This window comes from Aptenodytes patagonicus, chromosome 16 (genome assembly GCF_965638725.1).
Source record: "Aptenodytes patagonicus chromosome 16, bAptPat1.pri.cur, whole genome shotgun sequence".
In the NCBI taxonomy this organism is placed as follows: Eukaryota; Metazoa; Chordata; class Aves; order Sphenisciformes; family Spheniscidae; genus Aptenodytes; species Aptenodytes patagonicus.
In genome coordinates this window covers 5,099,323-5,228,174 of record NC_134964.1, presented here as the reverse complement: position 1 = coordinate 5,228,174, position 128,852 = coordinate 5,099,323, and the positions used below count along the sequence as shown (strand labels likewise).

The following is a 128,852-nucleotide window of genomic DNA, read 5'->3' as shown; positions in this document are numbered from 1 at the left end:
TTTTATACATGTTATGGTTTGTTTATTCCTCCTTCCAGGTTGCTCCTTCATTGCTAAGAAATGAATTCGCTGCAGAGAAATTGGACAAATATGCTGCAGTTTCGGGGCACTACTGAAAAATCTCCTCTCTGCATTTGTAAATGGGAGATTTGTGCCAAAATATGTATTTGTTTTAGACACGACTTCGTTTCCAGCGTTCACTTTGATCAGGGCGCTTGGAAGGCGAGCTGTGTCATGTGGCAGGTTTGTCCAGTAAAAATACAATTAGAGGCTTCGGTTTGAGCGTTTGCGCGAACGATCGCTTGTGAATAATCTAGAGGCCAAAAATTAATCCCAGCGCTCTGTCCGCAAAAAACGGCGAGCTGGAGCGGTGCCGCTTCTCAAAGTCGTCCTGCTTCACTCTTGCACGAGCATTGTCAGAGTTTCTTTATATATTTCAATTTCTTACATCTCGGTGGGGAGCGCTGTCTTTTCCCCCAGTTCATATCCCTTCACTAAGAATTGTTTGGAAAATTCCGATGCTGCTCATGTGTGGCTTATAACAGTTATGAGCACAGATGCTGTGAAACAGAAGAAATACTGGTGTCCAAAACACCTCTGGTACCTCCTTGTACATCCTTGAACACGAAGACCAGGTTTGTGGGCTCAAAGTCACGGTTTTCCCAGCGTGTCACGCAGTGTGAAGGTGCCGTAGCTATTGCTCTGAAGCTGTTGTGTGTTTTGGATGACAACCCTGTGCAGGGATGGACAGAAGTCACGGTGCCTGGGAAGTGGGATCTTCCAAAAACAATACACTTCGCAAATAAAATCGAGTGGAGCAGAGAAGCTTGGTCAGCCAACTTCCATGGAGCAGGAGATGGGACGGGCTCCAGCAGGACCTCTGCAGAAGGACCCAGTGGCTATTTCTGTTTGCTTTGGTTCCGGATCGCGTTTTTGTTGGATTATGCTGTTTCCAGCCATCGCTTCCCTTCATGGGAATGGGAGCTGTGGAGAAGGAAGCATATTGTGGGGCAAGTGTAGCGAGGGTTTGGCTTGGTCTGTCCTGTGAGAGAGTGTAACGACGGCTTTTAGAGACAACAGGCAAGACAATGATATTTTCAAGTGCGATCCTATCCCTTGGACAGCATCCCGTGAAATTTCCCATCATTTTTTAGCTGAGAGAGTGGTCAGCCCCCATGGAGAAGCAGAAGTGATTGCATGTGGAGAGGCAAATGCCAGCCATTTCCCTAATGCTCCCGGGGTGCAGTGGTCTCGCGTTACCAAGCTGAAGATGAAAAATAGTAGGAATAAGCACACTAAGGGCTCTGCCTGCTACGGGGCAGGCAGACAAGGCAGGGCTCTTTGCTACAGAAGATGGAGAAACTAGGAAGTTCTCCAAGACAAGAGGGACCAGCTGGAAAAAGGGATGCCCCCGAGGGGAGGTCTGGGGAAGGAGCTTGAAGAAAAGCCAAAGCAAACAGTGGGTGCAGATGCTGAGGAGGAGAATACGGCTCGATGAGAGAGGAGGTGAGAAACAATGAGCCGTCCTGAGCACGAGCCGCTTACAGGAGCAGAGACCATCTGCTCTTCACCGGCCTGAATGGTGCCGAGCGATATCCTGCATTCCTTTGTTCCCCGGTTTGAAGGGAATTGCAGGCTGCGAGCATTTAAAGCCAAACACAGTCCCTGAGAGTTCAGCCACATCTTACCTTTTGTCTGAATTTCCTCCGTCTTCTTCTCCTCAAGCGTTTTCTCTTGCAGCCATTAGTTCGTAGCACGTTTTTCCACCTCGGATCTTGAGTAGGTGGATGAAAAGCCCAGGAGGACGTTGCAGATGGCAGAAGTTAAACAAACTGTGCTGCCCCGGTGCACACAGGGTGGGATAGTTGGCTAAGTCTCTTTTTGTGGCTTTAGCCAGATAGCTGGGGAATTCAGAGAGGATAAAATGACCCCCAAGAAGTACATGCAGCTCGTAAAAGTGGCAGAGGTCAATAAACGGAACCTTCTTACAACTTAGTAACCTGAGTAATAATAAGGTCTTAGAGCCGTAAACCTGGCTAGATAATAATGATGGGTTGCGCGCGCTCTTCCAGGGGGGGTGAGGGTGATGCTGGTGTGTCAGTTAAACCTAAAGAAGAGGGGCAGAGTCGGAGGTTAAGAGCCAGATGGGATTTTTTAATTTTTTAAAAAAATACAAGGCTAATGCACAGATGAACTAAAGCAGCCCCGTACCTCTGGAAATCATTTACTTGGGGGCTGGGGGAAAAGGTGTTTTTGTGTGGCGTATCTTACATTGCATGTCCCTCCTTCTGAGACCTGCAGTCATGCTCTTGGTGATGTTTTTGTCTCTTGTAAAAAAGCCTGAAATTTTTCCAGACCCATTTAAGTGGTCACCTTTTTGCTGTGTTGCTGTACAGAGATGTCCATGCTCGAGACATGGCCCTGTGTGCAGAAAGCCCCCATCAGAGGTCCCATCCCTCTGTCACACATGTTAGGGTTGGCATGGTGGAAGCAGAGCTAAGTGTTGTGGCTGCTTTTTCCTTGGCTGCTGCTGTGGGTTTTGATGCTACAAATATTGCTTGCTTTTTTGCTGTTTGGATTTCTTCCTATCTGTACTCCATGCATATATATATATATATGTATATAATGGGTTCTCTGTTTACTTTGGTGAAGTAATGGACCAAAATGCATCCTTCAGGCATGCTGTGAGCACTTAGTTCAGTCTTCAGTCCCAGACCTTTTGTGCTTTGCTGGATTTGCTTTGCTGGCTCTGGGTCCTTTCTCCCCCGTGTACATCCCCAGCCTGACGCCATGCCGCAGGCTCCATGCTCGCAGCGCTGCGGCTGCTCAGCTCTGCCGGGGAAGTTGGATGGCTAAATATCTTTTGGGGTCATATCCACCACCTTTAGTCTCCATGGTGGTAAGATTTGCAGGTTGCTCACCAGGCATCGTTTGAACGCCTGGTGGCTTCATCCCAAAGACAGGAGCAATAAAGCAAATTCAGACTCTTCTAAATTCTGCCCAGCTGCCAGTATCCAAGCCCTTTCATAAGGCTGAGCGAAAGCACCGCGCGCGCCGCACCGAGAGCCGAGAGCATTTTAAATGACTCCTTCAAGGTTCCTCTAAAATCAGGGTGCCTTTAAGCTGCATTAAAAAAATGCAAGCCAGCTAGCCTCTGTTTGGGGAGTGATTCTCCCTCCTTCCCAGGCAGGGGTCGGGGCAGGACCGTGACAAGCCAGGAGCAGGAGCCACCACCGCGCAGTGACAGCGGCGGGGTTGCTGTTGGCTGGGTGTAGATGTAGGCACAACCTTTGGCCCGGTGGGCGGCAGTCCCTGCGAGTCGCCTGCCCTGCGTCCCTTGCTCCCCGGCTTACGTAGGGTTTTTTTTTTTGCCTTGTGGCACTGCTCTGTACTTTGGACTTTGCTTCTCGCTGTTTTTCCCCGAGTCCTTCATTCCGCTGATTTTTTTTTGCAGCAAAATGAGTTGCAGGCTCATTCAGCAACACAATTAAGGGTTCAGCCATAAGTGGCTGGTTGCTCTGGATGCCCCTTTGGATGCAGACCTGTGTCTGCAGGTGCTCCTGCACAGGGGCTTTCTGCAGGAGCACAGCTCCAGTGGGGTCCCGGCTCCCGCATGGGGGCTGAGCATTGGGGGGGGGTTCGAGGGCTTCCCGCGGGCAGGCAGACTAGAGCTGCCCATAAGCAATCCGGGGTAGGGATGGTCTTTATCACTCGGTGTGTACAACCACCACCATGTGAGTGTTTTTGTCGAGGTGGTTTATTAAACCTTTATTATATTTATGTAGCTCCCAGGGTAATATGATCTGAGGTTAATTACTGGAGCCGGTTTTCTTTGTGAATACATCTGAAGAGTTTGTCAAAAGCCTGCGGTAGTCTTTTGCGCTCCTGTTTAACATGATACAAATTTGGATGACTCAGGGTAAACATCGACATCAGGGGGGCTTGGACTGGCGCGGAAGGTGAAGGAGAGCCCTGTGTTGCTTTGCGGGGGGTTTCGCCTCTGCACGGCGGCTCTGTCGGCAAAAGCCCTGCCGTGGGTGTGGGCACCTGATGATTTTTTGGGTATGGATGCGATGCTACACGGTGTCCCAGGCAGCCTGGGATATGGTAGAAGACCACCTCGAAACTCCTGGTATGGAGGCTGCAAGGCAAGGAGAAGCCCAAATATTCAGGGCTAGAAGCTGACACCTTACCGGCAGCCGGGGAGAGGAAGGAGGAGGAGGAATCTACTGCAAAAATGTTCTCAAACACGGTTGAATGAGGTTGAGCAGCTCCAAAAGTGAGATTCTGAGAAAAGCAGTGCTAAATAAGGACAGGTAGCAGCCTCTGTCTGAAAGGATATTTTTATTGGGCCAGCAGCAGGAAGCATAATTTTCTTTAAATGACATGTATATCTAGAGTATGCTGTAATACAAAGTCAGCCAGTGCAGTGCTTTTTTAAACGGGAAATTATTTTTCATAAGCCGTACAGCAAAACTCACTGGGAAGGGAACACAGCTGGTGGTGGGCAAGTATTTCACAGCCGCTGGATGGGGGGATGCTGCCACGCCTGACGGCAGTGCTGATGAAAAATACCTGTTTTCTGCCACGTCCCCATCAGCAATGGGTCACATTTACCCACTCCGAACTGTGCTGATTTAAAATAGGCGTTTTGGTTCTTTTTTCTACGAACACGAGGTATTGTTCATGGCCAGAATGAATATATGTTTGTACTGACGTGGCTGTAATTACAGTATTCTATACGCATTGTGTACAATGTATGTATTACCCTTGTACCTCTGGCACTGCTGCTGTTAAGTGTCTCTTGATGCTTCAGTTAGAAAACTTGTTTTTTTCGGAGGTTTCTAACTTCCCATAAAAGTCTATTCTGGGCTGAAAACTCTCTGTGCCAACTCTTAGGCCAAGATTGGAATTTCTTTTATGAAATTTTATTTTGAGCCAGTTTGAATGTTGTTATAGAAAGTGGATAAGAGCACAGAGTAAAATGTGTCTTGCATGCTATGAGCAAACCTGACTTCTGAAGAACTTGCATTTTGCATAACCATTTACAGAGGTGCAAAACGGTGCCACTCTCAACGGCGGTTTTAACCCCTTTTCTTTCTACACAGGTATAAATTGCTATTGGTGTTGGTCTGTGCTTGATAATCATGCCCTGCTTTTGCCTATCAGGGAAGTTTTTGGTAGCAAAGAGCTTGTGGCTTTGGCAGTGGCAGAGCACCCTTCTCCTCTGGGTGCAGCTGCAGACTTTGAGCTGAAGGAAGCTGGGTTTTGCACACTTTATTTCAGTCTCCTTCTAGCTCACAGAAGGAGACAGGCCTCTGAATTAGGCGCTCTGAATTACTGTCGAAGGGCTTCCCTGGCTGAGAATCTGGGCTATAGTGTTAGATGATGCAAATGCATCATCTATATACAGGTTTATTGATGCAAACATATCATTTCCAGTAAATGTGCAGTGTATCTCCTCTTTAAAGCCTGTTCTGTCTTCTTATAAGCCATTGCCTCTGCTCCAGAGGGTGGAATAATTGCTTACAGACAAAGCTACCCGATTTCTGAGAATGAGTTTAACTGTTGGTGGCAACTTGTCTGATTAAAGAAACCTAAAAAGTTCCAGACAACCTGTTTTTTTAAAAGCGTTATTTTGTTTTGATCCGGACGAAACCACAACAGGTGAAGCGAGCTGGGAAGCAGCAGCGGTTCCTGCTTGGTCCATGCTATGCCGGGCACCCCTGATGCTCCTAATGACGGACCGTGCCGCATGCTGCCTCGCAGCTGAACAAAACTCACTGTAATGAAAAAAGGCACAAGCACATTACTGTGGTTTTGTTCTCCCCGCCTGTGCTCTGCTGAAGTGCTGGGCACTCAGGAAATGCTGTCTCCGAATAGAAGCGGGACACAATGGGGAACTCGTTTTTTCGCCTGTAATTTGGTTCTGCCCGGCGCAGTCTCTAATAATGATCCCTCAAAGAAAGAAAAGAGCAGTTCTTCAATGCAGACCCTCAGCAGCGAGAAGGCAGGCTGCTGGCACGAGGCAGAAAACCTGGCACTGCTGCTCGGCTTCAAAAGAATCACGACCTCGGAGGACTTGCAGCCACTGGTTTGGATGCAGGAGGAGCCCTGTATTGGGTGAGAACATCTGTGCCCTCTGACTGCGTGACAAGAACATGTATGATTTACAGTATAAATGCTCTTTGTTTTTTTTATTTCTGCTTTCTGGAAAGCGAAGGTACTCTTAGATGCAGAAGGAAGAGCGTGCCAAGGACTCCCAGCGTAAGTAGCCCTTAGGCTGTGGTCGCTCGGTCTCCCCTGCGACAGCGACGTCTCCGAGGTCAGGATAGCATCTGCAGCAGAGAAAAGGCATAGCCACTGCCCGAGCCAGCTGTTTGCATGAGAAAAATGGATCTAAACACTAATAAGGCCAGGAGTGGGACTCGAGCCAGTTAGTAAGCAGATGGTAAATCCAAAGGAAAATGTAAAATAATTTGGGTTTATCTGTATTTGAATCTGAGCAATTTGTGTGGCGGGCCTCTGGTTCTCAAAGGGCTCTGCCAAGCTTCGATAAAAAGAGAAACAGTGAAAGAGCAGCTGCTTACCTGAAGCTTCTGCATCGCTGGACAAAATCAGTTCAGCATTCCTGGGCCTTCTGCAAACTCTCTGCTGAACATGAAGAGCAATCAGAGCAGGCGCGCGCTTTCCAGCTGCAACATAAAAGCCGTGGGGGACAGAAGGGCCACATCTGCCAAACTGAAATTCGAGAATAATGTTCCAGCTCTGGCTATTTATTTGTTATCTCGATACTGAACTTGTTCTCCCCTCTCAACGCAGCACAAGAAAGGATGGGCAGAACCTCCCATATCCGATTGCAAGAAATAGAGCCCGCTCTGATGTAGGCATCTCCCTCTTGCTCTGTTCCACATCCAGGTGTAGCAGGTTTTGCACAGTCCTTTCACTGGCAGGATGAGCAGGGATGCTACCAAAGAATTTGGAAATGGTCCTTTGAGATTTTACTGCTCACTTTTTTTCTTTTTACATTAAAGGCTGAGTCACTACCTACTTAAAGAAAGGAAATTCAGTTACTTCGTGTTTCCTTTCTGAAACACGCTAGATTAGTGCGTGAACTGCCGTTTCCATAATATCCTGTTCACTGAATTCCTTAGGTGAGCGCCTGCGCACAACTTTCTTTTTCAAAGAAACGCTTCTGTAAGGAGATCCTTCAAAAAAGAAAGTGGAAGAAATGGCCGTCCACGGTCCGGCAGGGAAGAAGTGCCATTCTGCATGTGCCACTGTGGCTTCGGAGCTCCTGATGTGACGCAGAGACTCCATCAGCCCAAAGTGATGAGAACTGGAAAAAATTCCCACTGCTTCGGCATGAGCTGTCAGTCATTTGGGTACAGAAAACAAACTGGACACTTACTAGCATAAGCACCAGCAAAATACAGAGTTCAAATGTTCAAGATTTCTTTAAAGTTTTGAATTCTATATTCCAAACTCAAGCTCTGCCTAGTTGCATACGCGGAGCAGAAACAGCGTGCAAAGGAGGAGCCTGAGGAGCCAGGACAACCCTGGCACTAGCGTCGTCTCTTTTAACCATAGGTGTTGGGTACCTGGAAACCGAAGGCGGGCTAACCGCTGGCACAAAGACGCGATGGTGGGGCTGCCCTGCAGCTGAAGCACAACTTCTGCCATCCAGTATGAACGTCCCCAGCCCGCGTCACCGGCAGCCGCTCGGGGTTTGTTGGACTGGGACTGCCACATCACCCCGCTGATCTCCAAGCACTCCCTCATTAATTCTCCCTGTTTTTAAGAGAGTTTCAATGCAGACTTAACTTTTCCTGAATGCTTTGTTATTTCACCTTTCGTCATCAAACTCACGCAATTTTGTTTACGCAACAACTCTTTCAACTACAGCGTGTTTACACTGACCTCCTGAGCAGCGGGAAGAAACATCCCAAACTTTCAAATAAATGTGTAAATGTTACAGCCTGCTCCCTCTGCTCAGTTGTTTTGCCAGGTGCCAGGTTTGTTTGTTATTGGCTTTGATGCTGATGGAGAGACCCCCGCCGCAGAAGTGGAAGCCTCACCGTTATAAGTAAAACCGGTTTCCATAAAGAAAATCGGATCGTCTGTACCTACCAAACCTTTGTGTAACCGTTCACGCAGCTTTGTTGCATTCGGTGCCACTACCTGGGTGTAGTTGCTTAGATCTTTATTCCAGTTAAAGGGATGAAATTGCTTTCTTTGTCTTTCAAGTTTTCTGCTCAGGAGTATAAGTTGGAGAGGTTTCTGGTGCCCGCTGTTTGCAATAAGCAGTACCCATTCCCACCTCAGATGCAGGCTCCTTTTGGCCTTGAACAAATTGCATCACCCTTGGCTTTTTGTATCTGTAAACAGAGATTATGTTTAAGGCACCTGAGCATACAGGGCTGTTGTAAAAATTAATTAGGTAATGGTTTTAACGTGCTTTGAAGATGAAAAGCATTGCAGTACTGCAGGTGATAATTGCTCTCTGGAGGCTTCTCTCCTCGTTGTGCGGGTTGGTTTTGACTCTCTCGTACTGATGCTGCCACGCATGCGCTCGGTGGCTTTCCGGCTGCAGCAGCACCCAGTACCACGGGTGTTTCACCCATCTGACAGTAAAATGTATTTTAGGTGATGTTATCTTCCCATATGACATAGCCCGATGTTTTGGAGCACCTGCATGTGAAACCGCTCCCGTGCTTCGTGCAGATCATTCACTTTTCCTTGCTTTGAACTGCGCCAAGGTGGGTTATTGCTGTGGACCCCAAGCTCTGAGCTCTTCCCTGGAAGGACGGGGCTCGAGGTGAGCAGAGGTATGAACCTGTTAAGGAGGGGTTGTTGTGCTAAAATACCCTAAACTGCAAGGAGTTCAAAACTTTGCAGGTAGAACATGAATATGTGTAGTTAAAACCCTTGAAGTATAAACAGAGACCACAACAAACATCAAAGGGACCAGAAGGATTCAGCCCCAGACGGGCTTCTATTCTATTTAATGCTAGATGGATGAAGAGAAGTAGTTTTGGGGTTTTTTTTGTTGAAGCTCAAGTTATGCCATTGTATTTACTCAGTATTTACTAGGCAAAACTAAAGGGCATTCTATAATCAGAGTACTTGTATCTAATGCTCTTTGTTAAGGTGGAAACTAATGAAAAAAAGAAAGTCTCCAGTTAAAGCAAGCTTTTCTGACAGCTTTTTTTTTTTTTTTCTGAGGGAAGTGCTAGTGTAAAGATCGGGTGGGATTTGACCATTTTCTGTGTGTGAGGTATCTGCAGAAGCCCGGACCCACCGCTGCTGGGCTGCACCGCTCTCGGGGGACACCTGGTAGAAGCAGCCTCCTCCCCGAAACCTCCTCCCCAAAATCTCCTCCCCAGACCCTCGCCGTGCTGGCCCATGGGATTTCTGCTGCTCTGGGGCTGCAGCAAAGGGTGCCTGTGCCTAATGAGAGCCCTGGGACCGGGGCTGGGGCTTGAATCCCGGATATTTCCAATCGTCGCTGTAGGTGAAGGTGTGAATGCAAAGGCTTCTGCGTGGCCATGATACCTACTTGTGTAAACCGTGCTTTCCACTTAATACTGTGCTTTGAGACCCTTTTCTCTTTCTGGATGAGGACACAGTCCTCAGTTTTCCAAGTAAAACTGAGGAAAAATCTCAGTTTTCCAAGTAAAAATGTTGAGTCCATACTGTCGTTACAGAGCTGCACTTCAGCACAGGCGTGCTTGATGCTTGTGCAGCTCCTCAGGTGCACAAAACCAACTCAGACAAGGAATTTCAAGTGCTACTCCATCAAACTGCAGTGCTCCTCTGCAGGAAGCCAGTCAGTCAGTCCTTGGTGGAGCACAAGGAGCTGCCTAGTTTCTTCCTGAGCACGCACGCAGCATCTCTGCTGCAGGACTCCAGATGCTCAGCGACACCTCTGGGTTTCATTTTCAGCTCAGCCTTTCCCAGCAATTTGCAGGAGGCATTTAGGAAAACGAGCACGTCAGATTGCGCTCGCGGTGCCGGGAACACGATAATTAAGATCTCCGTGTTTTTGAACAGATCCCACTTGTCAGCAAAAGGCCGGTCATGGACTAAGGCGAAGGGCCTGTCCGGAGGGCGACGGGAACACTCGCCGGAGAGGGAGTAACTCGGTGGGAAACATCACGCACCGCCGAGTCACCGAGGTAGGGAACCAACGCATGTAAGCGACGGGAATTCAGCATTTGTATTCAAGGCAGCATTTTCAACGCTTTAATTATATTTTGTGCAATGCAACAAAATACCGGCGACCTTCTGTAGGCGGGCAGGAACCAGCAGGGCTGAATGTATCGAGGCGGCTCCCATCCACCCATGAACCTCCGGGCCCCCCGGGCCGTATTTCCAACCCTTTTCCTCCCCTCCCCGGGGGTTGTCCCCGGTGCTGCGGGGCGGCCCCGGAGCTGCGGCCCCGCCCGGGTCCGGCGGGGATGCGCGGCCGGGGGCGGGGGGCAGCCCCGCTCCGCCCCGGGGCGGCGGCGGCGGCGGCGGCGGTGGTGGTGGCGGTGGTGGCGGTGCAGCCCGGCCCCTCGCCCTGCGCCGGGCGGGGAGCGGAGCGGAGCGGAGCGGAGCGGGTGAGTGCCGGGGCGGCGGCGGGGCCTCTCCCGGCCGCCCTCCGCTGGGGACGGAGGCGGGGACCGGGGGCGGGGGGCGGCTGCTGGACCGGGGGAAACGGCCCCCCCGAGGTGTGTAAAACGGGAAGGGAAAGGAAAGGAGAGGAAGAGGAGGAGTTCTGCTGTACCTGTCGGTGCGCGTCATTGCTCTGGAGTAAATGCTTTGGGTTATTTATTTATGTATTTATTAAGGTTTCGTGGCTGGGCGAAAAATGGTGAGGAACGGACATCTGAAGGGGTTTGGGGGGGGGGAAGGGAGGAATGGAAACCCGAAGGGGTGTCCTGCCCCCGCGCCTGCGGTTAGCGACCTGCGGGGGTCCCCGGGGAGCGCCGGGGGGGGAGCGGGGAGCTGGGCTGGAAACGGCCCGGCCGGGCTTTGCTTCGTGTTACTTCATTATCCTGCGGTTAAATAACCATGAGGTCGGAGGGAAGTGTTCTGCAGTTGCTGGGCTTCATGGTGCCCGGCAGCCCGAGGCACGTCTGTTTCCTTTGGGATTCAGATAAGGAAGAAAATTCAGCCCGTTCTTAAAAAACGCATAAATAAAGCATTCAGCTTAAATAATTTAAGACCAATAAAAAGCACATCAGAGTTTTTCTTGAGTATCATTTAGGCTGTTGTCTCGCAGCAAGATCAATAATCTTATTTTCTTATCTTTCTGCAGGTGTTGTTCACTGATAAGTTGTTTTTTTTTTTTCCCTCAAGCCACAGCTCATTTAGCTGAGGCTCACGCACCCCGTTTGTTTGTTTGTTTGTTTGTTTAGCTTAAAAAACAAGGGAAACATGACGTGCAGCACTAAATCACATAAACTGACCCTCACAGACCTTTGTCAGGCTGATGTCTGGGGAAGTGAGGGAAGTCTTCCTAAGTCTCAGCTGGTCGTTATTTCCCCCCTGTAAGAAGCACTAGCATCTCCGACGTGGAATTAAAGGACGAAACCAGTAATTTCCTTGAGATTGCTTTGATCGAGATGCCCACAAGTAGTTGTGTTTCGGCCACTTCTGTCACTACAAGATCATAAGTGGCTAAATTGGGGGCAACTTTCACAGGTTAAGAGTATTTTCATTTTGTCCAGTATAATTCAAATAAATGTCTTGGCGGCTTCTTTTTTTGTTCAGCCTACGTGTTGATTTTCCTCATTTGGAGTTTCTAGGAGGATTTGGGGGATATTTGCCCAGATACCATTTTTCACCATTCAAGTGATACTTCTTCAGTATTCTTAATTGCGTGTTATGTAGCTTCATCAGCTTATGTGGAGATGGCAGGTGTCCTATCAAGAAATTAATTAGCATTCTTAAAAAGACCTTTCCTCCAACCTAGGTGATGTAAGTTAAAGCATGGAAGTGTTTCAGTGAAGATGTGGAAGTATTACTGGTTTTTTGTTTTGTTTTAATAACTGAATTGAAAATAATTAAAGAAACAGTAACTGGCGTGAGTGAATGAATCTGATTAAACCAGCTTTGCCAATTTTCTGATTTTCAATAAAATAGAGGAGCGGGACTGAGGGAAGGGGTTGCTGCTTTAATGCGGTCGTGTAGCGTTCAGCAGGGACCCCAGTGGAGCTTCTCCTCTTGTAAGTGCTCCTGAAAGCAAATGGAGGAAGTCCAAGCGCTTAACAGGGCATGCGGTGAGCAGAGGGGAGAAGCACCTTATTTTTTATGACCTGTAAACAATAGCTGCTGCTCTTGTTTAAAACACTCTGCTGTCATTTTGAAGCATTTCTTGCTTGAAAATACCCAGAGGAGTTACATGCATTTTTCCTGCAAGAATTAGTTATTAGCATAGGTTGATGTTTAAGCATTTTGTGTTTTGGTTGTTTTGGGTATTTTTTAATCAAAGGAAAAAAATTGTGTTTTATTTTTGGAGTAGATTCAATGGGCTTTTATCAGAAGCACTCCGGGCTCTAGGTGGGATCTCTTCCCAAGGTGTCGCTTTCGGTGACGTGCAGCTGTGTCTCCCGCAGGTCCTCGCGCTGCGTGTGCCTGCTGGGGGTCACTGCCCCATGCAGGACCCCGACGCCCAGCAAAGGAAGCCGTGAGCCGTGGGTTCGGTTGCTTGCGGATGCCTTTCCCTTCCTCTCTTCCCTCCTACGCTCAGAGCAATGCAGGCTGCGACAGAGCTGTCTGTCTATAAGCAGTTTGTGTATTTGAAGTTCTTCAAGCTCAGCTCATAGCAGCAGTGCTGACATCTGAGCAACCTCATGTGTTTCTTTAGTTAGATGATGTCTGTACTCCAAATACAGATTTCCATATTGAAATACAGCTGGGGAAGGAAGCTTGAGCCATGTGTTGTCTAACAGATACCGGAGAAACCAGGTCCTGCTGCAGAGCTGCTCTGAATGTGCAGTCACCAAGAACATCGGTCCGCTTTTTGAATAAGTGTTGGGAGCTGTAAAACCTGGAATATGGATAAATTCTTAAAATCTGCACTGTGTTTTGGCTGAAATGTTGAGAAATGACTCAGTTGTTCACCTGTGGCACGTGGGCATGGCTGCAGGTGGGACTTACGGCTGGAGCAGCTGGGGAGCTGGAAGGGGCGGTGGCGTGCAGACCTGCCCTAGTTCTCGTGCTGTCTCTGCTGAGCAGCTCACGATTCTATTTCAATTTCACAGGTGAGGAAATGGAGAGAGATGTAGACTGACCAGTGACTCCGAACCTCGGACAGCAAGGTGGTGGCAAAACTGGGGATAGAAACCTGGCGGTTCCCCAGCCTGCCATCCCTCACCAGGTACGTCCTGGGGAACGGGATGCTGTCTCCTGGAAGAGCATTTTCAATTTTTATTTTTTTTTTCCCAAAAGATTACCTTCAGCACTGCTGTGCTGTGCAGCTGACCTAAAAGGCAGAAAATAATGAAAAGGAAAGTAAGTAGTGTTGGATCTGCTCCAGAATGAAAAGGGGTTACTCACGGTAAATTGAACAGTTTGCCTGGGGTGAGATGGCTCTTGTTTTCAGGTGCATGGGTCTGGGTGGCTGCCCTGAGGTCACGTGCTGGACGCTGGACTTGTGCTCTGAGATAAATACTTCGGTTTGTGATTTATATGTGGCAAAATGAAAATAAGCCCAGGTTAGCTCGGGTCTTGTGAGCTTGCATAGAGCTGATCCTGCCTTTGGGTGGATGCTCAGATGGCACCCTGAGGCCTCTCCCGGGCAGTTTGCCCGGCTCTCCTGTTGCAAATGGGTACTTCCAATTTCTTCGTGTAACAGGCATCTAGCATGTGTATTGGAAGGCATTTAAAATATGAAAAATTGAAAATGAAAAGTTGATATGAAAATATAAAAATATAGAACCATAGAATCATTAAGGTTGGAAAAGAGCTCTAAGATCATCGAGTCCAACCGTCAAATATGAGATACTGAATGCTGTAACTGCCTGCCTGGCCTTTGCTTTTTAAATTATTTTGTCATTTAATATAGATTCGGGTTTTGTTGGTTTGTTTTTCTTAAACAAACTAGTCTTGAAAAATGGCACCAGCTACTCCAAGAGAAGCAGGAGTATGGAGACAAACCAAAGCTCTCTTATTCAAGAACTGTCTTATTAAGTGTAGGACTAAAAAAAGCAGCGTTCAGGTAAGTGGAGTGCTTGTTTACTGCTGCCTTTGTGTCTGCCGTTATTCTGCATTTAAGTGGCTCCTGAGTCAGAGGCAATGCTCAATTTTATTATAATGTTTCTGAAGCTTCAAGGTCTGCTCTGAATTTTGGGTTGAAATAGGCTTTTTCGGAAAGTATTTTGTGATCCTTTGGTTGAAAATGTATCCTAACATGTAAGGCATTATCCAGAAAATACCCTTGAATTAATATTGCAATCTTAGTGCACTTTTAAAAGCATTTGCTCCCATAACTGAGCAGTATAGCGGGATTAGACCTCTCCAAAAGATTTTTACCTTTTCTAACAGTTTAGCCCTGTGCGTAGGTGATGTGTATGATACTGTAAGATGAATTTTGAGGTGAAGAAGAGACAGTACGGTGCTTGGCTAGACTTGTTTAATGGTTCATGGTTTGTGTTTTGCTACTTTGCAAATACCATAAGTTTGCTGATATTTAAAGCAAGTAGAATTATCTCTTTGTACCTTAAAATGGCTTCTTTGGCTACCAATGCATGCGATTAAAATCCTGCTTCAGTGCCAGAGAAGGATTTGGCATTAAAATTGCTGTTGCATTGGAAACGTGCAGGGAACTTTACCGTCAAGTAGTTAAACTCACAGTCCCTCCTTTAAGCTTCATGTAACTAAGCTAAACTTTTGGAAATTCTCGTTTCTACGATTGCTCTTTGAAGTTTTCGTATTTCTTTTTTTCTTTGTACAGGAGGTCCTTTTCCCACTCTTTTTCTTGTTTTGGCTCATTCTGATGAGCATGATGCATCCGCACAGGAAATACGACGAGGTCGCCAACGCCAACCTCGGCACTCTGGATACCTCCGTGCTGGTGAATTTTGTCATCGGGTACACACCGCCAACCCGAATGGCACGAGAAATCATGAAGAAAGTGGCTTTTGATAACTTCGAAGATGGTATTCAGAACCGAAGTGTTTTATTTTTCTCAGTATATCTCATGCCGTGGCTTGTGTTTGAAGAGGGAGCTCGCTGTTGTTGCTGATGATAGAAAAAGGCATTTCTTTTCCATCGCAGATAGAGAACAGACTGTGAAGACGTGTTTTTTTGTTTTGGTTTTTTTTGCTTGGTTGGCAAATGTTCTGGCACTGCCATCTCAAAGTGGTTTGCGTTCTCCTGTTGCAGCCAACAAGTGTTAGGTGGCTGCGGGAAAGGTTTTTGGAGGACCCAAATGCGAAGTACAAAAAGCCCCTGAACAGCTCTAGGGCTAATTAGTACTTGTCCTGTGACATCCTGGGGCAAATTCAGGAGACGATACTGTCCTGCAGATGTATTAGGTCGCATTTTCTATGCTGTTGTTACTATCAAAACAACATTTTAAATTTATTTTTTTTAAATGACGATTCCCATTAACACTGTGTCATCTTTTGAAAGCAATTTTTCTTTTTTTTTGTGTTTTTTTTTTTTTTCCCCCAAGTGCTTTGCCTGCAGAGCTGACACATCTAGTGGGAACTTATCTCTCCAAAACCACTCTGATGTATTTTTAGTTTGGTATCTTTGATTCTCTTCCTTGTGGTATGCATGCTTCAAAGGTACCGCAGAGAAACAGCCCAGCCCGACATCTGCATTTTCCTTATGGGTGCGCTCAGCTGCTTTGAGCAAACAGTTCCACTTTCCGCCTTCGCAGCCCATCTTCCTCCTGTCCTCTGCTGAAGTCAGTGGCAAAATACCATGTTTTCATATATTTAGCCCTCTGCACTGATTTAATCCGCTCTTCTTGAAAAGCGCTGGTGCTGGAGAATAAACTCTCGGGTAGCCGGCAGAGGATTGGGGCACAGAAGCTCTTGGAGCAGCAAAAAATGGGGGGGAAAAGGGAAAGGCTCGGGGGTAAATTTGAATTACCCACCCTGCTACTGAGCGACGCTCCTGCAGGTGTCTGTTCAGGAAAATACTTCCTTTACTAGGACAAAAATACAACCCTATATATATCCAAAACCAAATAAATCATTAATGATTAACATGACGCTTCTTAAAAACAGCGTTGCATAGTTTTTCTTCCTGCTGAGCTGATACCTAAATCAACGTGCTAATTTCTTCTATCTCACAGGCATCATCACAGAGGAGTATTTAAGCGAAGAGGAGCTGCAGGAGGCTAGTGCTTTTAAACCCTCAAACTTTGTGGGTGTAGTGTTCAACGATGCCATGTCCTACCAGCTGAGGTTTCCCGATTCGGTCGCTATGTCTTCCATTTATATGGAATCGAGAGGTAAATGTGCATGCCCTTACATGTACTCCGTAAGGGGATAAACTGAAAAATCATTCCCTCTTTTTCTTTTTTGACCTGATGTTGCGTTTATTGGTTTATGGAAGTTCTTTCCACCATTTATAAGGGATCGCCTCAAGCTGCACCGTCTTTACCTTGGGGATAGGACAGCTGTAATTCCAGCATTTTGCATTTTAAAATGCCTCGCTTTATTCTGCAGCCAGTTGCTCCAGCCTGCGGAAAGGGTGTGAATCGGTAACGTACTGGAGCTCGGGATTTACGGCTCTGCAAGCCTGCATCGATGCTGCAATTATACAGGTAAGTCTGAACAAATAACGCAGTAAACCCAAGGAGGTTCAAATCTGTGCGCTGCCTTGGCTCTGACTGGTTTTGTGATTTTTGTCCATTAATTGTGTAAAATGCCATATAAAAAATTAGCTTGAGTCCGATGAGCAGGCAGAATATTTCATGTGTGTTTTGCCGTATTTTGTACAGAAGTGTTGAATAATGCGGTTGAATAACGCAGACGTTTGTCTTCATTTGTGATTGAATGATACATCACAGCAGTCGTCAAAACGCAAAGGGTTGACAGTGCTCACCCCAAAATACTATTTAAGATGCTGTACCAAAAGGGGCTGCAGAATTTGCCTTACTGTTTTATGGTCAGCATTTGTCAGCGATGCCCTTTTCCCTATTTCTCCCCCATCGTGCCGCTCGCGGTGAGAGCGAGTCTCACCTTTTTAGGTAATAGGAATTGCAAAACTGTTCATTTTATCTCCAGCGCTTCAGATACTGTCCAATTTCTGTGCTTTTGGACTGGGATTTGGGGACAGTAAGGTTTTGGGGTCTCCAGATCTCTCCCTGTCAGCGGGGATGGAGACCGGGCTGGGCACGGTGCGACGCGCTGGCACGTGGGAGCTGAGCCGGGGACGCTGCCGCTGGGTGGGATGGGGCTGTAAAATCAGGAGTGATGCAGAAATAACTCTTCATTCTCTTCCTTTCAGCTGAAGACTAATCAATCGGTTTGGGAACAACTTGAATTGACGAGGGCGGTGGTCATGGGAGAGGCTGCGGTGGTGGAAATAGATAATTTTCCTCGTGCGATCATTTTAATTTACCTAGTGATCGCTTTCTCACCGTTTGGGTATTATTTGGCCATTCATATTGTGGCAGAAAAGGAGAGGAAGTTGAAGGAATTCTTAAAAATATTGGGACTTCATGACACTGCCTTTTGGTATGTGAGTGTTTGGTATAACCCGTTCTTTATAAAAGAAATATAAAATAAAAACACTTTCTAGGAAAACTCCTCTATCCCATCCTCCTTTTTTTAAGTTGTTTTCAGTCTGATTAACTGAAAACAGCCTAAAAGTGAGATGCTCTGTAAAATCTAACATAGAGATACTTGCAGTATCATGAAAATAGGAATATTTTAATAAGTAAATACCAGAGTAATACTGTTGCATTTGTGCATGTAAAGTTATGCCAGCCTTAGAGGGATTAAATGTGATGATGTGTGAGATTTTTATGTAGTTTGTTTTTTATTGTTTTTAAATAGCTTTGGCTCAGTACCTCCTTTTCTGGAGGCTCAACAGGTAACCTGCAGTCTCTCTTCAGAGTTTATCGGCAGCGTTTCCATGACACATAATTAAATGAATCTCACTCTATAATTTTAACGTGACAGAGCAGTCTAAGCAGCAGGTTTTAATTTGTTTCCTTACCATGATGGAAATTGTCCTATGCGATATAATGGGGTTTTTTTTCCCAAATGAGAGGATGTGCTAATTTGAAATCATTGATAGTTGCAGAGATAAAAGCGGGTTTAGATTTGCCCTTTACCACAGTGGCCGACAGCGGTTTAGCATCTTTCCGTGCTGCGCCGTAACAGCCAGCTGGGGTTGTCTGCGTTATGTTTTTTTCTGGTTGCTTTTGTTTTATTTCTGCACCCAAGCTCTTTTCTGGCAGTCAGTTCCGCTTGTTTGCGGTACGTCCTTGGTGACAAATCTTATTTAGTTGAGTCCTTTGCCCGCAGCCTCGGTCCGCTGTCCCCACTTGCCCCTCGCACATCAGCATTGAGCACCTCTGGTCTGGAGAAAATCGTTTTACTTTTCCCAGCGTGAAATGGGAGCGATCTGCAGAGGCACGCTGGTAATGCAGCTTTGATCGGCCACTGAATGTAACTCAGAAACTTGCTTCTGAGGAAGATGGGTCATTTTTTACTACCTGTACACAAACCGCTCTTGTTTCCTGAGGTCAGAATTGCTCACAGACTTGCAGCTCTGTTTTTGAAAATAAAAGGATTTTATTACCCTGGCCAGCTACTGGAATAACTAGTGTATTAAATTTTAAATAGAATTTCTTTAATTATTTAAACCTACTACTCAGTTACCCTCTTTTGATTATACCCGGGAATTAATTATGCAAGTTAAAAAAAAAAAAAAAAAAATCATGAATCATCTAATTGTGTATCTTCTTGATGCCGGGTATTGATGTGTGTGCTCTAATGCCTAGAACAATTGCAGGGATGTTTACAAGAGCTCTTTTTATTTGGGGGCTCTTGTTTTGTTGCAAGCTTGTCCTTTGGTGCAGCTGTCTGGAATATTAAAGCATGGTAGTTTTAGCTATTTTTGTGCATGAATAATTCAGGCTGGGAATTCATTGACTGGTTTCTGTTCTTTTTCCCCCCCCCTTTTGCTCCTAGGCTTTCTTGGGTGCTGCTGTACATGAGCCTGATTTTTGTCATGTCCATTCTTATGGCAGTGATTGCGACGGCTTCTTCCCTCTTTCCCCAGAGCAGTGCCTTTGTGATATTTCTCCTTTTTTTCCTGTATGGAATCTCTTCAGTAAGTATTCCTGGTCTTGTTGAATTCGGCCATCCTATCCCTGGTTTGTTTTTTTTTTTTCCCCTTCCCATCTGATCTTGTTCTCTCTCCTAAAGCATTTGGAACAAATGTAGCTTCTGTAGGACCAAACGGTGGTGGGTATCTTACCTGTCCCCATCCCCTGCCCTGGGTCCGCTCCGGTTTGGGATGTTGTACAGGTCTCTCTGAGAAATATCTTTCCTTACTGAAATATCCGAGTTTATAATCATCTGTCTTTGAACTGAAGACACTGTCTGTACAGCACCGTTTTGAAGTCCAAAGCCATGCCCTCTTCTACACTTTTGCTGTTACTATCTAGTGTAATGTTAAAACCCTGATTAAAGGTCAGAGAATTAATTTATACAGTAAATTGCTTGTCTGAGTCCGTAAGCAACCAGTGCAGAAATAGTTACTCGTTTACTGTCTGTCATTTACAGAAGGTGTACTAACCAGGGTGTATGTGCACGCTCAGCCATATGGCTCCTTATTTTTCTTTTATAATTTTTTTCTGTGCGCTGTCACCTGGCATCTTTGGGAAATCTGTCCCTCCCGATGGTCTGTTTGTAAGGGAAGTGTGGGATGTGGGTGAATGCTGTAGTGACTATACCAGGAATACGATGTGATTATCAGAGGCAAAACTGAAGCCATGGTCTTTTTACTTTAGTTTTTCTGTACCCTGTATTATTATTATTTTTTAATATAGTACCTTCTTGCATTTATTTAATCCGTCCTTAGGTTTTCTTTGCACTTATGCTGACACCTCTATTTAAAAAGTCAAAGCACGTGGGTATAGTGGAGTTCTTGGCGACGCTGGTGTTTGGTTTTGTGGGCCTTAATACTGTCCTGCTGGAAGATTTCCCCAAGTCTTTTGTGTGGATTCTCAGCCCCTTATGTCAGTGCAGCTTCTTGATCGGTGTCGCGCAGGTAAATAACCTTCTACTCCTCCGATTGCAACCTCATCGTGCTCATGCGTCTTGCATCATTTTCAAATAGGTAGTGAGGTAGTGATGTAGATATTCTTAATTTTTTTTTTTTTTCATAAACTGATGATGGTGGGGAAAAATGCCTATTTTAATAGCTTCTCATGGCAATTTAATACCAAGTAAAATACAGTGCGCCGTCAAGCAACTGTTATTCTCCATGTTCGTTGCTGTGATCTCAGTCACTTTTTCATTTTTATTTTTTTTCTGTTGCGAAGTTTTGCACCGTGCTGTCATGTCTTTCCATGCTGGTACAGTGCCGGTGTGTAACATCTCCTTTTGTCTGTGTTTGTTGGCAGGTCATGCATCTAGAAGACTATGAAGATGGTGCAACATTTTCAAACCTAAATCATGGTCCTTACCCACTCTTTATCTCTCTCATTTTATTGGTGCTGGACAGCATATTTTATCTGCTTGTAGCTGTCTACCTTGATCAGGTTATCCCAGGTATGTTCACGAGAAAAACTGAACTGAACTGTGCTAGTATCACCGATTCCTGAAGTCCTGAGCCCCCCGGGTTGATGCGGCTGGTGCAGCTGGTGGCATTTCTGACTTGATTTTAACTGTGGAGAAAGGAGATGCTGCTGTTTACAAATATATTTTACACTGTGACTCAGAATACTTGTAGCGGAAATAATTCATATTCTGTTAAAGCTGTGAGATGTGAGGGAGGGGTGTTAGCATGTTTAGAATTGACGGCCTTTAGGTACGCCAGCTAAATTTTATTTCCCTTTTCCTAAAGGAAGAGCTTCCTTGCTGGGTTAAGTAGTGCCTCAGCCTTTGCAATTTGCTCTTACAGGGTTGAAAATTAACGACTACTCTGCGTGTTCTAGACCTTTCCTTGTGACGGCAGTAGTTTAACATGAAACGTGGAATAAAGTTGTTAATCTTGCGACTAATGCCTGGTTAAGCCCTTCAGCTCACTTTGCCTCTGATCTCTCTGGCTTTACATTGCCTGTGTTTAAGTCACTGTTCTTTTAGCACTGGGGATTTCTCTTGCATAGAAAGAGATTTGCACATATGTTTAAATACTTAGCAAAACAGGAGCCTGCTAGCAGTGTTGATGGGAACCGTGGCTTAAATGCAGGTAATGTAAACTTGATTTACATTATCTGTAATCCCTCCAGAATGGGGGTGTGGGCTGGCTCCTAAACTTTCAGCAGAACAGTTCATGGCTTTTATAGCTAAAACCCAAAAGCTGAGGAATATCTGCAGTTACTGTTAAGAAATTGTCTTTTTCCCTTTACTGTCCAGGGGAGTTTGGACTACACCGCACGCCATTTTTTTTTATGAAGCCCTCGTTTTGGTCAAAGCACAGAAAAAATTACAAGGAGTTGTACGAGAGCAGCATCAATGGCAGTTTAAGTTTCAGTGAGATAGTTGAACCCGTGCCTTCCGAATTTCAGGGGAAAGAAGCCATCAGGTACGATTCCTGCCCTGTCCCACATGCGGTTTAGCAAACCTGGGTCCCTGACATTTAATGTGTAATTTGAAAATCACTCTTGTTTCTCCAGTCGTTGCATTCAAATAGCATATGGTATGCATTGCAGAGAGTCCTCCACACGCACACAGCATGGCTGGTTTCCATTTTCAATGAAGCCCCATCACCAACAACATGGATGCTCTCCAAGGATAAATTACTGGGCTTAAAGAAAGGGTTTGTCTGTGGATTGTATTCCTTGAGTTGGAGTCCTCCTAAAACTGGACGGTTTTCCATTCCCTCACTTTCACTGAGGCCACAAGAGACGTAAGCGGTTGCAGATGTTGAAACGCCTACTCTTCTGGGAGGGTTTAGTTTCTGGTAACACACGTTTGAGGAGAAAAAGCTGAATTCTAGGTTTGTGTGAAGGCTGTTGTGTTCTCCATAGACCAGAGGAGAACTTCGTGGTGGTTTTACCCAGCTGCTGTATCTAAGAGGGTAAAACAAAACTGAAATATAGATGTCCACGCTCTCATCTTTCACGTTGCATTTTGTGTCGCCTGTTGTCTTGCATCAGGACTGTCATGTATTTTTAATGTGTCTCAGATACCATTTTCAGTATCTTCCTTTTAGCCCTTGTTTCCATCATTTTCCAATGGCGTCGCCTGATGTGAGTTGAGGAACTCCGCGTCTTCACTCTTTCTGGTTGGCTCTGCTAGTCTCAAATAAATATTTGAGCTTAGTGACCAGAACGAGTCTTGTGTCGTCTGCGCTATACATGTCTCTTCGGGCATCTGCCATAGGTTGAAGGGTCCAGTTTTAATCCTGATGTTCACATGAAAACATTGTGGCCGTTTTTGCATTATTCATCCACCCTGGACTCTTTCCGTAGCATCCCTCCACCAGCTCTCCATCATTTTTGCACTATCTTGTCATCTTTACATGTACAGGTTTTGTTTCCTTTCATACCCAGTTCTCCTCCCCGCTACTCACACCTGTAATCCACTCCCCATCCCCATTTTCAGGGTGGCCAGGCTTCCAAAACCCACCCCTCACAGGGTGCCTTCAGATAAACTGGTTGGTTTTTTCATTTTGAAAAACAGTGGGGCTGGAAGGAAGGTTTTTACCTTTCTTGGAGAGAAAGATACCTGCTTTCTTTTGCCTAACTTTGATCAAGAGCTGTCAGTAATCACATCTTTGGAGTCTGGTGTACTACCACCTATTTTCCGTATCCTGTCTGTTGAGTCTTCTGTTGTATTATGAATTTATTGGGGAGTAGCTGTGCCCTTTTCTAGCTTGGGAAACCTCTAGTGCATAGTTCTACCGTGTGAAAGAAACACAGATTTGAAGTAATTCAGTCTGTCATCATAGGAAATACCTTAGAAGGTGACGAGAAAAAGCTTTCTGATAGCGGGGTGGAGATGGACTAAGTTCTGCGACAAGACGCCCTGTCTCTTGACTTGCCTCTACGGGTCTTGAATGTGTCTGGTGCCACTTTAGCATGGTTGTCGTCTTGTGACTGTTGCCGAGTGTTGATCATTCGAAATGACTTATAACGATCCTAAAACAGTTTATAAAATGACATGTCTTCTTTCAGAATCAGCTGTGTTCAGAAAACATTCAGGAAAAAGGGGGAAACTGTGGAGGCTCTCAGAAGTAAGAACGTTTTAGCTTTTTAGTTGCTTATCAGATGCAGAGGAGCAATAGCTGAATTGTTGAGCGGTCTTTTGTGTTTCAGTTCGGGCTTTTTGGTTTCTTTTAGTGGGGTGGGACCTTGGAGCATGAATGCCAGATGTGCTTGTGCGTGTCTTCTCTCACCGCTTTGGCAGTAATCTTGTTTAAAATGGTACCCCAAAAAGAGGAACCCTTCCATCACTAAAGAAAGCCTGCTGACATCGTCCCCCTTATTCCTCCTCTGCCCATGTCGTTAGTGATATGATCTTCCCTGCCCCATCTCCCTGATCTTTTCATCTCGTTTCCCTGTGTGGCTTTTAAACGCAGCCACCCTGCACCCAGTGCAGGGACTGTCCCAGCCCCAGCGGTCCCGCGCCATGCTGGGGTGTGAAGGTAAGGCATCCCTCCGAACAGAGAGTAAATGCATACCCCATATGTCAGTATTTGAATTGACCTCTGCGGTAGGAGCCGGCTCCGGGTGCCACAGGCACGTCGCTAACGTCTCCTCTTTCTCTTGTGCCTGCCTCGGGGACCAGATTTGTCCTTCGACATCTATGAAGGTCAGATCACGGCTCTGCTCGGGCACAGCGGGACCGGGAAGACGACGCTGATGAACATCCTTTGCGGGCTGTGTCCACCGACGGACGGTGAGCTTCTCCGGTGTTAGGAGATTTTGAGTACCCTGCTTTTGAAAACCAAAGCTGTTAACCTTTATGGTTATTTCAGGATGCACTAAATTTTTCTCTGGATAATGTCTGGAAGAGTCCACTTTAGGTTCATGTCCATGTTATCCTGCTCTCTGGCTGTAACAAACCTCTCAGTTGATTGCTCCTGGCTTTTTTCTTTTTTTTTAGGGTTCGTCTCTGTCTACGGGCACAAAGTCTCTGAAGTCGATGAAATGCTTGAAGTGAGACAAATAGCAGGTGTGTGCCCCCAGTCCGACATACACTTTGATATATTAACTGTGGAGGAGAATCTCTCCATATTTGCTGCAATTAAAGGAATCCCGCAGAACGATTTGATACAAGAGGTAAGTCAGCCGGGCACAGATATGTTTTACATCTTCATTTTTAACCTGTAGGGCAAAATAGTCTTAGATTGTACAGATATTTCCTTAAGACAAGTTTGCAGGGGCATATTACTTTACAGTATAACAGACAAGGAGGCAGAGCACAGACAGATGTTTTTACATAGATAAACTTAAATTTTCCTAGGAAACTAAAATGCTCGTGAAACTTTTTAAATCCCAGCATTTGTGTGCAAGCATAGACACCTTTTAACTTCTGCAGGTTTGCTGGGGCTTAAGACCCTGCTCTGGATGTACAAGTTCGTTAGCAGGGTGTGCAGTTCAGGTAGAGAATAGACTGTGAATTAGGAGCAGTTAATCTGAATGTTAATTGTTAATAATCTGGTTAAAAAAATTTATAGGGTTTTTTTAACGATAAATGTGTTTCGTATGTTTTGAAGGTGCAGAAAGTGTTGTTGGATTTAGATATGCAGCCTATCAGAGACAATCAAGCTAAAAAATTAAGTGGGGGGCAGAAAAGGCGGCTGTCGGTGGGAGTTGCTGTTCTCGGGAACCCAAAGGTGAGCGTGATGGAGGCGTTCCCGACTTGGTGTCACTAATACACCTAAGAGTGTCACTAATACACCTAAGAGTCGATGTCTCTTGTCAAAACCAGCTAATGCATATAAGAATATGTAAGATGCAGAAATTATTGCTGTGAGCAACTGTCACTTTTTTTTTCCCCCCTCGTTTGTGGTTTAAACAATTAAAATCACTTCAGTAGCTCAACTTCTATGCTCGAGGATGTTAATGGCTTAGGTAATGGCAATAGCTCTGGATTCGATCTCTTTGTGAAATAAATAGCGTGAAAAGTTTTACGTCGTTTCTGGCAGGTAACATTTAGCCCCCAACAGCGACACTGTTGGAGACTTTCCTTGCAAAGCCATCCAGGCACTCGGAGCAGGGACGGAGCCAGAGAGCTCTTTTGTGTTACAGATCTATTATTTCTGGCCTGTAAGAACGGGGACTGCTTTTAGATCTGTCTTTAAAAATGAGGCATGTGACAGTTCACTGGGATTTTAAAAGCATGTGTGTATATTTAACTATCCCGTAATAGAGTGAATCCATAGCTAAATGTAATTGTATTAGACACAGAATAAAACAGACGATGGCATTAACTTACTATATGATTTTTCCATTTGTCACAACAGGAGATGAATTTATTCAAAGCGTAGCAGAGACAGCTGCCTTGCTTACTCTAGGATGTTTCCTATATGTTTTAAGAGGACTAACTAGCAGGCTTCAAACAAAAAGCCCTCTATCTGTAACTTCGGTGGGATTTCCTGAGGTCAGTACCTTGCACGTGGATATGGCTTTGCAAACGCTTCTTGTTTTTGCGCAAAGGTTTTACTGCTGGATGAGCCGACTGCGGGTATGGATCCGTGTTCGCGGCACATCGTCTGGAACCTCCTGAAAAACAGAAAAGCGAATCGCGTGACCGTTTTCAGTACCCACTTCATGGACGAGGCGGATATCCTCGCCGGTGAGTCCTGCCGCCACCCCCTGGGTACTGCCCCGGGTACCCAGTCCCTGAGAGGCAGTCACGTTATAGAGCAAAAAGTGATGCTTCTCTAACTGTGGTATATGCCTTTATTTGAAACATATAGTTGTGTTTTGGAATAAATTGACGTTCCTCTGATTTTTTGTTTGTTTGTTTGTTTCTAGATCGTAAAGCTGTGATTTCTCAAGGGATGTTAAAATGCCTTGGATCTTCTCTCTTTCTCAAAAGCAAATGGGGAATTGGCTACCGCTTGAGGTATTCTTTTTGTGTGATACCTGTTATGTGACATCATGCATCTTTTTTTTATTGTTTTCTGTTGAAATCTGTAAGATAGCACCCCCTGTCCTTAAAAAAGATCCTTTTATCATCTTCGTACTGAATGTTTGGTGCTCTGCTGGCTGCTAGTTCTGATGCAGGCGTACGGAGAAAAGCAAGCTTTAAAACCCCAATTTCTTGTCGTGCATTTGCTTAGTATGCACATCGATGCCTATTGCAACACAGAAGCTACAACCTCGCTGATAAGACAGCACATACCTGCAGCCAGCCTGATCCAAGAGAACGACGAGCAGCTCGTGTACACCCTGCCGCTCAAGGACATGGACAAGTTTGCAGGTATTGACGTTTTTGTTGTGCTGCAGGGTTGCACGGCTGCAGGAGGGAAATCCGTCAAGCGTGGCCGTAGTCTGCAATTCTTGTTAAATTGTCACTTCTGCATTTATGTGTTTTTATATGTATTCATTGTTCGGCTGATTTGGCTGATACCAGTCAGCGAGGTCTTTCTCAGGCGACTGAGGACCTCGTCACCTCCTCCAAGGGGGCTGTGGTGTGTTACGAGGGGTGTGGGTACCCGACAGCCAAGTGCTGGGGAGATGCCTTTAGCAGAAGGGTGGAGAGACCCTTTTGTCTGAGAATCCCCTTGTCCTGCAGAAGCATCATCTTACTGCAGAGCGTTTTAATGAGCAGGGCTGGCCTCCAGCGGGAAGCCAGAAAGCCCCAAGTCCTACAATAATCAATCCCTCTTGTTGCGAGCTGCAAAGAGCATTGTGTCGCTGCCTTAAAATTGAGGGAGCGTGGAATGGATGTGTTGGCTTCACTAGATGGCAGCAATTATCTGATTAGTCCTACACGGGGCTGCTTGTTCATCTCCCAGGAGAAAATGGAAGAAACGGCGTGTCCTTTGCGCTATGTGGAAGGCTAAGGGAGAATCAATACTGATGTGAACGCGGCTCATATTTCATAAATGCTTTTTTCCCGTTGCATTTAACCAGTTAATAATTTATTAGCTTTACCTTTAGCAGCCACTGCGTGTACTTTTGAAAAACGGGCATCTTTATACAAGATTGAATCAATTCCCCTGAACTATTTTAAGGAGAAGCTGAGGTTAGGAATGTGCCTCAGCCACTGGGGCAGAAGAAACCGCGGAGATCTGATGAGCATCGTTGGGTATCTGACTGCTCTTCCCGTTGTACGCATTTGCATTTTCCCTTTGATGTGACCTTGGCTCTGAAGCTCCTCATTTTGTCAAGTCCTTCGCTTCACAGGACTGGCAAAAGCCCGATAGCATTTTTTAGCCCAAGTTGCTAATAAGTGCTCTCGCTCTGAACGTCATTTTGGTCTTCAAGCTATGCATGCCGTCCAGGATCTCCTGCCCAGTTAAGCTGGCTTTGCAGATCTGGGTATTTATGTCTCTAAAAAAAATCACCCAGTGGTTTTATTTGTAAAATCTCTTTGTGCCTGGGCAGGGATCTGGGTAGGTCATGCCACATTTCCCATACCTGACCACAGAGGTTGAAGTTTTGTGCTAAAAGGAGCTTATCCCGACCTTGGTTCTCAAGCCATGACCTGTCTCTTCATAATTAAGCAACCATATTTACACGTTACCTGCTGTTTAGAGTACCGTACAGAAGGCTTTAGGGATGCCTCTGATGGGCTTGAAGATCTCTCGGGACGACGATGTAATCCTGTTTCAGACCAACCAGTATGTTTCAATTCTGTCTCTAGGCTTGTTTTCTGACCTCGACACTCATTCCCATTTGGGTGTTATCACCTATGGCGTTTCCATGACGACACTGGAGGATGTCTATCTGAAGCTGGAAGTTGAGGCAGAGATCGATCAAGCAGGTGGGATGGACAGTAGCTGTTTTCCTGTTTTCCCTCATGCTTGATTTAGTCTTAATTAGCGTAGAATTGTCCATGCCACGCCACTGCCAGAAGGAGTTTTGCTATGGAGGTAAGAATAAAAAATCCTCTCGCAGATTGCTGCATCCGGCAGCGTGGGGCTCCTTCGGTCTCACAGCATTCCAGGCTTTTGAAATATTTAACGTGACAAACACGCAAAAGCAGCGAGTTGGGTGGGGAGTGATTCTAGGAGGATCCAGGGTAAAAGCTTTTTACTGGCTGTCTCTGCAGTAATTAATTTTTTATCCAGTGTACTTACATCTAAGTTCTTTGCTTTACGGTTGCAGTTTTTATGGCTAGCTTTTTAAAATGTGCTTTATTTTCCTAATGGAGCTTACTTTCAAGAAATTGTAAATGCGCAGTATAAAATTTATTTCCAACCTTCAGTACATTTACAGTAATATTAGTAGCCTGCACTTAAGGCTGAAATCGCTGAACTTGTCTTTCTTCTCCTCCTTTAAATTAACTTCCAATTCACATGAAAAGTTGGGACCGCTTAATATTACTCCAGAACTAATCAGTTCTTCTTTTGATGTCAACTGTGAATGGCTTAAGCTATCTTAATCTTTCTAGAGCTTTCTTTGTGATACGGACTAGTAAACTATCCTGCTCTGCAACGCTTTTGCATAGGTGTAAGAGGGTTTAACAGCTGAATATGCCGGTACTGAATAGTACAGGTGCATACGTAGGCTAATGGTATGAAACCGGGGCAAGTTGCACCTTCCGAGCGGCAGAAATTTGTACTGTCTGCCTTAAGCGTCCGCTGTACGGGTGATTCAGGGCTTTGGGGTAGATTGGTGTCACTGGGCTTGGGGTTAAGTTGAGAGATGGGATGAGACGAGATGGTTTCTCCAATAGCAAGGGGAAGGAATTGATGGCCACCCCGCTTTCTCCAGCCCTACCTTTTCAAACCGCGTAGCTTTGACGGAGCATCAAATTTATAGAGTTCTACTCTCTTCTTTTTCAGATTATAGCGTGTTCAATTCCCAGCAAGTGCAGGATGAAGTGGATACAAAATCCTTTGACGATATGGAGCAGAGCTTCCTGATGCTCTCGGAGACGAAGGCGCCAGCAATGAGCAATACAGCCCTCTGGAAGAAGCAGTTTTCCACCATAGCAAAAGTTCACTTCCTTAGTCTCAAGCGGGAAAATAAATGCGTGAGAGTTATGTAAGTATTGGGGCTTTCTCACTTACATACAAAGTTCTCAAAGCCTGTTTGAATGATACCAGAGAAATGGCAGGATGCGATTAATTTTTTTCCCATAGTTACATTTCAACAATAACAAGTATTACTGTTGAATACATGCTTTTTGGGGGCAAGGGAGATGTTGTTTTAATAACATGCGCATAAACTGGGCTGGCTTTCGCTGAATTTTAATAAAACCAAAACTTTTATTTCTTTCAGGTTGTTGCTTTTTCTGATTTTTCTTGTAGTTCAGATTTTATTGTTTTTCATACACCACATCATCAAAAATTCTGTAGCTGCTATCAAACTTTCCCCAGATTTGTACTTGCTGAAGCCCGGAGAGGACTATCACAAGTACAGGAGTCGTCTCCTGCTGCAGAACTCCACAGGTAGGAGAGCAGAGATGCTCCGCAGGGGTAGCTCCCGTCTCCACCTCTCTCTTCAACGTAGCATTTTCACATGACTCGTGTGAAGGAACTGGGTAGGGAGACATCTACGTACATCAACATTAAAATCCTCCTACAAAGCATTTTGGAAAATTCCTTTTTGTTTCAACTTAAGATGTTTTAAAAGTGCATAGCAGCGATCTGGGCAATAGAAACAAGCGTCTGTTTGAGCTATCGGGAATTTGTGCTTAATACAACTTAATTTCTCTGGACACTGTATCAAAGTGCCACGGGTGTCCTGCTCTCTTAGCTAATTCTCTGTTCAGCTGAAACTTTGAGTATCCTGAAAATGCTCGTTGGCACTTCTGCTTCCTCACTGCTGCATTTGACTTGCACAAATTAATTGGAGAATATAACCAAAAAATTTTCTTGAATGCTTTGGAGGCTATTGAGTGGGAAGCCGAAATAAAAACATTTGTGGTGTTCAAAATAGCAGAGGACTCTTTTTGGTGGTCACGTGTAAGGAAACAGTGATCTTTCATCATAGGGTTATATCAGTGAGAAAACGCATCAATAATTTTGTGTAAAATACTCCAAGATGGTGATGAGTAATCACGTTGTTTTCTCTGTCTTACACCAGAATCGGATATTGATGACATTGTCCGCTCTCTTGGGAGCATGAACATACTCTTGGAGATGTTCAATGACAGTGATTATGTCTCAGCTGCACCTCACAGCGCAGCTTTAAATGTGTTTGACCTTGAATCCAGACAGGTAAGATGGACAGACCGGCTCGGTCGTATCCCAAAGAGCAGACAAGCGGCTGGTTGGGGGCTGGTTTTCTTGCACTCTTGCCTGAAAGGCATGTATTGAGTCATACAATCAAATAATCATATAATATTGCTTATGCAAGAGGCCTACAAAGAGGACTTGTATTAACAGAATGGAAATATTATCAAAATAAACGTTCTTCCATAATGATAATTATGGTAGGCTAATAAAACTTCCATTCCCCTTTCTTCCCCACAAGGATATGAAAAGCCAAGAGAAATATTTTGCTTCACAAGAGACCTGGCATAGGAATTTATTTTTTTTTTTACTTACACTGGCTGAATTATACAATTTGACAGAAGTATAATTCCATGGTGCGCTCATGTGTAAAGAAATACGAGTTTCTTGGATTGTAGGCATTCATTTCAGTATGGTCACTGAAGGAGTATCAGAAAGATTTGAACATGGGGGTTGTATTTAATGTCCAACAAAGGAACTGCTTTGCAATATGCCAGCTCTGTCTCTTGTTCCCATTTTTATTCACTGCAAACTGTTAATATTAGTGTGACAGTGCAGCCCTTAGCTAATGTAAATTTTTGCCTGTCTGGTTTTTAAATGCATCAGCAAGAACGTATGAGTGCAGGTCATTGTGTGTGTTGTTTTTCAGACTCTAATTGTCCGGAGCATCATTTGTCATAGTGTCACAGTTGCATAAAATGTTCTGGGAATTTATTCCAAATAACTTGTTCACTATAAGCATTGTTTTCCTGAATTAGGTTACGTGTTATAACCACCTTGAGCAGCCCAGAGCTTCCTGCAAAGCATACTCTATTACGCAAAGAATTTTCCCAATGTTCAGGTTTAATTAAGCCCATAGGAGAGCCCTCTCAGGATATTACCCTTCGTGCAGAAGAATTAATATAGGAAACACTTTCCTTTCCAGAGCTATGTTTTCACGGTCATATTCAACAACACCATGGTGCATTCCCTGCCAGTTTTGATGAATATTGTCAGCAATCTACTTCTGCGCAATTTAAATGTGACGGAGAACATTCAAATCTGGAGCAACCCCTTCGTTCAGGTGAGCAGCACCCGTGGCTGCAGCAGGGGCTGCACGGCAAAAATCACCCTTAAACACACGGCGGGTGGCAAAGCATCCCTGGGGTGAGAGGGGGAGTGTAAAAACACGCCGTAAATGAAGGGAGAAGCCGGTTGGGACTGTCTGCGGTACCAAGGGCTATGCTCTGCACGGCACCGTCGGGAAGGATTGGGCCCCAGCAGCCAAAGCCCATGGAGTAAGTCCTTGGTGGTACAGACCTCTGCAGAACGGACCTCTGCAGAACTGAAGAAGACTTGAAAGGTGCCAGGATTTTGTTCTGCAGCTTGTGGAAGTGGAGGGAAAAGGCTCTTGGAAAGAGGATGTCCTGTTGGGAATTTGTTACGGGTTTGTTACAGGTTACCTGCAGTTCTCGGAGGCTGAACGTGGGGATGCTGGAGGTCCGCTGCCTCCTGTGCAGCGCTGGGGTGGCCTTTAGGAGAGGAGAGGACCTGCTGCAGGAGATAAACGCTCTGGGAGTTTATTAGACACACTTATAAATACTCCAGAAGCTTCCATAGGTGTTTTTCCTCATGCTGCAGCTCAGATGATCTTGAGATACACAGAATACATGTTTTAGCATTTACGGTCATGTTCCAACTGTAAATGCATTTTTTTTGGTCACACACGTTCTGGTACTTGAAGAAATCTGATTTATATTTCAGAACCTTCCAGACACAATTTTCAGACTGGAGATCTATTTTGAAGCTGTGTTACTGGGGATCATTATTACTGGAATGCCACCCTATTTTGCCATGGACAATGCAGAAAACCATAAGGTAAACTTCCAGATGTAGATTCACAGACTGCAGAAGAACTTAAAAACTTTGGGATTTTGAGGGAAATCTTAAGAAGTGTTTTAAATAGCATCTTTTGCCATGAGAGGCGGCATGGATGTGACTGCTGTTTGCTGCCTGGGGTAGAGCAGATTTGGGAAAAGCCCTTTTGCTTTCTGTGGAAATGCTTTTTGCTTCTTTGGCAGCTAAAATCAGCAGTAACTGGGTAACGCACTGATGCCACGTCAGTGTAAAAGCAGTGTATTAGAGGGAAAAACAAGATCCTGCTCACACACCGGGGCAGATTAATACAGTGTTAATTTTAATTAACGTTTAATTAACATTGCGTTTTCTTTTCCTGTTGCAGATCAAAGCATACACGCAGCTGAAGATAGCGGGGCTTTATCCCTCCGCTTACTGGATGGGGCAAGCCATCGTTGACCTCCCGCTGTTTTTCTCCATCCTTGTCCTGATGATAGGCAGCCTCTTCGCCTTTCACTACGGCGTTTATTTCTACGTTGGCAAGTTCCTTGCTGTGGTGAGTGCGGTGGGGACCGGAGCACACGTGGGGATGTGAGAGCATGGTTATGTTACTTTCCACAAGTGTTTATTTTTATTAGATGGTTCAGCAGACCTTGTCCAACCGATATACAGGGAAAATGCCTAATTAAGGCTGCTGGCGCAGAGGCACCAGTTAGGCTGCACCAAAGGCAAAAGAGTGCTACTTTTTGTGGGGAAAAACCTCAAATTTTGGAGTTTCTTTCAGAACTGGAATAAAATGGAGCTTTAAAATACCAGGATCTTCCAAGGAGACGCTCCATCCTTTTTTGTCCTGCCTGCTCGGTCTGCTTTGTGCTCTTTGCTGTCGATTGATAATTGCTCCATTTGCATCGGCGCGTTGCTGATGGCAAGGTTACAGCGACTTTGAACACAGACCAGCCCTGCGATGAATTGCAGCATACGATTAAACTGAAGAGACTGCAAGTCTTCATGTCTTTTATATTCAGAGTGGGCTTCCCTGAGATATTGGCTGTAATTGAGAAGAATCGGGCTTTCCTAGCTGCTCTCCCAGAAGCTCTGAGTTAATCAGGTTTGGGATGTGACCGTTGCGCTGCAGGACTATTTTTTCTACCAGTGCATCTACCCTTGTTTTAATTTCTCCGAAAATGCTAAGGCTGAAGGGTTGAATTCCTAATATTTGCCAAAATCTTCAGGTCAACATTTATGGGAGCCTGTGTTATAAAAAAAACGGGAAATAGTTTAAAGGAGACTGAGGGAGTGAGGTTCCTGCCTATCCATGTACTCTTCTATTTGTGTCTTTAATAGTATATGCTGTATTTCCCAAGGTGGCAAAATATATCAAATTAAGTGACAAAGATGAATCCAGAGTTATGTAGCACACTAAAGTAATTCCAGTTGATACTTACACAAAAAATTCACCCCTGGGTTCTTGCTGTACATTTCCTGAGAAACCTTTCCTATCTTTGCAGATTTTTTGCCTGATCGGTTATGTCCCATCCGTTGTGCTCTTCACTTACGTGGTCTCCTTCACGTTTAAGAAAGTCCAGAATACGAAAGAATTTTGGTCATTTATATTTTCAGTGGTGAGTAACTTTGCCTTGAGTTCGGTTAGCTAGGAAGATCGGTTATCTCCAAAGCCATAAAAGGCTTCCCAGTTATTTTATTTAACTGTGTGTCCTTAATGCACAAGAAATTTGAAACATTTACCAATGTCTCTGTATTACTGCCATATCCTAAATGATAAAAGCTTTAAAAAATATGCCTGAAATTAGATAACTTACTTAGTTCAGACTCTCTACGCAGGAAAATGGACTTTTTTTTTTCCTTTTCTTTTGTACAGACAGCCTTGCTCTGTACAGTTGTCACTGAAGTGGCCTTTTTTCTGGACTATTACCTGGTAACCACCGTCCTGCATTATCTCTGCTCCATCTTCATTCCTATTTATCCCCTTATTGGCTGTCTGATTTGTTTTATAAAGGTAAGGGGGCACAGGAGATCCTCTCCAGAGCATTCGTAGACAGCTGGGGTTGTGTGGGTGTCTTTAATGATAAGAAGACAGCAGTTAGCTGCCTAGTGGTGTGATGTCGTCCATAGCCATTTAACACGTGAAGAATAGCAACTGCTGGTGAAGTCACCTTTTTCCTGTAAGCAAAGTGTTGCAGTTTTAAAATGAGGAAAGAAACAAGTCTTCCATTAAATATCTAAAGGAAAACCATGTGTTTCTCAGCCTGTGGACTGGGCAAACCCAGTGACGGGAGATGGGTTAGTTGGGAGTCAGTGGCTTTAAATCGGGAGAAGCCCCAGGGACTTTGGTGGAAGTTTATTAGCGTCAGACTCATGCAAGCAGGGTCTCTGCAGAGTTCAGAAACGGCTTGAGCAACGTAACTTAAACGGCTGATTTGAGGTTAAAGTGCGATGTAGAATATCCAGTCTCTGGTAGGTGATTGTTTACCTGAATGTATTATTTTGCTTTGTCAGGTCTCATGGAAAGGCAAGCGAAAGGACAGAGGATACTACGACCCGTGGGACCGGCTCCTGGTAGCAGTTATAGCTGTAAGCATATTTGCATATTTGCCATACTGCAAATATTTGCCATATTTGCAGTAGAGAATTGCTAACTCCTGCTGGGAAGCTGTCGTGGTTTAACCCCAGCCGGCAACTAAGTACCACACAGCTGCTTGCTCACCCTCTCCCCCCGGCAGTGGGATGGGGGAGAGAATCGGGGGGGAAAGAAGTAGAACCTGTGGGTTGAGATAAAGACAGTTTAATAGGACAGCAAAGGAAGAGAAAATAATAATAATGATAATAATAATAAAAGAATATACAAAACAAGTGATGCACAATGCAATTGCTCACCACTCACTGACCGATGCCCAGCCCATCCCTGAGCAGCGATCGCTGCCCCCCGGCTAACTCCCCCGAGTTTCTATACTGAGCATGATGTCGTATGGTATGGAATAGCCCTTTGGCCACTTTGGGTCAGCTGCCCTGGCTGTGCCCCCTCCCAGCTTCTCGTGCACTTGGCAGAGCACGGGAAGCTGAAAAGTCCTTGACTAGTGCAAGCACTACTTAGCAACAGCTAAAACATCGGTGTGTTATCAACATTATTCTCATGCTAAATCCAAAACACAGCACTGCACCAGCTACTAGGAAGAAAATTAACTCTATCCCTGCTGAAACCAGGACAGAGGCCCCTTCTGTTCAGGCATCTTTGTTAATAAAGGTTGGATCTAATGTTCAGCATCACTGGAGCCTGCAGCTTTGCAACCTGTTGCAGCGCAAACAGTATCAGTAAAAGCTGCTGTGCCTGCCAGCTCGACATCTGCTGCTTCAATAGTCTTACTAACGGTGCCGATATTAATCCTGATTATTATGGGAGTCTGTGCTGATGAAGCAAGAACTCCAGAGCAGGGGACAGTCCCTTCTCTCTCCGAAAACCAAATAATTGCCATTAAATCTAAGCAGACTCTGGTTGTGTGTCCTCAGTGTCAACCCACTGAGCGGCACCTAATGATATATTTCATCTTGTCGGAAACATCAGCGCTTCTGCGGTGGTGAAGAGCTGGTGCTTCTCGTCACTCATTGCGCTGGTGGGATCACCGATGGGGTCACCTGTAGGATCACCAGCCTTGGAGGGCTGGCAGCGCTCCGAGTAACCAGAACTGTATTTGTCTGTTTTAGCCCTATTTGCAGTGTGTCGTGTGGCTCTTTCTACTGCGATGTTTTGAGCTGAAGAATGGAGGGAGGTCAGTTAGAGAGGATCCGTTTTTCAGGTGTGTCTGTTGAATAGACTTGTAAAAAGTAATAGTCCAAAGAAGCCGTTTTTAAAAACAATTCTGGTAATTAAACTGGAGTATGCAGTGTATAGCTATGGGGGATATTGCGGAAAATAAAATACCTGTGGTTATATCCCATCTCAAGTGTCTAAAGAATTTGTTTTCCTAACTTTAGTTGTCTGAAATTCAGTCAATAAAGTGCAGAAATAGGTTTTTCACTTCCTTTTAAGTTATGTCAGCGCAAAATCAGGAATTTTGTAAGGACGTCCCCTATATAAAAACAGGGGAACTTCCTTTCCCATTGCATGGCTAGAGATGCCGTACCCCAATAAAGAGCTCAGCATAAGATGACGTAGTTGCAATCATTGACAGCTCTTTCGGCGCTTTTGGGGCTTCTCAGATGTGCTGCTTAAATGTGTTACTCTTGGGTTCGGCAAACACAAACGGCTTTCTGCATCAAAGCAGCGAGCAAATCTCAACTGAATGCCGAGCAGAGGCATCATCTTGTTTTCTTCCCCTTAGAAAATATTTTACGAAAGCCAAAACGTGGAAGTTCCCAGACGTCCCGCATGATGAGAATGAAGATGAAGACGTGAAGGCGGAGAGGCTGCGAGTCCAAGAAATACTGAGCAGCCCCAAAAGCGAGGAGGTAAAGCCGTGCGCCCATGAGCACTACCCAAAACCCAAATTCAGATGTTTCCCAGAGCTGCTGGGATCTGCAGCCACTTCTCTCTTCTCTACTAGATGCCAGCAATCCTGGTCAGCAGCTTGCACAAAGAGTTTGATGAAAGAAAGGAATTTCTTCTGGGGAGAAAAATAAAGAAAGTGGCAACGAAACATGTTTCTCTCTGCTTAAAAAAAGGTTGGAGTTCAACTACTTGCTGTTGAGCTGTTTTATTTACAAAAACAACTCTTGAATCCATTTATCTGACCTCATGGGCAATGTTTTGTGTCATCCTTTCTTTAGGAGAAATACTGGGTTTGTTAGGACCCAATGGAGCTGGAAAAAGCACGTTAATTAATATGCTCGTTGGAGAGATTGAGCCAACCAGTGGGCAAGTACGTTACATGCTACAAACTAAATAGAAAATGAATCTATATTTAATTTTTTTTATTGTTATTGCAAGCATTCCCAAGTGTTTTTTGCTAAAACTTTACAAAAACAGTTCTGAAACTTATAATATTATTGAGTACGGTCTGTACATTTTCCTCGCAGGTTCTGATGGGAGATTATTCTTTTGGCCTGAACAACGAAGATGACTCGGTGAAATTTGTGGGGTACTGTCCTCAAACGAATCCGCTTTGGCCAGATATTACATTGCAGGAACACTTTGAAATTTATGGTGCTATCAAAGGAATGAGCCAGTCTGATGTTAAGGAAGTCATAAAACGGTAAGTAGTTTATTATATAAATGTTTAAGGTTTAGCTGTATTTTTCTTAGCGTTTTTTCTTTTCACTTTTCCTAATGCAGTCTTTTTTTCATTGAAGTTTGATTGGATCTTTTCAGCAAATTCGGCAAGTGTGAATTTGTAGGTTAGGAGATACAGATACAGTCACACAGAATTCAACTGGTATTTGTATTTTTTAAATTTTTTTTTAAAAGTTACGAAGTGCTAACAGCGACCTTTGCAGAGGCTGTGAGGATGGGGAGGCCAGGGCTTGGAGCAGTTTCTAGGTTGTCACCCTGGGCTCCTCCAGGACACGGGGCAGGTGGTTTTGCATGGGAGCGCCCAGATCCCATTCTGGTTACTGCTCTGCTTTTTTTTATACTATATATACAAATATTTGTAACTGAGCTCTTCAGATGAGACTGCATACTATGTGATGAGGGGAAGGCCAAACCATCACCCTCTCAGCTCTTCACACGTGGTCCTCCCCCTTCCACAGCATCGCAAACGCCCTGGATTTAAAAGACCACCTGCAGAAGACAACGAAGAAGCTGGGCGTAGGGCTGAAACGCAAGGTATGGGGGAGCTTTTCGAGCTGCCGTGTTGCGTGTCTCCAGCAGCCGTTGTGTCCTTACCCTTTCCCTTTGCCTTCCTCCCAGCTGTGCTTTGCCCTGAGTATGCTGGGCAACCCACGGGTCACGCTCTTGGATGAACCGTCGACCGGAATGGATCCAAAAGCCAAGCAGCACATGTGGTGAGTGCCGCCAGGGCTATGTTCGCCACAGGCTCGTTTCTCTTTGGGAATCTGCCCGATTTTATGTGTGCATTATCCCTGTTAACACTAGGGAGAGCCATAGACAGGGAATCAACACTGCCTTAGTGCCAGGTGCACTTCATCTGCGTCCTCTCCCAGAACAGCTGGGAGATTAAAAGCTTGAAAGTCAAAAGAAATCTTTAAAATAATGTAAGGAGTATGAGATTTGAGTCATCTTTGTGAAAAAATCAGATGTTAATTGTTGCTGTGGGAGTAGTATTGGTGTCGTGGTTTAATCTCAGTCGGCAACTAAGCACCACGCAGCTGCTCGCTCGCTCCCCCCCGGTGGGATGGGGGAGAGAATCGGAAGGGTAAAAGTGAGAAAAACTCGTGGGTTGAGATAAAGACAGTTTAACAGGTAAAGCAAAGGCCACACACGCACGCAAAGCAAGACAAGGAATTCATTCACTACTTCCCATCGGCAGGCAGGTGTTCAGCCATCTCCAGGAAAGCAGGGCTCCATCACGCCTAACGGTGACTTGGGAAGACAAACGCCATCGCTCCAAACGTCCCCCCAGCTTTATATACTGAGCATGACGTCCCATGGTATGGAATGTCCCTCTGGCCAGTTGGGGTCAGCTGTCCTGGCTGTGCCCCCTCCCAGCTCCTTGTGCACCTCCAGCCTGCTCAGTCGGTAGAGCATGGGAAGCTGAAAAGTCCTTGGCTAGTGTAAGCATTACCTAGCAACAACTAAACCATCGGTGCGTTATCAACATTGTTCTCATCCTAAATGCAAAACACAGCACTGCACCAGCTACTAGGAAGGGAATTAACTCTATCCCTGCCGAAACCAGGACAACTGGTCCATAAAATAAAGGGTTTGTGTTTGACCATCAGAGTCCTCGTCCTACTAACCCAGGATTTACTGTTATGTGCCAAATGTTTTAAATGTTTTATTCAGGGATTTTTTTGGTTATGTTTTGTAGGCGGGCAATTCGAGCAGCGTTTAAGAATAAGGAGAGAGCAGCTATCCTGACCACTCACTACATGGAAGAGGCGGATGCTGTCTGTGACCGCGTGGCCATCCTGGTGTCTGGGCAGCTCAGGTACCACCGGAGCCCTCCCCTGCGGGCGGGTGTTGTGGCAGGGAGGATAGGACAGCTGTCAACGAGAATATATTTCTTTGAAAATATAGGTAGACAATTTTTTTTCACCTTAAACTTGGAGCAAAATTAAACTTAAACTGCTAAAAGGGTCTGTTAGAAGTTAGGCTGCTTTTTGAGTGTGGTGTATCACGCTGCTTTTCGGAGGAGTTGATGAGAAGGGACCCCAGCTGTTTTACATGGACCCGTCGGGGACGTTCGTTCAGTGCGATGCCAGAGCCATCGGCTCCGCCTCGGAAGGGGCGCAGAGCTCCCTGCAAGAGGTTTACCATAAGTCAATGACGCTGAAAGAAGCAATCAAATCTTCTACTCTTATTTTCTCTCTGCAATTGGTAGATGTATAGGTACTGTCCAACACCTGAAGAGCAAGTTTGGCAGAGGATACTTCTTGGAAATGAAGTTAAAAGAAACAGCAGATGTACAGCAGGTGGAGTATCTGCAGAGCCAGATTTTGCACATCTTCCCAAACGCAAATCGTCAGGAAAGGTAAATGTCAACAAATACGCAGAAAACATTGATATTCATACAAAAGCCCCTGATTTCTCAGCAGCTCCTTGGCACTGAGTAAGGAATGCCATGATACTAAAATTTACAAGAAATATTTACACATAGATTGAAAATTAAAAAAAGAGGAAGCGTTTTGCAGGCCAGCAAAAGCCGCCAGGGCGGTGGCTGTCAGCCCCGCGTGCAGATGTTCGGCACGGAGGAAGCAAAACTCGGTTTCTGCATGGCTGTTGCTTGGAGGCTTCCTCTTCGGTTGGCCCCCCCCCCCCCCCCCCCCAGGGAAACGGGGTAAAATCTGACTCACTGAGTCACTGGCCCTTATCTAGAAATGCTTGAACGTTTTCTGCGGGTTCCTTAAAGTTTGGGGGTGGGTTGGTTGGTTTTCCCCCAGCAGCTTTGAATTTCTGTGGTATGAACTCGAGGGTCTGGCTTGGTGACCGCTGATGAGACTCTCCAAAATGGGCACTGCAGGCATCGTGAAAGGAGCAGTCCTGAATGCGGGAGATTTGGAGGAGAGTTTATTTTTCAGAAGCAAATGTGTGGGGTAGAGCAGCTCCCTGTTCTGGAGTCTGGTTTGCAGGAACTTCTGGATGATGCAAAGTCCCGAGAGATCCTGTGACCTCCTTCTGAGTTGATTTGAAAGGCAAACCTCATAACTTTGGGAATCCCGGGCAGCGATTTTTCTTTCATGAGTTTATAGGCAGAATACAAATGGTTGAATCTGAAGAGCATATAAATCATAGAGCAGTCTCAGGTGGGTCTCCACTGATGCACCTGGACCTGGATCTCTGAGACGGATTATAAACCAGCTGGTCTCCTGGAACTACATTGTTCCTGTTGTCTTGTATGATGATGACTAGTGAAAATGCCCGGAGTAACCTTCAGAAAATGAATTTAAATCCATTCACTTGGATATTAATATTTTTGCTTTGAGTAATTTTGCCTGAAGCTAAATTTGCTTTGTTTCTTTGTTCCAGTTTTGCTTCTATTTTGGCGTATAAAATTCCTAAAGAAGATGTACAGTCACTTTCACATTCTTTTTCCAAGCTGGAAGAAGGTAATTAAGCGTTTGCCACACATCACATACAGAAATCATTTTGTCTCCCATAACTGACACTTTTGCCATGCAACAGCACATTTCTGCTCCAAATTTATTCAATTTATTTTTTCTATTATTATTGCTGTCCCCAACTCTGTTTCTTGTGAAATCAAGAGGAAGCACTTGTACCAGCTTAAAATGCTTTAAATCCACTTGTATCAGTGTCAGTATCCCTAAATACGCGCTCTCGTTAACTCTTTCAACAGTAAAACACGCCTTTAACATCGAGGAGTACAGCTTTTCTCAGGCAACACTGGAACAGGTATGTTAAAGCAAATGATACTTCGGAAGTAAACCCTGCCAGGCGAAGGAGTTGCAGGTTTTTAGACAGGGTTTTCGCAGGCGTCCGGGGTGGGATTCACTTCGCCCCTGTCATACAGGAGTCGTGCATCCAGTCTGAGCGAGTCGTGGATGGAGGGGCTGATGAGCCCTGCGCACGCAGGTTGTCCCCCGTGCCCGGCTTTCAGGCAGCTGGGGCCACTCTGCTGTTGCCTGTTCGGGCGTTTTTGGGGAAGTGAAGTCCCCTTTTCCAAAGTGAATTGGGACTGTCAGTTCCCTTGCTCTCTTTATTCCCATTTTCTCCTTTCTTTTTTAAAATAAGACACACGAACTGCAGTGACTGGAGCAAAATAAATGTGTGACATTAGTGGAAATGCCACTCTGATTTATTCAAAAGATGGGCATTGGTGCTCATTTCTGAAAGGAGGGTAAAGCTGAGGCTTATTATTGCTTATTCTGGATTAGTTATTGCTGACGATAAATGTCCTTCAGCGTGTATTTGGTTCAACTTCCTTTTCATTGGAAAGGAGAACAAAACCCAAAATTCTAAAAACTTCCCACAGATGAAGCAATACATTCCATATCCATGAGATTTTTACCATGCATTCTACTTGTGATCGAGAAAGTTCCTGCAAGGAGCATGGCATGTCCACATCCTTTCTGTCCGTTCAGGTTTTTGTGGAGCTTGCTAAAGAGCAGGAGGAGGAGGACAGCAGCTTCGGCACCCTGAACAGCACACTGTGGTGGGAGAGGACGCAGGAAGACCGAGTCGTTTTCTGAACTCCTCACGGTCCAGATCTGCTCGGCAGCTCGTGTTTTGTGCGAACGATGATCCTCTGCGCACACGTTGGGGCGTGTGCATGGAAAACATTGGAGCTGGGATGGACAAGGAAAATCGTATTTGGAAGCACTGAGTGTGTTCCGCCATCCTGGCCTTAGGAATAATGCCGCAATAGCAGTGGAAGCGGTGAGCATCCCCAAAGTTATTCTGGCTGTTCTGAAATTCCTTCTCCCCTCGCTGTTTCCTGGTTTGCGTTGAGCGAGAAAACGCTGCCACGACAGTCGGTCATCTCCTGGTGTCGGTTGCTCGTGTAGGAGCACCCGCCTGCCTTCCTCCCTTGGCCGTGCTGCGCCGGCATCAGGGCTGGCTGCCTGAGGTTGGGCTGTCCGTACTGGAAATCGTGCATTTGAGCAAAACCAGTTGCCGCTGGAGCATCCTGCCCCGCGGGACCCGCTCGCTGGTTCGCAGGGTCTTGTCGTGCTCCGTGCCCTTGGTTGGGCGTTGCTGCCTGCCCGACCAGGTGCCATGCAGACACGTGTCCCTGCAAGGTCCTGCTCCCCCGCCGGCTGATCCGTCCCTGCTTGTGCTTAGAAGATGCACCTGCTTAGAAGAGAGGGGAAAAACCACTCCAAAGTAATTGTATTCACTGCAAAGACGGTCCTGAATTACACTGCGAGCTTAGCTTGGTATCCAACCAATGTGAAAATGTTCATTTACAGATATAATATGGCACTTACTGACACTTATATTCCTTTCTACTGCAAGTTGGCAGATGTGGCTAAGTCCTGCTGCCATTCTGGGGGGCACTGGTGTTTGTAATGCATGCACTGTAGGGTTAAAGGGGGTGTACAGAAGTGGATGCTTTTTTTTTCCCCCGCTTGGTAAAAGTACAAAGGCATAACTGTGTAGTTAGGGGATTTGCAGAGGTGTGAGTATTTCTCGTCTTCATTAAAAACAGTCTAATTCTTTCGCTGGGTGTAACGATGTGTATCCTGTCAGCTGTTTTTACAGACAGTCCTTTTTAGATGTTTTCATTTTTCTTGACAGTGAATCGTAAGTACATGCAACAGTATTTCCTAATCCGTCTTTGTTGTGATAGCAGTAAGTAGTGCAGTAGTGTGCTCAGCACAGGAACGTTTGCTTTGTCCTGGCCTGGCAATTTTTCATTCACCTTCGTAAACCCAAAATAAAAATATCCAAATTCACAACCTCATCAGTAGGAATGGTGCCTTTGGTTTGCATAGAAGCACTAAAAAGAGCAGAATATGTGATCCTGTATCCTAAGATATGACAGATGTACGTTGAAAATTTTTTGTTGTTGTTTTTTCTATACAAAGCTATCATCACTTTTTTAGTTTTATAAGATGAGATTAAAGATTGCTAACAGTTCATTGTGTTCTGCAATGAACAAATAGAAAGATGCATTTATATTGAAACATTGGCTTAATAAGTCATATAATTTATATATCTTCACGTTAAAGTTAGAAAAGACCTTTGTTTTTCTTGTGAAAACACAAAAAACTATAGGTTAAGGTGGAGTTGTGTAAAAAATTACTGTTTGTAATTATCAGGCAATAATGTATGTAATACGTCCGATAATGGCTTATCATCACATTGAGCCAAAATCTATTTTCATTAGTTTCTTGCTCTACTATGGGGCGATGTGAACTCTCTGCGTACAACTTTTGCTTCCTCTTTTGTACCTGTAGATCGCATATAAACATAGAGATTTTGTTTTGTGGTTCAAATTTGAGCCCAAGAACTGCAGAAACACCTGGACGTCCCGTTTGCTTCCCCAGGGGAAGGTCCCTTCCCCTCAGGAGCGCAGACCGTGAATCTGCCCGTTTTGATGAGCCCTGAGCCGTGGTACTTGCATATATGCCCGCATACTTGCATACTTGCATACTGTGCCCTCATCTCCCGTGCTAGAAACGAAACGGGTAAAGAACGGGATTAAAGCACCAGCCTCTAAACTGCAGCTCCAGTAGCCATCTTTCCAGGGCTGAAGCTTCCCTGTAAGAAAACAAAAGTGACCCAAATTCAGTTCTTTTGTTCAGGCAGCCTTTTATTTAGCCCCTGGGAACCCCCAGCCCGTTGCTCCCAGCTGCATCCCTGCTGCTGGCCAGTATCTCTGAGCATTTTCCTTTATTTGGAGCAAAGGTGGGACCCAGAACTTTGTCTCGTGATGTTTTCCCATATCTGTACATACAAGCTAAGAGTGTTTTCTCCAAATCCCACATTTCTTACTTCCATCTCTTTTTGTAAATGGTTTTTCAGCTGAGTGTCATCTGTACATCTGTCCAGCAATGTACAGCATGCTCTTTCCACGTGAACTTATGAAAGTACAGTTGTGACCTGTTAGCCTTGATGTCTTAATTTTATTCTTTGACTTACAATCAGTTAATAGTCTGTAAAGTCGTTTGATACTGTCTGGATGACGTCACCCTATTTCAAATAGTTTCTTATTTTCTAATGTTTCAAATGGATCGTATGAAAACTGTCATTAGCATCTAGATTTGCTCAGCTTGATGCTGTTCTTGTTTACCCTGGAGTAACCCAGTTGATGGTGGCACTGTATTTGTGCAGCTACCCATACAAAGAATTTGGCTCGTTAAGCTAACTGCGTATTAGGGTGGGATCTTTTTGGCGTGGTGACATCCTCTGTCAGTGTGGCGTAAGATGCCACCCCAAAACATCACTGTAATCATAATGTATTGTAACCAGAAGTCTTTCAAAGTGTCATATGATGTCTGTAATTGCCAGAATAAGGAAAAACACACGCAAAATTAAACCAGAGAATCCCCTGGAAACGCGAGAGTTTTATTCCTGCCGTTTTAAGTCCCTTTGTTCAGCTGTTATCAGTGACATGCCAAATCCCAGCCGTACAATACGCACACCCAGTTTGTGCTCTAGGAGATAAAACCGCAACGAGGCAGCTGGATTCAGGCTGACTGTGGGACTTGGGGCAAATCAATTCAGTTTGTGCCGCCGTTCCCAGGTATAATGGTTTTAGTTACCTTGCAGGGTGGTTGTGAGAAATAGGTAGGTAGTATATCCAAAACTTGGAAGATGCGTTTACTTTGTGGTGTTGTTATAAGGTTGTATTTTTCTATGGAGGAATTTAATGTGTCTGATTTTGTTTACATTACCAAGAAAAGCCCTTATTTAAAAATATCTCTGTATAGCGAGTGAAGTCTATTACGAAGCTGACATCCAGTACTCTGTTAGCAGAAACAGAAGGTATCAGGTCCAAAGGTGAGACGTTTGTAACGCTCCTCCTGATGTTGCCGTCAGGCACTTTGAATCATTTGCAGTTTATTTTATACACCTGTCTTTTCTTTTACCACTTTACAAATACAGCAAAGTCAAGGTTTTTCCTTTTCCGGCAGAAAGTACTACCAAAATAAAGATGGATTGGATTGTTAAATGCTTGTGTTGCTCTCATGCATGTGTTTTGCCGTGCTAGAATTAGGGGGACTGTTTTCAAAAGCCTTTGCTGTTCCCTGGAGCGCACCGGGGCATGCAGGTGAGTGGGCTTGGGCAGAGCATGGGGGGCCCCGGCTCTTGGCGCGGCTGGGGGTGTCAGGCTGCAGTAATTGCATATTTTTAATTGAATTCAGGGAATCGCAGTATTGCAACGCTTGGGATTCGACCGCCCGCAGTTGTGTCACGTTTTGCAGCCAGATTAGTTCAGCCCAACTTCGGGCTAGAAGTGACCCCACGGCAGCTGAGTGCTCCTGGCACGCTGCGTCGTGCATCTGCAGGGATGAATCATGTTCGTCCGCTTGAAAATTAACCCCACTGAAAAAAATAATTCATTTTTCTGGTTGGATCCGTACCCAGGACGAACTTGCTGGGTGGCTGGATGGGTGCTCGCTCCGGCGCAAGGGGAGGCAAGGTGCTGCTGGTGAGGGGTTTGGCTGAAGCTGGAACACGAAACCGCGGTCTACAGGGATGAAGTACGCTGCCTGCTCCTCGGCTGCCGCGTGGTACTGCCAGCTCCCGGTGTGACCCGCTGCTGAGGAGGAGGAGGAGGAGGTCCACCTCCAGCCCTGCGGGTCGGCTAAGGACCTAGCAAAATGAAAGGGGATTGTGCCTCAGTCTCCCCGGACCCCTCAGTGGGGAGGAAAATAACCCCAAAGAAATTTAATCTGAACTTGTTGAAAATTCCCAGGTTTTCATACTAGTTTTTCTTTAATGGTGTGTTAAGGGCAGCATGCCATTTATTTTTCTTTTTAAAGCTGTAAAATTAGTCCATTCCCTTGTAATGCTTCCTTTAAGAGATCTTCAGAAAGTCCCTAACTTAGCATGCTGAATTTCTCCTTGATAAGAGTGTCCTGGAGCTTTCAGTTCTCCTTTTTCCTGAAATGCATTGCTTCAAGTGTCCCCCTCAGAGGATGCTGGCTCTGTCCTTCGCCCCTCTCCTCCTCCTGGTAGAGGTAAGGGCTGATCCGAGGCTGGTCCTGAGTCTCCTCCTCAGAAATCCTGTGGAGCAACTGCTTGGGGGTTTAATTAATGATATTTTGAGATGCTACGTGCTCTCTAGCTGCTTTTCAGTGAAGCCCCAGAGGGTTGCCTTGGACTGGGGTCCTACTTCAGTGGCAGAGCCAGGAGAAGCACCCAGTGTACAGGATGGGAAACCCTAAGGAGCACTCGGAGCAGGTGTCGTTTTTATGTTAAAATGCATTTTCTGTAGACAATGTGCAGGCACGCCAGGGCTCCACGCTCCGCCAGGTACTGCCAGCACACTATGTATGGCACAGGGTATGTGTCAGAAACAGTATTTTTTTAGTGAAGTGCATCTCGGCTGTGCTTTTTTGCAGTTACGAGTAGCCTTCCCCATTTCTCGCTTGTTGCCCAATGGGAAGTGATGCAGGAAAATGCTCTGCTCCTCTCCTAAATGAACTCATTCCTTGAAAATGAGTAAATGGGCAGCTGCAGAAGAGCTATGGCCTTTTGTTAAGCAACAACCAGACGGCTTTTGTGGTTTTAGTCAGCTCTGCAAATCAGATGCAGAGTCCTTAAGCTGCTGAAGATTCAGGACAGCCAAACTCCTTTAACTGTTTGAATTGTCGTGTGGCTGTACGCCCTTCCAACTCATTTGGGTTTCCTGGCTTATCTGATTTCTTCACCTCCCTGTTTTGAGTGCAGATCCATTGGAAACTGATTTAAAAAAAAAAAAAAACAAACAAAACCCAAAAACAAACCACTAACAAACTCCATCCTGATTCCAGCTGTGTTGACAGCTGCTGGAAAAGCAATTAAAAGGAGTGAAAACTAAAAAAATAAAAAAAAAATTATTTAAAACAACAGGGAAAACAGAAACAAGAAATAAAATCCCGTTGGTCCTCAGATGCAGGATTCGCCTCTGCAGAGGAAGGATTGCTTGCTGACTCAGGCTCTGAGCAAGATGGGGAGAAGGCAGTGAAGTTTTCCCTCCAGAGAAGCTTGGGCAAGGACGACGTTGCTTTGCTACCAACGGGGAGCTCGCGTTCGCCCCGTCCCAGGGCACGCAGCTCTCCTCCTGAGGCTCTCCCCGGGACTTGTAAGCCTGGTAGAAACATGCCGTTATATTGCATGCGATGCACATGTCACATTAAATACCGCAAAATGTCGTGTTAATATCTGCAAGCCCTAGGCCAGCTGGTTGTAGGTATTGCTCCCCGGTTGGGTCGTTGCTCCAGAAGTGTTGAGAGCGTTTGCACCGCCGGGACCGGACTCTGACGTCAGGCTGGAGAGGGGCATGGCCATCGGGCTGTACTACAGCCTTGAACCCTCTCCAGGACTGCAAAGAGACGATGAGCCCAGACATCTCAGAGCTGAAGGAGACATATTTCTAATGGAAAACACATTATCAGGTAAGGGCTTTCATATTTCTCTTTTGTTAAGTGAAAAATTATACCTAGGGTATTTTCATGCAGGGGTTGTGTTTGGTGATTAATTTTTTTCCTTATTATTTTAATACAGTCTTATGCTGAATGCATAAGAGCTGTACTTTCCAGCTCTGCTCTCTGACAAACATTGAGCTTTGCATCAAAATGTTTAAGAGGCAAAGGGGCAAAGAAATTCTGCTTTTCTGGGTGAGCGTGGATTTTGATTCTTGCCGCTGATGCACTTTGGCTCTAGGCAAAGAGCCACAGGTTGAGCGCTGGGTCCTCCCAGCTAACGATCCCTCCGTTTGCTCCCCCTCCTCCAGCCTTGCTATCACCAAGAAAGGCTTCTAAAAACGTGGACCCCCAAATGTCACTTCTCTGTATGAATTAAAGTGTTGAACTTTGATACAGGGCAGGCTTAGAGCTATTTTTTTTTTGAGTTGAGAGTAGGAAAAAGAACCTGTTTCAAAAACTGTGTGTTAAAGAGCAGAGTCAGTACAAATCTGTCTCGTATTTATCAGGAGGTAAAGACAGGGCTGAATAGGGGCCAGATCCAGTTTTCTGTGTTTGCAGTAACTGGCAAACAGGAGGGTATTGAGAGAGCACGTTCACCTCTGCACTCCCCACGTGCAGGGATTAATCATTGGCTCTCGGAAAGCCGGCGGCTCCTCTGGGAAGCACGAGATGCATCGCACATTGCTTGCTTTGTAGCCAGCATCGAGAGGTTCCTGCCAGTACTCCTGAAGAGCAACTTGCTTTTCAGAGTTAGCCACAATATGCTTTGTTAAGTTTTTATTAGAGGGGAAAAAAGGTCTGAGGAGGTGCCAAATAGGAAATCCCTGAGACGGTAAATAAATGAAGTGGTTATGTGGGACATGCCTTCCTGGGATAACCTTTGCTATAGCAGAGCTTGACACGGGATCCCAGTAAAAGTTATTGCAGTGCCTGAGGAGCGTGTTCCTGGAGAGCAAGAAGTTTGGGTGCGTTTACTGAGCCCTTGGAAGGGAAATGGTCCCAGAGGCACCCAGTTTTACAAGGGATGCTCTTACTGGTTTAAGGCTTCTCAAACACCGTTGCTTCCAAATGCATTTCTGATGTTTGTTTTTTGTCTTCTGAATCTGCAGGTTTGAATCTCAGGTCTTGTAGCGGCATCTCTCCTGCTTATGTTTTGTGTCTTTTGATATCTAATTTAAATTTAAATTCTTCCTGATGAAGTTCATGCAGCATTTGTAGGCAGCATCATTTGTTTAACTTTCTGGGTTCATGTTTCAGCTTCCAGGGATAGTTGCTTCTTGCTCCAAAGGCAAAAATAAGATTAAAACTGATAGAAAATTAGTTGGACTTTTTAAAAAAAGTTTTAGATTTGCTCCATCTCTTTTTTTAATGAAGTTTGTTATGTCTGTTGAGATTCAGAGCTATTTTTACAAGACCATCATGTTTCCCACGTTATCCAAATACTCCAGCGTGAACCTTTGTTTACTGCCCCAACATCCCGTGCTGGGCTGCTGCTTTTAGCTCACAATGACTGAAATCCAGACCTGGGCAAAAAAAGTAGCACTTCCTAGAAATCCCTTCCTAATTGCCTTTAGCCTTCACTGTAGGCTGTGATGCGGAAGCACAGGAGAAAGCTCCAGGCAGGGAAAGCAGAGCACTGAGGAGATAAGCCTTGTGCTAACAGTCAGAGGGCAAACAGGGATTCTGGATCCATCGCCCCTGGAGTACGCAAATATTTAGTTCTTCCAAAAACAAGCAATGAAGGGAACAGAGTAGTAGAACCGTTTATTAACTCCAGCTGCCCAATCCGTGAAATCAGGAAACGATGTCCAAGGGGAAAAGAGCACAATGCATCTGAGGTTGCTTTGATTTTTTTGTTTCAGCCATTTTAAAGGATTAAAATACAAAAGCATGTTCTGAGGTTCCCTCCCCTGCTCTCCTTCTGGGAAGGTCGTGAAACCAGTCACTCTGAAATTGCTGTTGTTCTTGTACAGGATATTTGCTGCTTGGCCACATGACCAAAGTTGGAGCTGAAATAAATATTCTCCATAAAAATATCCCCCAATAAATACTCCCTGCTCAGTATTTAGGAGGATATAAAGAAGCAGCTACACTGGTGTTTTAATGCTGCCCTGCTCTAGCTATACTAGAGTTATAATTCATTATATCAGCATTTGGGTGAAAATGTGACAAATTGGTCTTTTATCAGCCTGCTTAAGGGATACACTGGCGGCATCTATTTTAGGCTACTTCTAGCATCTAACCACCTCCTGGGTGGCAGCTGCCTTCCCCCTATAGACGATGTGGGGAGAAGGCATGTATGTAATGTGGGTGGTTTAGGGTCTAGTTACAGTATCTAGAGCAGCTGAGCAGTGGTTTGCCAGCAAACCGCATGTCTAAGGCGAGACATAAATTCACTGCAAGAAGTGCAGGATCTGAGGCTCAGCTCTATGTGCAGCGTAAACCAGAGCTACTGCACTCAGGAGCTGGGCTTGACAATGCTGCTGCAGATCGTGTCTGGTTTAAGTATTTTGAATAGCTGCATAAAAAAAAGAAAATTAAAATGTATATCTTCTTTCTTCTATATGCCTTTCAATCCTCTCACATTTTTAGTACAGGACAGACTGGCTTTTCTGTTGTTAATTTTAGGTAGATGAAGAATCAAACTATAGCCAGTTGAATGCCTCTTTCTACAAAGCCTCTTTGGGATGAAGAAGGATGAATCTGTGCACGTGGAAGAGGCAGCTGAGTCCAACCCAGCTCTCTGTTCCCTTGCATGATCTTGGACTATTTCCATTGAACTTCTCCTTGGTTGTCCAAATTGTATAAATGGAGAAAAGCTCTTAACCTTTGGCGTGTTATTGGCTTCCTCTGAAGTGGCATTTACCCGAGTAAATATATTAACTCCCAGTGATCTGTTTTATTCTAAATGATATTATTTTCTTTCTCATCCTAGCTGGGAAAATGCAGGGGATATTCAAGAGAGCCTCAAAAATATTTCAGCAAACCCGTGCTCTCCTATGGAAAAATATTCTTCTGGTGTGGAGGATGAAGACAGAAAGTTTTCAGGCAAGTATTGGTTCTTCCAAAGGGAAGTTAAGATTTCCACTACGAAGTATTTTTACATTGCGTTGTTTTTATACTAGGTGATACATGAGAAGCCTCAGCTGGTAATGTGGTTCTCTGGAAAATGTCAGCAGTTACACTTCTTCCCGTGACACTAAAATATCATGGCATAATAAGGGCTTGTTACAAAGCTGGTTTGTTGCTTTTGGTTGTTGATCCCATTTCTACACTGTCCAGAAGAACACAATGTCCAATTCACGATTACCGGTGTAAAATTATCAGCAGACCTCGTTGGCTCTGGTACTAAGAAAACATGTTTTTCACTTGGAACATTCCTCATGTTTTCAAATTATTACACCTGTGAAATAGCTCTTCCTCATTTGCAGAAAGAAGGCATTCGCGGCTGGAGGAGCCGGACTGTGCAGCCGGATCAGCGCTGGATGAGAAAGGTCCTTGAAGACACTTTCCATACCACCCAACCTCCAAGCCACTGTGCTGCCACTCACCTTTGCGTTTCCTTCCTTTCGTCTAGGAATGGATTACATCGGTGGTTTTTCTCTTAATAATACAAACATCATCAAGTATGATATTCCACTCCCAGCGGCAAGAAATCCCTTACAACTTCCTCGGGCGATTAGATGATCCAGCCTTTAACGCTACGGGAGTCAGACTCGCATACACACCTGTAACAAACACCACCAGGCGAATAATGAGCAAAGTGGCTTCGGATTCTGCAATGACGGGTAATGCTGCTCTCAGACCCTCGTAGCCGCAGTGCCTGAACCCACCGCGACACTGTGGGCACCTCGGTCTTCATTGTGGCGGGGGGAGAAAAGGATTTGGAGAATACCATTTTTGAGGGTACAAATTGTGGCTGGTGCACATTTTCATGTTGTTGCATGACGAATCAAAGTTTCAGCTGTCATGGTTTCATTCTTTTTTTTTCTTTTTTTTTAATGACAGGTATAATAATAGAAGAGGTGGAAAATGAGAAAAAAATGGAAACGAGAGGAATTTTGGAGGAAGATATTATTGGTGTTGTTTTTAAGGATGACTTCTCCTACCATCTCAGATTTCAAAGCTACAGTGTGGTATTTCCAAATGATGCCTTTGAACACATCGGTAACAAAATAAATCAAACCAGAGAACTTGATTTTTACATTAAAAAACGCTTAGATGGATCTCTGTGCTGCCATGCCACTAAGAAGGGATCAAGGCTGTATGTGCTAAATGCTTCAAGAAAGATATTAATCAGAATTTGAGGTCTTGTTCACTTAGAAGGAAACAAATGTCAGGGAAAAATTTTTTAAAAACACATGCACATTATGCACAGTCCTTGTTGTCCCTCTCCCTTCTGTGTCTTACCGTGTCAAATCATGCCCTGAAAAGGAGCATCGTGTGTGCAGTAAAGTATTTCTAACAGACAGTGCATGGACATATATTTAATACATTAAAACATAAACCTGCACACACGTTTGTCCACATGACTACTTCTTTGAGCAAATGCATCCCTATTTACTGACTAAAAGTAGTTAACTATCCGAAACAAAAAGTAAGCTTATTATCAGATAAAAATCAAGTGAGTTCACCAGTTGATGGGAAAAAAAAAAAGTATTTTGCTAAGAACTGGTCTTGGAAAATGGAAATGTTGGAGAGGCTATTTATTCTGTCTGCACAAGTCAGTAGCTCTTCACAGATGTGACCCCAGCTCCAGTGTGCTCTGGATTTCCTAGAGGTGCTCCTCTCCTGCCCTTGGCATTGGGCACATTTATGGTTGCTTTACTTTGAGCCGGGGCTCCTGCCAAAATAGGAGAGCTGAGCATGGCCGGCTCTTCTGCGCTGGGACAACAGGGTTGATGCTATATCAGGTGGCCCATGGAGCCAAAGCCACCAACTCCCAATACCACATTATTCTTGGAGAAAAATGGCTGCTCCAGGAAAAAGGCTGAGTAAAACTGAATCTTGATTTCTTCTCTTAAGTCAAATACATTTTCAACCCCTCACATGTACGTAAGCATATATATACACATATATATGGAAATATATAGATCAAATTCTTCTTTTTTTTTTTTTTTTCTTTCCCATAGATACCTGCTTCAATTTTTCATCAAGTAACTGCAAAGTCCCTTTGTACTGGTATGCGGGTTTCCTATCAGTGCAGTCCAGCATTGATGCAGCAGTCATAGAAGTAAGTACGATCATGATGGAAAATACGTTTTCTGTTCTTTCCAGAGTTATCTGTAAACTTTAAAAAAAAAAAAACAAACAAAAAACAAAAAAACAAAACCCCAAACCAGTTCATTTTCTGTGATCATTAACTTTTTAAATACGTAGTATGATTCAAAAGTTAAAAGAACAACAGACCGTTCTCGTGGCTCAAGGCAGCGTTACTGTTTATTACAAGGCAATATAAAAGGATACTAAATGTTGAGGTTATTTGCCACTTATAAATGTAACATTGTTATTGGCAAACTAATAATTTTAATGCTTATGAAAACCTGTTTGTTCTGATGTTGGCTGTTTCATTACAGAAAATCAAATTAATGGCTAATTTCCTTTCTTTAGATGAAAACAAACCATTCTGTCTGGGAAGAGATGAAGTCAATTAGTGGCATTCGTTTGAAATCACCCTTGATCAAACCTGTGTATAAACTGGATTATATTTGGTTCATTATTTACATTATATTGTGCTTCTCCCCATGTATGTACTTTTTATCAGTGAGAGTTATAAGAGAGAAAAAGAAGCTAAAGGTATTAATGAGAGCGATGGGTTTGCAAGACATCGCATTCTGGTAAGTCTCACAGAAATAAACTGTGTAATTACAGGAATTATCTTATGTATACAGGATATGTTTGCAGGATGGATGTGGGTCTGGTACCACCGCTCAGCTGAGAAGCAGTAATTCCCCAGACCCCAGCAGCAGTCCTTTGCAATTGCCTAACCATACGTCTGGGCTCTCCGAAGCCAAGTTTTGCATGTTGTTGAAGCAAAACCTTTGCTGCTTTTATCTGTAACGTGCTGTTTGCTGGAGGACCTCAGTTTCCAAGCACATTGCTCTCATACAGGATTTCTTTTGTTGTTTGTTATACTTAGCTCTGCTCTCCTCCCCAAAAAGAGAGAAAGAACACTCTTCATGTAGCAGAGATGCGTGTAGCAAGGTTCTTGGTGTCGAGGTGTTGCTTGCCTCCAGGAAATGGGTGGATACCCACAGAGAACACAAAAAGTGAAGAAACAACAACTTTTGGAGAAAACTGCAAATGATGAAGCACGGGGGGACATAGGGTCTATCAAAACAGGCTTCCAAAGCCTTCTGAGCATGAGTATTTCACATCATTAGGAAAAGCATAAGAATAAGTGTTCCTGGCTGCAGAGCCTGCGCTTAGATGCCCTGTGGCTCTTTGCTGGCATCATTGCATCTGCAGAGATTGGGTAGGTGCAAGACAGTGGTATTTGCATCTTTCCAGTCTGGAAATTGTAAATGGAAGTGTGTTTGAGAATTACAAAATATTTGAATTAAAAGGAGCGTGTCTTGTACTGGCCATGTAATGGCATGTGCTGTCATGTACAGAGGCAAAAATAACTGTGCCTTCATTTGTAGGTTATCCTGGAGCTTGCTGTACACCGTTTACGTTGCAGTAACGGCAAGTCTGCTGACACTGATCACGATTAGAGGAGTCATCCATGATCACAACTTTTTTGAAATATATTTTTTTTATTTCTTTTATGGCATAGCATCTGTAAGTCTGCTTTTGTGTTCTTAAATGATGCATGATTTTTTCCATTTCCTAATCAAAGCATCTAAAACTCAAAGACTACAGAGTACTCTAGGGCTGAGCATTATATGAGAAAGTAACAAAAACTTCTCCACTACTGGGATTTATTGTTACAATTTGTAGGCTAATACATCACTCCTATTACGTTTTGGGAGATTCTGACTTGAAATCAGAGTAAAGAGAGGTGTTAACACCAGCATTAATGGGAAGGCTGATGCTGTGTGCCCCTAGGGCCGGGGCTTCCTCCTTGCATCCAGCCTCCTCGGGAGGCCGAGAAGGGTCTGATCTGTCTGCCCCTACAGACCTGCCCTAAATATCAGAGCTGTTTGCTAAATGATGCAAGCCTTGTGATGGGCCATGTGCATCTGTAGGGGACGACTGAAACTCAACTGGGTCTTTAATGTTGCTTGTTGGATTTTCATGCTGGTTTTTTTCCTTAATCGCCAGCAGAAATGCATCCTGCTAATTACTGGTTTTCTCTGCTGCAGATTCACTTCTGTTTCATGCTCAGCTCGTTGTTAAAGCAACCAAATATCGCCAGTTTCGTAGGATTTGTCCTTCACATCATCTTCGGATTGCTGGGCTTTTTGACATTGTTTGAAAAACTACCACCGTCTTCAGAATGGATTTTTAATCTCTTCAGTCCTTTTGCCTTTACAGCTGGCATCTCAAAGGTATGTTCAAAATAAAGCCAGCCCATCATAAAATTTCAGCCCACAGCAAACATGCTGCAGACTTCTGCCAGATAACAGTAGCTGCCATTAATAATTTGCAATGCCATAACGACCCAATCATGCCCCTCTGCCCTAGATGCTTTGTAAAAAGAACTTGACTCCAAAAAGTACATGCTAATTCATAACAAATATAGTTAGACTCTCAACTGCATCATGAATTTTACCAGCTCTGTATCTACAATAAATTTTGATCTCTGGAAAATTATTGCAGCAGTGGGGTGTGTCTGGCGGGTACCAAGATCTGCAAGAACCATGAGGTCTTGAAGTGCTGCCCCAGCAAATATTGTGTGTAGCCCTCTTCTGGTGTAGTAACTTCTGCATAATTTTGAATTCAGCTTACTGAAGCATTTCTGATACTTGTGGTCATAATAAAGTGTTGCCCTGCTTGGAAACAGCATCATGATCACGAGTGGGCATGGGTTTTTGGTGAAAATGGTCATGATGACACAGCTTGCATGTAGTATTTCTGGCTAAAGGAAGTGTTGCATCTGACTTGTGCTTTTATCCCCCCTAGATGGTAAAATTAGAAAAATATGGACCAGCCTTTACACCAGAATTGTACCCTTTCTTTAACCTATACATCATACTGACCCTTGACAGTGTCCTGTATTTGCTGTTGGCGATCTACTTTGATAAGGTTTTGCCTGGTAAGTACATAGGCGAGGGAAAGAATACAAATTTCCTTGCATTTTTCTTCTATAATCCTCTCCCCTCGTAGGGGGAGAGGTGCCAAAGAAGCAGTGGGATAGAGCTGAGAAAGCTGTAATCTACGTGGAGCAACAAAGAAGGTGTCCTGGTAGTGAGCTGGTCAGGTTGTGAAATGGCATGTTAACAGCAATGAGCCGTGCCACGGTATGTGAGGGGCTGAAAACTGCATTTGCTGCATTGCTTAGGAAAAAATTGTTGGGAAGAATCCTGTTTTCCTGGAAGCTGGGTGCCTGTAGCTATCTACCTCATTTGGCCCTGCCTCAAAAACAGGCTCCAAAAGGAACGTTAAAACTTGCAGCGAGGCACTGAGATCCTTTACATCTACTCCAGCAGCCCTAACCACTGGGTTTAAAAAGATGTTGTAGGACTTGACCTAATTTTCCTGTAACTTCTGGGCCAAAGAGGTGGTCAATGAGGTCTTTGCTGTGATTGCTCCCCACCTGCATTTACAGATATGGACGAGTGGATAGCTTTGCAGGACTTGGCAATCCTTTTACGCCGCCGAACGGCTGCATTCTGCAGCTGTAGAGGAAGAGATGGCTGGACATGGCATTTATCAAAGTTGAGTTGACACGTAGCAGTTTTTGGTTGGTATTTCACCTTCTTTGTTTCTGAATTAGGCAAATATGGAGTACCATATCCACCTATGTTCTTCCTGCGACCGTCATACTGGTTCAAGCCCAGGAGCGGGTACGTGGGGGTGCAAGCTGGCGGCAAGAGCAGCCACGATACTATCCTCAGTGATAACACCGAGCCAATGCCTCCAGGCTTCGATGGGAAGGAAGCAATCAGGTAAAGACTCTTGTAGGCATGAAAAATGTAACACTACACGTTATATTTGACTCTAGAGAGCATAGCCATATTGCACTGGTGAATGTTAGACTGAGCTATCTAACATATACAGATAAGGTTAATGGCAAATACATGAAAGGGAGGGTTTGTTCACCGTTTCATTCTGCTCCAGAGCTGGATTTGAACCTTTATTGGACATGGTGCATCTTCTGTGCCAGGGACCGACTTGCTGCCCAGCAATTTCTTCTTTGCAGAACAGTAGCAGTGAGTCTATTCCCCTTCACCATTGTCTTTAAGAACACTGCTGCTGGTGTGTGCTGCATAAGATGCTGTTATTTACATCCTTACAGGGCTAGTTTGGCCCATTGCTGTTGCTGCCCATTGCTTATTACTAGAAAGCAAATATAAATCTGCTAAAATAATAGCTAGATCATCACTTTTAATTATATAACCACGTGTTTTCTCACTCCCTAAGGTCTCCCGCTTCATTCACTAAGTGTTCATTGAGTTTGACTTTGAAACCTTTTAAACATCTTTTAGAAAAGTACCTTAGTTAATTCTGCTTTTAAGTGTACAAGAAACGAATTATATAAAGCAATTCCTTCAGGTGGAATTACGCTAACCCCTGATGGTAATGAGCAGGACCAGTTTGAGGAGGAGGTTGAGAAATATTCTTCCAATAGTTTTCAAAAGTTACTTTGAGGCAGAGGAAAGATGCCAAAATTGTGAGATTCGATAGTAATGGCTTGCTTACCTTTCCTTTAGACTAAACAATATTAAAAAAATATACAAGAAGGAGGACAAGAGAACCGAAGCTTTAAGGGGTAAGAGAGGTTTTGGAATTCTTTTAACGTAATTTTTCACTAAATATGAAGCCAAACTGTTTTGAAATGTACGGGGTGTACTTAATTCTGCCTCCAGCACTGTTAAAATGCATCATACAATGGTTATTTCTGCTGGGGTAAATTACTGGCAAATTTCTACCAGGTTGTTATCTTCCTCTTCACTCCAGGAAAATTACTATTTATTATTTTTTGCAACAGCAGAAGTCTCCTTAAAAGCTGTGGGTTTTGCAGCCATGAACCGCTATAAAAATCACCTCTCAAACCTCCCTCTCAAAATGTACTCTTCTGGGCAAACAAAACTTATTTTTTTGGTCGCTGGCTAGAGCCAAGTCTGCTGTCACTGGCTGACCAGTGTTCTCCAAGCACTTGCACATCTGCCAACTGCAGGTATGCAAGTAGTTGGCACAGTCATGGTCGTGGCATATCTGTTAAATGCCTTTGTTTAACAAGAACTCCAAGTGACGGTGAAATTATCAATATGGTCTCAAAGGTTTATACTGAGTAAAAAAAAACCAACCCAAACAACCCACAAAAATACAAAATAAGTCTTTTTTTTTTTTTTTTTTTAAAGGAAATGAGGTAGCAAAGTCTGGCTGCTTTGAAATAACTCTTGAAATCTCACGTGTTGGAAAAGCTATGGGCTCTTCTCTTTCTGTGGACTATCTCTTGAGCCATGCTAAAATAAAAGGTTACGAACCTCGTAAAAAACCAGAAGCCAAAATTCTTTAAATATTGAAGTTAATACACTTTTTCCCTCAGTTCAATCAAGACATGACTGCAAGTTCCTTACTAAGTTTAGTCCTAACTTCTGAAGATGCAACCCATGTTTTTGGATCTGTGTTTTTGCCTCTCAGCTTCAAAAGAAATATCACTCCTCTGCCATATTTGGCAGCAAGCTACAGGTACAAGTCTGTTTCTCACAATCTTCCATCCTAATGTTATCCTGTTTCTATTCTAGGTTTGTCCTTAAGTATATATGAAGGCCAGATCACTGCATTACTTGGTCACAGTGGATCTGGAAAAACTGCTCTCTTAAATGTGCTCAGTGGATTTTCCAAGCCTTCAGCAGGTAAGATGATGGACCTGAATGCTGAAGAGGAGAAGCTGTTTGTTTTTTCAAGAGTAAGGGGGTAAAGATGCAAAAAACCAAGTTTTCCCTCAGTTATTCAGTCTGGCTTGTTGTCAGTGCAGACTGCTCCTTCAACACAAGCTTCAGGGCTAATGCATCCTTTGTGGATACGCTCATGTGTGCAAGCACACACAGATGGTTATTTCTCCATGGGGATGGCCTGATGTTTTCCATGAGCTGCATACCTATAGGAAATATGTTTTAGTTCTTCAGGGAGAGACTTCGTGCTCTGAAATATTTTTGAATGGTATTAAAGCTTTAGACAACACAAAGTTATTTTGCCTTCTTTTTTTTTTTAAACACTTGAGAAACACCCACTGGTGTGGTGTTCCACACCAATGCTGGAATTAATGTCAAAGGTACGAACACACAGCAGTCTGCTTTCCCCTTATAACTGGGAAATACTCTACAGTATGAAACTTGTTTCATTCATTCCTGTGTGCAGGTTCTGCAATGATATACAACTACGAAGTGTCTGAAGTACAGGATATGGAAGGAATTCAGGCAATGGTTGGGATTTGCCCCCAATTTAATCTGCATTTTGAAGCCTTAACGGTGAAGGAAAACCTGAGAACTTTTGCTCACGTCAAGGGGATTCAACGAAAGGAAGTAGAGCAAGAGGTTGGTATGTGCTTCTCAGTCACTGTCCTCTGTTTTACAGCATCTTGGACACTTTGAGCTTTCTTTATAAAAGATTATCACCAGCATCTTGTTCTGTGGAAATGAGAACAACCCTAATTTAGGAGGGAAGGTTTTTTCAATTCTTTCCTATCCTCATGTCATAAGAGTTTTAATTCAGATTTGCAGTACTTATCTCTAAGCAAAGCCATTTAAAGTAGATAACTTTAAAATCTTGAAGTTATACTCTCCTGTACTGTGTGTAGCCATGTATGAATTAAAATGCGACCAGTGCTTTGGAAATCTGGCTCTTGTCTTTGTATACTGCCAAGGTGCAGAAAGTTCTTGTGATGTTGGACCTCACCGACCTTCAGGACATCCGCGCCGATACTCTGAGTGGTGGACAAAAAAGAAAATTGTCTCTTGGAATTGCAATTTTAGGGAATCCCCAGGTAGGGACCAGTCATATTTACACACAAACAATGCATACTGCTTTAGCACATAGTTTTGCATTTTGATTTGGCATGCAGACTGTGGTACTTTTCCCCTGGCACTCCAAGTCTGCTAACCTACTAATTCGCTTGGCTGCTGGAAGGATCGAGGGATCTAGGTCAATAAGAACCGTATTTTAAATGAAAAGGGTAATAATATTGTAATAGGAGAAAGAGCAATAAAAATGGCTGATATCTGAGGACGCATTTTATTCTTAGAGTGAGATCATCAAAAGCATGAAAGGAAATTATATAAACACGGAAACACCGGCTTGGACACATGGAGGGTCTGATCTTGTTCGCCTTTGCAGGTGTTGCTTTTAGATGAGCCAACAGCTGGGTTGGATCCCTGCTCCAGGCACCATGTGTGGAACCTTCTGAAGGAACGCCAGGCTGGACGTGTGACGCTCTTCACGACCCAGTCCATGGAGGAGGCCGATACTCATGCTGGTGAGCCCAGATTTTCACACTGTGGTTGACTACAGTTTGAAAACGAGGGTTCCCGTTGTAAAGCCCACGTATGGGTCCTGCCACGATGCAGTCTGTGCTCGCTGGACACATTTTGTCTGATAGTGACCACTCAACCTGGGCTGAGTAAAGGCTAAAACTGGACTGACATGCCCTTCCACGACCTTGCTCGTGCTCTGCTTTAGGATGAAGCAATTGCATATTATCTGGATGTACCACTAGCAGCACCCACACAGATTAGTGATATTGTTTGAATTAACATCTTCCCTATTTCCTTATTGCTTCCGGGCTGCATAGGAAATTTTCCACAAGCCTGTAAGCCTAATTAAAAGATGAACCTTGGTGCTTAGGAGAAAGGCAGCAGTTCAAAAAGAAAAAAAACTTCAGCATTGGCCTGGTTTTACTCCTCTCAACTTCATTATAAAAATGTCTGTTGAGTTCAGAAGGAGCAGAGTGAGGTCAGTCTACTGCACTGTTGTAAATCCCCCCTAAAGCCTTTGTATTCATACCTCCTTAGATCGGAAAGCTTTTCTCTCAAATGGGAGATTACAGTGTGTTGGCTCATCTCTGTACTTGAAGAGAAAGTGGGGAACTGGCTATCACTTAAGGTAAATCCTGTTCTTTTTGGTCATCACTCTTTTTATGAAAAGCTTCTAGTTGATGTATTTTCTTGTTAGAGTCTGTATCTCTATAGCGTTTCTATCTAGAGTAATAGAAATCTTGACAATTCATTTTAGAAAACTTTTGAGGCTGCCAAAAACATCTTGCTTTGGATAGCAAGCTGCTTTTCTTTGGAACCTAATCCTGAAAGCTCTGAGCATGTAGCTAACATGACTTTGCAACCTCCTTCACAGCCAAAAGGGGACCAGAGTAAGATGAATTGCAATTTCCACACACTCTGTGGTGCCAGAGCGACGTACAACGGCTTTAACGTAAAGTTGTTTTTCCTTGGCTATTAATTTCTGTGTTCTTGGTTTAGCAGTATCGGCCAGGATCATTATTCTTAACCTCAACTATTTCTCACATGCATGGCAAAACCAGGGGCACTGCAGACGTCTATAAAAATTCCCACTGAAATGCTGCCCAGTTTTGGAGGTTTCCCTATGGCTTGAAAAACGACCGCTGGCTTTGTATTTTAAGTGGATAATGCATGGATTTTTTTCTCATTTAATATTATAGCAATTACTTTTTAATACAAACAGGATGCGCGTAAATGACTTGTGTGACCCTGAGCTTACATCATCCCTGGTCAGACAGTACGTCCCCAGTGCCGTGCTCAAAGGACAGAAGAGGGGTGAGCTGTGCTATATGCTACCTCTGGAAAACACTGACAGCTTCCCAGGTAAGAAAAGCCTGTTGTTGCGTCAGGGTTGCAAAGGGAAACCAAGTGGTGGGAAAAGCAGAAAGCAAAGTTGCTGTGAAGGGAATAACTACATTCCCTTGTCCATACGGCATGGGATTAGGAAGCCCAGAGCTGCATAAACATCAGCCTTAAAGAAAGCCTCTAGTGGGCATGCTAATATCAATACTGCAGATGAACAAAAGAAAATCCACCAACTAATCTACAAACTAAAATCCACTGAGTCTCCTCTGGTTTCAGGATGAGATTTCTCCCACCAGGAAGGCCCATGGTAATCAAGAAATCTGAATTTCCTACTTACCTCTAAAGAGCACAATAATTTTGCCGTGGCTTTTAAGTTATGGAAATTAATAATGTGAACGCTAGAAAGTGCAACGTTAATCATGCCAGTCTGAGTTTCTGCTCAACACTAGCCTTGGTTGCTGGGCTGAGTCTGGTCATTTCTATTGTGCAGATCTGTTCAGCCATCTCGAGAGCAGGCTTTTGCAGGGGGTTGTTAATTATGAGGTTAGCAGGACAACCCTGGAAGATGTTTTCCTGAAGCTGGAGGGCGAGGAAGCCATTGGTCAAGAAGGTAAAGCACTGACTCCCATTTGCAAGTGTGGCACAATGAAGCTTCCATATATATATATATATATGTTTTAATTGAATATCTAATAAGTTTCTGCTAAATGTGAATTTTGGTAGGTTTTGGTAGGTCAAGAGTTGCAGTTGTATTCAGCTTTCAGAAGGATATCTTCTTTAAGAAGTCTAGATGATTCAGTCTCAACTTCCCACAGGCTTTTAAATACATGAATTAAGACTGATGTTGGAAGGGTATTGGTTTTTGAAGGGTATACTGCCCAGACCAGGAGGTGGGAAGAAATAAACTAGCCAGAAGGCATTTCGCAAGGCCAGTGAAGGTATTGGATGTGTTGCCATACGAGCCCAGGTTCAGCCAGTCTGAATTCACCAATGTAAATTATGTTCTGGGTAAATTATGGCCCCTTTTCTCTGCCGTTATTTCTTTTCTGGCTGAAAATGAAAGCGTTCCTTTATTCAGAACAGAAGATCCTTGTTGATTGTTTGCAATTAAAATGTGTCCTTTGAACACTCTTTGTGGGTAATGGTATTTCTCGTGGTGAACACACAGAAGACGGAGACCTCGAGGAGAGGGACCAAAGCCTCCTGGTGTTTTCCGAACAGGGGAGCGTGGCAGTGAGCGGGATGGCGCTCTGGAGGCAGCAAGTGTGTGCCGTGATGAGAGTTCGCTTCTTAAAACTAAAGCACGAAGGAAAGTTTCTCAGGTCCATGTAAGTACGGGAGCTCTCGCCTACTCTGCAGCCCTCATGCTGTCTTGGTGCTTTCCAAAGGATTTGATTGTTCCCTTGAGTGACTGAGGGAAGGCTTAAATACTGGTGGAGATGTTTGGAAGCTGAGAATTAGGTGGGAAATGTTTAAAAACTGCAGTAATAAGGACAGTTAGAATTTACTGGTAGAGCTCTGAATTGCTTAAGTTTTAAATTTCCCCTTGCCTTTCTCAGCATAAATCACACAATTAGTTAAAGGTGGAGTTCCCCTGGACCAACTTATGGTCTGTTTTTCCATCTAGATTGCTGTTCTTGGGAATATTTATCCTTCCAATGCTTATGATTTTCATTGAATTTCAACTGTGGGACAGCTCCAGCAATTGGGAAATCACGGCTAGCTCATATTTTCTTCCCACTGAAGAGAAAATTCAAAATAAGTCAACAAATCTTCTCATCTTCAATGATACAGGTGAAGACGAACATATGATGTTGATTCACTTTCTGCACCACTCTGAGTCCTCTTAGAATTGATAGACCAACCTTGCCTTACTCTTTCTGTACGTTCCTTTCTATATTTGTGGCTTGGGGAAGTGTTTTCTTTTGAGCAAAAGCAAATCCAGTTTTAGTGGTGATAACGGAGTAGCTGGTATTTAAAAGAATAATGAACCAGGAAAATTAAAAAAAAAAAAAAAAAAGCAATAAACTAACTGTGGAAACATACATTGTGTTTAACTAAAATAGAAAACAAAATAGAGAAAATATAAGTTTGCTTAGATTCTGTACGATTTTTTTAACATACTTCTGCTTTGCAAATGGGAACTTGTCTATAAGAAACTGTTTATATTTAAAGAAAAAAAAAGTAATTAATCTAATTTCTGTTCTTGACTTGATTTCAGGATCAGAAATTGAAGATTTCATTTCTGCTTTGAAGACCCAAAACATAATCCCAGAAATAGCTCTTGAGAAAAACATCACAAGCATTCCACTACATAATGGAGCTATAAAAATATCCCTGGAAGGCAAGGTGAGTGGTATTTTTTTCTTCTTTCATCCTGTATGTCAACAGGATTTTCTGAAATGTGTTTAAATGAGGCACAGCGAAATACACACACCAGCAAAAGGGTGTTTGACATATTAAATAATATCGGTAGTCCTGTTTGTGGGAAACCAGGATTATGTTTGGTGCTTTCCACTGTATGCTTCTTTATAGTGATCTTTAGAGAAAAGCATTAATGCAAGTCTTGTGCTTTTCTCCAGAAATTGTCATCTTTATCAATCATTTTGCTCGTGGTACCTGTTAGCACACTTCCAGGTCTCCGCGGTCGCACCAATAAAACTGTCTGATTGCCTTTGCCATTGTGTTTCTCTAAACCCCTCTCTGCGGTCAGCTCCTCCTCACACTTCTCACGGGCATGAAGGTAACGTCTTTTGCTCTTACGTCTTCAGAGCTACCGATTCACAGTCATGTGCAGTGCAGAACCCATCAACTGTTTCCCCATGCTCGTGAATATCCTCAGCAACACCTTCCTAAGGCTCTTCAATTCCACTGCACGCATCCGCATCTGGAGTGAGCCCTTTTACAGCGTGAGTGTCCTGCCTTTCTTGGTGAAAATTAATTGAAATAGCCATGCCAAAGTGATAAAGACTGGATGGGTTGGAAACCTGGCTGGATGAGCAGCCTCCAAGGGTTGGGATCAGTCATCCAACTGCTGGCCAGTTCCTGGGGGCATTGCTCAGCAGTCATTACTGGGGCTATTTAACAAGAATTTCTTCTGCAGTGTTTAAGAGCTCTATAGGGTTTCAGTGCCGTAAGACATTTAAGCTTGTGCTATGTGGCAATATAGTAGGAGTACAACAGTAATACTTGCAAACCCCACCTTTTTTCAGCACCTGTTTGGCAAGAATCAGCATCAAAAAGTTGGTCTCTATCCACAACAATTTACAGTAATTCCAATACTTTCTGCAAATTTTAAGATGCTAAATACTTTTTTTTTTATTGTCTTGTTTTGTGTTCTTAAACACAAATGACTTACCATTAGTGTTATTGCTCACTTGCATGTTTAACCATCCTATGAGCGTCGAGCAAGCCAGATTTTCCCTGGGCAGCTGTTGATTATTGATGACTTCTGAATTTCTCTTCCGCAGACACAAAGCCCAGAAATAAAGAGTGATATTTTTTTCATCTGTCTCAGCTACATGCTGACTTTGGCTGCTGGTTTGCCACCTCACTTTGCAGTGAGCAGCATGGAGGATTACAAGGTAAAAAGCATGTGCTGAAAGTGGTCTTACACAAGAAGTGAATGCAAACGCGATGTCTCTGGATAGCAGTTCGTGTGCTGGTGGGCTGGCCGGCATTTCTAGGTAGGATGCTAGAAGAAATAAAGCCACACGAGTACAACGTTGTACCAAAGCACATTACCCTGCATTTCAGGGAAACAACTTGGGCTCAGAACAATTTGGGTGTTAATAAAGATTTTGGAGTCAGGAGGGTTGGTTGTTTTTTGTTTTTTCTTTAAGAATGATGTGTTTTTCTTAGTTTTACTGTTGTTTAAAGAATTGAAAGTGCTTGGAAGGGAGAGGAAGGCTCAGCCAGGGAAGGGAGGAGTGAGGGTAATGGAGGAGGAGGAGCAGGAATGATGTTTTGGGCTCTGCTGAATCACCTCCCTTTTCCCATTTACTTTTGCAGCTCCAGGCTCGTGCCCAGCTGCGGCTTGCGGGGCTCTTCCCCTCGGCATACTGGTGCGGGCAGGCGCTGGTGGATGTTCCACTTTTCTGGACCCTGGTGTGCCTCATGTTCGGGGTTGTGCTACTCTTCAACCGCATCTGCCCCTTGCAGGCCAGCACCGTGCTGTCCCTGGTGAGCTCTTTGCGTGCGGGAAAACGGGCAGACACAAATCCCCCTCCCTCATTTCGCAGTGAGTTTTTACATTAAATATTTTAATCGAAATGGGCTGCCCTAGGCAGGTTTTCATATACCCACATCCATCTCCTAGCCACTGACATCAGTCTCTCTCTCTAGATCATTTGCGTCATTGGTTATGGAGTATCTCTTGTCCTTTTTGTCTATTTAATTGCCTTTAAATTTCGCATGGGACGAAGCAATCGTTACATTTGGTCTTTCATCTTCATTCTGGTAAGTGAAGTGAATCTTCACTCTGAAGTGTTTGATTTACACATCTTGCCACTTGAGGTTTCGCTTCAAATATACTGATATTCAGCAGAATAACCCACATCAGTGACAAATAGCTTATTTTTTAGCAACAATACATTAACATTGGAAATACTTTTTGTGCTTTATTCCAGGTGAATTTCACTCTCTATATGCTCAGTGACCTAGACGAAGCACTTTACTTGACCTTCTCTACTTTGATTCCTGTGTTTCCACTGCTGGGCTGGTTGATGTTCTCTGCACCAGTAAGTAAACTTGCCCTACTAAATTCAATAATGGTCCTAATGGTGCAAACTGGAAAAGCAAGAGGTGCTTTCCAAATTCCCTGTCTCAAAGTGTCGACTGTCAAAAAGACAAAGAATGAGAAAAGACAACAGGAGAAGAAAAGGTCCAGACTGGGGAGTGAGAGAAGGGACCAAGATGCGGGAGTGTGTCCAAAGAAGAGCAACGAAGCTGGTGAAGGGTCTAGATAACGAGTCTGATGAGGAGTGGCTAAAGGAACTGGGGTTGTTTAGTCTGGAGAAAAGGAGGCTGAGGGGAGACCTCATCGCTCTCTACAACTCCCTGAAAGGAGGTTGTAGTGAGGTGGGGGTCGGTCTCTTTTCTCAAGTAACAAGTGATAGGATGAGAGGAAACGGCCTCAAGTTGTGCCAGGGGAAGCTTAGATTGGATATTAGGAAAAATTTCTTCACCGAAAGAATTGTCAAGCATTGAAACAGGTGGCCCAGAAAAGTGGTGGAGGTATTTAAAAGACGTGTAGATGTGGTGTTTAGGGACATGGTTTAGTGGTGGATTTGGCAGTGTTAGGTTTACAGTTGGACTCGATGATCTTAAAAGTCTTTTCCAACCTAAATGATTCTATGATTCTAAGATTTGACTTGTTAATCCTTTGTTTGATTGGGACTTTTTTGGTTGGTTTAGTTACAAAAAGCTGTTACAATGACTGTATTTTGGCAGCCAGGGTAACATGGGAGGGGAAGGTGGTGGAGTGGGAAGACCTGGAGGGATGAAGTGAGCTGACAGAAGGAGGTGAAAGGACTGGGAAGAGAGAAGGAATGATGGAAAAGGTCAATCTAACCTGGCTGATTTGAGGCACCTCTGAATTAGCTGTAGCCAAGGAAGCCGCAGCTCTTTGAGGCAGTATGAACCCCAAAAAATCAGTACAGATCAAAGCTCCTTAATCCCATCCTGCAGAAAAACTAAGCATCCCTCCATCCCACACTTGCTCTGACCCTGCACTGAGGCACACCGTGCTAAGGAATTTTTCTAATCGACTGATATTTTTTTTCTTGTAGCGTTTCTTACCATTTCACAATATCGGTCTTGAGTCATGGAATTACATCTTCGTAGCTGTCTTTGCAGTAAGGAGCAATTTGATGACGGTTGTTTTGGAAAGGATGACTGTTCTAATGCGATGGACTTGGACTGGGCTTGTATAACTCTCCCCATAAGTAAAGCATGGGTTATGTGGTTGAAGTTTCACATTAAATGTTGGCGGGGAGGTACATCCAAGTAATCACAGCCTTGTGTCTCATGCGACCCCTGGATGCTGTACCATATGTGGGAAAATGGCGGGGGGATTAAGTGGAGCTCATGTATAAGGCAAAGATATTATTAATCAACTAATCAGTCTAATGCTGCCTCTACAAAAGAAAGATGTCATCTCTGATCCTGTAGGATGTCTGTTGGGGTGAAGATTATCTGAGCTAAAACTGCAGTATGAAGTCAAGGCTTTTGCAAATGATCTGCATATGAGATGGAAATGTATGCAAAGCATCAATTTAACTTCTTCCCCTTTTGGACCTTTTCAATAGCTGAAGTAAATGAGATAGGTCCCTGCACCCCCTTATAATTAAAATTAATCAAGTGTGGTGTTACTTTGTCCCCATACAAACCTAATTCATTATTGCTTTTTAGCCTTACATCCATTGTGTGATTTTCGCTTTTCTCCTGCGCTGTTTGGAGATGAGATACGGAGCAGCAGTTACGAGACTCGATCCCGTCTTCAGGTGTGTCCCGGGCAGCCGGGTGCCTTGCAAGCCATGGTTATCCCAGTCTGCCGGGTGGGCTCGGTGCTGCACAGCCAGGGAGGACCCTCCTGCCTCACCCTTGACAGCAGGAGTGAACTCAAAAACATTTTGCAAAGTGTAGATAAAGGTCATGTTTTTAGTTTTAACCAGTTTATCTGGAGGGGAGGAAATTGAGAATGAAGGGAGGGATTTTTTTTAATTCCTTTGGGTCATTACAGTTTCCGACTTTACTTACTGGTGTTTTCTTGAACGTGTCTGGAGGCAAATTCCCACCCAGTGTGTTGCAATAGAAGGTCAGTTGAACTACAATGTCCTAGAGAGAATAAAAAATGTGATTTAAGCTTTTTTTTATTAAGCTTCATAGCTGAGGTTTCAGGACATTTCACTACAGCTGGCTAAATTAATAGTTACAAATTTAAATTCAACATTTTAACTCCTTTTCAAATGTGTCAGTATTGGTCTCTGCAGGATGGAGACCTACCCTAAAGCTTCGTCAGGATGGGGTTGTCTGCTACCTGCTCTCTGCTTATCTGTCGCCAACAGCATGCGACTGACCACCTAAGTCATGTGGGAGAAGATCTGTAAAAAATATTAAACTGTCAGACACTGACAAATGGGACTCAGCTAGGAGTTAGATGGCCAAATAGCTTTGAAAACCTGCCCCGTGTATTTTAATTCTCCTTGAACAGATCATTGGCATGTGTCGAGCAGGAGACCAGTCAATACTTAGTGATGAAAGAAAAGCTAAATCTGGCCTTTATTTTCTCATGCATGCCAGTGGGATGTTTTTATTTTTCCCCGTGAATAAATATTTGAGCAAATACTGTCTGTGGAACAGCTCCCTGAGTTCAAATAAATTTTGCGGGGCACTGCATTGGCGCTGCCCTGGGAACAAACTTGTAAAACCAAGCCTTTTTGGAAGTGATCCCATCTCTCCTCCTCTGCTCGTAGGATCCAGCAGAGGAGAACGGTCATCCGCCAGAACAGGGACCACCCTGGGGAGGAGTCCCCAGAGGTCCAGGCAGAGAGGGAGATGGTGAGGAGCGCGATGGCCTCCCTGCAGCAGGAAGAGGTGAAATCAGCCTTCCGGCTTGTTTTCTTTTTTCATTCTCCATCTTCGGATCTGTCTCTGCTTTCTTAGCTCATGCACTTATTTACTGATCTCCCGATGTCCAAATGGACATCTCACCATCCAGCCCACGGTCCCCCTGGCAGCAGAGGGAGTTTAGCTGGCATTAAATTTTTATTGCAATTCTGCTCTTTCTTTCCTTTTTTTTTTCTGTTGCTCTGTTTCCTGGACTTTTAATTTAGAAATTTTCTCTGTAAAGAGTCATACTTAATGGTAAGAACAGATGAGCTGTCTCATGGGACAAGAGAATTTTTATTTCCCACTTCATCTCTTCACAGGAGTCTGTTATCGTTGTCAACAGTTTGCGCAAGGAATATGAAGACAAGAAAGCCAGTTCCATCTTTAAGAAAAAGAAGAAAGTTGCTGTCAAAAACCTCTCTTTTAGTGTTAAAAAAGGTTCAAGTATTTTGCTGCACCCCCTATAAGTGACTAAAATCTAATGTGAAGGTCACATTTGGAGACCATATTCTTGTTAGAACTTTCTTGTGTGCAACCAGACCCAATGCACCTGCACTCACATGTTCATCATTTTAATTTACTGGGATAAGTTAATGAACAACCCTTTCTCCTATTGTACTTCTGGATATTGCCTAGCACAGGGAAGAAGGTCTTATTAACAATGATTATTATTAACAGTTCTTGCATATCTGTTCCAGGAGAAGTATTAGGTCTGTTAGGACCCAATGGAGCTGGAAAAAGCACAACTATAAACGTGATTTCTGGCGACATAACGGTGACTGCTGGGGAGGTAGGTGATTCCTCTGGAGCATTTGGGGGTTGATCTTGATGCCTTTATAAATGATGGATGTGATAAGGCAAGCTGGCAATGCAGCCCTTAAGTCAGGGAATTTATGTACATGCAACCCTGGATATTTACAGAAGAAAGAAGAAAGCGTTGATTTTCTCAAAGCACGTTCTAGTTTTCATCAAAATCAATATTACAGATTTAAGGGTTTGAGCTACACAAAATCTTCAGTGCGCATTTGAAACCCATCGTGAAATTTCACAAGCCTTGTAAAAGAAGTGTTGGCATCTTAAAAAAACCCCAAAAAACAAAAAACCAAAATAAAACCCCAACACTCTTCATAAACAGCCTTGCAAAACCAGGAAATTGAAAACAAATGTGAACAGGGTTGGGCCAGTAACAATCCATCACTTAATTATGTGCAGGATGATTAATGACATGTGCAGGGGAGGGGAAATATCATTGTTGTTACAGATTTGGGACTGAATGTTTGAAATAGAAAAGTATTACTAGGAAAAGATAGTCTCGCGTTGGTACTATTACCCAAAGTTTTATGGCAGTAAATACTGTTTGGTTTTATGAAAATGCTGTCCTGGATCCAGGTGGGCAGAAGCCGTGGCAGATGGAGATGATCACTCCAATGATGCTGGACTGCCTTTCCCATGTGCTAACGAGGTTCCTCACAACGCAGGAGAAAACATTCCTGTGTTTCCAAGGGGTTCGTTGGTTCACCCCAGAGTAACACACTACAACCACGGAGGCGTGTGTCTTTGTGCAGGTGCTGCTCAAGGGCCGCGATGGAGCTGCCTCCTCCCCAGGGCAGGGCAGCCTGGGGCGCCTGGGCTGCTGCCCGCAGCACGACCCGCTCTGGCCAGACCTCACGGTGCATCAGCATCTGGAGGTGTACGCTGCCGTGAGAGGGATGAGGAAAGAAGATGCAGCTGTTATCATCAGTCGGTACAAAGCCAAATGATTTTAGCTTTCGGTTCTTCCTCTCTCTAGAGATATAGGACAGGGAAAGGTTTTTCTGCTAACAAACCTGGCTAGTGCGAATAAGAGACAGCACCTTCAATACATCTTTACCTTGGAGAAACAGGATCTCCTTCTGATGAGATCTACTACTTTATACTGTTCTCAATCCTTTGTCTATGAAGATTTTCACCCCAGTTTATCTAGAAGACTTCAGAAAACATTTAAACTTGCTCCAGTTCATGGCCAGTTAATTAGTAACTCACTTCTCTCATTAGCTGCACTTACTGTCTTGTGTTTCTGCAAAAATTCCTTAATTTACCATCTGAGTTAGGAATAAAATCACCAAGTAACCCAAGGTGATGCATATCAGCCAAAAAAAGTATGTTAGTCTCTAGTTCCTCAGTACCCCTGACCACGGTATTAGCAAACAGAGCCGGTCATTTCAGTATTTTTCCTTTCCGTTCCCCACAGCATAGCAGAGGCCTTGGACCTCCAGAAGCATTTGAAAACACCAGCTAGGAGGTTATCTGCTGGAGAAGCCAGAAAGGTACATGTTAGATTTGTGTTTGCTACTTGAGCAAATCCTGCTCTTTCTTCCTTGAACTTGGTGCACAGAAGACCTCCATTCAAGCTCAAGGACACCTTGGGTTCCTTGTCCTGGTGTCAGTGAGAGCAGAATATAGTTCTTGATGTTGTAAAAGTTTTATTTTTTTGTTTCACAAAGTAGAAATTTTCTTCTTGAAGTGAAGCTTAAAATTTTAGCTGAATAAAAATTTCTGGAAATTCAGTGTGCTCATGAAAGATCCTTACGGTTTCAAACCTAGAAGCACATACAGCAGAGTGGGTTCCTGGCATGATTCATTTTCATCAATAGCTTTTGAATCCAGCCTGGCAGGATCCCCCCTCTCCTCTTTCCCCACTCTCCCACACTGTGTGTTTAATAAATGCTAACCACAAATTCGATTTACAAGGTAATCACCTCTTTATGCCCCATCGCATGCATCTGCCAATAAACGGGATGGAAAACCACTTTCAGATCTTTGGTAGGCTTGGGAGTTTTGGGGAAAGCTGATTTTGGGGGATTAAAATGTTAACTAAGAACATCTGAAGTGGGGTTTGTTGGTTTTGGGTTTTTTTTTAATCCCTGTTCCTCCTGCTTTTTGGCATCAAGAGCTTCAGCTTCTAAAAGGCTCATGGGGATTAAGATGTAGCAGGACAACTCACCAGTTTTGCAGGTAAAGTAAAAGCAGACCTGACCTGACCTCGGTGTCTTTCCCATTTCAGCTGTGTTTTGCGCTGAGCGTCCTGGGAGACCTGACAGTAATGCTTTGGGATGAGCCGTCAGCGGGCATGGACCTGAAAGGGCAGCGCCGCATGTGGTGAGCAGCCCCGTTTTAGCAGAACTGAGAACTGTATAACAGATTTAACAGGGTGGGTGTTACCCTCACAATTGTGGTAACTGTTGGGCAAGCAAAGAGGTTCTGCCTCGGTGGCAGAGTACATCTGTATTTTCCCTTTTCCCCAATGCACAGGGGGTTGGGTGCCACTCGCTAAACTCCTTACTCAGCAGGCAGCAAGTCCTTGCTAACCATCAGATATAATCTTAACGGCAGTGCACCCAAAAAATCTGAGCAGACTCCAGCTGAACCCATGCATTTGGTACAAAAGACAAAAATTCCTGTTTTCCTCAGAGCATGAGAAAAAAGTATAGGTAGGTCTTCCTTTTCATCACTCAGCCCTAGTGCCAGCTCCAGCTTTTCTTCAACAGTTTGCACTGAAAGTGTAACTTTGGAGAGATGCTGACATGACAAATTGCAACGTAGCATTGGCCATCCACATGTCGTCTTCAAGCAAGATAACTGAAGTCTTTTAAATAGTCATCCACTTTTTTATAATTTTATCGTTTCAGTTGTTTTTTTGGAAGGGAGACATAAACCAGGAGCTTTTCTCTGGCTATTCCTGGGAAGTAACTGCCATGCCTCTGTTCCCAGGAAAGTGATTCAGACCGCCGTCAAAGGCAAGGAGCGGGCAGCCATCCTCAGCACGCAGTACCTGGAGGAGGCAGCGGCGATGTGCGACCGGGTGGCCATCCTGGTGTCGGGGCAGCTACGGTGGGCACCAGGGTCGTATCGCTCACCGGGTTGCCACCTGATTTTTAGTCTGGTTTTTTGTTTGGGTTGGTTTGTTTGTTTTTTCTTCTTAATCTAATAGAAAATGTTGGTTTGGATTGTTCCAAGTGTGTAACAAACATAGTTTTGTGAGGAGGTAGGTTGTTTCAGCAGCACAGTATAAACAGATGATGAATAAGAGGACGTGCATCTGCTGCTCATATCCAATGATTGCTTTATTTGCTGCTTATGCTGATTTGAACACTGTTTTCCCTCCTCTGCAGGTACATCGGTTCCCTTGAGGATCTGAAAAGTAAGTTTGGCACAAGTTACCACCTAGAAGTCAAAATGACGGACATGGGGCAAAACGATGCTCTCCACACCGAAATTCTGCGCCTCTTCCCACACGCGGCTCGGCAAGAAAGGTCACTACCCCGTGGGCTGCACACCCAGCCCAGGCTTGTGCTGGGACGCTCTGTTGCTCCTACTGACCTTGCTCAATAATTTACCTGGGAGTACAATAACCCTACAAGCAAACCTAAACCTTCGTGCTGAGTCACAAAATGATGAATTCATTTTTTATTCCTTTTTCAGGACTTCTTCTTTGCTCATCTACAAGATACCAATGGAAGATGCACTACCTCTGTCCCAGTCTTTCTCCAAGCTAGAAGCAGGTAAAAGGAAGCAATGAATTAAGTATGAAGATTGCTTTCAAATTGCTCATATGGATTTGTTTTTTAAGGAGGCCTTTTCCATCCCTCCACAGCTAAACAGAATTTCAGGCTTGAGGAGTACAGCTTGTCATTGCACACTCTGCAACAGGTATGTTGATGTAGAAGTTACAGGTTAGAAACTGCCTGTATAAAAAGAAGAAATAGCCTGTGACCAGTGTAAATACTGTCAGTCCTTGGCAATAATGGGGTCGTTTCCACTGCGTTGCATTGCAGGTGTTTGTAGACCTCACCCAGGACCCAGAGGAGCACGACCTAGATGCGGTGTCTGACGGGGCTGTGGGGCAGAGACTGCTTCACCCCTGAGCCCTGGGAACCACAAAGGAAAATATTCGGCATATTTCATCGGTGTTACTGATACGTGTGATCGGATGCAGCCCTAGGACTTGGGTTATCTGTGTCACACCAAATACAGCCTTGTAGGTTTTCTGCCTCACAAAGAAAAAAAGAATTATTATTTTAATAAATAAAGCCTTTATCCGCCTGCCACTCATCTGTACCCCTGCTCAGACTGACTCATGAAGATTCACTGTGCTGAGGAATAACCCTGCCGGGATGAATTGTTGGTCTCAAGGCAGCAAGGCAGGCACTGCAGCTGTGTGCGGGGGCTCAGTTTTTAAGAGAGAATCATGTGCAAACTCAGAGGAGGCTCTGAAACCCTCATTCATCCATGGCAGGAGGACACCAGAGCTTTGGTTCGCTCAGTCCTGAGAAGCATCCTTCCGGCTGGTGTCACGCAGTCAATGAGGGTGGTGCTTTCTGGTGGAGGTGCGCGGGGCTGTGTTTTGACCCAAAAATCTGCTGTCGCTGTGTGTTCCAGCTCAGCCACCTTGGCCCACCTCTGGTCCCCACCACTGGGGACACAGAGAGAGGAAGGGACTCAGCAATTCCTGGAAAAGTTTAATGAAAACTGGCAGCTCTTAGAGCACCATCTTTCAAAAAAAAAAAAAAAAAATTATCTGGAGTCAAAATAAGATGTGCTTTGACCCAAAGTAAAGCTGGAGCAGAACAGTAGGTTGAACAGGTCTTCTGGCCATAGCACGTGTGTCTGACTTGCTTTGGTGGTCTGGAAGATGGGGTGGGCTCCTCGCTAGCACCTACCCTCTGTGGGTGCTTGGGCCGGATGGGGGTACTGGTGGGGAGATGGGGGCAAGTACCAGCACCCTGACCTTATCCGAGCAGATCAGCATCTCTTCTTGGACATCTGCCTGCCAGGGCTAGCTTTAACTAATAAATTAAAAGAATTAAATAAAATAGAAACTCCCTACATTCAGGCAGCCAGATGTTTCCCCTGGTGCCCCATCACCCTGTTCCCCAGCGCCCCCAGCCTCTGGGAAATGCTGGGCTGGGGACCCATGGGAGGACAGGGACAGTGCCATCCCATGGGACAGACACGGCAGCAAGACCCTCACCCACGCCATGAGCTCCCCTGGTTCATGTGGATGATGCTAGCGATGCAGGTGCAGATGATGCAGGTATGGTATGGGCAATGCAGGCGTGGATGATGCAGGTGGATTACGCAGCCACAGATGCGTGTGTAGGCAATGCAGGCAGGGAGATGGGCAAGCAGGTACCAGCAGGTGGCTGCTGTGCCTCAGTGATGGGCTGTTCCTGCCAGAAAGACCCCCCAAAGCAGCCACCCCACACACCCAGAGAGCTGCTTTCCATGTGGATCTCCAAACATCAGTGCCTCTGTCAAGGAGATAGGCAGGGAGGTGTCTTTGCTTGAGATTCGCTGACTGGCACCTGGCATGTCCGCTTCTCTGCTTAATTTTTTTTTTTCCCTTTGCAAGGAGGGACTGAAAGAGAAGAAGAAAGTTTGTATACCTAGGACATGTACTAGTGACGGGTCTTAACTTGATTCTGTGTCCTGACTTATAACACCTCTGGAGTCTGCCTAGCTCTAAAACATCTGAATGTTATTTAACTTTTTCAGCCAGGCAGAGCAAAGGGAAGCAGATCCAGCTCCTCCGCGTTTGCAAGGCCAGCCTCTGTCCCAGCTGGTTGCTTCTCCCTTCCACCTTCGGTTCCTCATCCTTGCTGTGGCAGGGGCTGCTGTGGTGGGCGACGGAGGGGCAGGCGTGCTCCACAGCCACGCTCTCAGCCTGGGGATGAAATCAAATCCATTCCCTTTAGAAGCACAGAGTTAGTCAAGAGAAGTTTATTTTAATGTTTACAATATGTTTTGTAATTAGAAAAGCTGTTCCTATCCAGTGCTTCACTGCTCTTCCTACACCAGGGCTGGTGGCACTGAAAAAGTTTGCAAACACAACCTTTGCTATTTGGAGATGAGCAAGAGTCACCGTTCACTCCGCCTTCAGCAGTGTGCCGTAATATTTCTGTTGACTTCAGCCTCTCTTGCTGCACGGAGAAACGTAACAGAGGTTGCCAGAGAAAGGATTTTTGTGTGGTTTGTTGTTGGGTTCATTTTTCTTCTCTTGGCCAAGACTCAAGAATTTCCTGAGTAACTTTTCAGAGAATCTGCTCCAGCAACTCAACAACAATATGCTCTGTTTGCTTTTTATAACATAAGTAAATGCGAAGCTCTGCCAAGGAGGAAGGGGGGAGGAAGCCGGGGAAAAGTGAAGTGATGGTGTGAGGAATGCCTTTTGGCAGAAGGGCCTGAGTGAAAAAAACGGGTGCGTGGACAAAGGACCACTGAGAGCCGCTGGAACAACCAGCAATTCCATCCCAGGGAGGCTCAGCACCTCCACTTCCACAGGCACGCTGCAAAGGACAAGCTCTGGATTCCTTTCAAACCTTCCTGTTAAGGTAAAACTTAAACATTCTTCTTAAAACAAATGAAAATTGTTATTTAAAAGGTATGAAAACACCCAGTAATTAATAACACTGTTAATAATGCTGGGTGAGAATATGCGTAGGTGGGACACTAGGCATCTTTCTAACAGGCTGAGTTAAGCTTGTGATTAAGCTAAGTGACTATTTAAAGGCGATAGAGTCTTTTTAACCTTACTTTGATATGAAATAACACATCGATGGAGCTCGGTTTACAGTAGAGGTGTATTTCTAGTGTTTCTCGGTGCTAAGACGATGAGGTAGGCTAGGCTCAGCTCAGTATTTTAAGCAATCCAGCACACGTGGGGAGCAGATTTCTTTCCCTACATGCAGTGTAAGCTAAAGACTGAATTTAGAAAGTCTTCTGTCCATCTTACGCTCTTAAAAATTTCCCCTGAAATACCGAAGGAGCAACGAGATCAGTTCTGCCGAGTTTCCCCCAGCTGCCCAAACTCTGCAGCAGCGCGGCTGGGGGTCAGGCAGCGTTGAGGGGTGACGGGGAGGGGGGACACATGGGACATCCGCAACAGGTACCTGGTGTGCCGGCTCTCCATCCCACCCAGGATTTCCCGGGTGCGAAGCTGAAACTCCAGAGGTGTGTCAGCTTGTCGAGATTACTCTATGTGACTATTAAAACGAAGGACAAACTGGAAACCTGCTTTAGCTGTGACACAAATCCCGTTTCAGTTGTGGAAATGCATACGGGTGATACACGCTGCCTCAAACCTTGCTTCTGTTAGGTGAAAAAGTGACCAAGCAATTGCAAGTTTAACTTCACAGTCTCCTCAAGGAAGTCTAGAGATCATTAGCACAGGCTAAATTCAAATTTTTGTACGCCTGGATTTAGTGAGATCATCTGTAAGAGAAAAATCTATGCAGAGATTGATGGCAAAACAGCAGATTTCTGCCACTGAGCCGATGTCCCTGCCCCATCCTCCCTACGTGCCGTGCCAGTGCATGTGTTTGCAGCGTGTATCCGGGGAAGACCGTTTGTCACAGCTGCTTTTCCAGCATTTCGGTGCCTGCTGCCTTGTTACAGTGGAGATGTGCTTCTCCTGTGGGCTGAATATAAATATTTGGAAGGAGATAAACTCTGTCTTGCCTGTCAGCACCATGAGGCATCATTCCCCAAAGGGAACAAGACTATGTAAATCCTCCTTCTGTATGACAGGAAGGTTTGGAAGGATTAGGTCTATAAATGCTCTGATATTTCTACCTGAGACTTCACTTAGAGAAGATCAAGATCTTCTCTGAAAGCATATTTTAGCTACGTATGTGACAGCAGAGCAGTGTGGCTATCTGAGTGTAACCCTTTTGCATTTGGATACTTAGTCCTTTTGCTCATTGGAGTGATTAATTATTATTTTACTGATGTTAATATGGGCATATCTCATCTGCAAAAATTACTCTCACAGCTCACTTTATGCCTACTTCTTTAAGTTTCCGCTACCAGCATTAATCCAGGCAACAAATCCTCGCTTTCCCTTGGCCACATCTCTTTAAGGATGCTGCCACGTCTTTTGGAGTAACGCACCAATGCATGCTCGTGGCTGTTTCTCTCGTTTCCCATCAATATCCCTGTCAATGACAGCTCTCCAAACGCACTTCCAAGAATTTGTTCTCTCGTAGCTCCAAGTTGCCTTCAATCAACGCTGCTTCCCGTATGACCTCAGCTCACACCACAGCCAGGAGTTGCTCAACACGTCTTGGTGTGAAGCCTATAGCACATTAAAATTACATGCAAAAAGATTTTGGTGATTTTAATTGACCATGTTGTTGTCGTTATTTCTTGGATATTAAGGTCACCCAAGCCGATTAGGTCATGTAGTCTGATCTTCCCTTTTTTATTTCATAAAAATCTTCTCCCAGCCTTACCATGCTACAGCGTGGAAGCGTGAAATTCTGGTTATAATCGGTGTCCTACTGCTGAGCTGCAAGGATTGGGAGTACGTCTCTTGGTCCCTCGCTGCTAGAAGCTGTGCTGCAGGGCTGGCCTGTGCTCAGCACAGGGGGTCTGAGTTGCGTCAGCTCTCTCTTTTGCAGTACAAAGGGAAATAATTACTGTGCACATGTGCAAGGACTGTGCAAATAAAAGCAGTCACTGCTGTTCTACCTGTTGTTGTACTTGAAAGTAATTTTTTAAAAATTGTTTGTAGATTCAAAGATGAAGACACTTCAGAGAAATATGAGTGTATTCCAGCAAACCAAAATTCTTTTGTGGAAAAATGTACTTATCAAGTGGAGGATGAAAATGCAGAGCTTTCAGGTAAGCTAAGAAAAAAAAAAAAAAAAGAGGAAAAAAAAAGAAAAAAGTGAGTAACTACTGAAGAGTGGTCAATCCCTGCCGGCTCCTATACCTCAATTTCATTTTGTAAAGTTGACATTGAAGTACATTTGGAAAGCCCTGACTGGGAATGAACACTTTACAAGACTTTCCTTTTTTAACTGATAATATTTCTGTCTCTTATGTGATGTATGAGAGGACAGATGGGCTCTTTGAGCAAAGTAATTTACTGAGGTGACGTGCACAATGCAAAGACCTTGTTAGTTAGTTGACATCTAAGAAACCGGTGTGACTGAGTGCCTCTTGTTTATGTTTTAATCCCACAGAGAATATGCTCTTATACTGTTATACTATTAAATTCTCTTCTCCGCTCTCCCCCTTGCCTAGGAGTGGATGCTGTCTCTGCTCTTTCTGCCGCTGATGTTCACAGTGTGCACGTTCATGATGAACATCCACTACCCCGAAGTGCCTTACAGCTACCTCGGGCAGTTAGATGATCCTGCCTATGATGCCACTGGGGTCACCATCGCTTTTACACCCATCACTGTGACCACAAGGCAGATAATGAATAAAGTGGCCTTGAACTCTGTAATGATAGGTATGTTTTGCCTTTTAAATACTTAGCTTTGTCATTATTTAACCGATTATACGTTATGTTTTAGTGTTCTCCAGTATCTTTGGTCAGTAGAGAAAATTCACCCCAAATCCTCCCTTCTCACAAATATTTCTTCTCTAGTCTTTAACTTACTAGTGAGGTCAGTGTGTGCTTCTGAGCTCTAAAGCTCTGCCTTTGTAGAATAATACTAGTAAGACACATTGGTTCATTCTTTTGAGGTTCACTTCTTCCCAACTGGTAAAGTATGAAGTATTTAAAGGTGCCACCCTGCCCAGTGAGGAGAACTGGAAAGGAGGAGTTGCAATGCTAAAAAAGCAGAATATATATCCAGTGCCTGTGCACACATTTCCAGACCTACAGAAGCTCATTGCAATATTTTTCTTACAAACTACAGGTATAAAACTACAGGCACTGGACAATGAGAGCGCCCTGGAGGAAGCCTGGATTTTGAATAATGAAATTATAGGTGTTGTATTTAAAGACAACTTCTCCTATCACCTCAGGTTTCCTACTGAGAATGTGGCTATTCCAAATGAAAACTTTGGATACATAGGTAATACAAAATAAGAATTTATGGGTGGGTGATTGCCTGGCATGGATAGGCATCACTTTGTTGGAATAATCTATATATGTTAAATGATTTAATAAATTGTTAATTTTTTTTTTTTTTTTTGTCAGTGGGCCACTGTCCATTTGAAGAGTTTCCCATAGTGCATATGCATGCTTATCATCAGCTTTTGTAGCGAAAACCAATTAAGTTTCACTGCTTTTACCTGTGATGCCCTTAACCTTTCATCCTTGCAGATAACTGTTACAATTTCTCATCGCGGTACTGTTACAGCCCAAGCTATTGGTACAAAGGCTTCCTGTCCCTGCAGTCCAGCATCGATGCTGCTATTATAGAGGTAAATCGAATTTATGAACTGATCTAGGTGTCCTTTTATTTTAAACTTGGTCCAGGAAAGACAGATTGTTCTGTGACAATAGCAAGAGACGGGCTTGTCAGAAAATTCTGCAGAAAAACAAATATCTTAAAAAAACTCAGCTGTCTGAGTATTATTGGCAGCGACAGTGAGAACTTGAATGCAATCGGCAGTTCCTGCAGAAAATGACTGCTTTCAATTTAATTTTGAAGATTTGTACTAACTTTTGTTTCTCTTCAAAATGGCGGTTTCTCTTAAAGGCTGGGAACCAAGTGTAATATCGCTGTTTGATTTAAAGTATTTCTCAGACTCCAAGGAAAAGGCAATTCTTGCAGGAGACTGGGGTGGTATGAATATCTGCTGGATGACTTGGTTTCAAAGTAGGCATGTCTGTCATTTCTTGTCCTTCCTTTCCCAATTGTTCCTCAAAAATATACCAGGGTAGGGGTCATTCCACCTGGCTATGCACCTCCAGCTGTCCAGGCTGCTTTCATCCCCGGGGAGAGAAACAGGAGCTTGGGGAGCATAAGTCATTTGTGTGTCTGGCTCCTTACCTCTGGATGAGCTGAAGGATTTATCTCGCTCAATAGACAAGGGAGGGAGTCTAGCTGAGGTGCAGACACACAAGTGAGTCAGATGAGCCCTTCCTATAGGGCTTTTTTGCATTACTTGTTGATGTTTTCTATAAAGCTGCATTAAAAAGTAAATCTAGGGATGATGAATCAGAAGGTTCCTTATATAAATACATCTCTCTCTAGAAAATAAATTAAATACTAAGATGTTGACCTTGAATTCCTTTAGGTGGTGGCAAATCGTTCTGTTTGGGAAGAAATGAAATCAATTGCTGGTGTCCGTATGAAGTCCCGGAGCGTCATCTCCTCGATTACACTCGAGTACAGTTATTTCATGATTACTATCGTGATGTGTTTCTCTCCGTTCATGTATTTCTTATCAATGAACGTTGTAAGAGAAAAGAAGAAGCTCAAAGTATTGATGAAGACAATGGGGCTGCAGGATATTGCATTTTGGTGAGTTCTTTTTTTAACTAAAGTATGTTTGCCAAAAATCAGGATACTCCTGGGCACCTGCGCAGTCAGTTAGTAAGTTAAATGGGTTCATAAGTTTTCTCCAGCACTCTAAGGACAAACCAGAAGGGTTGAGCATGGCAGCGGTGTGTTCTTCTTCCTTGGGTATTTCCTCCTAAGGTGGATCATGCTATCTGTTCTGCCTAGGATGTGAATGAGTTGACCCTGAGAAATAATTAATATTTTAATTTAAAATGGTTCTGACGTGCAGATGAAGTTGTAACAACAGTTCTTAACTAAACAAAAGTGTAATGCCACCATTCCATCCTCAGGCTCTCCTGGAGTCTGCTGTATGCTGTTTACGTGATGGTCCTCTCCTGCCTGCTGACAGCTCTTGTGATGCAGGATGCTTTCTACCTCAGCAGCTTCCCTGCGGTCTTACTGCTGTTTTTCCTGTACGGCCTAGCATGTGTAAGTCAGGTTTTAAAGCCAAATTTTCTCACCATGTGATTTATTACTACGTTGATGAGCCTAAGCAGTACTCCAGAGCCTTTTGCACAGTGCTCAGGACTGTATACTCTGCATGGTCATACTAATTGAAATAGCTGAGTGGATTCTCTGACTCAGCAGCAGTGATTTGAATTGCAGCCTGAAGGTCTGACAGGCAGTAGGTTGGCTACAAAAGATCTGATTTGATGCTCAGATCAACCCACTAAGAAGGACTTTAGTGTATTTTATTACACAAACTCAGCTCACCAGAGATCTGTTTGCCTGGCAAATGGAAGTGCTACTGTTAAAGGTATTTATTTCCTTCAGTGATCGAAGGAAAATTCTGTTCTTACAGATCCACCTGGTTTTCATGCTCTGCTCCCTGTTAAGGACCTCCAAACTTGCCGGCTCCATGGGGTTCCTCATCACCTTTGTCTTCGGATGCCTGAGCCTCGCGGTGCTGATAGAAAACCTTCCAGAACTGTTGAAGTGGTTTCTCGGTCTCTTCTGTCCTTTTGCCTTTAATGCTGGCATTGCAAAGGTATGGGGTATCATCTCTGTAGCTGAACCTTCCCAGTAGCTTGCTGTCCTGGGCCTTCTCGGTGGGGACAGCGTACATTTTGTCACAGACAGTGGCAATAAAAGACCCTGCTGTACTTTACTGATAGACAAAGGCATAGGAAGTCATAGTCCTCATTTCAAAAGACCAGCTTTTCCACATCTGTAAAATCTTCAGGTACTTTCCATTCATATCCACATCCTGTTTTGAAACTTCCGTGCGAGCTGAGCTGCTGTTGGGCAGCAAAGAGGGGCTCCAATGCCCCCATCCCCTTCCCCTATTTAAAAAGCCGATGAATGCAAAGAAAACAACAGCCCTTGTCACAAATAATCTGCCGTTGTGCACTTCCGTAGCGTCCACATGAACCCGAGGAAGCCCCAGCGAGCCCATCCCTGCACACAACAGCACCATTATCCTCCGGGGCTGGACCCCAGGCAGACGGGAGTTGACTCGGGGACATCAGCGCTTCGCCGCCCGGTCATTCCCCTCTCGCTGCAGCGACTCTTCCTGGCAACAGAGGCTGTGCAAACACAATTCGAGTCTTCTGCTGCGGACATCCTTCCTCCATCCCCGCTTTGGATAATTCTGTGCAGTTTCCCAGTTTTCCATCAGTCATATCTCCATAGCTCTGAGCGATGCTTTCTAGCTCCAGTTACTTAATATTTGATTTCCTGATATATAAAAAAATCTGCCTGGGAGAGGAGATTTCTGCACTAGCAGAAAAAGAAACTGGGTTTACTGCTAATTCACCATGTGGTTAAATCAATCACTATGTAAAATTATACCGTCTTTGTCGTGACTCCGTCACGTCAAGGGTGCCAATATCATGTTTCTTGAATGATATTCTATAAAACTCTGACCTTTTCTTCTGCTTCTGGATTGTTCTGGAAAATTCTGAATGAAAACATAAGGTCTCTATGTGGAGTAAATTTATTTCCCTTCCTCACTAGAAAGAAAGGAAGAAAAATTGGTCAGTACTGCAGATGATTTCTGGGTTAACAAAGTCAATCGCATCCATGGTTTGATAGCGCGTGCATGGTTTTCCAGCCTGAAAATTATTCTTCTTTGTCCTTTATTTCAGGTTTTCCATTTAGAAAAATATGGAATGGGTTTCTCTTTTTCTAATCTTATGGAGGAATCATACTTTTTATTTTCAACTTACATTATGCTGGTCTTCGACTCAGTCTTGTACATGCTGTTAGCTATGTATTTCGACAAAGTTCTGCCAGGTAGGTGTGATTTATGCTTATGATCATACTTTCTTTTTTATAATTTTGATTTATACAGATTGCGTGTAATAGCTCCTCGAGGAAATGATGGGCTGCTTCATTCTCTGAGTCAACCAAAATAGGTTTTGGACTAAAAAAATGTATTATATCACTGAGTGACTTTTCTGCCCCTGGCACACACTGGTAATTCCCAAATCAAAGACAACAATTTAGTGGTTTTTCTTTCTAATTATACAGCTGTTGAAATGTTTATGAGAATATAGTGTAATAATGTGTGGGACAATATTTTAATTCATTAAGTAAAATATTGAATTCATTAGATATAACCCTGAAGCCAACCTTCTTGTCTCATCTACCCCAGCTCCAAATCTCTTTTTTTTAACTGGACAAAGTACCGATTTTGAGGCAGCCAAGTACTTATTAGAACCTCGTAAATGTTTAGTCTAGGGTGATGTCTTGGTTGTGGCTGTGGTTAATGACAGGTCATCTTCTTTGCTTTCCTGTCAGGCAAATACGGCATCCCCGATCCCCCCTTTTTCTGCCTGAAGCCCTCATATTGGGTGCGGAGCAGAAGAGGCTCCACCAGGGAGATGCCCAGAACTGCAGTGAGCCCCGAGGAGCTCCTCAATGATGATATAGAGCCGGTGCCCCCCGAATTCATGGGGAAGGAGGCCATCAGGTTAAGAGAGAAGGAATTGCTATTCATGCTTTTTGAGTTGGGTAGCTTGGGTTTAATGCTCCCACAGACCACTGCTTCTGCCATCAGCTTTGTTTTGACTTATCCAGGCAGTTTTCATGTTCATGAGGCTCTTGCGAAACACTTCATTTCACAAAGAAAAATTAGAGATAAAATGCAAAGGAGATAAATAGATAATTCAGGCTGGTCACTAATGGTGAAATTCAGATAAATTCAGGTTTTAAAAAAACAGGGGTTTTTGCTGTGGACTTTGTTAAATGTCCATTAGGGACAACAAGGAGAATGCGGAGGGCAGCCCACTGTAAAACAGCCATCTGTGGCAATGGGCTTGACCTTGTCTTTGCAAGGCTTGATGCTCCGGTATCGCGTGCCAGGTAGCGATGTTCATGCCTGTGTACAGAGCATGCCAAACCCTGCTGAATCTCAGGGTTGCTTCCCAGTACCTCTTACTTTTCATGCCATTTCTGTCATTTTAAATTAAGGCCCGTAAGAATGGAAAAGGGCACCAGGGAAATGAATTTACAGCAATCCTGAAATAATATCCTCCTCACCTTCCTTTTAGACTCAACAATATTAAAAAAGCATATAAAAAGAAGGACAAGAAGACAGAAGCTTTAAGAGGTATGACAGCTATGGTATTGATTCCTGTTAAAGATGAGGAAAAACAGTTGTGCAAACATTCAGTCAGTCAAAGAAAAAAAACAACACTTGCATTGCTTGAAAATTTATGTAAAATATTAATTAATGCAACTGATTACTATTTTGTTCGGTTTTTACTGATTTTCCATTTTTAATAAGACTAAAGAGAAGAAAGATTTTTTTTCTATTGTTGTATTTCTGTCTTTTCTGTTAAATACAGAGCAGCTTCTTATGCCTTTAGTTAAAGGTTTGCAGAACTTTGCCCCACATTGTTTAATGCACTTTTGGTTAATTATTGATACTTAGTTCTTATACTTCTTGACTTGTTTTGCCTTCGACAATGAGTAGAGGCAAGTCAAACCTCATTTCTTCCCAAACTTGATGTTGTTTTCATTCTAGGTTTGTCTTTAAATATTTATGAGGGTCAGATCACTGCCTTACTCGGCCACAGTGGGGCTGGAAAGACAACACTGTTAAACGTGCTCAGTGGACTCACTCTGCCTTCTGAAGGTAGGGTGGCAAACAGTAGGACAGGGTGGGCTTGATTCAAAAGCGGTAAAGACCAGTTCGTTCCACCTCATCATGTTTATTCCTGTAAACAGGCTCTGCAACCATATACAATTACAAACTCTCTGCAATAGGAGATAGAGAAGAGATTAGAGAGATGATTGGCATTTGCCCACAATTCAACACGCAGTTTGAAGTCTTAACGGTGAAAGAAAACTTGAAAACTTTTGCAGAAATCAAGGGCATCAAGTCCAAAGAGGTAGAGCGAGAGGTAAGCGTGCGTTCCTCTGAAACGCATCACTGCGCAGCAACGTGAGGCTGTAGGCAAACCCCACGTTTCAGCAAAGGCTCCTTTTGCACTGGGAAGCTCAAAGCGTCCACCTGGCTGTGTCTTCTGAAAATCGAAGCTGGTGTCGGGCTTCGACCAGGTTAGTAGGCAAGCTTGTAGGCTTGATGCAACCACAGCGATTCCTCTGCTTAACCCAAGGAGATGAGGGGATGTGGCTGCTCCTGCTAGTGGTGGTAGACCTCGGTACATGCCCTTAGAAACTGTGCCTTCAGTCCCAGCTAGATCTCCTTCATGGCTAATAAAGGATGGAAGGGCAACTGGTGCTGAGAATGGGCATCTTTGTGCTGTTCCAGGTGCAAAACATTTTGGAACTGCTGGATATCAGTAACATTCAAGACACTCAAGCTGAGAAACTGAGTGATGGGCAAAAACGGAAGTTATCCATCGGAATAGCCATGCTTGGAAACCCGCAGGTAAAGCAGCAGGCACGGCTCTGTAATACAGGGAATATTCAGGTCCAACATAACTAAAAACTTATGCATGTGCTTGGCTACAAATTTGTGCATGATTTCAGACCTCTTTAAAGCGCTCATAATTATTAAAATTAATAATTCTGTTTCATTAAGTTCATAACCCATCTTGCTAGTCTAGTTTTAAAGCAGATAGATAGTTCCCTGACCTCTGCACAGCTCCCAGAATAGCTGCCCTTGCATAAAAGGTGGCCTGGGTCTCTTGCCTTCAGGACCTGAGGCTTTCAGGGGAACACCAAACCCAAAAGACATGCAATTGCTCTGGCAATGGGAAATGTCTGACTTCATCCTTTCTGCAGGTTTTGTTCCTGGATGAGCCAACGGCTGGGTTGGATCCTCTTTCCAGGCACCAGGTGTGGAGCCTCCTCAAGGAGCACAGAGCTGGACGGGTGATCCTGTTCAGTACCCAGTCCATGGATGAGGCCGATATCCTTGCAGGTAAACACAGGCTCAGCCTGTAGCATCTCTGCAGAATAACCCTGGAGCAGAAAGCCCATGTGAAGTTCAGGTGCAAAAAAAGTTTTGAACGACTGCTCTACAGTATAAATTCCTTTGGCTTTTTCTTTCTTTAGACCGCAAGGCTTTTATCTCGCATGGGAGGCTGAAGTGTGTCGGTTCTTCTCTGTTCTTGAAGAAAAAATGGGGGATTGGCTATCATTTAAGGTATCTACTTCAGCCCCAGCAACTGGTATCTGGCAACATGCATGTACAAGGAGCCACCAGAATGACTGTAAGGGGGAAACCATAGAGTAGATGTCATCAAAACAAGAACATTGACTGAATTAATATTCACTTAAATTAACTGAAGCAGCACTTTACTCCAGAGTAAGGAATGAATGAAGTATGCTGGAGTTTTCTTTTTATGCATCCTAGCAAATACAATGGTGGTTGTTGTTTATTTGGGTTTAGGGTGTTTTGGGGGGGGGGGGGGGGGGGTGGTGTTATTCAAAACTAAGCATCTGTTTTTTTCAACTGAACAGGATCCATGTCAGTGAGTCTTGTGACTTAGAGAACGTGACATCTCTGGTTAAACGATACATCCCCAATGTCATATTCTCAGGACACAGTCAATATGAGCTGAGATATAAACTGCCATTAGAAAACGTGAATAAATTCCCAGGTAATATATATTAAAATAATTGAGAATTGTCCATAGAGGAAAAATAATCACAAATGTGGGGAAAGAGAAATGGAGAGGGAGATTTTCTACAGGAGTCACATAAGGACTCTATAACTGTTGCATTCACTTTGGTTTTCCCCCCACAATTTTAGCATCCATATGTTTAAGATCAAAATGTACAACAAATGCTTTTCTACTGTTTTTAATGAAAAAACCTAGCAGGCCAAACTGGGCTACATGTGTTACTGAGAGTTTATTTTTCTTTCTGATAAAAGAGAAGATAGTGACAAGAGAAAACTCCATACAACCGGTACTGCTCCGCACCTGCAGTGGCACCAGGCAGACCCTCACTCACCATGTCCATCACGTTCAGTCTGACAGTCCCGCAGCCCTACTGCCTCAGAGGATGCATAGTCCAAAATGTTGGTTCTAAGTAGAAAAACATCTTCAGTGAGCTATGGATCTGGCAGCTTTGTGTTCCTCCAGACCCTTTGCATCCTGGCAGCTCGCTGCTTTATCATTTTCCCTGTGACTGGAGATGCTCCAGTCAGGTTGACTCAGCTGAACCAAAGTCCGGTCTGGAGATACATGCTTATGTTTGAAACCTTGAAGGCACTTGTATTATCTCTGTCCCGCAGATCTGTTCAGTGGCCTCGACAGCTGCTCTGACCAGGGAATTATCAATTATGGAGTCAGCATGACAACCCTGGAGGATGTCTTCCTGAGACTGGAGGAAGAAGCCACAGTGGATCAAGAAGGTACAATCATGGCTGCAAATACATAATCTGTAGCCGAAGAGAACGGCTACTTTGCAATAACCCCTGGGCATGCCTCCAACAGCTGATTATGAGGTGGCTCTTAATTTTTCACACATTACTACGTAGAAGCTGGTCTCAGACATAAATGTGCATGTGGAAAACTCTCTGCAGATGAGCGTCTCCTTGGGGAGGAGTGGGCAGAAGCAGGACGGTGCCCCGATGAGACGGAGCCTGGCTCCCTGCTGCTCTCGGACACCGGGAAGGCAGCAGTCGGTGGCTTGGCTCTCTGGAGGCAGCAGGTCTCTGCCATGGCATGGGTGCACTTCTTAAAGCTTAAGAGTTCGGTGAAAAACCTGCAGTCAATGTAAGTACCAAGGGGATTTTCTCTTGCAGATCTGGAACAGGATACAGTCACAGCAGGGGGGACAATTTTCACACCCCTGTTTCGATGAGTGTTTGGATTAATTGATATCAGGTCTTGGCTACGAATGATCTTGGTAATCTGCACTCAGAGGAGAGGAAAGCTTCTTCCTTTCCAGTGCCAGTAATATAAAATCTCCCTTTTGTGCATTTTCATTTCTATGCTGCGTGATTTATGCAAGGGAAACCCCTTTTCTTTCTGAAGAAAAGAATCATTTAGAAACACTTTTATTTCAGATGGAGGAGGAAGTTTTAAAATAAACTATTGTGTACAGAGAGTGGAGGGAAAAATACTACTTTCAGACTTCCTCTTTAATTTTTTTTCAAACTTCTCTCATGTTGCCAGGATCTGAACTCATTTGGCCCCATTGGTCTTCAGTCTGGCACGTTGGCATTTCCTGGTGGAGCACAGGAAACAGAAGGGAGATGCTGATTTATGAAAAACTTATATCTTAAGGAAGCCTGAAAGGCATTTCATGGTCCTAAAAAGTTGAGCACTCCAGATCTAAGGTCCTCTCCCTGCTAAATTTTGAGGGCCTTTGTGAATGGTCAAGGTTTGAGACTTCTGAAAATAAACTTGCCAAAATTTTTTAACAGAAAAAGCATTGGGTAACCTGAATATAGTATACCATTCCCAATACACAAATGTGTTCTGCTGAATATCTGTTTTTAGAGTGTTTATTCATCTCTTTCTTAATGTAGTTTGCTGCTCTATGTGGTTTTTCTGCTTCCTCTGGTTTTGCAACTGTCCCTGGTTGCTGCCTGGCAGAGTGCGAGTGTTTGGGAGCTCTCATCTGCGCGGTACTTCTTGCCCCTGGGGAAAAGGGCTCGCTCGGACACAACCAGCCTCCTGGTCCACAACAACACGGGTGAGGGGAACGAGCCTTTCCTCATCCTTTCCTATTCTGGGGCTTCTTGCTGTTGCAAAGGAAAGAGCAGACGGCTGTAGGATGGAGGGGACCCAAGGGATGATGAAGGTTTTAGTGACAGAAGAGCATGGAAATTGTCATTTTTAAGGGGTTGTGAATGAAGCCTACTTTGGCTTCAGCAGCTGGCGAGATCCTGATGCAATGATGTGAAAAGGGATATCATAGCAAATGGGATTAGAAGGGACCCAGTTCTTTCCCTGCCCCAAATCCAGATCTCTGCCCAAACAATCTCTGCATTTTCAGAGTGTGGGATCCTCAAACCAGGCACCATACTCCAGTAAGGGCTCACTAATGCTGAGTCAAATTAACAGTCTACTTCCAGAGTTTTACCTTCAACATTCCTATGAGTGGATGCTATTTTATGTTATTTTTGCCAGAATATGATAGTGTTGGCTTCATCAGACCGTCAGCAAGGAAAATACATTTTGTAGCAACTCAGCAAAGGCAGAAAAAAAAAAAAAGACAATGTAAGATTCAGTCAATGAGACTGAAATCCGTTAACTTCACAGAAATGATCCACCGCATATGTGCTGTCTGACGTCCACAGTTATTAGGCTTTCTCTGTTTTTGTGTGGTGGTCATGGATTTAAAAAAAAAAACCAACAAACTATCAAAGACTCTCTTGTTGTTCAGTACTATGATTCCTCTGCTTTTGTCTTTCACACCAGGCGCAGGCATTGAAGACTTCATCCACACGCTCGAGAGCCAAGATCTCACAGTGGAAATAACAAGCGAGGAAAATATCACAGAGGAGCTAAAACACAATGGGGCTATAAAAGTGTCTCGCAAAGGCCAGGTAAGGATTTTTGTTCTCTTCTCCTGTTTCTTCCCAACAACTGAATAATTAAGCAAAATGCCTCCATCAGCTCTACCTGTGGGATGGTCCTATTGAATAAGGCCCACAGGTACAAAGATTTGGAAGTGTTTTAATTGGTAAACTACATGCTAGGGGAGACCTTATCTCTCTCACTCTCCACCTCGAACTTTTCATTTTTGTAGCACAGCTATACAGACTTCCAATACCTAGTAATTTGGGTTTTAGCAAACAAAGCATAGACAAAATGAATTATTTCAGGCCTGGATTCTCCTGGCATGCTTTTTTTCTACTTCCCTGCAGATGAGAAAAGCCAAAAGTTTTCATCTTGTTTTCTTGCTCTTTGAAGAGCTACAGGTTTACCGTGTTATGCCACATGGAGGCCATCAACTGCTTCCCAGTGCTTGTGAACGTCATTAGCAACGCTCTGCTGAGAGCCCTCAATTCCACCGTGCGCATTCGGATCTGGAGTCATCCATTTTTCTCTGTAAGTGTCAGAGCCTGGCAGCCAGAAGGTGTCAGAAAATAGTTCTTAAATCTGCTTAACGTCTCAGTAAGTCATCAGATTTTAATGGGAAGCCATGTGGGGCTGTCTGCACCTGTAGACCTACTTTCCTCGGTGGTGGCTCTGGAACCATCATGTTTGACTTCAGGAAAACTGAAGCTAATTTTTCCCCCGTGGGTCTCGAGGGCTGCTGAATGGAGAGGGTAGCTGGGAGGGTTTCTTCGGGAGGTTCCTTATTCTCTACATCACGTTATTCAAGCTGCGGCCCATCAATTGACAGAAGAGAGAGCTCACCGCAAGTCTGGGATGGAGGAGTGGGACCTGCACTCTCCTCGCCAGTGGCAAGCACTGTGCAGGGCTATGGTTTGGGGAAAACCTTCCTCCTGCCAATATTTCGTTTCAAATCCCACTTTGTGTTCATACTGCCTTGTACTGCGTGAGAAATGCAGTAAGATGAATTGTGGCATCTAGCCATTATGTTGCAGATGTTTTCTACAAATGTTTTGTTCTTCTGTTTTCAGATAGATGATCTACAATTCTGGGATTATTTTGTTTCTTTTTACCTCGTTTATATGCTGTTGTTATTCCCTGGTTTTCCTCCTCACTTTGCAATGGGCTACATGCAGGATTACAAGGTAAATTCCTTGAAATGGAGCAGAGTTGAGCTGGGCAGAAGGGGTTACAACTGCATTGCCACAAGGACATTTGAATATGATGGGCAGCTTGAGGCATTTTTCTCTGTATTGCCATGAGCAGCTTTGCAGCCAGCACAAAATGCTAAAAGACAAAAAGAGGTGGAATTTTATCCCAGTATCGCAGTGGTAACAGCTTTTTGTCAGCTTTTTATTTCCTGGAGCCATTCCCATGGGTGCAGTTGGCACTCCCCTTTGCATTGTGCCTTCCCAGGTGGGAGCTCGTGCCCAGCTGTGGATCTCGGGGCTCTTTCCCTCGGCGTACTGGTGCGGCCAGGCGCTGGTGGACATCCCGCTGTGCTGGCTCCTTCTCTTCTCGATGTTTGGGCTTCAGTTTGCAATGAGTAACAAGACTTCCTGGAGCATCGACAGCCTCTTCTTGCTGGTACCTCCCGTTCTGGTGATTGCTGGTTCGCTAGGGAGGGATTGGGGTAATATTTTGAGCACATGTAGGGGTAGCTGAGACACCGTGGGTGCAGACAGTGCTGGCACACCTCTGGGTCCCCAGATGCTTACTGACCTTCTCCTTGTTTCACCTCCTATCCTTTGGGTTTCCCCAGCTGGAAATAAAAGGCAATAAATCTTGCCTTAATATACTCCTTTACACTTAGCAGTAAAATTGTGGTAATTTCTGAATGCCCTGATCTTAATGTATGATCGTTTAAACTGAACCACATTGCAATATATAGGTTTATGGTTGTTTAGATCACTCCATTTTCTCCAATGAAAGCCCTTTTTTTCCTTTAGATCATGGGTACTTTTGGCTATGGAATTTCTATCGTTCTCTTCATCTACTTGATCTCCTTCGTCTTTCGCAAAGGATGGAACTGTGATTTTTGGTCTTTTATCCTGATAGTGGTAAGCATATGGCTCGATAATGTGCTGTAGGGTTTACAGAAATGTATTTTGAGATCTTAAGGGTGAACTAGAGGTCAAAACACCAAGTAGAGATGTAGAACATAAGTACAGGCATGTGCTTTACAGCAGTAAATTCTATATTAAATTCGTGTCACCATGTTCTGTTCCCACAATCCTGCTGTGGCACAGGAAAATGCTTGGATCCACCCTGAGCTGGTGCAGGAATGGAGGCAAAAAAGTTATTTATCACTTTGTTCAACACCTCACATCCAAGAGATGTAAAGTGTTGAGACATGAGCCAGCAGGTTAGACGCAGATAGCCTGAGCCTGACCTAGGAGGAGATGGGTTATTTGGCATGAACTGGGATGGGAAAGAACAGGACAGGAACCCATGCTTCATTCTTCTTCCTGAAGCAGCCCTGTGTCTGGGAAGAAGTTTCCCTGGCTGACCCAAACCAGCAGCCTACCATCAAGCAGAAATGGCCGAGGACCTCCTGAACCTTCACTGTTTCTCATCTTTATATTTCTTGTCCATTTTTAGAAATTCAACAGGGAATTTTGAAAAGGTAGACCCACTCAATTTTTAAGACCAGTGAGGAGCGTAACCCCTTCCCATCAGCTAAGTTACCCTCTTGTTTTATTTTTAGGTATGCTTTGTTTCCTATATCGTCAGCAGAGTCATGGATTTCTTAACCGGCATTAGAGTCTCCCTCTACATTTTGTCTCTCTCGATTCCCATGTACCCACTGCTGGGTGTAATGATCAACTGCCAGCAGGTAAGCGGTGGCGCTGGGTGAGGAGAGGCACCCCACCATAAAACATGACCATGTGTCCTTGTGAGCAAAGTCTGGTGGTAACCGCACGCTGTGTTCGGGGAAGGCTCATTAGTTTCCTCTTATAGGTGGGATTTTCCAAATAGCCAGAGTGCATCGTTAGATGACCATTTCAGATCAGATCAGATCTAATTTTTCCAGCTGTTCGCTATGGCTAGGGGCTACTTCTCGTGCAGTTGAGCTGTGACTGTAGATTAGGTAAGCACTCTTAATTCTTTCCATGCAGAGTCGAGCAACTTGACTTGAACAATCATAAGAGAAAATTTGAAGTTACACATCTGACTTTGCATGGAAACTGAGTGAGAATTAAGAATACTCACAAGGGGCTTTACTCTATGTCAGCTGAGGGTGGTAATGGAATTTATCAAAACCCTCCAGCTACGTGCAAGACCATTTGTGAGCCATAAATGACTTAGGATTGAAGTCCAAACAGGAGAGACTCCTCCTCTGTCCTGTCCCACTCACCTCCACCTCTTCTCCGCTGGGACCCCAAAGGAGAGGAGACCAGATGTTTTCCTGTGACAGGCCATTACCCCCAAAAGGAGAGTCTGATACATGTACCGAGTGCCGTGACATTTTCTGGTATAGGACTGGGATGCACAAAGTCAAGCATCTGTATTTGTTCATCTGTATGGTGAATATTTTGGGTAAATCAGAAGCTTTTGTACATTTTCAAAGTATTTGTTGTTTGCTTTAACCCTTCCAAAATTAGCCAGCATTATACTAAAGAATTACAGGTCTTCATTGTGTATTTTTTTTATTGTTATAGATTTTTATAGAAGACGCTGAGAATTTTGCTGTGACTCCAAGGAATGATGTACTAATAGCTGTCTTTGCAGTAAGAAAACATTTAAGATTACTTTTATTTAGGAATATGCGTCTCCTAAACCCCATCCTCAGTTATGAGGAAGCAGGAAAGAACCCTGAGCTCGTTTCATGAGAAGGAGGATCTCGGTGGGTCTGAATGACAGATTACCCCCCTGGGCAAAAATAACCTCGCTCCTTTGAAATGGGGAAGGGAAAATGAAATAAGCCCAGATCACTTAGTGCTGCCCTGTTATTTTATGAATTGTGTTTTTCTTCTACCATTGGTATTTTCTGCAGGATTGGTAAGTGATAGTAGAGTTCACAGCCTTCAGGATTACCCTGAGATTAAATGTTAATGGACTTTATTTTTGCATACTGTGGTTTTCCCCCGCATATTTTATAACACTGCCACCATCTTCTCAGTTTCACCTGTAGTAGGATGGAAGGCAAGGCTGTTAATGTGGCAACCTCTCTTTTTCAGCCTTATATCCATTCTGTGTGCTTCATTTTTCTTCTTCGATATTTGGAGATAAAATATGGAAGAGCAGTTCTGAGAAAGGATCCAATATTTAGGTTTGTATAAAATACATGCACCACAGGCACATGCGAGATCTAAACTCCTACCACACTGCTTTTCCTTGAAGACAACATTTTGATCAGATATCATTGCCTTTGTGTCCCTATTTTTAAATATTTTTTTTTAATACTGGTTATTTTTTATAACTAAAATAGCCCCTTAAATACTACAGTGCTATGATAATATAAAACGGCTCTCAAGCTTGTTAGTACCTCCACACGGTGTTGCCTGTGCAGTGTGGATGTACCAGCTTGGTTCTTTGTACAACACAGGAAGATTATAAATATATATAAAAATTAAAAAAAAAAAAACAAAACAAAAAAAACCCACCAAAAAAAAAAAAAAACCAAACCAAAAAATCCCCACAAGAAACATTGAACCAGAGGGACATTCATTCTTGGTCTATACAAAATGCATTGGTGGAGAACAGGGGTAAAGAACAGAATGCTGAGACGAATCTGGTGGGTTTGTAGGATTTCCCCAAGAAGAGAAAGCAGCCACCAGCACCCCAAGGAGCTCGAAGAGGAGGATGAAGATGTTAAAGCTGAAAGAGCAGCAGTGAGAAACGCCATAGCAGCTCCGAGTCAGGAGGAGGTACGACTATGTGTTGTCCTTCTCATTTTATTTTATACCAGTAAGAAGCCCCCTGGTAAAAAACAAACCACCAAGTATCAATAAGTGCAAGTCAGTGCTCTGGCTGTATTATTCTCACTGGGAAAATCAAACTCCCAAATGTAGAGTGTGGGTCCCATCAGAATAGAGAAGAAAGCTGTTAAGAGGAACGTGGGCAATAAAGTGTCCTGTTGCACCTCATATTCTCAGTGAACTAGAAAACACATTCAAAGATCTTTAGAAGGTTTTCTACCTTTTTTAATGGAAAAATATTACTGAAGGATTAATGCTATTCAATATAATAGACTAATCTTTCTTCTTCCTCTTCACTTTCAGAAATCAGTCATTATTGTCAGCAATCTATGCAAGGAATATGAAATAAAGCAAGCTGGTTCATTTTTTAAGAAGAAGAAGAAAATGGCCACCAGAAATGTTTCCTTCTGTGTTAAAAAAGGTGAGAACTGGAACTGTTCTCCTAGACCTGTTTTGGACCCCTGGTCACACCCAGAGAGTTAATTCTCTGCAGATTCTCCGTTATCTGAGCAAGGACATAAAGGTCAAATCTACTTGCTCTGTGGTTAAGGCATGTTTGGTCTGTGGTTGATGTGTTAACGAAAAATGTGACCTGGATGCATCCTATTAGTTACCTCGGACTCTCCGTTATCTAAAATAACACAGCCCCCTCTCTCCAGGATCCGCTTCAGCAGTGGCTGCTGGGTGACCTGGGAGCAATGCTCAGACTCGCAGCATCGGTTAAAGTCAAAACGCTATGGGCTCTCAGAGCATATATTTATACTGTTTACTTTTATATGATCTTTGGTATTAGCATGCTCTCTTTTATATTTTTTCTATTATGGGACTGTGCCTGATATATTTGTTGAATGGGGAGTATTACTAAGAAATTATATGTATTGATTCCAGGAGAAGTATTAGGACTTCTGGGGCCCAATGGAGCTGGTAAAAGCACAGCTATCAAAATGATTACTGGAGAGACAACACTGACTGCTGGGCAGGTAAAAGGCATCTGAAGAAAAAGGATAAATCCATGATAAAAGTGCAAGTGCAAACCTTGCATCTAGGATAAGCTTTAATTTTTTTGGAAGCATTATTAGTGGTCAAGGTTTTAACTGAATTCATTGTGCTATTAAGTTAAATAATGTATTAATAAGAAATATTGTGAGCTACTGCTAACTTTGACAAGCAGTTGCATCTACCCTAATTGGCCATGTTTATATTTAGAAACCGTGTAAATGAGGGTTGCGAAATCACTCCCTTGCTCTTTGGGTTTCCTCACCTAAATCCCGGTGAAGCCCATAGTCTTCATCTGGACCATACCCTTGTATCGGGGTGAGGCTATGCGAGAGCAAAATGATTAGCCTGGTTGTGCAGGTGCTGATGAAGAAGGGAGAGGGAGCAACCTCCCACCTCCAGGACCACGCGCCTGCCTTCCTGGGGTACTGCCCGCAGGAGGACCCGCTCTGGCCAGACCTCACCGTGCACGAGCACCTGCGGGTCTACGCCGCCGTGAAAGGGGTGTGCAAGGAGGATACGGCTGCTGCTGTCAACCGGTACGGATGGAAGGTGTCTCCAGGGGTTGGTCAATGTTTTATGCCCTAGTCCTAGAGCACAGGGAGGGGTCCAGGAAGTCAAAATTCACTGTGAGCCAGAGGCAACCTTGAAAGAAACTCAGGAAATGGAACTGCAAAAGGGATTTTCTGCTAAATGCCGTGATTAAGTGAGTAGGTTAAGAAAATCTCCAATTTGCCTAAGTGCATTTAGTGGGGATAAATTTACCACTAATGTCCTTTTAAGTATGTTATCTTTAGGAAGCATTTCTAAAGTCTCTGATGTTACAGTTTGGCACTACAAGAAAGGGTGCTTCAGTACTGCCTGCTCAGCTGACACTGGCAAGGGGGAATGGATTTATAATGCTGTTGACACTAATGATGGGTTTAGAAAAGAACTTGTGGCTTATTCAGTACACTTTGCTTCAAATATTCACTTACATTTTAATAACACAATAAATGCTTAATGAAAACAAGCAGGAGTCAAGAGCAAGGGGAAGAAAGTTCCTTTTTCTTATCGTTTTGGGAATCCTTGATGAGAGTATTGAGTTGGGAATAACAAAAATGTTCTTTTTGTTTGTTTGTTCCCTTTCCCCACAGAATAGTGAATGCCCTGCAGCTTCAAGACTATTTAAAAAAAAAAGCCAGAAAATTATCTGCTGGGGTAACCAGAAAGGTGTGTTTTGTTTTACCTATAATGAGCGCTGCAATGCCCATAGCACAAATGAAAAATCCCCTCCGTGAACGGGGGGACCTACCTGTGCTCTGAGCCGCCCAGGAGAACATCGTTTTGTCTCCCATGGTGAGGTGATGGAAATTAGCCTTTTCCAAATCCACATTTCCTCTAAATCAGAACCTTGATTCCCATAAATGAAGTGACACTGTCCGCAGCTCTTTGTAGACAGAGTGCCAGGGACTGCAAAAGACTTGACTCAAACCCCTTTCCCTGTCATAGCTGTGCTTCGCGATGTGCATGCTGGGCAACCCCGCGGTCCTGCTCCTGGACGAGCCATCAACTGGCATGGACCCCAACGGGCAGCATTGTGTTTGGTGAGTAGGACCTCAGGCACTGTGCCAGCATGGTGGTAAAGGGGTTGGAAGCCAAGAGTAGATGCCTAAGGTTAGGTAAAGAGTGTTTTGCCCCATCTGCGGTTAGTGCTGCTCATCACGTACCAATGGTTTTATTGGAAACTGTTTTCCTGGTTCTCTCTAGCTAAAGCGTGAGTAAGGAGAGAGAAAAACCCTTTTACCTGTGAATTTATCCTTATTGCAAACTTTAGGACTGTCATATATGGGATTTGGAAGAATCCATAAATGGACCTGAGTCAAAAATATTTCTTTTTGTCATTATTTCAAAGTATTACCATGTGCACATCGGTCTAAAGTTGCTGTATGTAAAGTTTTTACACTTGTTTCAGGGGAGAGGTGTTTGGAGGGACAAAGGTATAAGAAAAAGTGTCTGATATTCCTAGGGAGTGTTAGCTTTTTTTTTCCCCCCTCTGGTCCTCAGGAAGATGATTCGTGCTGCCCTGAAAACCAAGGAGACGGGAGCCATTCTGACGACGCACTACATGGAGGAGGCGGAGGCGGTGTGCGACCGCGTGGCCATCATGGTGTCCGGGCAGCTACGGTGGGTAGCATGCAGCAACAGGGGTTTCTCCTCCGGCCTCACCTACCTGAGCCCATCACCATGGGCTTTATGAAGTGCTCCCCGTGGTCTCAGCAGCAGTACAATTTGGGAAGGAGCAGATGATGGGGCACCAATGGTTTCACACTGACAACTCTTGTTTTCCCTCCTTCCCCTGCAGATATATTGGCTCCATTCAGTACCTGAAGAACAAGTTTGGTAAAGGTTATCTACTGGAAATTAAAGTCATGGACCCAGAGCACACTGATCTTCTCCATGCTGAGATTTTGAGGATTTTCCCGAGTGCAGCCCGTCAGGAGCGGTAACTATAAAATGTGGGACGAATGGTGGTTCCAACACTACCTCATCCCTAAAAATGTGCCCAGACATAGGATCTCAGTTGGAGAGGCACAAACAGCTCAGAATCTCTATATGGGGATCTGATTTGGTAACGTTACCACATCCAACCCTGCTGTGATCCCCGCAGCAAAACATCCATCTATCCAGCTCATAGTGTGACATAAACTTTTGATCCCAGAGGCTTAATACAGAGCAAGAATCACCTTTTCTTCTTTTTCTTCAAGGTTCCCCTCTTTTCTAGTCTACAAGGTCCCGATGGAAGATGCACTGCCCCTGTCTCAGTCTTTCTCCAAGCTAGAGGAAGGTAAGAGCAAAACAAGATGAGTTTTTGGAAAAGGTGGAACACCGACCGCTAATTTCCAACTCTCTTCCCATTTCTCCACAGCCAAACGGAACTTCAACCTCAAGGAGTACAGCTTCTCTTTGAATACTTTGGCTCAGGCACGTGATTTCAAGGCTAGACATGCTATAAAGGCATGAGCAGGAACAAAAGCCACAGAGAGACCTGGGCCAGTGCAGTGGCAGAAGGCTGCTCCACCAAAAAACTTCCTGGGGCTGGTGGGAGAGGGGTCCTCTACTGGGAAAGTGGTGAAAAATGGTTTGGTTTTATCCACTGCTGGATTTAGCATGGTGGGAACAAGCCTAGGCAAAGTGTTGCTGCCTGACTCCACTCACCTGAGACAGGCACACAGCGCATCCAGGGATGGATGCCCTTGGCAGATGCCCATGCCCAGCCTCTACGGTTGCTCCTGAAGCAGCAGGTTATTGCTGCTTGTACAAGGCTGGTGGCAAAGGTGAGGAATGTTTATGCCAATCCATTGGTGGGTAAAACCTTTATGGATACACCTATGGGCAGCCGGTGCCTCTCAGCAGGTTACACCAGAGAGCACAGGAGTCTCAGCGACTGCATATGCGCTCCCCACATAAAGCTACTTCACATACCTCTCGTAGGGGTTGCAGAGCTGTACCTCCTGTGAAGGAGCGTCACAGTGTCTAGTGAAAGTCAGAGAAATAATCGGGGGTTTATCTTGCCATTTCAGGTGTTTTTGGAACTCTCCCGAGAGCAGGAGAAGGATAATTTTGATCCGACTTTGGATGGGACTTTCGAATGGAAACAACTTCAGCAGGAGGACTGTTAAAGATCTAAGGTGTTCATTTACACATTACTCAGTATTAACCGAACTGATGTGATACTGCACATATTTACTACCATTATCGGCGTACCATGAAGAGGAGCAACAGGCTCTGCCTTTCCAGCAAGCATCAGCTGAGGGCTCCTCTCCAATGCAGAAGACATTTCACCTGGACTCTGCAGGTGTCTACACTGACCCCTACCCCAAGTTGCATTTCCAATGGGTGGTTGATGAAATAGTGCATGCGCTGGTGAGAGTTCTTGTCAAGCAGAGCAGTGTGCAGCAGAGGGACAGAAAGGTTTGCAGAAAGAAGGGTCATAACCCCATCTCTGGGGATCGAGGCTCTGCTTTGCTCGGTGGATCTGGGTGCATCAGGGAATCTGGACACGCTGCCAACCTTCTGGGCTCCTCTCCCACCAATGTGTGGGACTATTTGCCTATGACGTGTTTAAATACATCTTATTGAAATATGCATTCTATTTTTATACCCTTCCAATAAATGTCTCTATAGAAACTGCGGTTTTCTCTTATGTCATCATTGCTGTGGACCGTCAGGAACAGCTAAGCAGCTCAAACTCCTTTCCCTGGGGATGGAGGTGGCTGCAGAGGGCCCAGGGCTGCTGGCCAGGCAATTGTAGTCCCTCATGTTTACTACCTCCAGCAGCCTGGCTCGGCGAGCGCGCTCACCCCTGCCCTCCCTCCACACTGGGGCGAGTGGTTGTCACTCCTCCCTTTGGGAACCAGCCTGGGTTGTTCAGCCTGGAGAAGAGGAGGCTCCAGGGAGGCCTTATTGCAGCCTTTCATTACTTAAAGGGGGCCTATAAGAAAGATGGGGACAAACATTTTAGCAGGGCCTGTTGCGACAGGACAAGGGGTAATAGTTTTAAACTAAGAGAGGGGAGATTTAGACTAAATACAAGGAAGAAATTTTTTATGATGAAGGTGGTGAATCTCTGGCCCAGGTTGCCCAGAGAGGTGGTGGATGCCCCGTCCCTGGAAACATTTAAGGTCAGGTTGGACGGGGCTCTGAGCAACCTGATCTAGTTGAAGATGTCCCTGCCCACGGCAGGGGGGTTGGACGAGATGACCTCTAGAGGTCCCTTCCAACCCAAACTATTCCATGATTCTATGATTTTCCTCCTGACAACTCAGGCACACGTTATCCCTGTGCCCAGCTCATTTGCAAAGGTTAAAACTCTCACAGAAAATATTAAATCCAATTCTCTTTATATAACCTGCAGCGGTGGCTGTGTTGCAATCACTGCTTGTGTACATTCCCCACTCAGCTTCAAAACATATTTTGGCAGTTGGAGGACATGTATTTAGAGGGATCATGATTATTTCCCTCCTGGTTGCACAACAGTTCCGTTTCTACTCCCCACCCCTGGGAAACGGGTAAGTGAAATCGGCAAACATTTTGGTCACCTGTTCATACACTCAGCTCCGGAAAATGGGATCTCAGTGAAAGGGAAGAGTTTTATTTAGTGTCCTGGGGATATCTGCGGTGGTGGAGAACTCAAGCCATGAGCCTCCTGATATAATGACAGTTTATACGATCCATTCCTGTTGGGATTTTGTCATCAGCATTTCGTGGTTTGCACCTCTGGAGATGCCGCTGGTGAGAGGTGCCTCTCTGCTGTGGTGGCTGCTGGTTTGAGTGGACTTGTAAGATACACTGTCTTCCCTCTTCTCTGCCCTCCATAACACACAGGCCCTTGCTTCTTTAACAAGGAAATCTCTTTTCTACCACACAGCACGAGGGGACCAGGTCCCTTTGGAGGTCTTCAGATGATGTAAAGACACAAACTGTAACAAAAGCCCCAGCAAACAAGTCCTGTCCCAGAGAGAGCATCTCTGGGAGCTGGGGAGGGGAAGAGGAGTGCACTGGGCTACAGGGAAGACACTAATGTGGAGAGCGGGACTGAGGTATGAAATCTTCTTGTGGCAATTGCATTTCCTTCTCTGGGGTGAAGAGCATCTCCCACCTTGGCTATTCCTTCCAACACCGCTTGCATGGTTGTTTCTTCTAAGTAACTACCACCAACCCGCTTCACCCTCTGCTACCACAGGTTTGACAGATTATTCTTCGTGATATTTGGGGCTTTCCATTCCAGCAGAGCTGGCTCCATCATCTTCTGCACAAGGAGGAGAAGGAAAAAGACCCACAGAGAGTCCCCCAAAGGCAAGCTGGCTGGAGCTGGGGCTTTGCATCAGCCTGGAAGGGAAGGGGGACAGGGCTTGTGGCATTGCCAGCACACAGTCAAAATGTCCAGGTCCTGGCCCATGGCCAGTGCTTGGAGAAAGGGGTTCTGTCACCAGCACAAAGCAGAGCTTAGCTGGCAAGAGGGAACGAACAAAAGTTCTCAAAAAGTTCGCGAGGACTTAGCTTTTCCGTTGGAAAGAAAAAAAAAAAAAAAAAGAACAAGAGAGAGATTTCCTGGAAATGAATCGGCTTCTTAAATATTCCCTTCAGAGGTCGCCTCCGCCTCTCTCCTTTCCCCTGCCCTGAGCTGAAGGGCTGCGGGGGAAACCCATCCCCCAGCAGCTGCAATCGCTCTACCTGCCCTTTGAGCACAGAGGCTGACAGCAGCCCAGTGAGAAGTACCCTGCTCCACCATGCAAACCCAGCTCCAAAACTGGCTTAACATTTTGGTTATTCTCCTTGTTTTCCAGCACAGCACAAGCCCTCCGTGCGCACGGTGTCTTTGCTGATAAACCTGAACCGGAGTGTGTTGGCTGTGCTGCAGGGTGAGTCCATCGTCCCAGTATAAAGTGGGTGAGGCAGCTCCCTGCTGCGGACGCTGCACGTTCCCCGCAGTAACTCATGCAATAACTTAGTCTTATTAACAGGGAGATTCTTATTTATTAGATTTAATAATGCCCTTTTTATGCAGCAAAGCAACAAAGCACACAAAGGGCCATTCACCACCAGCCGCCTCCAGCGCCGGTCCCCAAGCACCGTGCCCCACACGGGCATCCCGGAGCGACAGCAAAGAGCAGCCCCTGCCTTTCAGGTTAGGTAAGAAAAACGGTGCCAGCTGGTAGGTTTTGAGTGCTGGGGACCAGGGGAGCAAGGCACATGCGTGCTCAAGGTTTGGGAGCTCGGGGACAGCGTTTCACCCTGCAAGGTTTTGGGGAGCAAAGGGGTATTTGAAAAATGTCTGGAGAGGAATGACAGGGCTTTCCAGGTCTCCTCGTCCTCTCACAGCTGTGATAGAGATATGAATGTTGTCTAGTTCAAATGCTAATTAAGCAACTCTCCTTAAGTGTAAGTAAGCAACAACAGCAAAAAAGTGATATTTCTGAGAATTTCAAGGAACTTCACAAAAAGCAGTGATGCAAGCTTCAAAATAGCTATGAGACACTTCTGCAGAGTAGGAGGAGGGTAAAGCTAAGCGATGTTAAGCAAAGGACTGGTGCCCTGCAGGAAGCCTGTAGCAGGGCTGCCTGTGGTGGCCTACAAGATGGTGTCCTGCCTGCAGACACCCCACGGGGTAAAGGCAACATACCCCAGCCCTGTGCAGCTCCTCGCAGCCCCTCCTATATCCCCCCCCTTCACAGCAGCAGTGCCACGGCCATGCATGCTTTCTCCCGGGCAGGCACCTCCAGATCTCGTAGCTCAACTGAACAAAAAACATCCTTTCTTCAGAGTAACCGGGGGGCCGGGGTGGAAACAGAAGACAGGACCAGCATCAAACAGAAAGTTATTTGTGTCTGCTCTGGAAGGAAAGGTACCATGAACACGCGGTCTCCCATGCCATGAGGGCAGCGAGCATCTCCAGCCAGGCAGACACCACACTCCAGCCGGCAGACCCATGAGAGGCTTTATCACAGCAAGCACAGCCCATTCCCATGCAACATAACTGGCCACACGTGGCTGTCCCAGAGCAGAGCCAGATGTTCTTCAAGCAGAAGAAATGAGGCAAGGCAGATGTTGGCAACCTCGACGGCGCAGGAGTCCAATTCTCTTTTTCCATCCGCTTGAGACAGAAAAGGAAATCGGTGTTGGATTACATCTCGGCATGTGAACCGTGGAGGGGGGTGAAGAGGGTGTATCAGGTCCTCAGCTAATGCGAACCAGCGTACGGTCTCCGGTTTGCAGCACGTGAGTACCAGGATGTCGCAACAAGCATCTCTCAGAGTATTTGATTTTTAAGGCATTTCAGCTTCAATTACTATGCGCGTGAAAGCTGAGAAGAAGATTTTTCTCTTGAGTTGGTACTCCTTAGCTCTACTCAGCACCTCAAAACCCTTTTGAGACGCTCAGCTCAAAATATTCTCTAGTCCTTTAGCAGCAGATGGATAAAATATCAGGCAGAAGACTATGTGTGGCTGTGACAGCAGCCAAACCCAACAAAATATTTACTTCAAAGCAGGCAGAAGGATAGCTTGTCCAGCTGGAAAAAGCAGGAAACATTTTTTAAAAGAATGGAAGAGGGGGACAGAGAGGGAGATGATTGTGTAAGTCATGATGTTTCAATTAGATCATGCCTGAATGATAACAGAAGTTCATGAACTTATGTTCTGGGCAAAATGGAGGTGTCCGGTTTGTCCCTGTGCATCTTTGTCCTGGCACAGACATCAGGCGGTGTTTTATGGACAGGTAAGGAAGGACATGGGCTGTGCAGCAGCTGAGCTAGAAACACACCTGTGTGTCTGTGGTCATGGTGGATGCCACCAACGTGGGGACCGAATACGTCCCTCCTGCAGGGTCTTATGCTTTTCTGAATGAATTTTGGCTATTTGAAAATATCAGAAGTCATCTAGTCCAGTAATTAATGTCCCTGGAGAGGTCTTGGGTTGGGTCAGAGATGGTTAATGGATGTCAGTGGGAGCCCAGATGCCAAAGGCAAATCCTTCCCATGGATTTGGGGCATGCTGGAGCAGGTCCTTCTGTGACATTGTGGTAGTAAAATATCATGGGTTTGCTGGAAGAATTGTCACCACCATCAACCACCTTGTCTCTCCCGGGTAAATGGATGCAGTCATAGGAACCTATAATGCCTATAAATAATCAGCTCTTTTGCAGGTGGCCACAGCAGCCTGACTCTCACTTTGAGCAACTTTCTTCTTTGCAATGGTCTTCTTGCCCTGTGTCCTACAGCCTTGAGAGCCAAGAATCATCCCAGCCATCAGCTCCTCCAACCGCAAAAACTGCCAAGATGACCTAAGACATGTTCCTTCCCATCCAGGCATGTGAAGGAAGCTATTTGTGCCCACCATCACCTGCCCCACACCCTGGTGGGATCCCAGCATCCAACAACCACACATCAGGCTCAGCAGGTCTCCGAGGAGGTAATTGATAGCAGCAATTCCCTGCTGTGAAGGGAGGTACTACTGTCAGGATTGAGTTGTAAATGGTCTTTTTTAGGTTTCTTCAGCTATTTGAGTACTGTGTCCACAGATGGACTAAGAGGCAAGGTCTGCACTGGGCTGCACTGGAAATATTCCCTATGTTCCCAGTCCCAGCAAACATTTATTATCTGACTTTAAAACAAGTGCCATAGGATGCGAGGAGGATTTGAGGCAGTGCTCGATCTCACCTTAGGCAGCTGAGGACATCTACTTGCTGGCGCTGGCTGCTGGCATGGGCCACAGCTTCCTCCACCCACACACCTTGGTTTTCTTTGGCCTCACTGTGAGAAATTCGTTTTATGCTCTAAATGCGAATCCTCTAAAGGGTTTTCAGGATGCTAAGTAGGAATTCAGAAAGAACGACAAAAAGAAGCAAGATTTTTTTTTTCCCTTTGATTTGAAAAATAACTGGCCTTGAAACCGCTGTGGTTTTTTCCCTCTCAGGATAGGACAGAAGGCTCCTGCCAATATTATGTAGCAGGGCTATACCACATTTCACATGGGGATTTGCAACTGCCTCGCACAAGAGACTGAAAAGTGAGAAATAGGCTCCAGTGAGCAAATGATTGCACGACATCTTCTACATCTGATTTCTTGCATTTGCAGAACATCTATCTACTGTCCTGGGGCTTTCCTGGAAGACTGGCTGTAGCAGTTACAGGGGCAAACAGATGGGGACTCTCTGAGTGGGAGGGACAGAAAGCAGCAGCTCCATGTCCCCCTCGTATGCCCTCCATGGGGGTGTCCTGCACTGACTCTTCCAGCCTGAGATCGGAGGGCATGACATGAAGTTAGTTGCATCCATGAAGATGCTGTGAAAGGTAAAATTTGAGCTGGCTTTAAAAAGCGCCTGGACAAATTCATGCAAGAAGAAGCCACCCATGGGGAGCTGCTAAAGCCCCTCAGGCTTGGGGACCCCTGAGCCAAGGAGCAGTCGGGGAAGCGGCAGCAGCTGCTTGCCCTGTCCTTGTGCTCCTCTACGCTCAAAGGACCCCAACAAGGGGCCAAAGGAGATGCTTGGTCCCTGTTCTCTTGGGACCCCATTAAGTCACTGTTGACTGTTTCAGTTAACTTTTGACATGTAAACCCAAGAAGGGAAATTGGGAGAGAAGGAACCCTTTTCTGGGAAGAAATCACCTTTTTTTTGGTTACAAACTGAGCATGGGCTAAGTGGTATGGTATACGGTTTACCAACAATAGCAACGTATTTCAAAATCACCCGTTCAAGTGAAATATAGACAATAATTTTCTTGAAGTGCAATGTTTCTAGCAGAAGCACTGTGGGTCAGTGTTTCATTGGAAGCAAATCTTTCTTCTGGTCTGTAATGGCTGATCTCTTGATTCTAGATCCTCTGTTCTGCCTTTGCTAGAAAGGGAAAATTGCCAATGCTTAGAAAAAAAATACTGGTCTGCCATTTCCAGCTCTATCACCTCAGACACAGGTGCCTGAAGAGTGCTCCCACAAGTGAAGATGGGCTAAACGTCCCCTGTGGGGATAATGCATTTGATCCCGTCTGGAAATCAGCAGATCAAGACCTGCAGGTGGGAGGCTCAGGGGCCACGAGCTTTTCCTTGCTCAGCCACGGAGACCTGCAGATGTTGCACTGCTGCTGGGTCTGCTTTTGCAGGAAAAACCTCTGCAAGCTGCTGACTATTAATATGATATAAGCCATAAATGAAGTTTCCTGAAGGAACGTACTGACGGAGGGGATATTAGAGCAGTGAATGAGGGCACCAGGCAGAGGAACAGGAGTCAGTGGAGGCTCCGCTCATGTGGAAAGGCCATGGGGACACAAGACAGTGGATGTCCTGATAGCTGTGTGTTTTCAAAGGGGGGGAAATGTGCTCATTTTTTCCCTTCTCTCCAAATAAAATGTGTTTTTTGTGCTCTTCTCCCCCCCCCCCCCCCCCCCCATCAGAAAGGATTTTGCACAATGGGTTTCCGAGAAAGAAGATGCGAGACTTTTCTTCTTTTTCCTGGAACTGCCCTCATGAATCACTTCGCTCCCCTCCGGGGGGTGTGCGGCGGCTCCGCGGGACCCAGCCCGCCTGGCCCAGGGTGCGCTCCCCCGGAGCATCTCCATTCGTGCTGTGCCACCTCCTGGTGACACCGCAGCGGTGCACGGCTGGGACTCCTGCTCCTCAACTCGCACACACCGAAACACTGCCGGGACATCCCTGCCTTCCCCAGCAACCAGGCAGCGGCAGGTTTACATCTGCAGGATTTTTTTTGCCACCCCGTTATCCTGCTCCCATCTCTTAAGGTGCTGGACCAGCCAAGGGGGACTAAGGCCAGCTGTGCCCCCGGTCCCTCTCCATCAGGGTGCATGGTCCCCCATGACATCCCTTGCCCTCTGTGCCCGTGCATGGTGAGTCTAGCTCTGGCATCGAGGTCACCCTTCGTTGGCACTTTGCAGGCTGAGGTAGGTCAGACAGGAGGGTGTCGCTGGGACTGAGCCCCCCGTGCTGCTGTGCACAAAGGGAGGTGAGTACAGGGGTGTGTGGGGTGAGGGTGAGACGAAGTCCTGGAGCAAACGCCAAAGTCCTTGTGTCAGCAAAATAACTGCTGGGACCGTAGGAACCTCAGCCTGAGAAAGGGCTACGTAAAGGCAAATAACTTTCAGGATTGTTCCAGTGACCTGCCAGGGCACACTCCTGGCCCAGCATGTTGCTCCAGGCAGTCGAGCAGACAGAACATCCCAGCCTGCCTGTTTTGGGATCGCTTTTTCACTCAAATATTTCCCTAACCCCAAAGGAGTATGGCTCCCACCGTGTATTGCTGTATTAGAATCATAGAATAGAATCATAGAATAGTTTGGGTTGGAAGGGACCTCTAAAGGTCATCTAGTCCAACCCCTCCTGCCATGGGCAGGGACAAATTAGAAAGGCAGTGTTAATGAGAAATGAGGGCAATGAAGAACTGAATCATGCACAGCCTGGAAGAGATTTAGGACTCCAGTGCAAGGCCAATTTATACCTTAATTTCCCATCCAGGAGCTGGTGATGCCCTCATCCCAGGGCCATGGGCTGTGAGCATCAGCAAGGGAGGAACGCTCAGCGCATGGGACCACAGACTCCAGAGGCAGAAACACGGGAGGTGAAAGAGGATTGTAAAGGATTGGGCTGAATCTGAGGACAACTCATCAGGTAATGCTGTATCACTCAAAAAAAAAAAAAGCTGCTCAGAGTTTCTCCCTTCTTAGGGAAAACTTAGAACAACAGCAGAATCTTTCATCAGAATATTTTCAGTTTTCTGTGCAAGGCATCCATCCGAGGGAAAGCCCCGGTTCCCAAGTGAATGCTGCCCAGCCAGGAGAGCCCCCGGCCACTGGGAGAGGGGCTCAGCCCCCCGGGCCCGGCTGCTCTGTGCTGAAGGTGGCACCGCTGCCTCTCTTATGAGCAAGAGCATTGTTCTGCAGCTCTGCTCTCTCGCCGTCCAATGGCTTTGGATGCACGCCGAGGATTTGCAGATGGAAGAAGGAGGTCAAAAAGCTGGACCACAGATGCTGCGGACATGGCTGGTGTCCACAGGAATGGAGCAGCCACCACCAGCAGGGATGTGCAGTTCTTCAGTGTGTCCACGGTGAACCTCCCCGAGGAAGTTTCGTTTGTTCGGTATGTGCACAGACCTCGCCAGCAGCACCAGACCTGGTCTGAGTTTGAGGGGAAATGGAGCCCAAGACCCCCCTCTGCCAAGGGGGTCTCAGTATCAAGTATATCAACTTGATACTGAAGGAAGAGAGAGGAGAAGTGAATGGGTATTATTCTAATATATTCCTCTTCTGTCCTCCAGGTCAGATCCATGTGCCAGCTTCGTTGCACTACTGGTACGATGAAAAGGTATCGCAGCACTTTCCGCTGCGGTTTGGGATTATAACTATCTGCAGCCTTTAATCTCTGCTCAGCCGAGGAGAGTGTTTCTGGTCACTTGGGCATTAATGCTGCTAAATCAGACTCTCATTTTTTACAGTCATAAAACTCCGCCCAGTCCCATGCTGACTTCAGCAGCCGTGAATCTGTGCCCCCTTTCTCCTTCGAGGGGCTGAGGATGCCCCCTATTCAGGGCAAGAAGGAGCAGTTAATTGGTATGAAAGGAATAACAAGTGTGGGCACAGATCCAAAACCAGGATTTATTTAGGAAGATTTTTCTGGTTATTATCTACTTAGGAACAGAGGATTTGTCAGAACAGATCAGAGCATTTTCATCAAATCTGGCATCCTGCATGTAGCGGAGATAGTGAGAGGATGTATTAGCGGAAAAACTCTCTCCAGCCTCTCCCAGAAGTGCAGGTACAGGGTTCGATGCTGTCGGGAAGGGGAGCAGAGGCAACACTGTGGGTAGAAGCAGAACTGGCTGCAGATGTCCAGTCCCCATGAGACTGGAGCCAGCAAAGGCAGCTTCAGCCTGATTCGAGCCTCGGCTCGAGCTGACCCAGCCGAAATGGAGGTGATGCTCCCCTCCTGCACGCAGGCTGGGCAAGAGCTAGCCTTGGGCTACAGCATGTTAATCTAAACCCAAATGCTTTTCCAGCTCAGCCCCAATGCAGGCCACATCCAGCTGGCTTGGCCGAAAGGATCCATCGGTCCTCTGCGTCACGTCTGACCGCTGGGAGACGGGCAGCACAAAATCCCCAGGCTCCAGTAAGAAATACATTTTTCTGATATCCGCACTGACATTCCAGTAACAGTAACATCATCTGAAACATCAAGCGCTTGGGAAATGTTTGTTTTACAAAGTGGGGTAGGACCTGCACCAAAAACAATCTCTCTTTTTAAAAAGAAAATGTTCCCTTGTCAACAAGGGGGGGGGGGGGGGGGGGGGGGAAGTGTGTGTATCCAAAGGAAAGAGCCCTGGGAAATGCCCTTTCCCATGCACGATGGCAGGGCTGCTGGGGCTCCGGCAGGACAGCAGGGACAAACAGCTCGATGGCAGAGGGCGAGAGCCGTGGTGTGCTGTGGGAGCACCAGGGCTGCTGTGGCCCCAGCCACCTGAGCCAAGTTCCTCGCTGCTGTTCTCATTTATAAATAGAAAGGCAGTTAGTTATTATTAGAGCTTGTTGAGTGGGTCTGGAGGAACTACAGAAAACCCTTCCAAATGAGCTGCTTTCCAGTTCAAGCAAAGCTCCTGGGGTCACATCTGGAGGAGAATGTCACTAGGACCACCTCGAGCCTTGGAGATGGGTCTGGGCTGGTCCGAGCACGAAGGGCTTCACCTTTTCACTGGGTCATGCTGCTCCCAGCACAGCTGCGGTTGGCGCAATGGCACCCTAAGGGTGGTCTGTCCTCACCCCACTCTGTGCACCCGTGTTTCCCATTCCTATGATAACAAGGCTGGGCATCAGCAGAGAAACTTGCCTTGGGCCTTTTATCTCCAGCACCTTCCCCAGGAACTTGGAGGACACAGCCAGCTCCTGCACTGTCACACCCTCCTGATGCACGTGAGGAAGCTGTTCCCCACACCGGGTAGGTGGCACAAGGAGACCTTTTTGTCGCATCTTCAAACTGCCCCAAGACCTCCATGGGCTCGTGGATGGGCACAGAAAGAGGAAGATGCACACCTGGAAAACCCAGAAGGTGGTTCAGTTCTCTTGGCTCCGGCAGAAGAAACACCATTAGGTATGTTAGGGTGGTGTTTGTGTGTGTCCCCCATGTTGTCCTCATGCCCAGCCCCTGCCACCCTCCTCCAAACCTCTCCTAGAGAGCAGCACACAGGCTGTGCCTGGGGGCTCTCAGCCATGAGATGATTTTTGGCCATTTCTCCTTAAGTCATGGAGGAGCAGATCTTTCAATAGCATTTAGCTCCTGAAAGATGTGCCTAGGCACCTCACGGGCTATCTTATCATGTCTAAGCTGCTCTGTACCCCCGAATTGTAGAGGTCCTGCTTTTAAATCTTATTTTTCTTGCCTGTCTCTCTGTTGGAAACTGCATTTTTCTTTTATCTATACATTATACCTTCTAAAATCTGTCCCTAAATCTACAAAACTGCACTCAGTAATGCACAGAGATCCAGGACCAAAAGCATTTCGTTAGTGACTGTCCTTTACAGAGCCAGCAGGGTCAGAGGAAAAGGGAAGCAACACACACGATCAATATTTTTTAAAATAGGATTTGAAAGCAAAGCATGAGAAACCTCTATCTGGTTTTAGTTTCAAATGAAAAAATATGGCTATTAATATATGGCAATGCTACTCTACCGTAAGAACAAAGCGTAGATAAAACCTGCAAGCTTAATGAGGCTCAGGAAAAATAAAATTTGAAAGCAAATCTTTGAAAATCTCTAGGTAATCTCTGTTCCATTTATCATGCTTTGGCAATCAGAAAGTAAAACCAGGCTTAGCATAATGAAGAAAATCAAACAGGCTTTTTTTTTTCCCCTGCTGCTCTAAAATCACAGAAGAATATAGTCATGGAAAAGAAAAAAAAGGAGGAACTTCTGCCCTTCTGCCGGCGCACAGAGAATCTAATTGCAAAGGTTTCTTCCTGCATGTCTGAGTAGACCATGCGAGACTAGAATTTTTTAATCACAATATTTAAGCTCTCCTTGGTGACACAGAACTAATGCAGTGGTCCTGTCTTGATCTGCCAGAGATGTGAAGGTAACGATGGTTGATAACTGCGTCGCAAGCTGAGAATGTGAAAAAGCAAAAAAAAAAAAAAACCCAAACCCAGCCAGAGGAGATGCTGAGGACACCGGTGGACAGCACGGCTCAGGGGGCTTTGCCTGTGTTTTTTGGGGTGTGAAGTGCTTTGATGATTGCAGACCCCTGAATCTCCCAGTCACTGCAGGGGGACCATGCCGTGCGCCCCTGGAGCTGCTATGTGACCAAGCGCTGCTCCCCCTGTCCAACCATTTTTGGGGTAGACATGGGTGAAGCCCAAGGCATTGTATCCAGCTGCTGCCAGGACTCGTGCTGAGTGCTGCCCCACAGCACTGGTTACCTCTGGGTCTCTTGGCTCAGTGGCAGGGGCTGTGAACACAGAAGGGAAGCTGGTATTTGGGAATTAGGTCTCCAAAAGCCCTAGGTGGTACCGCTGGACTCTTCAATGGATGCTCCCCATCATGACGCCGTGGCTCCTGCAGAGCTGGAGGTGGCCCGCACCCAGACAGGGCATAAGATGTCTGTGGTCCCTGCAGACTTGAAAGTGGTGGCTCCCAAACATTTCCGCTCACAGCCCCATTTCCTGGGCCACCCCAGATCTTAGCGGAAAAGTCTTGTTAGCAATTGATTTTCTATTGGGCTGGTAGTCCCAGCACAGCTGCTGGGTCCCCGCCTGGCATTGCAACCCTCCCTTTAGAGACCATTTCTCTGAGGGTATTTCATTTCTCTGCAGAGCCACGTAGAAAGCCACCCAGAAGCCTTTAAACTACCTGGCTCAGAGCAGGAGGCCGTAGCATCACTGTAATGTGTCCAAAACATCTTCAAAACAGCGGGCTTGACCTACTTGTCGCTTCTCAGCTCCTCCAGCTGTAGTTTCCCCGTGGAGCACAATCACAGTATGGCTCTCTTCCCTCCCGGTGCTACAAAGCTGGGCTGTTTCACAACTTCCATGTCTTCTTGCCTGTCTAATCAGGGCTTTGTGGGGATCCTTCAGCTAACGGTTCATTGGAAAGCAATTTTAGATCCTTGGGTGAAAGATTAAATATATAGTCAATGCATTATTTCAGTACAAACCGTGTCTGTTGCTATGGACAAGGAACACGTGGGGCCAGTTGGAGGTAACAGGAGTTGCTTTTATCTCCTATTCCCTTTGGCAGTGGCCACAATTATTGTGCTTTGAAGTCGCTCCTTTTGCAGACAATTAGGAGGAGGGAGGAATTCTGAGCAATTAGCCACTCTAAATCATATATGAGCACAAAAATAAGAATAATTGCACCTTCTTGAGCTCACTGCAATGAGATTGGATACATGCAACTCACACGTATTCACATTTTCTCTCCAGAGCCAGCACCACTAAAGATTTCTTTTTCTGCAGTGCTGAGTGCATGGTGCTGTAAAACGGACATTTGAATGTTGCCTCTCTTCCCAAAGGTGCTGTGAGGATGAGAACTGCAACGAGCATAAAGCATTTTAAGACTGTGCAGGCAGTGTTACAGGGCTCTCCCCATTACTGCCCTTAATTCTGCTGGAAGATGGGTGTAAAAATAAATAAATAAGTAATGATCCAAAACAAACAGTTCCAGGCAGAAGCTTGGCTGGTCGGGGCTTTCTGCCTCCCTAGGCTCATGCCCTTGGGTAGGACAACAGTAATGAGCAGCTAGGGCTGTCTACTGCAGGGGGAAGATAGGGCCGTGTTTAGACTGCCGGTGCTAGGTGTCCAGCAAGCTTCATGAAGCTATCATGATAGCTTCTTGCTGTTCTCTTCTCATTACTTAGATATTAGAGTGAATGTTCAAAGTCCAGATCTGATGAAGCCACAAAGCTCAGACTTGAATTTTCCCACAACTACAGGTATGAGCCCTGCAGCCACCTCCAGCTACGAGCAGCAGGAACAAATCACAGCTTCTCTGTCTCTTTCTCACCCCGTCAGGTGCTGCAAGTCTGGGATGCTTTCTTGGAGACTTGCCTGTGGGTTCTTGTGCTCAAGTTCCCATGTCTGCAGCCAGGAAAAACATTGGAGAAGGGGGATTTTCCCCTCGTGCTCATGCGACAGCCTCCCCTGCCTCCTCTTAGTCTCATCTGCAGCACACATCAGGATGTTAAAGCTTGCCAAAAGCAGCAGGTATGAAGAAGTAGCAACCCACGTAGCCTCGCAGTGCCGTGCTCTCTACAGCCCCTCCACCCACCCGGTCAGCCACCCCCATCACTCCCACCAGCAGTGCCAGAGGGATTTCTCCCAAGACAACCATCCAATTTCAATTCAACAGAAACGCAGAATTTGAGCCCCACTGATTGTCAACACTCCACACGTGTTTTTGTCCCCCGTTAGTTAGTGAAGAATGAACAAAACCCATCTCCAGGCTGCTCTCCGATGCTGCCCAGTGTTTGCTTTGGACCCCTCTGCTTTTTTAGAAACAGGTCTAAAAAAAATGGCATGTAGAAGAACTGCAATGCCTTTCTTTGTTTCTTCCTTCATAAAGACTTTCCTCAGATGAAATCTGCTGAAGTCGTAAGACACAAGGTGGCTTTTTCAGACACTGGAGATATGTTTTCTCCCAGGAGAAAGCTGGCAATCTGTCTGGGACAGATTTTTACGGACTCTTTTTGCTCCTGTGCTGCCCCCAGCACACAGACTGCTCCATACACACAACGAAGGGCAGGGCCAGCTGGCGGCTGCACACAGGAGGAGGGGGCCTGAACGTGTGCACATATCATCCCTGATGATGAAAAAATCTGCAACGGCAGCCAGTAATGACTATTACTATGGTACAAATGCACACAGTGGGAGAGACTCCAGCAGGCCCTCCTGAAATCTTCTTTGCATGACTAACTCCAGGAGAGAGGAGCCCTTCTGCAAGAGCCAGGGAGGGCTCTTCCACATGCAGCCAGACTAAAGCAGAACCATATATTTTCCTTTGTAATGAGACATTTTAACTTCTCTGTGCTGAGCCTTGCAAGGAACAAGTCCTTGCAGTGAGGGAGTTGCAGCATCCTCTGGGATCTGAGAAGGGGACAGTGCCATGGCTGGCCCAGGGCTTAGGAGGTGCTAAGGAAGGAGGTGGGGACACATCCCTATTCCATTATTTTTGCAGCACAGGGAGATGGCAATGCAGTGAGACCCACCAACAGTGCCTCGCTTGCTCCTCACATTGTTATTTTAATCTGTTCCCAAACCAAGAACAGGCCACCAGCTGCCACCAGCCCATCCTACCATGGATGCCGCCAACAGCGGGATGCTGAGATGTGTGGCACACCTGGCCCCGCTTGTTTACCATGACATTAGTCACTCGCTTCCCAAATCCATTGGAAAAAAAAAAAAACAGAGCCACAGGTCCAATGCTCCAGCCTTTCTGCTGCCAGACCAATATCAGAAGCCACAAGAAGCAAATGGACCAATTTTGAGGCCACTTGTGCCCTGCAGTAAACAGAGAGGTGGGGCCAAAGCAACGTCCCATAAACCCGCCTGGAAAACAAGCCCCAAGTGCCTTTTAACTCTTCACCTTTGCAGGTCCCTGAGTTCATGTCATGGTTTGGCTCCTGTCATGTCATGTTTGGCCTCAGCACAGAATCATCATTTGGGATTTGGGAGGGAGACGTGCTTGGGCGAGACTGAAAAATCAGTCCACGAAACCCACCCCCCTCCAGCTGGTGTTAAGTCAGTCTTGTGCATGGCATTACCTGGAAACTGCTGCTAGGATCCTTCAACGTCCACTTCAACCTCTTCGATGAGGTTAGGAGGGGTTTGCCATCCTCTCCTGTCCCTGCAGCCATCCGTAGCCTCCAGCTTGCTGTCCATCCTGGGTGGGCTGGGACCCACCACCCAGCGTGGAGCCTGGGAGCATCCTTCTGCCACGGGTCCCTTGCAGCGTGCAGTGCCTCGGGCACCTTGGTACCCCCAGCTGCAAACATCCTCCTCTTCACCTCTCGCATCTGCTGCCTTCAGCATCCAGTTTTCACACCCGTTCAACACTCTGCCTGCATCAAAGGCAAGCTCGTTACCAACCCAACACATGCCTCCCCTTGGAAACACTCCTAACTCTCCGCAGTAATGAAGCACCCAACCCCGATCTTTTATGGGTATACTTGGATTATTCCCCACTTTCACACTCAGTAAAACCCAGCACAACCCACACGTGACCTCTGTGTTACTGACTGCTCAGTGCAGGGTCTAATAGGGACCATATGCAGCATAAATTAGCATTTACCTTCTGGGGCTTCCTACTGGTTGCAGCAGGATGGATACCACGCTAACCACGACCCAGTGTGTGGCCAGAGCATGTCTTGCCTCCCCAGCCTGACAGCAAGTGGCACTCTCCCCACGCAGAAGCCCATGGGCAGTGGTTGATGTGGCCCACGTGGCCACAGGGCTTCTCCCTCTCAAAAGCAGAAGGAACCCATCATCTGGCCAAAGAAGATGTAATTCTCTGGTACATGATGGCATGGCGCCAGTTCCCTTCTCCGGCCGCTCTTCATTAACCAAAGGCAAAGCACTGCAAAGCAGAACATTTCGCAGCAAGTTCTCCTTTCCTGGTAGGTGGGGACAGGATCTGATGGCTCCACCGTCACTGTGTGGGACGTTGAGTTGGGTGCCAACCTCCTCTCCATCAGCCGCGCACACGGGAGGGATAACACGCATGTTCCTTGACAGCTCCCAGCACAGGCTGATTGCTGCAGGAATGAGACCATCGAGGTTTGTGCGCTGACCCAGAGTTATGATCTAACCCCACACCACCTCAAGACTGGTTGCCACAAGGATGCTGCCATCCAGGGGCAATCTGAGTCTTGGCCCCATGATGTGGATGGACATGGATTTAGTCTGAGGTTGGATCTCTAGAAATCAACTCAAAGAGTCCAATAAAACCATTTTAGAATGCATGTGTGTTGTTTGTTTGTTTAAGAAACCTCAGGAGAAAGCATGGATAAATTGCTCTTCTCCAGCACGGCCCCAGGAGGAGCACCTCAAAAGACAGAGCAATTCTTGGGAGCTCTGAGCAGGGATGCTGCGGTGGAGTAGTGCCCTTGGGGAGCCCCATGAGTGCGGTAAGGCTGTTAAAGCTGCCGTCAGCAAGATGCCGTGAACATCCTGACCTGGCGATCTACAGGGATGCTGGCTCCATCGCAGCACTGGGACTTTTTCCAGTGACCTCAGTGGGGACCACTGGGGATGAGGGTCCTGACCCAGGCGTTCGGAGCACGTCACTGAAGCTGTGAAGACACAAAACTCACCCAGTCTCACATCCCAGGCCAGCGCCCCGTCCATTTCAGGATATGTCCCAGGAGGATAAAGTCCTGCAGTACAAGTTTTCCTGGCTTGTTTGCAACCTGTTCTCCCTGAAATAATTACAGGAGCTCCTGAGCCTTGTAGTCAGCAGCTTTTCCCAGCATAACACCGGGGAACGTAGCTGAGCCATTGTGTTTTACTTCATGTATTTATTTATTCTTCCTCATTTTGAATGTGCAATCACAGCCACTGAGTTATAGATATGCCAGTAACAATAGCTGGAAAAAGTTTAAGCCATTTACAGACACTGAAATACTAGCTAAATAGAAAAGCTTTTGATCATTTTGCAAGACCAGCTTTAAAAACAGGATGTGCAAACCCTTTATTATAGGATGTCTTTATCCCAGTGATCAGCTGTTCCACCCTGGTATCCCTGTCACGGCAATAAAAGCCCTACAAAAATTAAAAAAAAAAAAACAAAGCACGAACTTTAAATTTAGCCCAGGAAAAAATAAAAGGAATTGCTGTGCTAAGAGGGGAAAAAATGTGCTGCAGATTTCAGTGGCACTTACTTTTCCCAGGAGCACCCTTGGGTGGAGGGTTCCCCCAAGCCACAGCTCGCTGCTGCCTGCACCTGCACCAAACCAGGGCAGATGCTGGGATGCAGCAACATTAGCATCGCCTCCTCCCCTTTTCTGGCAAGGGGATGAATTAACTCCATTTCAGGAGCTGCTTTTCAGTGCAACAAAAAAAAAAAAAAAAAAAAAAACCCAACAAAAAACCCAACCTTCTGTCACGCAGGGAGAATTTGGCGCTGTCATTTCAGCCAAGGAAGGCATCTCCCATGGAGGAAGAAGAAATGCTGTAATTTGGGGCTGGTGACACAGAAGAGCCTATGCATTCCTCGCCAGGACCCGCCTGGCAGGTGCTAAACACAGACGTGCTCAACTTCGTACCTTGTGCTGCTTGCAACGCATGCGAGACGCAGCAAAGAGGCGGGTTTATACCTTGGTATTAAAAATAGCAGCGTGATGAGTTTAGCAGGGGAGCAAAACCAAGCACGGTGAACAAAGCATGTCAGCGGGATGAGGACAGGTTGCTCTGGCACGGTACATGCCACTGGTCACCGGGCCAGTAGCAGAGGGTGGCTGTCTCTGCAAGCCGGTGCCAGGAGCTCAGGCTGGGGGAGAAAAATGTATTGGGAAAAATGCAGAGGAGGAGAAATGGGTTCAGGGTGGGTTTTTAAATGCATTCCAAGACAGCCGCACCTGGAGGCGGTTGTTGGCAGATCCTGATGTGGTGGCAGCCCGATTTTTGTAGGGATTTTGCTTCCTTGTGAGCAAAGAGGCAATGCAGGAAGCTCAGCAAAAGGGGAAACTGGCTCGTCCTTTAGCCTTGCAGCAAACAAGGTAAATCACCAGCACTGCTGCTGGCAACACTCAGGATCTAATGATTGCTGCTGGTTGAAAGCGATGCTAACAACATGAGGAATTTTGCTTTATAATATACCAGGTTTGAAGCTGAAAAAAATCCTTTAAAAGTTCAGGATAAGCTTTCAGAAAAATGCCTCTCACTGCAGGGCAGTCCCACGCCTGTGCGTTCCCAAGCCCCGGCACAGAGACATCCTTGGCCCTCCAGCACCTGGGAAGAGCACAGTGGGTGTGCTGTTATTTTAGATGCTCTCTTTCAGGGTCTTCTAATTTTGGGGTGCAACGCTTTTGTCCCAGGCACCCCTTTGCCCTCACAGATTTCCCTACTAGACCCCTGAGACCTGCAAAACTGCAGCTGCAAAACAGGCTCATAACAATGTCCTCTCCATCTGCCTCTGCGGTCCCACTATTTTGCTGAGCAGCCTGTCTCATCTTTTAATCCCCATAGGATGCAAAGGCTCGTGCAGACACCAAGAAGCCCTTGGGTTGGGGACTGCCAATACATCTTGCGTGGCTCTTCCTTCCACTCTGAGGGTGGGACACTGAAGCAGAGCACGATGCTGTGGCTTACCCGTGGTCAGGCAGGAGGTCCCTGTAAAGGTGGACGCGCTTCACCAACTGCCGGGCCAGTCTTCTCCTCCGCAGTCCCCTGATGCTTTCCTGGGAGACTCCTCATTATTTATGGTTCGTCACGCTCTGTTCATAAATGCTCCTGCTACATTCGCTCGACAGCCCAAGCAGGCAAAACCTTCAGCGATGCAATCTCTGAAAGCACTACCTGGTTAAAACATATAAAAAAATAAAACAGAGATATGAAACTGCCAGTTGCCCACAGAATCAAATAAAATTAGTTCAGCTCAGCCTCCCCCATCTTTCCTCATTGCTCAGGTAATAAAACCACTCACTATACAAATATCTAATTTCGGGTGTTTAGGAAAGCAAGTCATTGAGCTAACGGGTAGCTCAGGGCAGCGGGAGAGCTCTGCCCAGTGCAGGGGCGTTCTGGGCCACTGGCTCTCTCGTATCGGTAACCGCTATTTATATGATCCAGAGTGCTAAGCACTTTATCAAACAAATAAAACAACAGCTCTCCACCAAGGGATGGGCAGCAGGTGTAGACCGTGACCTTGCTTGGAGCTGTGGTGGCTCCATGCAGCAGCCAAAAGTCTTCTTCCCATCCAGCGGACACTGACCCCGAGTCAAGGCAGGTTTCTCCTCCATCAGTGCACATCCATCCGCACCCTCCTTCTTCCTCCCTTGCACGCTCAGGAGCCACAGTCCACCTTGCAGGACTGTTGGGGGTCCAGGGCAGCTGCCAAGGGTTAATGTGCAAAATATCCTGTATGAACCGGGCTGTTTAATGAGCACCTCTCCCTCAGGTAATGACCAGTGATGAGAATATGCTCCGCTATGGTAATGCTTGTAACATAACAGCCCACTGAGGAGGGAGCTGGTAGGTGAAGTGAGACAATCCTCTCTCCTCAGCTGGATCGCAGTTTCAGCCAAGCTCATCTGCATTAATCTTGCACTCATTAAAATCAGCTGTTCTGTTTCTAATTCCACCAGTGCTGCCAAGCTCAAGAATTAAAAATTCATGAGCCGCTGTCCCTGAAAAAAACCCAAAACCGTAAGTTCATCTTAAGCAGCATAGATTTTTAAAACAATCATAAAAAATGTCTAGCAGCTCCTTTGTGCTTGAAGCTTTCAGCTCACATTTTCATGAAGGATAGGAAAATGAACAAAAGCTGAGATCTTTACACATTCATGTGGCTCCAGAGGCTGGTGCTTCCTGGAGGCAGCCTCACAAATTGCATCACTTATGATGAAAACCAAGAGACTGAGCAACACAGGAGGAGTGAGCTCATTTGGTTCCTGCCTCAAAACAAGTGTCACTGTTGAAGTGACAAAAAGTCCACCCTGCAGACCCCAGGGCAAGCTGTCCACCGGCTTTTACCGCAGTGAGGTCAGGAGCCTAGAAATTACATCAGCAATATTTTTCCAGCCTGGATTTGGACAAGCACATAAGAGTTCTTGGCAGCCCCCACCCCCTCTGGAGCCATGAGAGCAGCATTAGACTCGTAACAGAGGTGCAGGACGTGAGACCTGGTGTAGACCCAGCCACGGGCAGCAGCGAGCAATGGGCAGGCTTGTTGGAAAAGCCAGGGCACCACATTACAACAGGTCATGCTTTGGCTGGCCTCCAGCATCTGCTGCAAGTCTCACGCCACCTCTGGGCCCCTCGGTCCCCTTGTCCAGCTTCCCGGCACCTATCCAGCTATTTCTGCCCTTGAAGTCTACATGGACAGCAAGGACTTTCCTCTCCAGAGAGCAGCCAGACGCTCTCGTCGATGCAGAGCAGCACCCAGGACGAACGTGCAAGTTAACAGTAAAAGTAAATAATTACTTTTTAATTCTGTACGCGAGTGACAAACTAGACATGATTTTTAATGTGCTCCTAATTAAGGCCACCGATGACAATAGCTGGAGAGCTGGAGACAAAGACAATAAACACCATTTATTTGAAGCAGATGGGAACTCAGAAAGGGCTCTCCAATCTTTTTTTCAATAGCCAAAACTAAACAATATTTCAGAGAGTGCCAGATTCCTCCCAGCCCATGAAAACACCCAAGGTCTCAAATGGCCCTTGCTGGTCCAGGCTGGACCGATTACGCCGTGCTGTCTGGGTCTCTCTCCACAAATGCTGCTGTTTTCCCTCGGAAAAAGGCACCATGTTTACAAAGTAAAGCTCAAGTAGGAAAACATCGAGCCAGGCCAGTGCAAAACCAGCCCTGGGAAAAGGTTATGATTAAGTCCTCTAGAGCCAAGCAGAGTTCATCTCCTGAAGGAGAAGGAGCGTAAATAAAGATGGGTTGTCAGTGAGCACTAGCGAGCGTTGCTGCAGTTATTTGTAGAAGGCAGTCATTTCCTTCATGGTCTGGATAAATATCCATTAGCTTTCGAGGCGATTAATCAAGTATTAATTAACCTGCTGGGGGGAAAAATAATATGGAGATTAATATTTTACAAGGAAGCTTCCAGCTGAGAAAAAAGGAAGAGAGCTAATCTCTTATTTTCCTATTGGAAAAAGAGATTTTCCAATAAGGCCTTATTGTATTGGAAAGGAGCAACGAGCAAAGAACAGACCTGTTGGATACACTGACTGGGAACGTCAGGCTCTGCTTTGGTAACAGGAAAAAAACAACCCTGTGATCTTGGCATGTCTACAGAGCTTCAGGGTGGAGAAGAGCTTGGAGTGAAAATTTAATGGATGTTTTTCACCTGGCAGTGACAGCACCCCACACCTTTTATAGCTGCCACCTCCGGGCAGGGCACAGCCGCCGGGTGCCTGAGCCAAAGCCCCTGCCAGCGCAGAGCTGTTCTCCCCAGGAAACCATCGCACGCCCTGGCAGAGTGGGCAAAGTTATTTCTCCTTCAGACACTGATGCAACAACTGTTTTTTTTCCTCTAAGTTCCCTCTAGATGTTCAAACTACAGACCAGACCCTTCTTTTAGTGCAAGCAATACAAATCCAGAGCAACCGTCAGGAAATCAGCAGAATAGCCAGAACATGCTCTAGCTATTACACACTCATGTAAATGGGAGGAGACCTTGGCCCTCTGACTCCCCACCTTCCCTCTGTCCCATTCGGGGACCAGCTGAGCTAACTCTCTGTTTTTTGGACTTCCCGCAAAGCAGCAGCATCCCATGGAGACCGGTGGGGCTCAGCTCGGCGTAAGCATGAGTAACACGGAGAAAAGAGAAATGCTTCCTGAAGACAACTGTTTTCTAAGCAAAAATGCCAAAATGAGATGTGACACCAGAACTGGACAGCAAAAAGAAACAAATTTCCTGGTGGCACCGATACAAGACCTGCAAGACCACCATACCATCATGCTCCCAGCACGTTGGCCTGGGACGGCTTGGCTGCATCCCTCCTCCTCTCTGCAGAGCAAGGCAGCTTGCAAGTGAAGTTTGGACTAATTATTTTGCAAACTGAGACACAGCTCTCCCATAGCTGAGGAGGCATGATGTTTAATGAAGCACAAAAGATCCTGTATTAGATGTGGTCTTCAGGATCCACTTCCTTTGCCATGCCTGTGCTCCACCCCCACATACACAAATCTTCAACAACTTCAAGCTCATTTTTTTTACTTAAGGAAAAAAAAAAACGTATGCAGTCAGCCTGTTCCTGCCCGTTTTTAGCTTTTTTTTTTTCCCCTCTGCATATTCCCCAGTTCTCTACCCACACATACCCACACTACAGACAAACTATCCTAAAAAAAAAATTGAAAGAGGTCTAAAAAAACAACAGTAATCCAAGGCATCATCAACTTCCAGGAATGCAAACTGGCTTAAGAAACCACAACTTCTTTTTGTTGTTGTTATTTTTTGTACGGGGTGGGGTTTTTTTTTTTTCAGTCTTTTACAATCGTCTGTTTTAAAAAATGGCATGATTTCACTCCTTCTTCACCCTCCCCAGTTCTCTCTCTCCCCAGCTATATTCAGAAAACATTTCTCGCCAGCCTTGTTTAGCTCACATTTCAGGGCAGAGCAAATGTGTGTGCATGGGGGGGGGGGCAGGGATGATGAGTCAATTAGGCATCTAATAAAAATCTGATTTTAAAAATTCCCTTTCCAACTGCGAGCATGATGCAAGCCGCGGCAGTCACAAAACCAGCACTGCCAGCTCGGTCCAGCCTGCCCAGTGCCTCCCTTGCAGACAGAGGATGGTTCCCTACAGTGAAACCGCTCTCATCCTGCATTAAATGTCATGCGTGATGAGGCATCTGCCACTTAATTTGAAAGACACCATCACAGCCTAATAAATCACATTGCCAGAAGGACTTCTGTGCTATCACCAATTCTCTTTTAACTATATGGCCTTCCCCCTCCGTATGCTCCTGTTCATCACCACGCCTTGCAGACTTCAACATATTATAGCTGATTAACTCATCCCCAGAATAGGCAGCCGAGCTAAGCTCTTTGAACCCTCTGGTCTTGCAGTCACCTCTTCTGTTGTTCCCATCACTCCAGCCACAACTTTCTGAGTCTGCAAAGGAAAGCCCTAGAGATGCACCATTTGTCATACAGATGCCATTTATTATCCAGACAGCACCTACCACTGCCTTTTTCCAGGCATGCACTAAATTGGAGGGGGTGGATGAGAGAGATGGTGCCTATTCATTCTCCTTGCAGATGGTCAAGCCACAAAGCACCCAAGCCGCATGCTTCCTTCCAACTTCCTTGCCTTGGCCAAGACCCAAACCACCCACCGGTGGAGTCATGTTGGACTTGCACGCTCTCTCATAGTGCATAACCTTCTCTCATAGTGCAACCGTCCTGGCAACACATCTAAATGTGTTTATTTCCCATGTATGCATTGCAATTTGAGGAAATTTGAGTATTTCAGGTTAGATTTTGATTTCATGGGACTGGTCAAGTTTAGACAAGAAAATGGAACAAAACATCCTGAGCTTTGGCATGTTAGAGCAGCAGTAATTTCACGTAGAACACAACGCTGCAAAATTCATACTAGTAAAATGCAATTCCATATTAAGAAGAGCTGAATTTTAAAAACACCACTGTAAAATCAGCCATTTCATAACCAATGACCCTGCAGGATGCAACTAAGCTGGATGGATATCACAAAGGAGCGCAAAGATATTTCTGGGACTGCATCAACCCTCCATGAAGCCTGCTATGAGGCACATCAGCCAGCCGTGCTCACCAGCAACTACTGATGCCAGTGGGCAACTGGACTGGGATGAGGACTGGTCTGGCTGTGCTGATCATAGTCTGGAGTAACCGAAATCACAGTGGAATGGAAGGCCATAGGATCACGGCGTGCTTGTTTCCATTGACAATTTTTCATTTTCCCTTTTCCTCAGTGAGCCCTGGGGACACCAGGAGGAGTCCAGGCAGGAGAGGGCTCTGAGCAGGCAGCAAGCCGTGGCTGATGGGCTGCTCCTGCGGCCAGGGGAACTCCAAACCCCAGAGAGGACGAGGTCCATGGGGTCAGTGCCAATGCCAGCAAAACGGAGCAGGAAGAGCATCAGCCGAGCAAGGATTTATCAGCCAGCCCAGACTAACGCATGTATTTTCCACTGGTGAAGTTTATCCTCCTCTCACCAGCACAGTCCAGCCCATGGGAGTGCTGGCCCAGATTGTAAAACCTGGGTTTCTAGCTGCTTGCTGGACATAGCGCATCCCAGCGTAACCAAATACAGGGAAGCGATACTGCCCTTGGATCTGTCCTTTTCAGCCATGAAAACAAGTTAAAGTTGGTCTAATTAGAGAGTGACCGTTATTTGCCATTAAGCTTCATAAAAATGTGAGGAAAGATGTATGCATGTTAATTAAGCTCCAGGAGAAAAAAATGTGTACCTGGCTAAACTGCAGAGAGATGAACTCATTACTTCATCCACGTCTCGGTCTGCTGCCTATTTTCCTCTGCAACTGAATGATCAGCCTAGGCTGCAGTCAGTGACTTTAAAAAGCAATAATCCTTCCAAAAGAGCCAGGCCAGCACCTTATAATTCCTATGTCTCTGAACTGGGAGTCTTCATACAGCCACATGTCTAGTGAGACCGATGGGCAAGCATTCAAAATCTTAGAAATCTGAGGGGGAGCGCTCCCCAAATCAAGGCATCAGGAAAGGACCCCGATGGAGCTAGCTACAGATTTTTCCAGCAGCCAGACAGCTCCTGCAGCTGCCAGACTTTTCCATAGATTGCCCACGTCTGACTTTCTGCTACAAAACAGCCTGGGCCTGAGCTGTCCTTTTCATCTCAGGAATGCACAGCTGCGAAAGTGAGGTCTCAGTTCCTCTTGCAGAACGTGGCTCCAGGAGTGCAGATTTGTGTCCAAGCCATTAAGACCACGCTGTGATCAGAGTCACATTTGTACTCACTCTGTGTACAACGAGTGAGGGATGGGCAGGTGGGGGGTGCAGGCACCCAGTTGCCTTTGGGTGCATGGAAAAAAGAAACTGCAAAACCCATCCGGAGTTTGAACAGCAAAGTAAAGCAACCTAAACCCTTAACTAGATACAGAAAGTTTCTAGGGTGTAGAGAAAGAAACAGCAACCATCATCAGCCTCCTCTCCCCCGAGAGTTGGCTGAGCAACCTTCCACATCAGAAAACAGTTTCCGCTCTTCTCAAACGCTCAGATCCCCTGTGAAAGTCACTATACCGCTAAAAGATACGGTGTCTGTGGGCTTTATCAACACTAAATAATCTGATTGCTATTATTGCTCCTTGTATGATTAGATCAGCACAGGTAGATCTCATGCTTCAAGGCGCTAGTTGATAGTCCCAGGCGTCAAGGAGGAAATCCCGTGTACCCCTCGATGGCGCTGCACAGCCAGATGCAGCAAGATCCCTCCCCAGCCAAACACTTACACGTGTCTAATCCCCGTGGAAGTCAGTGAAACAGATCTATGTCCTTAAAGTTAAGCACCTCTTTAAGTGTTTTGCCTAACAGAGAGTCTTGTGGAGCGAGCCACAAAAGTGACAGAGATAATGCCTTCAGCTTCATTCACCACGTGGGGTGGGCTGATGGCACGTGTGATGCCTGGTCCAGACAGGAGAGTGCTCAGCGCAGCAATGGGACTGGACCTTCACAACATCTTTATGGTTAAGCAAGTGCATCGCTGAGCTGGGGTCTCATGCCCTTCTCTCGGCAGTTTTAGATGCCAGCCCCGCCCAAGGTGGGACAGTGGCCAGCAGTGGTACAGTCTGGGGCAAAAACCTTACATTTCACAAAGAGCTGACAAAATTGGGCAACATCTAGTCTCTACCCGTGACATGGTCTTTGCAGGCAGGGAATTGAACCAGTCCCCAGAAGCTGCAAGACCCAAGACTGCAGCTCTGAGGGATGCTGGCGTGTCAAAGCTGCAGAGGTTCAGCTTCGCCTAGCATGGACACAGGCTCCCTGCGTTTCCCGTCCTGCTGGGAAGAACTTGGCTCCAAACCCAGCGGGCTGACCACAAACCCTGTCTGCATGAAAATATTTGTTAAAACATTCATTCACACTGTAGCCACCGCGCTGGCTGGAAGAACATATATCAGGCTTTTTGTCAAACAAAACCCACTCCAACTGTCTGGGAGGACAGCAAAATCTGCCATCGCTCTGCTTTGAAGGGTTTACAGTTCACTGCAGCACTTTATATCTGCAGTTGTTTCCATAACCAAGTCCAAGAGAGCCTGTGAACAGGAAGGAATTAAGCACTCATGCAAAGACCATTAAAGTCAAGGGGAATCTTTCCATTGACTTGAGAGCATTTGGCTCCCGGCCCTGGATATCAGGGTCTGTTGTGCGGGATTTAGAGCAGGAAATGGGAGCAGGACTTTGCGGGTTTTCTCAGCATTTGTTACTGTGTTTAGCACAGAAGATCTCTGTGTCCATTTCCCTGCATGTAAATTAAGAAGTGACTGCTCATCTGAGATGCAAGGCCCTAACTGACCTTCTTTCTGTTCAGTCTAGGCACCTCCTCCATCCTTCCTGGGGTGGGCAGACCTAACACCATAATGAGTTGGACGAGCCCATTCCTATGGGCAATAAGATTTCTTTATGGGTCCTGACATGTCGGTCCCTGATGCAAATCCCATGTATGATCTGTCAGTCCAAAAGGTAAAAATACTGCAAACCAGAAGCTTCAGCAGGTCTGAAAAGCTTGTTAGTCCAAAGTTTAAATTGACACTGGGGATGAATCTCCTACTGGGATCTAGGTAGCATTTCACTGATTTCACTTCTGCCTGTTCAGTTACAGCCAACAGTTTTGCACAGGAATGTACTGTCTTTTGATGGAGCGCAGGAGCACACACCCAAATGACAGAAGATCTGAGCTGCCTCCGTTTTCACACAAAGAAACAGAGATCTGCGTTGCTTGGGACTTAGCCTCTGGAAACTGATGCTCTCCGAGGAGTGTCTTCCCAGGCACCCAAAAGGGCCAGCACACGAACCACAAAGCACTCCGGGAAACTTCCAGGCTCTTTTAAAATACAACAACTAAGACCCTAATTTCCTGCTAATAGGAGCAGCGATGCAGTAAGACAGCCTGGCAGGTGAGTTTAGTGAAGCGCTGTGCCAGGTACCAGTGTCTGCGAGTCAGGGGTGGAAGGCATTGGCACAAGGGTGCTGCACTTGGAAGATGCTGGTTCATTTTCTGCCTCAACCCCACGCCCCCACCTTTGTTCAGCACTATCACTTCATTACCTCCTCTGGTGGTAAAAGCAGGGAAGACATTTCTCCACTCCACATGCCATGGGAAAGGTCGTACCAAAACTCCAGCGAGAGCGAAATGAGGAGGCTTTGTCTTGGTGCTAGAGCGAAGGCAGCGAGCCTGGCCAGCGCTGCGCTCCCGTCAGCCCGGGCTGCTCAGGCCAGCGAGGATGCTGTGTGCTGGTGGCCATATGCTGCCGTGGACTTTGCAGGAGGCAGCATCCAGAGGCTAGAGATGTCCTTCCCACTCCTCGTGGGCAGCGTGCGCCTGGGAGAGGCGCAAGGCTGTAAAGAATGAGTTATTCAAACCACGGGCTTAGGGAAAACCTCTGCCTCCTGGCAGATGCTCATTACTGGGTTTAGAAAAACAGAGGTGACCAAGCCCTGCTTCAGTCTTCAGTGGGAAATACAGAGAGACAAGAGTATGCTTAGCTGCAAGAAAGAGGAGAAAGGAGGGTGGAGAAGGAAATGCATCCTAATGCCCAGGGTGACCCAAACCAATTCTGCACAGCCAAGCTCTGCCAACAGACTCATGGAGCCAGATGGGACAGAAACATCCAAAGAACAGATTGCTTTTGATGGCTGCAACCTCACATAGACAGTGCCATGTTCAACAGGACAGGCTTCGAGCAGCGAGTGTCACTTTTCTAAGATGACTCGACAGCGATTTGACTCAAGAGCGATATGCCAGTC

The 128,852-nt window shown here is 45.3% G+C and overlaps 3 protein-coding genes and 1 long non-coding RNA gene across 15 annotated transcripts in view; 3 read left to right on the top strand and 1 right to left on the bottom strand.

Annotated features, from left to right (window-relative positions):
• The first annotated feature begins 9,888 nt into the window (after positions 1-9,888).
• On the top strand, positions 9,889-45,539 carry ABCA5 (ATP binding cassette subfamily A member 5). 10 transcript variants are annotated; one of them, XM_076354031.1, is made up of 41 exons: positions 9,889-10,178; positions 13,254-13,310; positions 13,441-13,503; positions 14,057-14,209; positions 14,945-15,149; positions 16,298-16,456; positions 16,674-16,771; positions 17,458-17,687; positions 19,152-19,293; positions 20,047-20,235; positions 20,591-20,738; positions 21,546-21,714; positions 23,309-23,367; positions 23,922-24,032; positions 24,240-24,415; positions 24,853-24,972; positions 25,796-25,934; positions 26,117-26,207; positions 26,425-26,564; positions 27,954-28,073; positions 29,098-29,299; positions 29,537-29,706; positions 30,344-30,477; positions 31,418-31,555; positions 32,236-32,349; positions 32,714-32,884; positions 33,837-33,950; positions 34,208-34,345; positions 34,846-34,920; positions 36,049-36,140; positions 36,666-36,792; positions 36,888-37,005; positions 37,111-37,202; positions 37,360-37,535; positions 38,032-38,107; positions 38,192-38,286; positions 39,273-39,392; positions 39,786-39,935; positions 40,931-41,010; positions 41,259-41,314; positions 42,004-45,539. In XM_076354031.1, exons 4-41 carry the CDS (start codon positions 14,105-14,107, stop codon positions 42,109-42,111), a joined length of 4,947 nt encoding a protein of 1,648 aa, XP_076210146.1. In that variant the 5' UTR covers positions 9,889-10,178; positions 13,254-13,310; positions 13,441-13,503; positions 14,057-14,104; the 3' UTR covers positions 42,112-45,539. The 10 variants fall into 10 exon arrangements, with proteins under 10 accessions (XP_076210146.1, XP_076210139.1, XP_076210145.1 ...); XM_076354030.1 differs by lacking the exon at positions 9,889-10,178 and adding an exon at positions 10,543-10,604 and having other exon boundaries at positions 13,254-13,369; positions 14,096-14,209; XM_076354029.1 differs by lacking the exon at positions 9,889-10,178 and adding an exon at positions 10,543-10,604 and having other exon boundaries at positions 13,254-13,369.
• Positions 45,540-47,855: 2,316 nt separating this feature from the next.
• On the top strand, positions 47,856-74,630 carry LOC143167726 (ATP-binding cassette sub-family A member 9-like). 2 transcript variants are annotated; one of them, XM_076353496.1, is made up of 39 exons: positions 47,856-47,970; positions 50,936-51,048; positions 51,578-51,788; positions 52,009-52,167; positions 53,133-53,233; positions 53,611-53,837; positions 54,645-54,783; positions 55,308-55,493; positions 56,068-56,200; positions 56,882-57,053; positions 57,819-57,877; positions 58,857-58,967; positions 59,473-59,648; positions 59,978-60,097; positions 60,448-60,586; positions 61,122-61,212; positions 61,807-61,946; positions 62,419-62,538; positions 63,097-63,256; positions 63,556-63,722; positions 64,150-64,277; positions 64,700-64,837; positions 65,399-65,512; positions 65,940-66,110; positions 66,273-66,386; positions 66,557-66,667; positions 67,718-67,783; positions 68,340-68,431; positions 69,404-69,524; positions 69,860-69,977; positions 70,238-70,329; positions 71,105-71,283; positions 71,770-71,845; positions 72,583-72,677; positions 73,290-73,409; positions 73,691-73,831; positions 74,001-74,080; positions 74,173-74,228; positions 74,354-74,630. In XM_076353496.1, exons 1-39 carry the CDS (start codon positions 47,856-47,858, stop codon positions 74,441-74,443), a joined length of 4,941 nt encoding a protein of 1,646 aa, XP_076209611.1. In that variant the 3' UTR covers positions 74,444-74,630. The 2 variants fall into 2 exon arrangements, with proteins under 2 accessions (XP_076209611.1, XP_076209612.1); XM_076353497.1 differs by lacking the exon at positions 59,978-60,097 and having other exon boundaries at positions 47,910-47,970; positions 59,473-59,652; positions 60,461-60,586.
• Positions 74,631-76,535: 1,905 nt separating this feature from the next.
• On the top strand, positions 76,536-100,839 carry LOC143167748 (ATP-binding cassette sub-family A member 10-like). 2 transcript variants are annotated; one of them, XM_076353564.1, is made up of 39 exons: positions 76,536-76,909; positions 79,090-79,199; positions 79,605-79,815; positions 80,228-80,386; positions 80,638-80,738; positions 81,558-81,784; positions 82,114-82,252; positions 82,626-82,811; positions 83,911-84,058; positions 84,566-84,737; positions 85,318-85,376; positions 85,794-85,904; positions 85,997-86,172; positions 86,544-86,663; positions 87,020-87,158; positions 87,293-87,383; positions 87,701-87,840; positions 88,479-88,598; positions 88,770-88,962; positions 89,721-89,887; positions 90,616-90,743; positions 91,111-91,248; positions 91,788-91,901; positions 92,173-92,343; positions 92,706-92,816; positions 93,464-93,592; positions 94,419-94,487; positions 94,938-95,029; positions 95,507-95,627; positions 95,982-96,099; positions 96,567-96,658; positions 97,035-97,213; positions 97,811-97,886; positions 98,166-98,260; positions 98,721-98,840; positions 99,019-99,159; positions 99,422-99,501; positions 99,583-99,638; positions 100,238-100,839. In XM_076353564.1, exons 2-39 carry the CDS (start codon positions 79,098-79,100, stop codon positions 100,334-100,336), a joined length of 4,890 nt encoding a protein of 1,629 aa, XP_076209679.1. In that variant the 5' UTR covers positions 76,536-76,909; positions 79,090-79,097; the 3' UTR covers positions 100,337-100,839. The 2 variants fall into 2 exon arrangements, with proteins under 2 accessions (XP_076209679.1, XP_076209680.1); XM_076353565.1 differs by lacking the exons at positions 76,536-76,909; positions 99,583-99,638 and having other exon boundaries at positions 78,837-79,199.
• Positions 100,840-119,444: 18,605 nt separating this feature from the next.
• LOC143167846 (uncharacterized) overlaps positions 119,445-128,852 on the bottom strand; it is a 12,133-nt gene continuing 2,725 nt past the window's right edge. Inside the window, exon 5 of the long non-coding RNA XR_012996607.1 lies at positions 119,445-119,714. This is a non-coding gene — a long non-coding RNA (uncharacterized LOC143167846). The remainder of the gene's footprint in view (positions 119,715-128,852) is intronic.

Bases quoted from the DNA above. Each gene is read 5' to 3' on its own strand.
- ABCA5 (XM_076354031.1), top strand. From the start codon at position 14,105: ATGGCACCAGCTACTCCAAGAGAAGCAGGAGTATGGAGACAAACCAAA. The intron at 34,346-34,845 runs GTAAGGGGGCAC...TTGCTTTGTCAG, and splicing joins GTCTGATTTGTTTTATAAAG to GTCTCATGGAAAGGCAAGCG. The intron at 37,536-38,031 runs GTAAGTAGTTTA...CCCCTTCCACAG, and splicing joins GTTAAGGAAGTCATAAAACG to CATCGCAAACGCCCTGGATT.
- LOC143167726 (XM_076353496.1), top strand. From the start codon at position 47,856: ATGGCCATCGGGCTGTACTACAGCCTTGAACCCTCTCCAGGACTGCAA. The intron at 47,971-50,935 runs GTAAGGGCTTTC...TTCTCATCCTAG, and splicing joins AATGGAAAACACATTATCAG to CTGGGAAAATGCAGGGGATA. The intron at 68,432-69,403 runs GTGTGTCCCGGG...CTCTGCTCGTAG, and splicing joins AGACTCGATCCCGTCTTCAG to GATCCAGCAGAGGAGAACGG.
- LOC143167748 (XM_076353564.1), top strand. From the start codon at position 79,098: ATGAAGACACTTCAGAGAAATATGAGTGTATTCCAGCAAACCAAAATT. The intron at 87,841-88,478 runs GTAATATATATT...TCTGTCCCGCAG, and splicing joins AAACGTGAATAAATTCCCAG to ATCTGTTCAGTGGCCTCGAC. The intron at 99,502-99,582 runs GTAAGAGCAAAA...ATTTCTCCACAG, and splicing joins TTTCTCCAAGCTAGAGGAAG to CCAAACGGAACTTCAACCTC.